General features: G+C 41.0%; 3 protein-coding genes across 7 annotated transcripts in view; 1 reads left to right on the top strand and 2 right to left on the bottom strand.

Annotated features, from left to right (window-relative positions):
* Positions 1-245: 245 nt before the first annotated feature.
* LOC144593623 (chloride intracellular channel protein 5-like) lies at positions 246-93,835 on the bottom strand. Of its 2 annotated transcripts, none has more exons than XM_078399479.1 (6): positions 93,210-93,835; positions 18,955-19,064; positions 16,180-16,305; positions 13,559-13,665; positions 5,475-5,656; positions 246-4,576 (listed from the first exon to the last, which is right to left on the bottom strand). In XM_078399479.1, the coding sequence occupies exons 1-6, from the start codon at positions 93,708-93,710 to the stop codon at positions 4,409-4,411; spliced, it is 1,194 nt and encodes a 397-aa protein (XP_078255605.1). In that variant the 5' UTR covers positions 93,711-93,835; the 3' UTR covers positions 246-4,408. The 2 variants fall into 2 exon arrangements, with proteins under 2 accessions (XP_078255605.1, XP_078255606.1); XM_078399480.1 differs by lacking the exon at positions 93,210-93,835 and adding an exon at positions 47,890-48,260.
* Positions 93,836-110,369: 16,534 nt separating this feature from the next.
* enpp4 (ectonucleotide pyrophosphatase/phosphodiesterase 4) lies at positions 110,370-136,356 on the top strand. Its single transcript, XM_078399482.1, has 4 exons — positions 110,370-110,732; positions 122,570-123,452; positions 129,053-129,223; positions 133,256-136,356. Exons 2-4 carry the CDS (start codon positions 122,624-122,626, stop codon positions 133,621-133,623), a joined length of 1,368 nt encoding a protein of 455 aa, XP_078255608.1. The 5' UTR covers positions 110,370-110,732; positions 122,570-122,623; the 3' UTR covers positions 133,624-136,356.
* A 2,166-nt stretch (positions 136,357-138,522) lies between these two features.
* The window catches only part of enpp5 (ectonucleotide pyrophosphatase/phosphodiesterase 5), a 14,131-nt gene continuing 8,474 nt past the window's right edge, over positions 138,523-144,179 (bottom strand). For 3 of the 4 annotated variants that reach the window (XM_078399486.1, XM_078399485.1, XM_078399484.1), the window contains exon 4: positions 138,526-142,487. In XM_078399486.1, the coding sequence (XP_078255612.1) occupies positions 142,087-142,487 (401 nt within the window). In that variant the 3' untranslated portion in view covers positions 138,526-142,086. Of the gene's footprint in view, positions 142,488-144,179 lie in introns of all 4 variants that reach the window. The other variant, XM_078399483.1, reaches the window with a different exon arrangement.

A 144,179-nucleotide genomic window follows, 5' to 3' on the forward strand; every position in this document is an offset into this window, starting at 1 on the left:
TCATGTTTACTAATCACAGGTGACAGAAGATGCAGAGGTACTAAGCACAGTGCTCCAGTTATGGACATGTATTGAGAATGGGCAGGATTGTACACATCCAGCAGTGTTGCACTATTAGAGTAGAGGATTTAATAGCAGTCAGTGAAAAGACATCTCTGCATTTAGAGTTCTAATGTGTGGTAATTTGTTATTTACAAAAACAACAATTTCAATTAAATGTGAAAATATACAATTTTATTTCTTTAGCAGCTGCCAGTCAAGACTGCGGCACAATTAACTAACCAGTGCAAATAATCAGAGCAAAAAATTAAATCACTTCAGCATCTAGCTTTATCCAGTGGTTTCGTCATTGTACATTCGGTGTTAAAATTCTCAAACAGCCTATAAAGCCATACACTTGTACATCAAACACTTGTACACATCTCAAACTAACAATGGGCAACTTTTGATAGTCTGTGTTCTGCTGTAAATTGACAAGTCATAATTTATAATCACTTAAAATTTCCAGATATGAAAAATATTAATTATGTAATCAACAAGAAATGAAAAAAGGCTTTCATCATGTCTATGATTATATCACTTAATTCTAAGTAAATTAAGATGAGTTTACACACTTAGCCCCCAACGCGAAGTTTCATTTCATCAATGAACTAACTAAATTTAAGTGGCCATTTCTGATTTTTATTCTAAAACTAAACTGATTTTAGTATCAATACACTGTAAAGACAAACCTATAGTTTGTGCTTCACATGAGAGTTGCCCAGGACACAAAGTAGTGACAAGGACAGGTAAACCTTTTACAGCTGACAAATTGATGAACCATATACATTACAATAACAGATGACAACCAATGGATCCCTTATAGTCTTTCCTTGAATAACCCCAAAACTAATCCTGTTCCCCACTCGCACCCCATTAATCCTACTTTAAACTTTTATCTACTTCTCCATTTTGGACATTACAATATTTACAATTGCTTTCTGTGGCAAACATTCACATCCTAAACAATTCCCATTGTTAAGACATTTCTCCTAATCTTTCCCCTCACTTTCTTGGTTGCAATTTTTAACCTAATGATCTTGGCCAACTCCCCAACCAGTGGAAACTCCTTTTCCTTAACCAAGACCGTTCACGATTTTAAAACTTCCAATTCTTTCTTTGCTGTACAAAGAGAAATAGACTCACAATAAGTTCCCAGTCTTGGCAATCAACCTGCTGAAACTACATTAATTATCAAAGAAAGATGGCAGTCAAACAAATGGCATTTCCCATCACCAGGGTTGGCTGCTTTTCAGTTTCCAGTTGGTGTTATGACAAAAACAGTAGACTGTTAAGTTTTCAATGTTTACAGCACCTGCCTACAAGTAGATGGTGCTGTATGTACATAAGGCACATGAAAGCGAAAGATAGATTTGTGTTTCATGTTATACTTTTCTTCATTGTTGGGTTACTGAACAATTAAATAATATTAAATAGATTTGTATTTATTCCTAAGATTTGTAATGATATTGCCAGTTCTGATTATACATGAGCAGCATTCCCTCTCGTTTCAGTAGCTGTTAACATAGAGGTTGAGGCCACCCAAAGTAATATAATGAAGTGCTTACTTCAAACACTTTTAATGGTGTTGCTAACTTGCTATATCCCTAGGGAGGAAGCATCCTGCAGGTTTACAGGGGAGATGGCCTCAAGTCATTCGGCTGATTTTGCAGGCAGAAATCTTTGTGGGGGGAGGGTGATTCAGAAGGAATTTGATTTATGAAATTCCAGCCTTGTATTTTGGTGTCTCTCACCAGTCTTTCTTACAGTTACTCTTCTGTATATTCCCAAACAACACAAGAATCCCAGCTAATGCAAACAAGAAAACATCCCAATAGTTCCCTCCAACTTGTATTTGGTGACAGCTCAATATTACCTGAAAAATACATTTTTCTCTAGAAGTGTCCAGCAAAAATACAACACTGAGTGATTAACGAAATGAAAATAGTTCTCAGAGGAATTCACCCATTAATTCATAGGAAATTAAACAAATTTATTAGAAAAATTAATGTGCATGTTTCAAAAACTAAAGAAATGTTTAACTTGAGCTGATTAATCATGTCTCACGCCTATCTTAGTTCTCTCAGGAAGCAATTAAAATACTGCAAAAATAAAATGGCAGATACAATATTTGACAACTTACAGCATCTTTGACAACTTACAGTATAATAGAGTTTAATTCCTTCCCTACATTATACCAAGTTCTGTACTCTGCGCTAATATCAGGAAGAATTTGCAAGGGGCAAAGTATACTTGTGCTAATAGAACTGTTATCTCCATTATCCCCATCTGCTGAACTAACCAAAAATGGGCCACTGGATGACTCCTCTCTGTTTGCTGACTCTTGGTACCCATTGTGACAGCGAATTCACTAACTTACACAACGTGAAAAAACGGTGTTGACTGGCCAGCTTACCAGGAATTAGATACACTCTCCTTTTCTATGCAGCTCACAATTTCAATACTTCATCCTGGTAAGGTTAAAAAAATGTAAACAATCAAAGAGAGGTTAAACTAACAAGCACCATTTGATTCAATATTCAAGGGATAGCAGGAACGGAGTACTGATTTTGGATGGTCAACCATGATCATATTGAATGGCGGTGCTGGCTCGAAGGGCCGAATGGCCTACTCCTGCACCTATTTTCTATGTTTCTCTGTTACACAAAACATTTTGCCAATTTTTAGAAGCAACAGCAGAGGGCGCAATTTAACCATTTGTGTTTTACCTTTCTCATGAACAAGATGCATCTTCATTTCATTCAACAGACTTGCAGTATCCCCCCGGAAAACTAGCTATATTGCAAATTTCTATAACACAGACCCTTAACAAAAATTGTTGTTCTTTAGTTTTTTTTTTCCTCATATAAATTTTGCTAGTGTGAATTTATATTCCACTTCTCAATTTTTTTGGTAGTGATTTGTGAGTTCCTTTGGGGGCATATTTCCATTACCTAAACTACTGTAGAGCGGTGATACATTATAGCATCTATATTGTGTTAACTTTTCATTTGCTTGTTATAACCTCTCATATTTTAAAATCAATTCTAACCAGCTGCTTGAATTCCTCATGTGATAAGATAACCTGCCACACTTTTGAAATTTAATATTTGCACATTTCAATCCAACTCTTTCAATGTCATAAGGGGTCGTGATGCAACTGACAGTCAATGATAAGAACAATTGAGATGATGCCCACTGTGGATTACAGCAGTTTTTCTACTCCTCCAGTAAAATTGTGGACAAAAAATTCATACGGTAAATCACATTAAATATTAATACTATATACAATGAGAATTCATAAATTTAGATCATGTTTGATCTCCAGTCCTGCATAATTTTATATGCAAAAGATTTCTCATTCAAATTATTTTTACATGATCTCAAATTCTTAAAATAAATTATGCAAAGTATTATTTTTCCTTTGCAAAACACTTTCCTTGGACATTGTCTGAAAATCAACTTTTGTTAATAAAGGCGCTCTGTGAGTCCATGAGTTTACTTTTTATTTGAAGTAAAGTCAGTCCCCATTTTATTTTAACTACATGGTTAAGAGTCAAAAGATCAAAAATATCAAAACAAAGAACAAAAATAAAAGTAAATGAGACACCTTTATATGAGAAACCATCACCCAATAACATTACTGACAATGTAGATCAAGTATACCACCCCTTATGAAACAGTAACTGTGTACAAAAGTATAACTGAGTAGTTTGGTGTTCAAGAATCTCGTGTGTTCAAGAACTTTTCATATCTGATTTGAGATTGATTGGCTCTCAGATACAATTTATGATATTCTGATTGACGTCTAGTGTATCACAAAAGAAAGTTACAATCAGTTGGGCACAAAGTAGTTGAACTTTAACACTGCCAGCTTGAAGTTGAACCGTTTGATTTTAGTATGGACTTAACTGAGGAAAGACAGTCCTCTGTGAATCCTAATTCAGTTCCTCAACCAGCCTTCACAAATGACCAACAAGTTGAGTTTTATGGTTCAAACTCAATAATCCTTGTGTTGGAGGGAAATAAAATGGAATCAATATTGCTGGGAATATTGATACAACTTGCAGCACTTGTGAAATCCCAAAAGAAAGACGATTCTAGTTTTGGAACAAATCCACTCATTTGAAGTTCTTATTAGGCCACATACAATTCTAAAGAAAAGCAATATGCTCCAAACAAAAAAACAAAAATTGGGCTTTGATTAATACAGGGAGAAAAAATATCCATAGTAATTAGAGGTGTTTCTTATTTACAAGCATTAAACCAACAAAAATGAACACAGCTGAGATGTTATTGGTTTAAAAAGCAAGGCAAATAAAAAGAGTCTTGGGTCATTAATGCCGATTTGCAATGACTCCTCACTGATTTAGGATCTTGAAAGCCGTCTTGCCACATCTGCATAAGCAGCTTCAATTTCGCTGTCTGCAGCGCAAGTGTTGGTGAACTCATCCCGAGCATAGGCATTGTTCAGGTATCGCCAGACTCCAGTCATTTCCGTCGGGATCGCAAAGTTTCGATATTTCTTTGCCACAACCTGAAAAGCAATAGAAGCCAAGCATTTCATTTAAAATCCATGTTAGTAGAAAGATCCCCGTACACCCCGCTTTGAAAAAAAAGTCTAACAACCTTCCTTGATTGTGTTCTCTTCCCATCTTCTAACCAGCCAAAGTTAAATTCCCTCCATCCACCTATAGATACTATAAAAATTGTGCTTGATATTTAGGTTAAATATACTTCCACATTACAAAATTTATACTTATAGTTTATGATCTCATCAAAATGCGAAGGTCCATAAAATTCCTGGTGAAAGAAATTGCTGGCCCCTGAGCCCGTTGTCGTCATGGCTGTCTCTAAAGGCTGGAAAGCTGTGGCTTAGAAAATATCCACGGTCAAGTAGAAAATGGGACTTTCTGATCACTGACATACAGTAAGTGCAACTTTAGACAGACACAAAAAGCTGGAGTAACTGGCAGCATCTCTGGAGAGAAGGAATGGGTGATGTTTCAGGTCGAGACCCTTCTTCAGACTTTATGCAAGATAATGCTGTTTGGAGCCATGCTTTCATCGTATACCAAGTAACTGGCTAGGTATATTCCCTCCAACTGATGAATGCATAAATCAAAGAGATTTGAATGTTAAAGAGAAGGCCGACTGGTCCATCCAATCAGCACCATAACTGCCTTTGGCCTCAAAATCCCCTCCTGGGGAGAAGGCAGGAACGGGGTACTGATTGAGAATGATCAGCCATGATCACATTGAATGGCGGTGCTGGCTCAAAGGGCCGAATGGGCTCCTCCTGCACCTATTGTCTATTGTCTACTTGGAATCCTTGGGTTAAAAACAAGGCAATTATGAGCAGAATGAATGAAAACCTCTTATCTTCTTTGGCACTCTAATATATATACAATAAGTGATGGGTGGATGTTAGTTACCTTCATGATATGCAGCTTGGGTAGAACATTACAATCAGCCAATGTCAGCTCATCACCATCAAGGAATTTGCGATGAGACACAGTCACTTCATCAACACTGTCAGCATCAATCTCTTCAGGCAACGGAGAATTCAAGTATTCATCCAACATCTTCAAGGCTTTGATCAGATTTCGTGCAAGACCTGAAAGTTACCAAATATATATTCAGCATTTATTCTCAGATTATGTTCAGATAAAGGGTCTTCGAGCTAAAACATCAACTCTGCCTCTCGTCACAGATGCTGTCTGACGTACTGAGTCTGAAGAAGGGTCTTGACCTGAAACGTCACCCATTCCTTCTCTCCAGAGATGCTGCCTGTCCCGCTGAGTTACTCCAGCATTTTGTGTCTACCATCTGACTTACTGAGGTTACTCAACATTTTCTGTTCTTACAAAATGTTGATGTTGCTCGACTTCCCTTCATCTCCAATAACAACAGTGAATGAAAACAATGCCGTTGGGCATAACAGTTGGAGTTGGCTAATTATCTGTGCTCTGCCCCTTGTCAAGAGGAGAAAACTCTCAATCGCTAGCAAGGCTTAATCTCTGAATTATAATTTTTTGGCACATTTACACTTGTCAAAAAGATTTCAATTAAATACTTGGATGAGAGAGTCTAGTTTTTTAGTTTAGTTTAGAGATATAGCGCGGAAACAGGCCCTTCGGCCCACCGAGTCCACACCGACCAGCAATCACACTGTACACTAACATTATCCTATATGCACGAGCGACAATTTACAGTATTACCAAAACCAATTAACCTACAAATCTGTACGTCTTTGGAGTGTGGGAGGAAACTGGGGCACCCGGAGAAAACACACGCGGGTCGTGGGGAGAACATACAAACAGCACCCAAGGTCAGGATCAAACACAGGTCTCTGGCGCTGTAATGCAGCAACTCTACTGCTGTGCCACCCTGAGGTTGCAGAACTTTTAATACATTTCAAATATAACCCTTTTCAATGATCAAATTTCCCATTCAATAACTGGGCATTAAACCTATTTTCCTCAAACCGCTACTGAGCACGAACATATAACAATGTGATTGCCCTATAACTAAACCACAATGCTTGTGTTTAAATATAAATGAACTCCATAGAAGAAAAAAACATGCACCATTCATTTTTATAATTCCAGCCTTTGAAGATTTCCTGAAGGCTTTATAGCTTTTAATATGAATAAAATAGCTAATATTTCACTATCGTTAAATGAAATTGGCAGGGTAATGTTAATTGAAAGCGGATATTATATCCCCCTGATTTGATAGAAATGAGCATAACGACTCAAAGCAACTCCAAAGAATCACAAAGCAATGTTAAATATGGTACTGTGTTGGAGGACATCAGCAGATCAAGCAGCATCTGTGGAAGTAAAGGACAGACTTGGTGGAACCCTTCTTCAGAATGGGTAGAATGGGGGTGGGATGGTGGAAAAAAAAGAGGTGGATACAAGGGGGGGGGGGAGGGTGTTATTGGCAAATACATGAACTAAGTGACAAAGTTTAGAGATGAAAGGAGACAAAAATATGTCAGACAAGAAGCGGAGCGGAATGTAACAGAGGGATGGATAATAGTAGAAGGAGACAGCATGGAGGAAAGAGTGGGGATAAATGGGAAATGGGACTGGGGGATGTGAAATGAGCTTACAGAGGGGAAGGGGCAGGGTGGTGGGGAGTTTGGCAGTAACTTTGTTTTTTGTTCAAAGTTCCAGCAGCTACAGTTTTTTGCGACTCCAGTTAAATACTGCGTAATTTTCTGGTGTAAATATAAGCAGGTGAAAAACTGTAAACAGATTAAAATGAGAATGGACAAAGGCAATTACAAAGAATCAGTCTAAAATAATCACTCCCTGTAGAGTAAATGATACAAAGCGAGGATGTATTTAATCTATTTAACCATCTTCAGTCAGTTTAAGAAAACTTAATCACTAAAGTTCAGTTACAAACCTTGTTGCAAATACTTGAAAATTTAAGTCTTTTTCCATAACAGTTAAGCTTTGACTTTACCATCAAGACACACAATTTGTGCCAGTTGACAGCTGCATACACCATACCTGTTCTCATTAAACAGTAATATTTATATACAGGGAAAGAGTATAAGTTACTCAAAGAGCATGAAAGGTCACCTTAGGATATTCAAAATTATATTTCGTTTCCGAAGATTAAATGGAGAAGAAATGTCATTGTTAGTTTTGAATGGGTGAGTGATAAAACAAATTAAAAGAGTGGTTATGAGAATATCACCTTTTAAACAATTGCCAGTGTAGTAACAGCAGCAACATCCACCGTGTAGGATGAATCTGCACTATATAAAGAAATTATATCTTAAATTATTTCTCTGACTTACTCTACGACTAAAACCGATCAAAGCTCAATGCATTGAAAACAATATAGTCTTACCCTTTATATTAGCAACCCTTTATATTAGGGTTAGACTAGTTAACAACTGCCCTGCTAAGTGGGAATCTTTTCTCAAAGTCACTATTAAGCCTGCCCAATCAATTAAGAATTTGAAGGAGGTGATAATGGAGAATTTAAAGCTACATGTAATACATTCCAACTTTTCCCAAAGTCACATTCAAAGAGAATTGTGACAGAGAAGAATCCAGGAATTGAGACCAATTTGTAAATTGTTGTATTGCAACAAATCATATTGTTAACCAGTTTGGACTCATTGGCTGGAGTTTTTGCAGATATCTTCAACCTCTCATTACTGAGGTCTGTGGTTTTCAACTGCATAAAAATGACATCAATAATACCGGTGCCCAAGGTGAGTATGGCGGCGTGCCTCAATGACTGCTGACCAGTCGCACTAACATCCACTTTGGGAGGTTGGATATGGCACATATTAACTCCTACCTCAACAAGAACCTTGAAGCACTACAATTTGCCTACCACCACACCACGTCAACGGAGGGTGCGTTCTCACTGGCTCTCCACTGGAGCACTTGGGACAATAAAAACACATGGGTCGGGCTGTTGTTCATAGACCAAAGCTCAACGTTCAACCCCATCATCCCCTTCAAACAGGTTACTTAACTCACGGAACATGACATCCCTCTGCAACTAGATCCTGACCTCGTCAACAGACCACAATCTGTACGGATTGGCAGCAACACTTCTCCTTAATAAGCATCAGTACAGGAGCACCTCCAGGCTGTGTGCTCAGCCCCCTGCTCTACTCATTCTACGCTCATGTCCATGAAGCCGGACAGAGTCCCAACTCCATCTTAAAATTCAATGATGACACCACCGTTGCTGGATGAATTATAGATAGAGTATAGGCAATCGATCGATTGACCAAATGGTGCCAGGACAACCACCTTGTTCTCAACGTCAGTAAAACCAAGGAACTGATTATTGATTTTACAACAGGAATGCCGAAGATCCACAAATTGCCTTCATCGATGGGACAGTGAAGGAGAGTGTCAACAACTTCAAATTCCTAAACATGCATACCTCTCAAGATCTGTCCTGGACCCAGAACATTGATGCAATCAAAAAGAAAGCTTATCAATGCCTCTACTTCCTTAGAAGTTTGAGGAGATTCAGTATGCCACTGAATACGTGCAGGCATACAGTAGAGAGCATACTGACTGACCGCATCCTGGCCTGGTTCGGCACCTCGAACGCTCGAGAACAAAGAAGATCCAAAGATGTACAGGTATGTAGGTTAATTGGCTGGGTAAATGTAAAAATTGTCCCTAGTGGGTGTACGATAGTGTTAATGTACGGGGATCACTGGGCGGCACGGACTTGGAGGGCCGAAAAGGCCTGTTTCCGGCTGTAGATATATGATATGATATGATCGCAAAATGTGGTGACTGTCTAGTCCATCATGGATACTGACCTCCCCCCACCATCGACAGGATCTGCAGGAGTCGCTTCCTCAAAAAGTTAGCCAGCATCAGTGACCCACGCCACCCTGGCCACATGCTCATTTCACTCCTGCTACTGTGAAGGTGGTATAGCAGTCTGAAAACTATCGTCCAGGGGCACAGCTTCCCTCCAGCCATCAGGCTATTGAACAATACAACCTTTAAATAAGTTACAAACTAGATAGAGTTAAGGCATTTTGCCTATGTATACACCGAGTTTTGTTGTTGTTTATTATGGTGTTATAAAGTACATTTACAGATCTATTGTGCAGCTGGAAGTAAGAATTCCATTGTTCCGTTTGGGGAAATATGACAATAAACAACTTAAGTACTTTCAAAATTATCTATTCTAAATTAGCTGTGATCAATAAACTTGTTGACATGCACACAATAATCAATGCAAACTTGTTAAATTGAGGCTGTTCCACACTTACGATCCAAGCCGACTTGAAAGTGCTTGATACTGACACTTAATGAATGTTACATTCCATAAAACTGACATCCTTTCTCCTGTCCTTGATAAGCACACATATAAGCAATTGCAATCTTTAATAATGTGTTGCAAAAAATCTTCCTACCATGCAAAGATGTTCTCAATATGCCCCGGTAGAAACATGTCTGGATATTCATAACATGACACTAAACAAAAATGGTGAATTCTACTTCATCCTAAAGACATAAAAGGGAGGTCTTTCTTGTCTTACTGGGAGACATTGTTATGAAAGTTAATGGCAAACATGTGGCTCACATTTATTTCACAACTAGAATTTCCCCTCAGCTTCGTCCAACTAACCACAAAATTTGACCAAGGGAACTGGTGGAAGTTGATTAGACAAAAAAAATCCAATCCAAATAAAGGATTGGTTCTCAGTAGGACAAGGAGGAACAGTACTATTCCTTCCTCCAGGGCTAACATTCTAAGTTCCTGTTAGCTTGCAAATTCTTTAATCTCAAATCACATCTCCTCCTTCTCCCTCCAGTACAACAGGAACCTGACACCCCTTCCATTTCTCAGAGCCAACAATATGCCTCATTTGATGTCCACAGTTTCATTCCGTAAAGCAAATGAAGCTCTATGCCATAAAATACCTTACACCTGACTGCAGTGGGTAATCTCTGCTTATCCACAAGCCAGTGAAATCAACCCTCTGGTTTCAGAGAGCTATACTATCCTTTGATCCATCATATCATTATGATCCAACAATATCATTCATTAATGACCATCTAGGTTTTCTGGTGCCGAATTAAAGGAAAAATAAATCTCAATAATTATAGACTCTGCAAATCAAGTATGCTAAGAAAATATCCACATTGTTTTATAATTAACTATTTCAACAATGTAAAATGTCAAACATCCTCCAGGTGTGGTTACTAATAAACTCTAAGCCAAAACTGAAGTTGTTTATGGGCATTTGAGAAATCTAAATACTTACTGTATCACTTATTCTCATATTATACTTTGAGAATTTATAGCAAGTATTAACAATGGATGTATTGAAATGCTATTCCTTACATTCTTTCCCAATTATTGACTGTGACTGCCGTAGTAAATCTATCTTTCAACACGTGTATCACTAAAGCAGTTTTCTGCTCATTTGAACTGTGACAGACCTGGCAATCCAATACATTCATAGTTCGTATTGTTAATTATTGAGAATAAGGTCTTCATTTCTGTTTCACCTTAATGATATACAATGAGGTCATTATGGCCTCTCAAATCCATGGAGCCATCCCATTCTCCCCTATGTTTCCTGACAATCTATTATCCCTACATTCCACCCCTCCTCCCCCAAGATAGTACCATTCACCCATACACTGGCCAATTTACAGTGGTCAATTAAATCCACCAACCAGCATGTTTTTTGGGATGTGGGAAGAGTCTAAAGTACCCAAGGAAACAGACAGGGTGGTTGCCCTCGAAGGCTGGGATTAAACACAGTGTTAAATCAAAAACCCCTTCATAAAGATCAATTCTAAATGAATAAAGAAATGGAAAATGTATTAGGCATTTGTATGGCATGTGGCTTTGAGTCTCTAAATTATTGATCTTGCTGCACATTCTTGGATGCTTGTCAAGCAGCTCTTAAAAATTATGTGATATTAGATAAGCAGAATGTGCCCCATGGATAAAAAGACAGGAGCTTGGAGACTCAAACCTGATGTTTTCTCCACATCAACCACAAAGCTAACAATAAAAAACTGAATTTAGAATTTTAGTATCATACTAATTTTAAACAGCCTACATATTTCTCCAAGAACACTCTTGAGGCTTGAAAGCTTTTGCCCGTTGCTTAGGAACAGACGTGCAAATCCTGTGCCAATGGAGTTCCACTGACTTCCTTTCCAATTACTTCCCTTCCAGAGGAACTGTTGGTGCAGGTCAATGACAATTAAATTTTAATTGGTTCAAGTGTGGTACACCGAGTTCAAGGCTGTTGCTACATCCGAGACTATAATTATGAACTGACAGCCTGTCATCTCCACACCAAAAAGCTGCAAATTATTATGTAAGGGAAACACAAATACATGAGGATACACAAATTTAGAATTACGAGTCCATTCATTTCTCACATCAAACGAAACAAAAGGGGTATTGTATGCAAAGGTGCCCCAGCGATTGTACAGAAAACATTTATTTATGGCTTTAGCTATGGTAAAATATCCCGAGAGAACTTTCCCTCTATGGCTTGAAGCGTCCCAGTTCTGTACAGCTTGGTCTACCTCTTGCCTCACTCGATCTCCATCTCAAAGAGTAATGTGTTTGTGTCAAACATCCATTACAAGCCTTTAGATTCCCATAGCTATTTCACCTATTCTTCATCCCATCCTGCCCCCTGCTGGAACTGCATTCCATTCTCACGGGTCACTTTTTTCCATTGCACTTGCTCCCATGATGAAACTTTCCATGCAGGTGGTCTGAAAAGCCATGTTCAGCTATATCAAGTTGCTGCACTGAACAGCTCTACAAATAATTCCCTATTCAACAATGTTAGGAAGCACAATCACCAGAGGGATCAGCACCAAGGCTCATCACTGCCATTGAGGATAAGCCAATAAATGCTGGTTTCCAAAATATGCCCAGAAATTGTTGATTTGTTTACCAGCAATCCACATATAGCTTGAATTAATAGTAATTGATACATTTCTGCTGCTCCCTGAAGACCTCACCACAACTTTATCCAGTCTCTAAGCAATGCAATTCAAAGGGCATTAAATGTTGCAAAATAATGAGGGCCGCACACTGCGCAGCGGTTGAGTTGCTGCCTTACAGCACCAGAGACCCAGGCTCGATCCTGACTACGGGTACCGCCTGTACAGAGTTCCTATGTTCTTGCTGTGACCACATGGGCTTTCTCGAGTGCGCCGGTTTCCTCCCACACTCCAAAGACAGGTAATTTGTAAATTATCCCCAGTGAATAGGATAGTGCTAGCGCACAGAGTGATCGGTAGTCGGTATGGACTCGGTGGGCTGTAGGGCCTGTTTCCACACACTCTCTCTCTCAAGTCTAAAAGTAAAGTCTAATAGCCAGAATTGCGAGGGATATGCCTGTTTAGTAGCCAGCCCACTTGTTATTCAGTGCAGCCACACACGAAGGGGTGGTTGATGAAGATATTAAAGAACCCTCAAAAAAAAAAAAGTGGAAATTGGGAAAACCTTTCACCATCAGTTTTGGGCAATTATCTCAGCCCTAGGATTTGGGGGCAGAAGGGCTTCAGGAGATCCTTCCAGATCAAAATGTTTTGCTTCATTTACTTCACCAATGGGTTCTCAAAGATCTTCGATTTAGTTTAACAGTTAACATTTAAGAGATAGCTGTCCCCATCAAATTCTTTAAAAAATAATTGAAAAGTTCCACATGTGCCTTTGTGGTTTCTTCTCTCCTTTCTTCTTTCCCTTCACTCCTTTCTCCACTCTCCTCCCCAAACTAACACATTAGCAATTTGAATTGTATCACACGGATGCTACAGATTATAACAATTTAGTCAACAAACAAAACGTAACCTTTATTTCTATTGTATATAAAATTTGCTCCTAATAGAGGTCAAGATCTTTAACCTTGGGTAAGCCCAATCAATATCCAAAATTTGTGTAGGACTTTATTCATGCTAAAACTTCATGACATGGCATCAATACTCTCCACTCTATGGGTGTGAACTGTAGCTCTCACCGTCATTAGCATTAAGCCTTGTGTTTTTAATGAATGCTGAAAACTTCGCAAAGATGTCAATTCCAGCAGTATTAGAGTCATGTTGCTTAGCTGCAAGCTTGAGATACCTGAAAGAAATACAAAATATCTTTGGTCATTATGTTCCACTGTCATTAGACTTAAGTAATGCAATAAAATCAGACGCAATACTAATGTACGACTGTAACATTCACGGAAACTCAAACTTTTTCCTCCTTTGAATTTGATTATCGGTCTAATGCCAGTGGTGGCACAAATTTCATGCCACTGTAAATACAGAATAACCTTCCTATTCCCTTGCAATTTATTCAGTTAATATTCAAAATATTTTTAGAATTAATTCTGCATTTTAGTATTACTTTAACTTCTGAATTTATGCACTTGACAAGGTGATCAATATCTGTTTAGGAAACCATTGCGTATTGATGTTAACTACACTGCATATTCCCAGCAATCTGGTGCTTTGAGTACTGCCAGGTGCAGAGTATATTTTATTGTAGTAGGATACTTTAATTACAAACTTTTAAGAAACCATACGAGTTGAGTTTAGTTTATTGTGACTTGTTCCAAAGCACAGCGAAAAACTTTTGTTGCGTGCTAACCAGTCAGCAGAAAGATAAAACACAATTACAATCGAGCCGTCCACAGTGTACCAATGCACGAGAAAGGGAATAACATGAATAACGTTAAGTGCAAGATAAAGCCAGTAAAGTCTGATCAAAGATAGTCCGAGGGTCCATGCAGTATCAATGATTTATATTTAATTTTGTGTACTAGTCACCTTTTGCTGGTCTGGTTTGTCAGTTTGGCATCTCGTATTAGTGCTGCACCACTATTTCTTATCTACTCTATATTAGGCAAAGATTAACAAATTAGATGTACAAGGCCAGAATCATAAAGAACTTCGGGAGCCAATTCTTCCATGCTACTCGTTCCACAGATTTAAAATAAAAAGTCACCAAAAGTGCTGGGTAATGTTAGCGTTCCAAAGATGTGATAAAATTTCTCCCGAGTATTTAGATGACTTTCCAAAAATATCACTTAGAAATTCTCAATTATAATAATTAGACGTTCATGGTTTAACATGTTTATTCGAGTTGTACTTTAATACCTTTGAATCAGGAATTGCGTTTTAATTCCATTCAAATACACTTAGGCTGGAGAAACAAAAGAGAATTGTCTCTTTATATTTATATATTCTCAATTTCTCCACTAACACACAAGAACATTATGTAGAATGCAGCATCTGCTTCAGGTGGTATATTCCCCCCTTTCAAGCCTTGTTCCCTTTCTCATCATAGATTCAGTAGTGACAACACAGCAATCTGTTGAAGTCCCAGTGATAAAATCTCCAGTCACATTATTCACAGATGCATAAACTCGCATTAATTAATGGTGGCTGTCTTTCAAATTAGGACAAGTGCAAAGAGCAGGGGAATAAGAAATAACTTTGATATGTTAAATTGTAGGGTAGATGTTAAATTAAGGGTAGATTTCACCAGTTCTCACCAATAGCCCAGCATGTAACCAATACTTATGTCAGCAAATGACACATCAACTGATGACATTTCTCACCGCAGGCAAATGCTCAGAAAAAAATCCACCTGCTCATTTACTTTGGGTTTTTTTCCCCTCTCCTGCATATTAGATCTAATTTTGTAAAAATATAACCCTTCCAAACTGTCAATTAAACATTTTGTATAAATATATCCTTTCCAAATAAATTATATGATAATAAATGCTGTTGCATGTAATAGGAAACATTTTAAAAAACAGGTTTGAAAATGAAATTCACCCTTTGACCTGGTGTGCTTATTGCGATTACAACAGCACAACAGACTTTTACTGTTGCTGCTCTTCGGGAGTTCCTCACAACTGAGGAGGCCTCCATTCTAATTCCATGGTTTGGAGGTTGCTGATTAAGTCTATATACATTCAGCAGACTACAATAAATGGTGCAGTAAGTACCTAAAATGAGCAGATGGGTCATTAGGGATATTCAGCATTCAATTGGCCATTTTGTTTGGTTTCCTCACATTTCTGAAAAGATTCTGGATGCTTGGTGTCACTTTGGACGTGCCTCCTCTTGAGCAGTTGAGTCAGCGATTCCCACAGTGAACAGTCGATCTGCTCTGCAGTGCCATGGGGTAATAGTCAGAAAAGCAGATGGCTACCTGAGCATAGGAGTTGGAAGCTGAAAAGTTGTTTAACGTCATGATCAAGATTTGTTGTACAGGCTCAGGTGGGTCTTGCCCTAGCATCATTGGAGATTTGCACTGAACTAGAATACTGCTGTTGTCAAACTTAGCTATGGAGCTGAAAAGTTATCTCGCCCGTCAGTGACCAGCAACAAAATTGTAATTAAATTTCTCCTTTCTTTCTCTACAACTTTGCCACTACCTCCCCATCTATCTCCCAACTCCCCACCACCATCACCATCTATTTTGTTAACAACAGCCAGAAGTTACTAATATTGAATTAAAATTATCTACTCGGGACATTTAGTTGCATTAGCCACAGCTGTTCATTATTTCAGGGAATAATACTGGACCATAATTAAGCACCCGCATAAAGCCAATGAGGACTTTGACAATGCAACTTACTTTGGTGGACACAAAGTTTCCTCCAAGAATTCTTCCATTTTATTGACATCGGTCTTAACCTCTCCATTAAAGGTCAGGAATGGAGGGTGAGTACCAGGGGCTAGGTTATGTAGATCAGCCGGTTTTCTAGAAATAGATAATCAAGGATGCAATTTTAAGACAAAGAATATCAGCTAAATCACTAATAAAGCAAGAATCACAGCTCTCAATTTCTCAGATGTTCTATTAATGGATTCCACATTTGCTGAAATGATCTAGGCTTTAAGCCCGCATTAACATACTTGGAAGTTAGTCAAAATCTTACAGCAGTTTATCAATGCTGCAGCAAAATACGGGGGATGCTTAAACTTGACACAAATATTAATTTAAGCTTTTAATATAAATTTCAAACATCTAAAGAACTTTCAACAGCGGAATAATAGCCCCATGATGTTCTATATTTTCTTTTTCATTTATGTCATGGATTTTCAACTCAGTAGAATAGCTTACTGAAGGGTTCTCCATATGGCTGATTAATGCCAACCCATGACTATCCAATAAAAAAGATGTTTGTTTTGCATCAGAGTTCATTTATCATTCAGGTGGAATCCCTCACTTCCCTGCACCACTCCTGACAGCCACAGACTGGAGGACTGATGTTATCTATTAAAATGACATGAGACCTGCTGTGTGGTGTCAACCCAGACATGGCATTAGGGTCGGCTATTATTTTCTTTTGTATGAGGATTTCAAAAGGTGGAACTGGTTTTAACCGCAATGCTAAATTTCAGACAATCAAATCCAATAAAACCTAAAGGTAAATTCACAAATGTTTTCACAAGATAAATTATTTTGTCTTTTGATTAATGATTTGACAAAAATCTCCAACCAACGGACAAAACATGGATTCAGTTAACCCAATTGTCATTGAAAAGTGATGTTTATACTGGGTACAATCTTGTGGTGATAATGAATATCAACAAAGATGTTGCCATTTGTCTTTTCAAGTCATGTTGTAAAGCTCTTATGTAGGTGATGTACACATGAATGGATTTACTGGAGGATTTATATTTGGATCCAAGAAATGGTGTGCATGGTGCCAGAGAAAAGTATTCCAAGATAATTCAAACCATTACAAAATTGAAGAATCAGTCGAATTGCTCTCATTCTGCACCCTGCTCTGGACAATTAATTCAGGTAAGATATCAAACAATTAGTAACCGATGACAAATAAACAATTAAAATAAACAAAACAACAATAACATGACATGCTGTTTTAGCTTCCAAACAGTGGAGGTTAGTATTTTTTAATTTTTCCAATATTTGATGACTCATGAATCAGAAAATAATTAAGCAGGATTACTGGTTCTTGCAGAAGACAAAGCATATGCAAGCAAAGCTGTGCAAAGAAATCAGCATTAGAACAGATGTGTGTGTTAACATCAAACGGAAAAAGAAAAATTAAGACCCATAATCGAGTGTTTGGCTTAAAAGCTGCAGTTAATAGGACAAATTTGAACAAAAACGTTAAGAATTCCAAGTCTCAAGAAGGTATCAGCAATAGAAATGATGAAAATAGGAATACAAATATAATGACAATAACATAGAGATTAAAAGAGAACTTCAGTTATAACTAATAGCTCGCGATCCCTGAATTAGCTCAACGTGACATTCCAGTGTGGCAAGAGTTTCTGATGAGAGGTCATTGACCCAAAATTGTAAACTCTTTCTGCACAGATGCTGCTTGAACTAGGTACTGCATTTTCTGTTTTATAACATTTCCATTTATTATATTTATTTTTGAAACTACATATTTTACATTATGGAAACACAAGAAATTGCAGACGCTGCAATCTTGAGCAAAAAAAGTGTTGGAGGAACTCAGCAGGTTAAGCAGCACCTATGAGTGGAAATGGGCAGACTATGTTTTGAATCAGAACAAAGGTAGGTACAAAATGCTGGAGTAGCTCTTTTTTTATTATTATTATTATTATTATTTTTTAATCAAAAATATTTATTCAAATATTAAAATAATATATACAATACAATAAAACCAAAACAGAACCCACCACCAGAATATTATACAAACAAATATACCAATTGAAACTATTATACAATTATATTACAATCCCCATCCAGGATACATCCAATCCCCCGCGGTGCCCAGCGGTCCCGGAAATCCTCCAGGGTGCCCGTGGACAGCACGTAGTCCCTCTCCAACACCACCCGGGCGCGGACGTAACCCCGGAAAAGGGGTAGGCAGCTGACTCGGGCAGAGCCCTCTTCCGCCTGGCGCAGTGAGTCGCGGATGGCTAGCTTGGCCAGGCCCAGGAGCAACCCAACCAGGACATCCTCAGCCCTACCCTCTCCCCTACTCACAGGGTGCTGGAGTAGCTCAGTGGTTCAAGCAGCATCTCGGGAGAGAAGGAATGGGTGACGTTTCAGGTTGAGACCCTTCTTCAGACGGATGTCAGGGGAGGGGGCGGGACAAAGATAGGATGTGGTCGGAAACAGAAAGATTAGTGGGAGAACTGGGAAGGGGGAGGGGATAGAGAGGGGAAGCAGGGACTACCTGAAGTTAGAGAAGTCAATGTTCATACCACTGGGGTGTAAACTGCCCAAGTGAAATATGAGGTGCTGTTCCTCCAATTTGCGCTGGGCCTCACTCTGACAATGGAGGAGGCCCAGAATGGAAAGGTCAGATTGGGAATGGGAGGAGGAGTTTTTGAATCAGAACCTTTTTTCAGACATAGTGTTTTACATGATGGTTAACATTTGCTTACTCTAGTCCTTTACCTCTTCACGTCCACTGTTGTGACATTGAACACAACACCTTTCAGCCAGAGAATCATAAAGAGGCGCTGGGAAAAGGGGCAATTACCAATACTCTCTCCATCAATGCCAGCCTGGAGGAGAAAAGAGAAGTATTTGTTTATACTACTTGCAACAAAGATCATTTTCCAACATTTATTCTCAACTTTATTGTTACCAAAATTTAAGCATGCCTAAACTCTATTCCATGAAAATTAAACTTTCATTTTCTTGACCATGAAAATTCAGACAGAATCCAAAATTATTGAGGGGACTTATTTCAAAGCTATTTTCCCCTCATTGTCTTGGTACTGTATTGCCTGTAGTTACTTGTGTTTTTGAGTCTTTATAAGAGTACTTTGAAGAGGCAATATTAATTGATCAGTATAAATGCACTTTTTTAATGTAGATAACTTCATAATACCACTCAAAGTGAACAGGTGAAACCTTTCTGCTCTCCTAGTTAACATTAATCCCAAACCAATTTAACTGAAACATTATAAAAAATGTTGGAATAACATAGCGGTTCAGGCAGGATTTCTGGAGGACATGGATAGTGACTTGACAAGTTGGGTTGAGGCCATCCTCATATTAACATATTATCAGATCATTTTCACGCGGATTGATAATACCGCCTGAACGAAAATAGTCTGCTACATTTTCAACATCACAACAATGACTGCACATCAAATGTGTTTAATTGACCATATCAGGTGGAAAATCCAACTGACTAAAGCCAAAACCTCCATTACATAATCTGATACCATAGAAGGCTTGAGAGACTTTCACTACTGAAGACTGGAATCATTCATATCTATGCAGCTGATGGGCTCCACACTAAACACATCTGTAAACAATGCCACAACTATTGATCCAAGTTCTATTCAATTGGCATTGCAGCAAATAAGTAATCAAATAGTGGGATAATCAGACACTTCAGCTACCCTGCAAAGCAAGGGTGTAGAATCATTGACAGTAGGAATTAGCTGGAGTCCAAAACCAGCAAAGACCCTTTTGCACATACTGACAGTAGGATCCGTTCTGTGGATTGGGACAGAAAGAAAAGACCAAAACTTTTTTTTTCATTTCTCAGTACACAAGAAAGCAGGAGTTGGACTCCCCACACATCATCTCCTTTCTGGCTGGGCAAAGGTTTCTAATCAGCCAAAGCATAATTTGCACTTTTCAGAAATCAATATCCAAATAAAATGCCCCACCCTTTAATTGTCCCCATTCATTTTTAACTAACTAGCCTAAAATTCCTCCTGCCATTGGATACCACAGTAATATCAAAAGGTAATGATTCCCAAAGCTATTGAAATAAAATAAAAAAATATGGGACATATCATGCTGCACATGGTAGGTGTAACAGAATTCACTTATCAGGCCAACGACCTTTTCTCAGAAATTTAACATTTCCAGATCTGATTAAAAAGCCATTGACCTTAAATGCTTAAAGCGATCCTTCCCACTGCTGGTCTCTAACCTGCTGTAAATTAACCTGCTGAATATCTCCAGCATTTTCTGGCACTACATCTGGGTATTTGCTCACTCTGGCTTAATTTGCCCCTGGAGCTGTAAACTGCACAGACACGAGGCTGTAGATGCTGAAATCTTGAGCAAAAAACACTGCTGGAAGAACTTAGCAGATTAGGGCAGTATCTGTGGGAGAGAAATTGACGGACAATGTTTCTGGTAGGGATTTATAGGTTTATATGACTTCGTAACTCTTTAGTTTGCTTACTCCTCCCCACCCAAACCTCTTCCTCCCCAGGCATCTTCCTTTGCAACTAGAGGATGCATCATCTGTGTCGACAACACCTCTGCCACCTTCATTCAGGGACTCTAACAACCATTCCAGGTGAAATAAAAGTTTTCTTGTACCAGCTCCAACCTCTTCTACAGCATTTGGTGCCCTCGATGTTGCCTTCTCTAGATCAGCAAGACCAAGTGTTGACTATTTCGCCGAACACTTGCACTGCCTGCCAGGCCCTAATGGTCCCCCGGCTACTAAACCACTTTAACTCCCATTAGTATATCGACCCCTCTGTCTTGGGCCTCCTCAACTGCCACAGTGAGGCCACATGCAAACTGGAGAAACAGTGTCTCATTCTCTTTGGGTAGCTTACAACCAAAGAATATAGAGCAGAGCAGCTTTCAGTTCCATGAGTTTGAACACTGGTACATAAATAATGCCTACATTAGGAACAGCAGATGCTGGAATCTTGCATATAACACAGTGCTTTTCCAGCTTTTCTCCCCCCCCCCCAATACGATCAGTCTAAAGAAGGGTCCCCAACCCGAAACGTCACCTACCTAGGTCCTCCAGAGATGATGCCTGAGTTAATCCAGCACTGCATTCTACATAACCAATGTCTATTGGCTCAGCAGAACTTCTGATGTAAACCTACACTTTCAAATGAGGAGATCAATTTGAAGAGTTTAACAAATCAAATACTGCTAGTCTTTGTAATTTAATTGAACCCAGGGCAAAGAATTCTTCAGAAATCACATTATTTCAATCAATCCCAAGTATTCCACTTCCTTTTAGTTAAGCTGTTAAAATGGTATAATAATCCTAGGGGAAGAACACAAACAAATCCAACAGAAATATGGCTCCAAGTCACTTGCAGTAATAAAATAACCACTGGGCCTTTGTGTGATTTTACAGGTTCTACATTGACAGGGAAATCTGCAAAATAGAAAACAGCTGTGCCTTTGATAGAACACCATTTACTGCTTGTCTGAAAACAGCTGGCACCTTTGTCCCTGCGGATATAACAGCACTCAAAGATGCAAATAACAGAAAGCCCGAGTCACATTATAGAAAATAACAGTGATTTTATAGTAATTCTTTCACAATCGAATGAAACGCAACCAGAAAGCTAGAAGCAATATAAATTTATCATTTTCCAGTAATTTGAGTTATTAGATGCACAAAGGTTGAATTTGTGTTGTTTTAATTCCTCCATGCTGCCATATAGAAGTACAGATTCATTATTTTAACTCAGACTAAATAAGCATCAACCTTCTGATTTTTATCAGACCTTACAATTTGCATGATCATAGTGACACAATTAAAATATGCACTTCCAATCCTATATTTAAAATCCTCTTACACACACAAGCCTGTCATGTCTGGCATACCCAAAAATGGCATGCATCATACCTTAAGAGTTTTATACCAGATAGCCTGGCCTAAAGATAGCACACTTCTAATTCACACATGTTGATGATCAAGAACTATTTATGGTTCTCAGAACCAATTAGATTCCTTAATCAAATATAGCAAACATTGCATTGTGGACTGTGAACTGGAGGTCCACATTTCTTGTTTCTTGATATTTTTTTCCCAATTCCGATTCTGTTCCTGTGGTTTCCAATATTCCTCCATTCCATTTTCCCAATTCCTCCATTTTCCCAATTCCAGGCTATTGTGCTCCAGTCTGGGTGAGTAAGCTGCCACGGAGGGTCAAGTGGAGAGTATACACCATGCTGGCAGTGCTGAGCAATCAGTCAGTTTGAACTGCCAGTTGCATGACCAATACAGAAAAAACACCATGCAAGAGATCTTTGCATCATCTTTAGCCACAGGTGATGTTTCAGAAGACTGGAGGATGGCTAACATTGTATCGTTATTTAATGAAGGACAGTAGAGGACTACAGGCCAGTGAGCCTGACGCCAGTGGTGGGAAAGGTTTTGGAGGGAAGATCTGAGAGTGTTTATTTTGAAGAGGTCAAAGATGATTGATGAGGACAAGAAAATGAACATTGTCTATGTGGATGTTAGGCAGTATAGAGGGTGTCGAGCACAAAAGCAGGAACATCGTGTTACTGTTGTACAAATTGTTGGTAAGACCTCACTTGGAATAGTGTGTGCAGTTCCGGTCGCTGATCTACAGCAAGGTTGTCATTAAGTTGGAATGGGCGCCGAAGAGATTCACCAGGAAGTTACCGTAACGCATTTTCCATAACGCTAATTGGAAATGATACCACCTCATAAAGAATTAATAAAAGCAGGGAATTAACATAGGCCAAATTGGTTATAACGTGATTTTAACCAGGAACTAGAGAACCACTTAAAAGTTATTTGAAAATTGACAAGTAGGAAACCAAACTGTATTGGTTAAAAAAAATGCTTCCATAGACCATTGTTTCTCACGAACACAGCTTCTCAGCAGGTGGCCATTGAAGTTGACAAGAAATCACTTTGATGCTGGTGTACAACATAACATGCACCCTTTGTTCAGTATTTTTTAGCTTGAACAATAAACTCTCATTATTACAGACTATACAGGGGGGGAAAACAATCACCTGTGGCTAAAGATGATTACCGATTGTCCATATTGTCCGATTGTAATTGAATAAGGTTATCATTGTATGTAGTTGAAACAAAGAACTAAAGATAACGATTAATACACGTAAGGACACAAAGTTCTGGAGTAGCTCAGTGGGTCGGGCAGCATCGCTGGAGAACATGGATAGCAGATGTCGGGATCTTTCTTCAGACTGCTTCAGTCTGCTGTTACTCCAGCTCTTGTGTTGTTTCAGCATAAAACCAATGCCATTAGTCTGCACCAGCGAGCCCTTCTTCACCAGTTCACATGGCTGTTGTTGAGGCTCACATTCTAACTCTTAGCGACAGATCTTTCTTCAGGCCGCTGCCAACGACAAAATGCATTCAGCCACTTCCAAGGTGGAGTATGTCGGTGACTACAGGAGGTGGAGGCAGTGGCGGAAGGAGGAAGGAAAGAGACCGAGTGGACAGTTACGCGAGGAGGTGGCGATGGTAGAGCGTACAAAGCGAAGGAAGAAGCGGCAGCTGCTGAGAGGATAGGGAGCCCCCCCGGTGACTGAGCATGTCCTGTCAGTGGCAGCGGCCTGAAGAAAGCGTTGTCTCCAGGGGCTACAGCATGGGCCGCAACAACAGCCGCATCAACTGGGCCATGCGATGAGGAAGGGCTCGCTGGTGCACCTTGCGGGTGGGGTAGGGCGCCTCGGACGTCTGCCCTCATCAAGTGGCCGGGGTGGTGGCACGAGCCGGGGGTCTGTCCGCTATAACCAAGATCCATTATAAAAGGGTCTGTTAAAAACAAGTGTTTAAGATAGCAACAAAAATAAACTTGTAGCTATTAAAAAGACCTTTAGTTTTGAAAGTCCTGTGGGAAAATTAACTTTGCTGTTGCAACTCTGAAACTCTCTCGCCCCAAACTCTTTTTTCCCATTGTTTTTCTATAATGCATGGTTTCTTTGTACAGGTATTTTTTGTACTACGTGTAATATGTTTGCAAAATGAGGAATATCTACAAAAGGGAGTCAATGTCCATGTTACAGGACTTGCTCAGAACAATGCCAAGTGTCAATCCAAATTGTGCCTCAACTCTTCTGGAGTGAGCTTTAGGTGTAATCATATGCCTCAGAAGGAGGGATTGCTAAAGAGACACAATAAATTAATGTAGTTAACAGCCACAAAGTTTCCATTGCACTGGAATGTGCTGGACTCGTACTTAAGTTAGACTCTAATTAGAAGGAATCTCATTACCCACTGTACAACCCCAATTCCATTCCACTATTTCAATGGTTCAGTGGATATTTTATTGTCAATTAAATTCATTTTGCATATAATGCCAGCGCCGCCATGTTTGGCGCCATTTCATCAAGTTCACAATCCCGGCCTGGCCAAGCAGAGCTGTTGCTGTCCTTCACTGTTGCAGGCCACGTCCGGTCCACGTGCTTATAGTGGACAAATGAAGGAGTCATATTATTATTCTGTCAGAAAGGCAATAATGTGCATGAAATTGTGGCAGAGGTTTAGCTAGGTTGCCATAATCCTTGCAAGTTAGTGTACTTAACTTCTAAAGTTTCTGAATGTAAAGTGAATCTCTGCCAAATTTTCACTTCCCCTTCCCCACCCCCTAGCAATACACATTCTTCGGAACCTATAATGCGAGACACATGATGAAAGTAAAGACTGAAATTTAAGCCACTTACTACAGCTAAAATATTTATGGCAATTCCACTGGCTGCCTCATTAGACTTAACTGCCATCGAATCATCAGTAAAATGAAAGAGTCTCAATTTAAGCACCTCAAGTAAACAATAGATAATAATCTGGTACTGCTCTTCAAGACATGTAACATTTATGATATCATATATCCATGCATCTATGAACCCTCAAAACAAGGTGCAGATGCTCCATCATAATCAAAAAATATTGGGGAAAAAGGCCTCTGATGGAATTTAATGTTGAGAAATATGCAGTAATGGTATTTAATTTGTTTGGAAAATGAGAACAGAAGAACATTTAAAAAATAATCTCAAACAGGATTATCCTTTATTGTACAATTCTCTGCACCTGTATCTTCAGATCTCGCATACGAAAGGTTTGCAGGATTCCACTCAGTCATTCAACCCTGCCTCCTGTCAAATATTTTTAAAATATGGCAACTTTGTCTTGCACGTCAAAGGATCCTGACTATAACCATCTGACTCAAACGGTACATTTGCATTTTAGCATTAGCCAAGGTGGCGATACATGGCCATAGGCAGATATGCAGTGGCAAATCTTCTCAAGAGTGGAAGATTTCTGCAATAAAATGTTTAAAAAAATTATAGCAGAATGTTGATAGAAGATTTTTGCAATAATATTGTGCAACACTTTTCCACGTATCAAATTAACTGTGAAACTTCCTTATCATAAAGCTATCTCTAGTCTGCCGTCAAGGGACAAGAAAATTGTCTGCCTTTCACAATGGTGACCAGGCTGATACGTATCAGTTCAGAAGGTTTTCTAATGATGCCAAGGTTTGACTACAGGTGTTAGTTGAGATTGAATGTCAGGATGGATGGGATTTGGGATGCACCAGCCTGGATAGTGGGCATAATGTAAAGTCCATCTCTCATCAGCACCATCAAACAATTGGGGAAATTGGGAAATTTAAAACACTCTCATGAAGAAAGTGATCGCTTCCATGATTAGTCCGATGAACATTGGGAAATGCAAGAAAAAAAATCTGATTTAAATGGTCTCTGCACATGTAATTAAAAGTACATCTGGTACACGATGTATATGGTGATCTTAGTATTAAACTAACCTCAATTACTGTAAAGTTAAATCAAGAAAATCACAAAATATGATCTGAAAATTCACAAAAACGAGTGTTGCTATTGGTAAATCTCAACTGCCACCTGCTATAAATGTAGTCAAATCTTGGCATCAATTAGATAAAGGAGAGTACCTTCTGAAATGGTCATCTATTAGCCTGGTCGCCATTGTGAAATAAAGGTGATTTTCCTGTTCCTTGACAGCAGACTAGAGATAGCTTTATGATAAGAATATTTCACAGCTAATTTGAAATGTGGGAAAGTGTTGTACAGTTTTATAGCAAAAAGCTTCGATATCAACATTCTGCCATAATTTTTAAAAACATCAGTGCAGGAAACATCCAGTCTTGTTCACAACATTGCAGTTGGCATAATAGTTAAATTGGCAATTATAATATTTTATTCACAAGACAATGGGGAATGTAGAGCTCACTATATGAAACTTTCCACTGTACCTGTTCCCAGATGGAGTCACGGAACCGATTTTTTAAACCAATGTTCAATCAAAATAAAACAGACAACTGATCATATACAAAATAAAATAGCAGAATTAGTATTAGTCTGATGCAATGTGGAAAGTGATCACTGACATTCAATCCTTGTTACTGTGTTGGCTTTGACATGAGGTTTTCAACAAATGAATGGAGTAGAAAAAATGCACCACAGTAATTCAATACAATACAACTACAATGGAACAAATGGAATAACGATCTAGAAAATAACTGACAATAGCTAGTAAACTTCAATGACTGCACATATTTGTTAATACAGATTCTACTCCTGATGGAAAAAAAGTTGCTAGCTTGCTGGTAAATTCATGTCAGATGTGAATAAATTGGCTTGCAAAATGTATTCCAAATTGCATTCTCTTCAAATCAAAACATAACTGTGGTGTTCACAATTAGCTATTGAAATAAGTTGGAATGGTGACCAATTCATCTCCAGTTATTCAATCAGACCCTGCTGGGCATAAGCCTTTGCACACAATTGAAACTGGGCTTACGTGATTTCCCGGTTGCCCAACACTTTAACTCCCTTTGCCATTCCCAAACTGACCTTTCTGTACTGGGCCTCCTCCATTGTCAGAGCAATGCCAAACACAAATTGGAGGAACAGCACCTCATATTACATCTCTAGAGCTTACAACCCAACTGTATGAATATTCATTTCTCCAACTTCATGTAATCGTTGTATCCCCTCACTCTCCATTCCTCCCCCACCCTAGTTGTTGTACTAGTTTCACTGACATCCTAGTGAGTTTTATTATCTGTATCACACGTTTTCACCTAGCCCACAACCAACAATGGACCATTTCCTATATCATCATTACTTTTTTGCATATCTTTCATTCATTTGTTCTATTTCTCTCCATCAAAATCTATATCTCTCAATTCCCTTTATCTGGACTATCAGTCTGAAGTCGGGTCGCGACCCAAAACATCACCTATTCCTTTTCTCCAGAGATGCTGTCTGACCCGCTAAGTTACTCCAGCTTTTTGTGTCTATCTTTGAACCTATTCTGAAGTTAGAATCCTACAGTATTATACGCTAGAATAGTTGCAAGAGAATACAATTAAATCATAAATTTAGTGAAGCAGAAGACATTTTGCAATCAATTGGGAAATTGTATCAGTGCCTTTTGCTCTGCAATGATAATCTTAGTATTAATTTCCCCCCCCTCTAATATTTGTAACATGGATGCATAGATGAATTCATCCCTCATGTTCCTCTCGTGCAAGTTAGACATTTTGGAAAACTAATTGAAAAATGAAACTGTTATTTTAGATTCTTTTGTTTTTGCCGCTCCTGCCTCATTTGGCAAGTGTCATGGCTTCTGATAAAAATGTAGACCAAACAAGTATCAGGGTCAGAAACAGAGCTTCTGGCCAGGGAACTGGAGGTGTAAATCCCAGTTTGACCCGTTTAATTCGTCCACAAACAGTGCAAATGTTTTTGACCAAATTATTGATGGCCCACTGCATGCAAGTAAATAAAAGAGAAACTAATGCCACTATAGACAATAGACAATAGGTGCAGGAGGCCATTCGGCCCTTCGAGCCAGCACCGCCATTCAATGTGATCATGGCTGATCATTCTCAATCAGTACCCCGTTCCTGCCTTCTCCCCATACCCCCTCACTCCGCTATCCTTAAGAGCTCTATCTAGCTCTCTCTTGAATGCATTCAGAGAATTGGCCTCCACTGCCTTCTGAGGCAGAGAATTCCACAGATTCACAACTCTCTGACTGAAAAAGTTTTTCCTCATCTCAGTTCTAAACGGCCTACCCCTTATTCTTAAACTGTGGCCCCTTGTTCTGGACTCCCCCAACATTGGGAACATGTTTCCTGCCTCTAACATGTCCAACCCCTTAATAATCTTATACGTTTCGATAAGATCTCCTCTCATCCTTCTAAATTCCAGTGTATACAAGCCTACTCGCTCCAGTCTTTCAACATATGATAGTCCCGCCATTCCGGGAATTAACCTAGTAAACCTACGCTGCACGTCCTCAATAGCAAGAATATCCTTCCTCAAATTTGGAGACCAAAACTGCACACAGTACTCCAGGTGCGGTCTCACTAGGGCCCTGTACAACTGCAGAAGGACCTCTTTGCTCCTAGGACCTCTGATGCAAAATGGCATTATTCAGTCCATGCATTACTCAGTCCCTGCTGATACAAGTTGATATAAGAAACATAACAGTAGAGATCAGCAGTGAAAGGATAAATAAGCACAAACTTCAATGTGTATATTATCAGTACATTTACACAAAGCACTGAATTCCCTCAACAATCTCTCTTTTGACATATTTCAGTCTCCAAGTTAAATCGCATGGGGCCCAGCTATGCCTGCCTTTTTAGACACAAAAGGCTGGAATAACTCAGCGGGCCAGGCAGCATCTCTGAAGAGAAGGAATGGGTGACGTTTCGGGTTGAGACCCTTCTTCAGACCGAAACATCACCCATTCCTTCTTTCTAGTGATGCTGCCTGCCGTTGAGTTACTCCAGCAATTTGTGTCTATCTTCGCTTTAAACCAGCATCTGCAGTTCTTTCTTATACATGCCTGCCTTTTTGTTGGTTATATTGAACCATCCTTGTTCCACTGGCATCATCCCCAAAGCTCTTTCTCTGTTACATCGACGACTGCATTGGGGATGGCTCCAGCATCTGCACAGAACTTGTTGATTTCATCAACTTTCCCACTAACCTCCACCCTTCCCTCAATCATAAAAGTCGGAAGGATCCCAACCTGAAACATCACCTACCCATGTCCTCCAGAGATGATGTCTGACCCACTTAGTTACTCCAGCACTTTTTGTTTATACGGCATTTTATCATGCCCATAACAAACATTTTCTGCTGCAAAAGAAGCAACCTGTCAGTTCCAGAGTTAGCAACAGGCAAAATGCTTTCTTTGCTGTTCATTGAAAGGGCCCACATTTTTCATGTTACAGCTTTGGAGACTACTAAATTAAAATAGTCATGAAATCTATACCCCAGAGTGCAATTCAATGTGATTAACACCCCTGACTCACCAGGCAATAAACTAATCACAGGCAGGCAGACAAACTAAAACCACAGGCTTGTCACTAACCTCAAGATTTAAGAAAACAACATTTGTTACCCAACACCAATAAATTAAACTGAAAAGAAAGATGAGAAACCAAATGCTTAATTTCTTGTTGTCTTTAATGGCCCGGACTCAGATGCCAAACACTATTGCAGAGGAGGCTTCTGTTGATAATGTAAACCAAACAAGCACATTTGTATACATGAAAAATTACCAATACAAACACAGTAGCAAAATGCTCCTGGTGCACAAGGGTCATGGATCCCAAAGTCTTCAAAAATTAATGTTTAGATTTCAGATTAATCCAATTTTTTTTTTAAATAAAAGGGAAAATCAAGTAAACTGAAATCTAAGCCTTCACATCCCAATTCTTTATCGACTGTTTTTTCATAATTGTTAACTGCAGCTTATTTTATAATAATGCTTCACATATTACGAGTGAAAAATTAGTTCTAACATTTGCAAAGGCCTGTATACTTCTGTTCAATTAAGGAATGAATAAATCTGCAATACCAAAAAACAAGAAACTGGTTCCTAACTCTTGCTTGCAGTTTGGGTAACTCATTTACATTGACCCTTTGTGCAGTTACCAAAACTGCAAGTAAGAGTTAGGAACATCACAACCAAGAGATTCGATGAATGTTTTGCCATCGTCCCCATCTAGATGTGAATGGTGATGGACAATTAAATAGCTCACAGGAGGAGGCAGCTGCAAGAACATCCCTATCCTCAACAATGGTAGATTGTAACACAAGGACAGAAAACAATGTGAAGTAGGTATAACAATGCCTAGTGCAGTATAGAAGATCTACTTTGGTTGGCTCCCAAGATCACCACCATCACAGAAGGCAGGCTTCAGACACTTTGATTCACTTTATGGTGATATCAAGAAATATAAATAGGCACTTGATAAAGCAAGTCCAGCCAACATAATTTCATAGTATAGAAGCAAGGAATTGCAGATGCTGGTTTGTACTAAAGATGGACACAAACTGCTGGAGTAACTCAGCAGCGTCGCTGGAGAAAAAGGATGGGTGGTGGTTGAAGTTGGGACCCTTCTACAAACCTGAAGACCCTTTTGACCTTGACTCGGAATTGAAAACTTTTTGGCATCAAGGCCCTTGCAATTATCAAAACTAATTTTCCACTCATAATGGCCAGAGTCTGAAGAAAGGTCCCAACCCGAGACTTCACCCATCCCTTTTCTCCGGAGACGCTGCCTGACCAGCTGAGTTACTTCAGCGTTTTGTGTCCACCTTTAACATCATTTCATGGTTGTACTCCAAAACTAGTAGTGCCTCCAGTCAATTACCCAACATTATGAAAATTCTCCAGATACAAACTATTCCCAACATACAGTGCGACTCCTATTAGCCAAGTACCACTCAGTCTATGCTCAATGATCAGCAAAGTGATGGATGATACCAACTGACATTGAGCACCACTTGCTCAAGAATGCTGATGGGGTGTCATTACACCCTTGACCTAAACAGCTAAATTCTAAGAGGGGAGGTTAGATTGAATACCCATGACATATGTGGTATTAATGTGTCTTGTAGAACTAAAGCCAATTCACATCAAGGGAAAACACACCAGTGGTGTAAATCATATCTCACGCAAAGGAAAGGTGGCAATGGTTGCGAGAACTCGTACGGAGTCCTGCCCACCACGTCCAGCCACTTTGTTAGTGGCTTTCTTTCCATCAGCAGATCAGAAGTAGTGCACAATCAATTTGCTACTCATCAGTAGATCACGTGCATGTAGCAAGTCAAAGACAACTTTTACATGTCAGCTGATGAGAGGCAAACAAAGTTTGTGCCAAAATGCCAAGCAATAATAATCTCCAACCATGTACCCGTGACATTCAATGGTATTATTACAAGGTCCCTTTATCAGCATACTGTGGTCGGGAGAGTTGCTATACACAGATACGCAAATGCCTACACAAATACTGCAGTTAAAAAGCACATCAGAGGTAGGTAACCTAAAGCAAGCAACTCACCACCTGACTATCCAAAGCCATTCCACCATCTAGAAAGCACAAATAGAATTGTATGGAATACTTTCCATTTGCTTGATTGAATGCAGCTCCAGCAATGCTCAACAACTCAACAGCAACATAAAGCAGTCTGATTGAGTGGGACCTCATAAACCAATCAATATGTTCAATTCCTCTACTGCCGGGCCAGCAGCAGCAATGCGTTCCATCTATAACTTGTGCCAAAGCTATTCATACCAACCACCAACAGCAAACATGCTATCACAACCACAGTGAAGGACAAAGGCTTCAGATACATGGAAATACCACCACTTGCACAGTCACAAAGCATTCTTATGGAAGTATTTCAGCATCACCGGTTCCAAAGTCTAAAACTCCCTACAGGACTGCACTATCTGAGCACCTTACCAATAAAGAGTGCAGTTCAAGATGGCGGCTCAACACCACCAATTTAACAATTAGGACAATAAATGCTGGTCTTGTCAGTACCATCCTGATTCCATATAAACAGATACACAGAACTGTCCACTTTTCAATATGCATTCAGCAATTAATGTTTCAAAATGATACAGAATTCGTATCTCAGCATTAGTACTAGATTTATGTATGAAAATTTGCAAGCATTGAAAGCAAGGGACTCAACAAGGCTGCCATGTTTTAGTACAACTCCAAGAATCAGGAAGTGCTTTAAAAGTGAGAAATGGAAGAGGTTGAAATCTTAAATCTTTGCAACAAATGACCATGTCTCTGGTATGAAACATCACAGTCACCCAATAAGTAGTGACCAATGTTAATAACACATTAGCATTCATTATTCATCTGCCCAGCTGTTATAAGGCATCAGTCCTCTCCTCCCATCTACCTCATTGGAGACCTCACAAAGTATCTTTAATTGGACTTTATCTTGTACTAAATGTTATAACCTTTAACCTGTACCTGTACATTATGGAAGGCTTGATTGTCATCATGTATAATCTTTTCGCTGACTGGATAGCACACAAAAGCATTTCACTGTTTCTCGGTACACGTGACAATAATAAACTAAACACATCCTACAACAATCAAACATCTGTATCTTGCTGAATGCTTGCACTCAGTCTGAAAAGGCCTACTGGATCTTCCGTTTGCAAACCATTTTAATTTTTCTTCCCATTCCCATGATGATCTTTCTGTCCCAGGCCTCCTCCATTGCCAGAATGAGACCCCATACAAACTGGAGGAAAAATACCTCATTCCGTTTGGGTGGCTTACAATATTAAATTCTCCATTTTAAGCAGTTAAAAAACTCTTCACCTCTCCCTTCTGTTACAGCCCCCTCAAAGAATTAACAAATATTAGTGGAGGTTCAGTCTATGCAAATTCAGATTCTATTTATGCAAGGAGTTTTGCTACAGTGCAGAAATAACTTCAATGGGTTTGTACATTGCAATTATCGGCAACTGCAGCAGCTACCAGAGTATAATCGCAGTGGTTGCAGTTATAGCCAGCAAGACCATGGTTCTGCAGGCAGGACTATCCGCATTATCTCACTAATCATAGATGTAATACTGAGAGTGAACCAGGTGTACAAGGAGTATTGCTAATAGTTTGAAACATTACACAGCACAACAGTAACTCAATGCTGTTGAAAGGCAGTCTCTTGAAAGACATGTCATCGATTCTTTCCTGTCCATCTCAGAAATAAGAAAGTGATTCTAAATTCACGCAGGATATCAATGTTCAGCAGGTGGACACAAAATGCTGGAGTAACTCAGCGGGACAGGCAGCATCTCTGGAGAGAAGGAATGGGTAATGTTTCAGGTCGAGACCCTTCTTCAGACTGATATCAGAGGAGTGGGTGGGACAGAGATAGAATGTAGTCGGAGGCAGTAAGACTAGTGGGAGAACTTGGAAGGGGGGTGGGATGGAGAGAGAGGGAAAGAAAAGACTATTTGAAGTTTGAGAAGTCAATGTTCACACCGCTGGGGTGTAAGCTACCCAAGCGAAATATGAGGTGCTGTTCGCCCAATTTGCACTGGGCCACACTCTGACAAAGGAGGAGGGCCAGGACAGAAAGGTCACATTGGGAAGGGGGGGGGGGTTTAAAGCATGTATTTTTAGTATCGTCCTCTGGCATTTACATATCTAGTCATTAGGGATATGAAAGTAATAGCAATAGAGAACTTTGGCACATAGTAGGCATAATTTTTACATTAATTGATTTTAATTTTGAGAGATTTAAGGATATCAGCTATAAGGAGAGGTTGGACAGATGGATTGTTTTCTGCTGAACACTGGCGGTTGAGGTAGAACTGTATAAAATTCTGGTTGCTTAAGGGAGATGTGTAGGGCAAACGTTTTTGTTTTATACAGAGGGTGCTATGTGCCGGAAACATCAAGAGTGGAGGCAGATACGATAATGGTGTTCAAGGATATTTAGATAGGCACAAGGAGATTGAGGAATTTGTGGAAGGACATCCTTGTAATTGAGGCAGTGCAGCATAGGTTCGCGAGATTGATCCCTGGGATGGCGGGACTGACATGAGGAAAGATTGAAAAGACTAGGCTTGTATTCACTGGAGTTTAGAAGGATGAGAGGGGATCTTATAGAAACATATAAAATTATAAAAGGACTGGACAAGCTAGATGCAGGAAAAATGTTCCCAATGTTGGGGGAGTCCAGAACCAGGGGCCACAGTCTTAGAATAAAGGGGAGGCCATTGAAAACTGAGGTGAGAAAAAAACTTTCACCCAGAGAGTTGTGAATTTGTGGAATTCTCTGCCACAGAGGTCAGTGGAAGCCAAATCGCTGGATGGATTTAAGAGAGAGTTAGATAGAGCTCTAGGGGCTAGTGGAATCAAGGGATATGGGGAGAAGGCAGGCACGGGTTATTGATTGGGGATGATCAGCCATGATCACAATGAATGGCGGTGCTGGCTCGAAGGGCCAAATGGCCTCCTCTTGCACCTATTTTCTATGTTTTCTATGTCTATGTTTTCTATGAGATGTAGGTAATGGAGGGATATGGATCATGTGCAGGCAGATGCGATTAGTTTATCTTGGCAAATGTTTGGCAGAGATATTGTGGGCCAAAAGGTCTGTTCATATGCTGTACGTTTCTTTGTTCTAAATACATAGAAATGTAAGGAATGAGTAGGTTAACCTATGATGAGCTTTTGTCGGCAATCTGTGTCTTGTTTTGTAAACCAGCATCTGCAGTTACTTGTTTCTACATTTACATCTTGCCCTTTGCTAAGTCATAGTTAGCCAAATGATCAGGAACAAAACTTTGACAACCTGAAATACCAGCAGTTTATTTCTTCACAGATTCCAACCAATCTGCTGAGCAGACTGTGTATGGATCTCAGTATCTACTTGGGAGGGCTTAAACTCGTCTGGCAAGAGGAAGGGATCCAAAATAACAGTGTATCAAGTGACTAAGTTGATGAAATATAGAGGCTAAAACAAGATCAGTGGGCAGGGTGGAAGATCCAACAGTCCAAACCGCATTTAGTTAAATACAACATGCCTCAGAGCATGTGTCAACACATGGATTGTAATAATTTAGCTATTATGGAAGTATAGTTGAAGGATGGACAGGACTGGCAGCTCAATATTCTAGATACCCATTGTTTCTGGCATGGCAGACATGGAGGGGAAGATGCACTATTGATTAGGTGAGAACATCATGGCTGTACTGGGAGGAATAGCCCAGGGGAAGGTCCAGCAAGCACAGAAAGTAAGAAATGAAAAAGGGTGATCACTTTGATGATATTATATTATAGCATCTCCCCCCCCCCCCCCCCCCCCCCCCCACAATAGTCCATAGCATTTGGTAATAATATTAGTCTATTATTATTATCCAGTGTATTGAAAACCATTGTTTTGTGCTATTGAAGCAAATCAAACCATACATAAATCAATTGTTCTAAAGACTATGTTGTCAATTGCAAAAGGTGGGTGAAGATGGAAAGGTAAGACAGAGGAGAAAAACAATTTTATTTATGTACATTCTGCCAAATATTAGGACAGGCAGGGATTTTAGTCACTCAATTTAAAATGCAAATTTTAAGCATGTCTAAATTAAAGCTATAAAGCTATAAAGTTCATAGTAAATTTCAAATACCAGAAGTGTCAGATCAGCATCCGCATTAGTTAAAATGTTGCAACCTTAATTAGATTACTTATTGCAAAGCAGGGAATTGTTTGTGTTTCCATAACCAAACCTTTGATGAGCTTTCCAACAACTAGACATGTCTGGGCATGCTGACTGCATTCAGCATTGTACCTCTTGGCAGAAGACCTTCCTGTTACCAAAGTTCAGAATATGTCGTTATTATAATCACAGTGAATAGTGGCAGCAAGGTAATGCATTCGAGGGGAAAACAAGATGTATGAGGGAGAAAGAAATGGTAAATAAGCGTTAAGAATAAGTTGGTTCGAAGTTTAGTAGAGCAAAATAATGGCAAAAGTAGAGAACAGCATGATAGTTTAACCAACATACATATATATTTCACAGATGATAAACAGGCTCCGAAACCTCTAATATGGAGGGCAGGAGATGAACATTATGAGCCAGAACAGCACTGGTTGTTTATTCTGGAATGAAATTGGGAAGCAGCACTCATGAAAGAGGGATTAAATTAATTGTATCCATCATCGTATTCATCCATCATCCATTGGGCACTGAAGTTTTGAGAAATGTGCATTTGTGTCTTTTAAATAAATGTTAAATGCCAATCCCAATGCTCCAAGTCTATGCCATTTGTTCATATTTTGCCATTTACCATCATTGCTACAAAACCTCTTGTGGCAATTAGACCCAGCTGCTCTTCCTTCCTGATCAAATAGAGTATTATCATTGGCACATTGGCCTGATATTTGATTCCTTTTTGTCATAGAGTTACCTGAAAGCGCCAATTCCATGTCAACTTTATTGAATCAAATGATTTAAAAAAAAGATGGGTTCATTATCTCAAGGGGTAAAATCCAATTGGTAAATCTGACTGCCTGACCAGAGACTCTTTTCAAATATTTAACTTAACCCTATTTATGACTGAACCACATGACATAATGAAAAGGCTGCATAAAGTGACCATACTTTTGCTTATCAGAGTGGAAATGTTTGGGTAATTTGTCTGCCAACTTAGTTTATTTGGGGGCTGGAGGGTTTCATTCCTGGATAACTGCCCAAGTCAAAATCAAAGTCATACATTTGGGAAATAGACCTTTAGGCCCAACGTGTCCAAGATGCCCCATCTACGCAAGTTCCACCTGCCCGCATTTGGGCCATATATCCCTCTAAACCTTTCCTACATCTCTACCTGTCCAAATGTCTTTTAAAAGTTGTTATAGTACCTGCCTCAACTTTCTCAGAGCTCATTCCATATAGAGGGCACGGTGGCACAGCGGTAGAGTTGCTGCCTTATCGTGCCAGAGACCCAGGTTTGATACTGACTATGATTGCTGTCTGTACAGAGATCGGACATTCTCCCTGTGACCGTGTGGGTTTTCTGCCGGTGCTCCAGTTCCTCCCACATCCCAAAGATGTGCAGGGTTTTTGGTCGATTAGCTTCTGTAAAATGTCCCCCATGCGTAGGATAGAACTAGAGTACAGGTGACCATTGGTCAGCATGGACATGATGGGCCAAAGGGCCTGTTTCGATTTTTTTTAGAGATACAGCGCGGAAACAGGCCCTTCGGCCCACCGAGTCCACGCCGCCCAGCGATCCCCGCACATTAACACTATCCTACACACACTAGGGACAATTATGACATTTACCCAGTCAATTAACCTACATACCTGTACGTCTTTGGAGTGTGGGAGGAAACCGAAGATCTTGGAGAAAACCCACGCGGTCACGGGGAGAACGTACAAACTCCGTACAGACGGCGCCCATAGTCAGGATCGAACCGGAGTCTCCGGCGCTGCATTCGCTGTAAGGCAGCAACTCTACCGCTGTGCCTCTGTGCCGCCGGACAGTTTCCATGCTGAATCTCTTTACACTGCTAACCTCGATCATTTTTCAAATATATTTTCTTCATTATATAAATGCCAAGCGTTATCTTGTGTGTTTCTCTACATTCATTGTGCCATCAGGTTAATACATCGTCTTATAAAGATTCAACATCACTCTTTATTCAAGATTCAACAATGTCTCTTTATACAACAGTCCCATTATTGCAGAAATCAGTCTGGAGGGCCTTCACTGCACATCCTCCATAGGTATGGTGTTTATTAAGATAACGAAAACAAAAATGTACTATACTCCTGAGCCCATTTCATCAAGGCCCTGTACAACTGTGGCAAGATACCCTTGCTCCTATATCCAAACCAACCCTCCCCCTCCAAAGAGTGAAAAGATCCTGAACAAAAAATTACATTAAAAGGAAAATGCAGCAGGGTAATAGCACAGTTAAAAGACCGGGAATCCAATGATCTCCAGCTGGAATCTGGCCCTCAAACCACTTCCTTTTGCCTCTTGATAGGGATTTCAAGATTGAAGATGCCAATTCCATTTTAGGGGTGAATATACCATATCCTCTTCAAAATTCACATACCCCCACAGACAATTTAGCTGGTCTTTGTAATCAAACCACACATTTTCTTGGAGCTTATGCACCTCGTGCTGAAACCCGAGCACAGAAAATAGACATGGACATTAGTATAGCCACTCCCACCGGGCCACTGTTCTCTGAGATACCGAAGGTGGAGTTCTTTCCATTACTTCGGCTCCTAGGTAATTGATTGTTTCCCAGCGTCATTGTAGAGAAAATTGGCCTTGCATCGCTTGCATAGACTATTTTAATACTACCATTTTCAATGAGATAAGTTGGGTTCATAGATCAGATTTAGTGTTATTGGTTGGAAAATATTTTTACTCTCAGTGATAAAATCGCCCTCTAAGTGATAATACTAATCGCAGGAACATGTCGAAGTGAGAGGTTAAATGTGTGGGCTTTCAGCAAAGAGGGATGTTAATTTATCAATGTAGATTGTGTGCTCTCGTTTAAACTTCATGTTGAAGAGAAGGTTAATTATATCTTGCATCGTTATTTTCAGCGGTTGCCAATTACTTATGGCAAGTTCACACCAAGGCTGATCTGACAGTGTGTTCATATCGTACATATTGATTTTGGTGGACAACAGACCAAGTGGTCAGAGTTGATTTATTAAGAGGCAAAGAGGCCAGATACATTGGTCAGATAAATATTTTTGATTATACTGCAAATATTGATAATTATAAAAATGGATTTATACACACATCAAGGTATTCCTCATATTTTCCATCGTGTTGCCATTAATGAGAAACATTAAACTTCACTAAATGTTGCGAGTATTAGCTCCATGGCATTCTATTAAGGAAACATTATAACCACAAATGGTGCAAGTTACCTTTCATGCTGGAATCAGAATACAATCTGTTGTGCAAAAGCTTCCTTCAAACCCAGAGAAATGCACTCTCCTTTTTCTGATATCTGCTTGGAATATGACAATTTTTAAAAAGTGCGTTCTGAAGCACCAGTTCTTTGAAACTGTTATTGCCCATTTACTTTAGAGTTAGAAACATTCCAATGATACATCAAAATGCATAAACTCACCAACCAATTTTCTCCATGGAATGTTGAACACCAAGCAAATTTTACTAATCAGATAAAAACAACACATTTACCATTTCCAATAGGGCATGCGATACAAAAATAACATGTCAATGCAGCGATATCCAAATGCAAACCTGAAAATTTGCTGTGGCTTGTGGGAAAAATTAGGATACTTGAAAGGTAGTAACAGCAAACATCAAACTACTGCACTGGCCCAGGTACGTGATTAAATTTAGAAACAGCTCATGTATCAATTAAAATACTGGAATAACAAATAAAATAACATATCAAATGACTGTCCACCTTGACTTAATTCATACTTCAAAAACAAATAAAGTCTTCACAAGCAGCATTTACTGTCAAGTATACACTATCTAACTTTTACCTTCCATCCAAGATCACTTTAATTTTTGGTTTTAGCACTTTGGACTGTTAAACGTGAATACCTTTGACCCAGCTCACTCTGGTGCACAGACCAGTGGCAAGCAAGAAACAAGAAATTACTATCATACCACCTCTTCAGAGCTTAGCAATACTTGGATAAATCGTTATCCAAGTATTCAGAAATGTCAGTGGCTCAGCATTTGGCTCACCAGTTGTCAATTCCTGTGCCCTCCTCAACACACCAGGACCCCAATTCCTGTACTTCCTCGAATCTCACCCAGTTCCGTTTCACACACTCCTTTAAAATTTACCAGGTCCCTGCTTCCAGTGCTCTTATTGGTTTCACTGAAAAATGTATTATGCTACTGCACACCATCTAAAAAGGTCAATCAAAAGCACGTTGGATGTTATTCTATTAATATGCCAATAATCTGGAAAAACTACCTGTCTGGCACCACCAAACTCCCAATGAGCTTTACTGAATTGTCACTTAATGCAGCACAGGCCTAATCGTTGCAAATTGTATAACCATGATATGGTCCTTACTCAGAATTAGATGATAACTGTTTTTTCAGTTATTCATTTCCTAATACGAAGTCAAGTTTGTTGCTGAAAAACTAGGGTACTAACGCCATAATTTTCACATTATACTCAATGCACCAGTGAGCTTTGCTGCTGGTATTACAGGACAAAGGATAACCACACTGTTCTGGACAGTTCCCTACTATCAAGTGTCAGGTAAATTAATTAGTACCTCTAATCATCAGCCCCTCACCAAGAACTCTACCAAGTCAAAAACATGCAAGGAAAAAATAAAATCACAACAAACTAAGTTGTTTCAGTAAATCTTAGGATACAAAAAAAAAACCTTTAAAATCATATGCATTTCAATTTGCTTATGAAAATTCAGAATTTCAACCTGCCTTTTCTCTCTCCGCTGCAGTTATTTGATCCAGTCACCATGTTTCAGGTTACTGATCTAAAGTACTTTGCACTCTGCATGTCAAGTGTCATGTAGCTGTGTTGGAATGATGAACTAATATTTAGCTATTAAAGAACAACCCCGCACAACAAAGCTGATTTCAAGAGGTGCCGAGCCAACAGACCAACAAGAGGAGCACACCCTCATATTTTAATACTGCCTGCTCAATAACAATGTAATTATATTTTAGCAGAGATATTTACTCTGAAGTTAATTTTAGAAACACATGGACAATAAGTACGTATATAGCCTGAGGTTGCAGGCCTTTAACCCAAAAAGAGAACTGTTGCTAAAAATTCACTAATGCTTATTATGTCAATGGGAATTTTACAAAATCAGCAGATTGTTTAAATAAGCACATGGTGACATGCATAGGATTACGAAAGCACCGGAACTCTCAGCTCCATTGATTTTTACTGTACGTTTGCATTCTGTGCGAGTGCAAATGGAGCACAAGTACTTCCAAGAGTTTATGGGGAACTTCTAACATCTACTTTGATCTGTCATTTTCACACCTTACCCTTCCATATCTCTAGACTCCCTCTCCCCTGACTCTCGGCCTGAAGATGGGTCGCGACTCAAAACGTTACCCATTCCTTCTCTCCAGAGATGCTGCCTGTGCCGCTGAGTTACTCCAGCATTTTGTGTCTATGTTTCTTTACTCAGATAATTCCAAAGACTGCGTTTTCTATTCACAGCTGTCTTAAGCTGCCCATGACTCAAACAAGGCAGGGAAAAGTCATGAGCCAATGACCTTAATAATTTATTTGATAGGGGTTATTTATAAGGTTCAGAAACTATATTTAGAAGCAGCTGCCACAGGACAAGATCAAAATACAGAACACCTTTGCCAAATTCGATATGAATAAAGTAGTAGATGGATTTCATTTTTTGTTACAAAATGTTAGGTAAAAAAATAATTTTGGGTACTAATTGCTGGGTGCAATGTACCAATTGATCTCCTAGAAACAGTTCTCCCAGCCCTGGGATAGAAGTGCCAGCAGAGGGTGTAACCCATGCCCAATACCAGTCCTTCCAAGTTGCAATTCTTAACACTTACAGATAGCCAGTAAGGGGCAAATACACATTAAGCAGTTTTATTTGCTTCCCACACTTTGCTCTGGAAGTCCTTCAACAATGTAGCAAGTCTCAAGAGTTATACAGCACAGAACGTAGCATTCCAGCCCAACTCACCCATGTCAACCATACCGAAGCCAGGAACTGCTGAGAAATAGTTGACTACTTAGACAAGCAAGGTAACAATGCAGTGCTCTCGGTAAGAGGGCACGATACATGATTGGAGATTGCCACCTCAGACGGTCTGAAACCCCGTTTCCTCTAGCATCCTTCTCAACTAATTTCTTGCTCTATAATTTGGCATCAGATAACAATAATATATCCACCCTCTAGCCATCTGTAAGTATGGAAGTGCAATCCAGATGCTTCGTTTTTGACCAATATTTACCCACTCATTTGTTCAGAAAATGGAAGTCAGACGACTTGCCAGTTTTCATCGGTGAGCGATGAGAGTCAGCAGCTTCAAATCCCGTGGAAGATAACATCTCAGATGACCTGTCCCAGGCCAAGCTTAAAGGTATAATCACGAAGGAAGCGCAATAGTGCATCTACTTTCTTGGAAGTTTGAAGAGATTTGGCATGTCACCAAGTACCCCAAACAAACTTCCACAGATGTACTTTAGAAAATACCCTGACTGGTTGCAACAAGACCTGGTGTAACAATTCCAATACACAGGAATGCATGAGGCGGTACAGAGTTGTACACTCAGCCCAGTCCATCTCAGGCACAGCATTCCCCACCATTTAAAGCATCTACACAAGGCACTAACTACTCAACCAGCAGGATTTCTGAATCAGGATTATTGGGCTATACTGTACAGTATACTGACTGGTCTGGATCTTCTGATCAAAAGTGTGGCCGAGTGCAATTTCCCAAGGACAGAGGGTTATACTTTGGCCAAATGTCCAGCTTGGCTTTGGCTGACAGGTCCTCCTGAGGAGTTCAGAGTTGAATCTCAGTAGGGATGGAACTTGTTTGAAAACAGGAGACCAATAACTAAGATAAATAGCTTCTGAAATTTATTTTAATCTATCGCTGGGCAAATAGCTTTTCAAAAGTGAATTAATGGACACCAGATTGGAGCATAATAAAGAACCCACGGCAGGAAATATATATTTCAGCATTATATTATTAATATTTCAGCAAAGAAGAAGGATGACAAACACTTGTTTTCTATATGGGAAAAAGAACAATTTATTTTTCCCAGATCCAGTTATTTTAACCTCATCCCAAAAATGATTGTTGGGGAATATGGCTCTTTAGCACCTGTTCTCATTCAAAGTTGAAGATTGACACAAAATGCTGGAGTAATTCAGCGGCACAGGCAGCATCTCTGGAGAAAAGTAATGGGCGATGTTTCGGGTTAAGACTCTTTTTCAAACCCGACCCAAAACATCACCCATTCCTTCTCTTCAGAGTTGTTGCCTGTCCTGCTGAGTTACTCCAGCATTTTGTGTCTATCTTTGGTTTAAACCAATATCTGCAGTTCTTTCCTACACCATTCAAAGTTGCTTCCTATATGAACATGCAGAGGCTATCCATGCAAAGAAAGCTGGATAAAGAAATTGGTCTATATCAATAGATACATTGATAGGCCCACCTTACTCACCGTCAATTGATGTCAATTGATGGTCACGGGTTTCTTGTTAAATTTTCCCCTCTACAGCTCAACAAGATGGGCAAATCACCTGCAAGGTCTAAGATTGTAAAACAGGGAGGATGAGGACCAACCACACCACCCTAAAGACCTCTTCCCTCATTTAATTGCAGCATGTTTAAAATCGATTTTCTATATTTTACCCAATTTTCTTAAAGCAGATGTGTATTATTTATTTACAGTAAATCTTTTCAAAATTATCCCTGAATATACATTTAATTAATACTAGACCAAGTGCACACGTTGGGCCCAAACCTCTCCTGTATTGGTGCAGCACCCTCTCCTCCCCCCCTCCCTCTCCCCCTTCCCTCTACTACCCTCCCCCTCCCACCTCCCTCATCCCTCCTCCACACCCCCTCCCACCCTTTCCCCTCAACCCCCCTTATCCTCCCTCCTCCCTCCCCCCTCCCTCCCTGAGATAGATTTAAACTTTAAAATGTGAATAACTTTAAAAATATAACCGGTTTCAATGAAAGTTCTTCCATTAGCACCAAAGGGACGACGGTGAGTAAGGTGGGCCTAAAATTGTCGCGCTATCATGTACCGTTTTGGTTGCAGTTCAGAAACAAACAAACGAGAGTTTTAGTATATAGATTATTCATCATCAGCTCTACCCACCGCTGACCTAGTTTGAAACAGTGATCTACCTTTACCCTTCTTCATTTTTTTGCAGGCTCCACTGCTGCTTATAGTTCAACTTTCTACATTTTGTGTTTCAAATCTCCCATTCTCTAACATTAGCAACCAGTTAGGTTTATTCTCTGAATGACCAAATAGCTTAAATGCCTATCATTTGTCTTGGTGATCAGAAATTGCCTCAAAAAATACTGATTTGATGGGCCTTGCTTCCGTTGCAATGAAGTGCTTTTAGAAGTTGGTTATGACACATTTTAACTCCTGCCTTAGTAAGGCCCTGGACCCACTCCAATTCATGTGCAATCACAAAAACTAGACAGCAGAGGTGGCCAATTTGGCTTTCAACCCTGCACTGGATCAACAAGAACACAAACATCAGGCGGTAGGTCAAACTCTGCTCATTTCTGTGCAATTGATCTTCGACTTCATCAGCAGATCTCAATCAGTATGAAATGGCAACACTTCCTCCTTACTGCCCATGAACACACAGGGTACTCAAGACTGTGTGCTCGGTCCCCTGCTCTACTATCTCTATAGCAATCACTGGGTGTAAACTGACATAGTCACAGCAGCAGCATCTATAAATTTGTTGACAACACCGCTGTTGTTGGACAAATGATGGATGATGATGGGTCAGAATACAGGAGGGAGATTGATAATCTGATTGAATGATGCCTGAACAACAATCTTGCTCTTATTGAGCAGGAAGGAACTGCAGATGCTGGTTTACACCAAAGATTGACACAAAATGCTGAAGTAACTCCGTGGGTCAAGCAGCATCTCTGGTGAAAAGGAATAGGTGACTTTTTGACTCAAGACCTTTCTTCAGACAGTGTCAAGGGAGAGGCAAACTGAAGGTATGAGGCACAAAGAACAAGAGAATGAAACGTATGAAAAGAACAAGTTAAGGCCAGCAAGGATGATCAAGGAAAGGTGGAGCAAGGCAGATCAAGTTAATGGTCTGTGGAAGATGTGATAATGAGGGGGCTACGAACAGTGAAACTAAGCAGGCCGACAGTAAAACTAGTAGGATGACTAGGGTGGCAGAGGGATGGAGAGGGCTTACAAGGGTTACTTAAAATTAGAAAAATCAATATTCATACCGCTGGGTTGCAAGCTGCCCAAAGGAAATATGAGGTGTTTTTCCTCCAATTTGCGTATGACCTCACTCAGGCAGTGGAGGAGGCACAGGACAGAAAGGTCAGCATGGGAGTGGGAGGGGGAATTAAAGTGTTGAGCAACCGGGAGATCATGTTGGTCTAGGCGAAATGAGCATAGATATCCTGCAAAACAATCGCCTAGATAGTGCTTGGTCTCTCCAATACACCTGGAACAGCGAATACAGTAGACGAGGTTGGAGGAGGTGCAAGTGAACCTCTGCCTCACCTGAAAGGACAGTTATCGTCCCTGGGCGGTCGAGAGAGGAGGTATAGGGACAGGTGTTGCATTTCCTGCAGTTGCAGGGGAACAATAGACAATAAGTGCAGGAGGAGGCCATTCGGCCCCTCGAGCCAGCACCGCCATTCAATGTGATCATGGCTGATCATTCTCAATCAGTACCCCGTTCCTGCCTTCTCCCCATACCCCCTGACTCCGCTATCCTTAAGAGCTCTATCCAGCTCTCTCTTGAATGAGGGGGTGGTTTGAGTGGGAAGGGATGAGTTAACCAGGGAGTTGTGGAGGGAATGGTTTCTGTGGAAGGCGGAAAGGTGTACGATACAAAAATGTCAGAGGATTACGTGCCATACGCAATGGCTGATGGGGTGAAAGGAGAGGACTAGGGGAACTCTGTCTCTGTTGCGACTATGGGGAGGAGGAGCAAGGACAGATCTGAGGGATACCGAGGAGACTCGAGCGCGGCCCTCTTCTATGATAGAAGGGAACCCCCATTCCCTAAAGAATGAGGACATCTCTGATGTCCTGGTATGAATCACCTCATCTTGGGCACAGATGTGATATAGACGGAGGAATTTGGAGTAGGGGATAATTTTTGCAGGAGGCAGGGTGGGAAGAAGTGTAGTCTAGATAGCTGTGGGAGTCAGAAGGTTTGTAATACACATCTGTCGATAGTCTATATCCCATGATGGAGACGGTGAGATTAAGAAAGGAGAGGGAGGTGTCAGAGATGGTCCATGTGAATTTGAGTGCAGGATGGAAAGTCGGACCAAGAAGCAGACTTCAGGAAGGGAAAGCGTAGGATCTATAAACTGGTCTTCTTTGGCAGGACGACAGTGGAGAGAGTCAACAGCTTCAAGTTCTTGGCCTTGCACCTCCCTGAAGATCTATCCTGTGCCTGGCACATTGATGCAATCACAAGAAATCTTATTAATGCCTCTTACTTTAAGAAATAGGAGGAGACCTAGCACTACTATGGGGGTACAGTAGAGGGCATACTGACTGGTTGTATCATAGTCTGGTACCGTAGGTATAATGTACAAGAATGGAGGCTGCAGAAAGTGGTTAATATTGACCAGCTCATTACAGGTATTGATCTCCCCACCAGATCTACTCGAAGCACTGCATCAATGCGGCATCTAATATGAAAGACCCACATCACCCTGGCCTTGCTCTCTTCTTGCTGCTTCCATTAGGAAGGAGGTAGGGAAGCCAGAGAACAGTTCCCTCCAGGTTCAACCCTTACCTCTGGCTTCCTCCCAGCAACCATCAGGTTCTTGAAGCACACTGCACAAAGCTAACCACAGCCCTACCACATCGGTGAACTACAATTGACTTTTAATAGATTGCACTGTGTACTTCAGCTTACACTATTATGGTTTGGTCACCTATTCTAATGAATAATTTATTGTTTATTATATGTTTTTGTGTTGTTGCGCTAGTGTACCTGTAAAGCTGCTGCAAGAATTTGATTGTTCCATTTCCAGTGCATATGACAAATGAACACTCTTGACTCTTGAAATTCAATTGCAAACAGTTATGACTTCAGTTTACCCCGAAGGGTTTAAAATTTGTTCACACCCAGGACACTTTTGGATTTATTCAAGTACAATTTAGGTTTTTGCCGAATGACAGAATGTGCAAGATTAATCACTATTGACAGGTTCTCATGACAACACCAAGAAACAGTTAACCAAGGTAGTTTAAAAATGAGTGGAACAATGGAATAAAAGAATACAACTGTTTACATCCATTGTTTTGAAGAAGCCCAAATATTCTTTGATGTCCTTGGTCATTACATTTGGCACACCATAATTTGTTATCAATGATGAAAGTGCCAAAAGATCCCATTTGAAAGAGAGAGGAGAAAAACACACATGATTGGGTGAGACAAAAAAGGTTTAAGGTACTAATCACAACATGACATGCATGTTTATTCTGCTGCATACTGCTTAAGGCAATTGGGATTTGAGACAACTATATTAACTGAACATTGCAAATATATTCTAGTGATAAAACTGAAATGTTATAAATGTGCTCCAGTCACACAAGGCTGTGCTACTTTCACTTGATTCAATGTAGCATTAAATCTCTATTCTGAAAATATGACTTTTATTTTAAGGAATCACGATTACATTAATTTTCCAGCAAAACAAACAACCCAAGGTTTTTCACCACCCATTTTGAGTGATGACATTAAGTACTGGCCAGTTTATCTTATTTCAAATAAGACGGAATCATCTTTTCTGACACATTTGGTGTCTTTTGAATTTATGATACTACAAAAAGAAAATCACAATATTTTTCCAGCATTCATTCGAAAGCAATTTAAACTAATGTTTTACTGAACACACCTGCTGTGCAAACATGACAAAACATTTACTGCCTCTCTGCAGACCAACAATTATAGAATGCTTCTAAAAACTCCAGTGCATTTAAACTAGATATACATCATTCTTCGTACAACTCTAACTACAGACAAGATCCCCTTCCCCTTGATTGCACAAAGCTACAATTTAAACAGTACCTTACCTTGACAAACAGTTCTATTTCAGGATCCATGTCCAGGCCATTGACAGGTGTCAAGCCTGCCATGTCAAAGTGGGTCCTGCTCTTCAGATTGCTGTTGTTCCTCACCTCCGAGCTTCAAAAATCCACTTGGAGCCCTTCATACATTCCCCCTCCAGGACAGTTCCAGCAAGTTCCAAACACCATCTAGTCACACTCTATACCACCAACACGATCCTTACATCCAAAGTAAACACCGGCCAAAATTTAAAACAGAGTCTTTTCACAGGATTGCTCGTCCTTCGGGAAAGCTACAAGTAACGACAATATCTTTCTCTTTCATGCAAAGCTCCTCTCCGACAACTTCTATCAATTGTACGTTTTGTAAGTGAGACAGCAAAGCAGCCGAAAATAGCATCAAGTGGAAAGAGGCTGGGTTACACACAGAGGGTGGAGCTTGCTGCTGTCAGCAACCACTCATCTCCTTTTATTTATTTTCTACCAACCTCACATAGAAAGCCGCTTTTATCTAAATGATTAATGCTGCCACAATGTCAAACACCAAGTTTATTTATGTAAACATACATTTAGCCACCCTGACCCATTCATTGATGGGAACTAGCAGGCAGTCTGTGAGCAGGGTGGTTTTGTCAGCCATACACCTATATATGTATACTAATCACTGCAGAGGAGAGAACAACCTGTGAAATCACAAAGAAACAATGATCAGACTTCGCTGTCAATAAATTAGTGGGTAGAAACCTGTAATGCATAGTGTCTATTTTACATCTGAAAGACATGAATAAAACATACAAATTCAGCAGTATTCAGATTGTGCTGATGATGAATCCACTTTTAAATTTATAGGAACTATTCTTTTTAAGGTCATCCAATCGCCAGATATGGTGCCTCACTCCTAAAAATAATCTTTACCCCAATAGCATAAAGCAGACATGCACTAATGATGCAAAGTTAAGTTTAAATTTGTAAGTGGCCCAAAACTTGTCACTATCACCGAAAAATATACTTGCTCTGCTGATTTGTACCACCAGTCATAATTACATACCCTATATGAAATTCTCTTTATGGATGGTTGACATCATGTTTGGTAGGTCCAGATATTGTAGGCAGAAGGGCCTGTTCTTGAGCTGTACTATTCTATGTTCTGTTCTTATTTACCAGATTAGATTTTATCAGGTTAGCATCTAATGATTCTGGCAAAATAGTTAGGTATGCGAAAGAGTTTGATCACAGAACTGAGTTATACAGTGCCGAAAAAGGACCGTTGGCCCACTGTGTGCATGCCGACTAAATTGGCATTCCCATAATCCTATTTGCCTGCAATTGGCCCCCATATCCCTCCAAACCCTTGATATCCATACATATGTCCAAATGTCTTTTAGAAATCATAATTGCATCCAGTTCTATAGCTTTCTCTGGCAACTATTTCCAGATACGGACTACAGCCCAAGTGAAGAAATAGCTTGTGATGTCCCTCTTAAATCTTTCATGTCTCACCTCAAGTCTATACCCTCGAGGTTTAGAATTATCTACCCTTGGGGGAAAAAACTGAGCATTCACTTTATCCATACCCTCATGATCTTATACAGCTCAATAAGGTCGCCCCTTAATCCCCTACACACAGAGGAGCAAAAAAGTCCCAGCCTATTCAACCTCCCCTTTTAACTCAAGCCTGCAAACCCGCGTTAACATCCTGATGAATCTCTTTTGCAACCTTATCAACTTAATGACACCCATCCTTCAGCTGGATAAGCACAATTACACATAGTGGTCTTACCAACGACTTGTACAGCTACATCATGATGCCATAACATTTCTGTACAATACCCTTCCCAATGAAGGCAAGCATGTCAAACACTGCCTATTTCAGGGATGGTGGGTCTGTCTGTCACACAAAATCATTGGACCTCATTATTGAAAAGCAACCTTAATATATGTTGCAATTTCCAACTTGTAAATACTACAAGATCAAAAAAAAATCTGATAATTTAAAATTAGTTCGAATGGCGGTGAAATCTATCCAATATCCTCATGAAATATCTAACTAACATTGATTACAGTATTTACTTAATGTGCTAATCCTATATTCTGAGCATCACCAACAAGTAGGTTGAAAGTCAATACTGCACATAAATGGAGCCCATGAAAATTAGTGTGCTTATCCCATGGAATATTATTGGCAATGCCACTGTGTATTTAAGCAGACAGCATTCAATATATGGTATGCAAAGATCAATGAGCAAAAGTATTCCTTTCAAAAGTTTTCTAAATTTTAGAAGAGAATCTGAAGAGTTTTTTTCCTGCTTAATTTGGAGAATTCAAGATTCAAGATTCAAGATATCTTTATTTGTCATCCAAAAAACAAGTTTTTTGGACGAAATTTCGTCACCCACAGTCCAACAATAAGAGCAATAAAATAAGCAAATTACACAACACCAACCAACACAAAACCCCCCAAAAAGAAACATCCATCACAGTGAGTCTCCTCCAGTCCCCTCCTCACTGTGATGGAAGGCCAGAATGTCTTTTTCTCTTCCCCTGCCGTCTTCTCCTGCGGTCAGGCTGTTGTCGTTGCCATGTTCCAGGCTGCGCCGGACGGTGAAATGTCCGCAACGGGCCGACCCAAGCCCCGCTGCAAGTCGGGGCGGTCGGGGCTCCCGACATTGAAGCCCCCGCCGAGCAGAGAAAATTCCGTGGCCTATTTCAGGCCGCGCCGGACGGTGAAATGTCCGCGGCGGGCCGACCCAAGCCCCGCAATCCGGGGCGGGCGAACACGCTGCCGCTGTCGGAGCTCCCGATGTCGGCATCCACGCGGCCCGAGCCTAAGGCGAGTCGCAGCCGCTCCCGCAGCCTCCGAGAACGGCCGGCTCCGGTGATGGTGAGTCTGGTCCGCGGGCTCTGCGAACCAGAGCCCTGGAGGCCGCCAGCTCCAGGAGTTTGGCCGATGGTAGGCCGCAGCAGGAACGGAGACACGGCCCAGAAAACAAAGGTCGGGTCTCCATTCGGAAGTGATACATATTTACAATGTTACAGTTCCCCCCCTCCCCCCCCACACCCACACATAGTACACAACACAAAAACACCACATCACAACTACAATTAAGACAACAAAAACAACAAAAACACAAAGACAAATGGACTGCAGGTAAGCCGCAGCTGCTAGGGCAGCGCCGCCATCTTCAATGTTGCAAATGTTGCAAATTCCAACTGAAATTTCAGTTTGCCACACTCCATTTCCTGCTTTACTACCCTTTAAAAAAATATATCAAGTCATTTTAAGCTAGTTCTTGAGATGGCTGTTTGTCAACATACTGCACCTTCAAGTTTCAAACCAAAGCACTGTCATTAAAAGTAAAGCACGGGTTTTAGATTTGATTTCAATCAGAACTTCATATAACTGGTAAAATAACTAACGTAACCTTGAGTTTTGTTTGAAGTTCAAAAGCTATGAGAATGCTAAGATTAGGGAAAATAAGTAAACAACAGTTACTGACACTGCAAAACTGGCCCAGAGGTCAATTTTACCATCACATGCAATAGTCTGAATGCAACAAATGTGTTAAGTTTGAGAAAAATCACAAATATATTACCAAGAAATTGTTCAATGATTGTTGAAAAAGGGACAGAGAATAAATCAAAGTTCAGATCAAACTGATATGTGCATGTCAGTGCCCTCGTTAATTTGCACATGTATACCAATTACCGCCCATGGCACTTTGGTCCCATTTAGGAGACAATGTGTGCTTCGCTGTATAGCTATTTGGAATATCACAAGGTACGCAGGAAATGGAAACCTTATTTATTTTTTAATTGTAATAACCTTCTACAAATAGTCAGCAAGGAAACTACTAGCGTCTCAAATGTTGAGGGGGAACCACCAGGGAAGGTAAAGAGAGGAGCCAGAAAATGCAGGAATCTCCAATCGCCATTCCCTTTGAAAACAAGTGAACCCATATGGATACTGATGGGGGATAATAAAACTGATAAACAAATTTAGCCCGAGCTTATCTACTGCAAACAGAGACGGCAGTCTCTAAATAGGATTCACAAAATGGACATCAAAATGTTAATTACAATGGATGTCAACTACAATCCATTCTTCTTTGGTTCAATGTGGCAAAATTCCAGCTGGTGCCAAGAGCAATTGCCTGCAGTCCCTCAGCAGCCATCCCTACTGTCCTCTAAACGTATATATGGGTTATACACAAGTTTGGGATGTATATAAACTGTGGACCTCCAATAGCACATTCCACATAGCTTAATCTGTACAGTGGGTACGTGCAAAAACTTTAATGAGCCTTGGATGGGAAATAGAGATGATCCAGGAAATTATAAATCAGCAAGCCTCTCACCAGTAGTAGAAAAACTATTAGAGAATACTCCTCGGGATAGGATTTACTCGCATTTGGAAGAGAATGTGCTAATTGAGGACAGTCAGCATGACTTTGATTATATCCAGTCATGCCTTATGGCCTTGATTGAGTTGTCATTACATCAATCAAATTTCCTTATTCTTGCCCTTCTGTTGCAAAGAAACCTCTCCAAATGAATGGATATGTTATTCTTGTAGTAGGTTTAATCTTGAACAGGTTCCCCAGAGCAATTACTGGGAGATGTTTGAGCTCTGACAAGTACTTCAGTTGAATCCAACAGAATATATCTGGGAAATTATTGATAAATTTCAGCCAGTATCGGCAGTCTGTTTACTGCATAATTACTCAGTTCCTTTATGGCAACCACTCAGGCTCCCAGATTTATTATCAATTCCCCAAATACATTCAGGATTATTTTGGAATCTCCACCACCACAAGGAAAGTAGTCTTCAGTTACGAATACAATCAAAAATGTACTAAGTACCCAAAATCACACTTGCTGCATTTAAAAAAAGAGCAGCTACTGAACTTACCCGATTGCTGAGGTACAAATCAGTGATATTTATTCTAAATGCTACTGCGAAGGATTGTTTTGCAGGGCAGTCGATCTGCATTTTAATCATTAACATTTGCAAAAATAAACTCGAGTGAAAAATATTTAAACACATTCCACAGATTTGATGGATTTTCATTATGATCTTTGGACTGAATATTGGTTTTAGAGAAAAGTTTATTCTAAGCTATTGTATCCAGTATCTTATTGCATCATTACTACACAAAATATTGGTATTCCAGGGCAAGATGGTGTTTTGAGGATTCATTTTAGTATAAGGAGTTCTCTATGTATGATTGTTATTACATTTATGTAGAAAAAATGCTGTTAAAATAACTCAGCAACTTGTCACATTTTCTCTCCACATCTAATAAAGTCATTGTAATGTGCACAATGCTTTGTGGTGTACAAAATGCGACACAGCTAATTAACTGTTTCCTCAGCACAGTTAATTCCAGCAACCCCTGTACAAATGATACGGAACCTTTGAGAATATATAAAATACAGTAACTAATGTACTAGATAAAGACATCCTAATTTATGTAGCACAGAAGATTTGTTTAGATTCTATTTTAGGTACCATGGAATAAACCATCACTCTATCAATGTTTACTTTCCCCAATTTGTGGTGAGTATGAATCCAATTTGGGCACGTTCCTGCTTTATGTAGGGATTTTAAATTTGGTTGATCTCTCCCTTTTTGAAAAGTGGCTTGGTGTTGGTATTGGTTTAATATTGTCATGTGTACGGCGATACCGTGAAAAGCTTTTATTTGAGTGCCATCCAGTCAAATCAAACTCTGCAATGAGTGCATAGTTTCAGTTACACATTCAGTTACTATTTCAAGCTCGTGATCTCTTCATTGATCAAACTCATCAACAGCAGAATTCATGAAACACTGATCAATTATAAGCAAAGACAGTTTCAGCTACACCACTTTAAGGTTTATTGGATGGAAGCATTCCTTTACAAACTGCAGGAATGTCACTTGGATTTTCCATTTCTTGCTTTCAAATTTAGTGTTGATCCAAATCATAAATTCAAGCTAACAGGGCCAAAATATGGTGAATATATGGTGTAACCTTGTGAGTACCACGTGGAGAAATCTAATAGAGTCACAGCATCATGCAGCAGGCCATTCAGCCAAGCTCAGTGGGCACCCTTCCATGTTAATCCCATTACCCGGTACTAGATCCAAAGCTCTCTACACCGGCCTGCTTCAACTACCATCTTAGATAGTACATTACATGCATCTCCCACTCTCAGGGTAAAGAATGTCCCTTGCATATCCTCTCAAAATCTCTTCCCCTCCCCCACACTGGTGTGGGAAGAGAGACAGATTTCAATATCATAAAAGAGAAACTGGCATAAGTGGATAGCTTGCAACTTTGATGGTAAATGAGAGCGATTCAAAAGTGAAATATTGGAGTGTTCAGGGTCAACATTTTCCGACACGGATGAAAGACAGGTAAAGCAAGTACAAGGATGTCAAAAGATAGATGATTGGAAAATGGCCAACACATGACCAAGTAGGAGGGTATTTCCTATTCTATTTTTCTAGAGAAAAAAGGAACAGCAGTTGCTGATTTACAAAAGAAGACACAAAGTGCTGGAGTAACTCTGCAGTCAGGCAGCATTTCTAGAGAACATGGAAGGGTTATTTTTCAGGTCTCGGGCCCTTCTTCAATCTGCCTTGCCCGCTGAGTTACTCCAACACAGTGGGTTTTTTCAGCTTATTTTTCTGCTTGCCAATTTCCAAAATGAACTTTTATGTGGTTCTCTAGTCCCAGATCAAAACCGTGTTATAACTAATTTGGTCCAAGTAATGCAATAGCATTCCCCAATTCATCCCTTGCCCTTATATCCAGTTAGCGTTATGGAAACGTGCATTATAGTAGAACTATCTGTATTCGCCAAGATCACAAACACTTTTCCCATCCTCAGATTTAGAAGTTGTGTTATTACTAACATTTTCAAAACATTCCACATGGTCTTTTCAACTTCCACGTATACCAAATCTGTGACTTTAATAACCAAGCCATTAAAACCTGTACATGCCTTGCTTTATCTCCGGAACATCACTACATATTATATCATTTAAATTGGAGGAAATAACTGATTGAATTTATCGCTGAATAATTGTTAATAAAGACTCACCAGACCACCTACATCTTGTGCTTTGCAGGTGTACACACTGTACATGAAGCTAAACTTTACATATGCAAATCAGGAAGAAAGTGATTTTGAAGATGGACTCAACTGATTGGGAGTAAAAGTTTTACCACAAATGACCTCAGTCATCAGGGGACCTGATTTTGTGGTTGTGCAACGATTACATCAGGGGCACAAATTATTCTTAATGACCCCAAAATGGCAGTGGGAGTAAAATTACACAATGAGTTAGTTTAGAGATATAGCATGGAAACAGGCTATTCAGTTCACGTCGACCATTGATCACTTGTTCACCGTAGTACTAAGTTATCCGACTTTCCTTTCACATTAGTGGCAATTTACGGGGGCTAATTAACCAGATTTACGGTGGCACAGCGGTAGAGTTGCGAATGCAGCGCCGGAGACTCGGGTTCGATCCTGACTAGGGGCGCCATCTGTACGGAGTTTGTACGTTCTCCCCGTGACCTGCGTGGGTTTTCTCCGAGATCTTCGGTTTCCTCCCACACTCCAAAGACGTACAGGTATGTAGGTTAATTGGCTGGGCAAATGTAAAAAAAATTGTCCCTAGTGGGTGTAGGATAGTGTTAATGTGTGCGGGGATCGCTGGGCGGCGCGGACCCGGTGGGCCGAAGGGCCTGTTTCTGCGCTGTATCTCTAAATCTTTTTTTAAAAACCCTACAAACACAAATGTTTTTGGGATGCGAGAGAAAGCCGGAGCACGGGAGGAAACTCACGCAGTCATAGGGAGAACCTGCAAATACCACACAGGCAGCACCCAAGGTCAGGATTGAACCCAGGTCTCTGGCACTGCGAGGCAACAGCTCGACCAACTGTGCCCCCCCGCTGAGTTACTCCAGCTTTTTGTGCCACATCTTCTATTATTTAATAAATCTCTGCAGGGTTGTACTGTTACTCCATGAGAACCAAATTAAATCTACTCGTTATACTAAATAGCTTCTCGCTCTCCCCAGTTCTATTCTTGGCCCCTCTTCATTATCAGTGCACTGACCCTGCATTCCATTGTCATCCATCTCAATTGCTTTACTTCTTTGGGTATGTCAGGCTGTTTTTAAAAAAAAGTGCAGATGTGATTGGTTACTTACTGATAAAAGATACAATCAATGCCAGTCGACAATCTTATTGCCTGTAATCAAAGCTTATTGAAGAGAAGCTGTTGGAGAAGGCAATATTCATCTGACGTGATAATTTTTAGTTGCAAATAGATGCCCATTAAAATACTACCCATGTTCTCTTCTGTTCATTAAGACAGCAAGGAAGATTGGTAGGTGGCATACCCACTTTACACCAAACCAGCTAAAGATAAAATGATCTGGATAAATTTTAATTCACAAAATAAAAATGAATAGTGACTTACACAGCTTTCACTTGACCTGAAAAGCATCTTTTAAAAAGTGCATTTGGAATAGTTTGCAAAATTGTTGATACAAATTGTGCAGAAATTGAACCACATGAACACCTGTGTCCAAACCTGGGATTTATTTTCTGCTTTAACAGAGCTACAATGCCATATGAAATAAAGTTGAAATCTTAATTTCAACTTTGTGTTAAGGATTTGCACTCCAAAATAGCAATTTCTGTGACTCAGTATATAAAGCAAAGTACAATTTGCTTTATATTATTCAAAAATTCTGATATTTTAAATGTGTTAAGATGATTTGCTGTATAATTGTTCTTCCAGTCTTGAACATTCTCTGCAATAAATGGCAATGAGTTCATGCTGTCATTTTTGGAGCTTCAATGCTGGAAACGTAATTGAAACTGCAATCTGACTGTTCACTAATTAGCATCATGCACAGTTCTGAGAACAGCAATGGATTGGGTTTTGCTGTTGTACACCATGTACTGGTGCCCTCTAGAGGGGCAGTGCAGATATTGAGGTGCCAAAACTCTGCAGATTTAAACCCAAATGCTTTGTAGGAGGATTTAAAATAAATGTATCAAGAGCAAGTCAACCAGTGACTCAGTAACAGCATCAGCAACAGACTAGGGGCACCTGCTGATTTCTCCGCTCTTTTTATACACCAACTATTTTTAGCTGCAGCCAAAGCTCAAATTGGACCAATCACAGTCCAAGGAATGAACGGCCAACTCGCACTCTACACGCCCCAGTTCAAATTCCATTTATGAAGTCATCAAGACAAATGATAGCCTTTTATCTTTTTACAGCCAACACCTTCCTAAATTGCAATTTTTCAAGATTCATTGCTGTTGGTTTCATGCATCAACTAGTGTACTCAATCAAGCCATTCATGGTAACTGATAGGTAATGAGAAGACAAAAGCCACTGGCTTTAGTCTTCATCACAAATATTAATTCTGTTGTCACAATCTCAATCACAACCTCCCTCTCTCTGGGATGTGACTGAAACAGAAGCAGATTGTTCACAGCATTGTAATATTTGAAATGTTTGACCCATCTCCATGAATACCAACGGAAACAGAAAATATTGCAAACATCAAACAGGGCAACTGTGTTTCGAGCAGTCAGTTTTTATTTCAGATATCCAGCATCTGCGGTGTTTAATTTTTCAACTGCAATCGCTAATTTCCACCTCCAGCTGGAGGGCCTGTTTCCATGTTGTAAGACTCTGTGACTCAATGACTCCATTACAAGTCGCAGTTGCACTCCTCACACCTGGCGTCCTTTAACAACATCATTCCATTCTCCCAGTTTCTCCAACTGAGCTACGGGGAGAGGTTGAGCAGGCTGGAACACAGGAGGATGAGGGGTAATCTTATACAGGTGTATAAAATCACAAGAGAACACATAGATGCACAGAGTCACTTGCCCAGAGTTGGGGAAATTGAGAACCGGAGGACGTAGGTCTAAGATGAAGGGGGAAAGATTTATAGGAATCTGAGGGCTAACGTTTTCCACATAAAGTGTGGTGGGCATATGGAACGAGCTGCCTGAGGAGGTAATGTCTATTGCAACATTTAAGAAACCATTAGACAGGTACATGAATAGGACAGGTTTAGAGGGATGTGGGCCAAACGCAGGGAGGTGTGACTAGTGTAGATGGAACATGTTGGTCGATGTGGGCAAGTTGGGCCAAAGGGCCTGTTTCCATGACTCTAATTACTTTGCACCTGCTCCAATGATGCTGAGACCTTTTACAGCAATACTTCTGAACATGAGACATCAAATATGGCAAAATCTCTTGCCCCATCCCCCTCACCTCTTTGCACTAATTATCTCCCCTCCACTCATTCAGTTCAGACTCAAAACCTCACTATCCATTTTCCACAGATGTCGCTTGATCTGCTGAGTTTCTCCACCATTTAGCTTTTGCCCCCCCACCGTGTTTCTGTAATGACCTCCTTTGTCCCTCATCACGCCTTCCCCCCCATCAAAGTTGACAACGTTCTCAATCTCCTCTCTTCCATTTATTGGTGTTCTTTACTCATGCCCTCTGCACCCATGACAAGGCCATGGTTCCTAAACTTTTATTCCACCAGTCTCCACATACACGACAAATTATCCTCTGTCATAACAAGTCTTCCCCTTCCCACTCAGCTTTCCAAAGGGACCATTCCCTCCAATTCCCTGGTTCTCTACTCCCACCAATGGCCACTCCTCTTCTCAGAACCTTCCCATGCAATTAAAAGGAGATGCAACAGCTGACATTTTACTTACTACTTTTCCACCTTCCAATCCAGAGATCATAACAGATCTTCCAGGCAAAGTTGTGATTCTTCTAATCCAGTAACCACTGTGCTTTCTTCTTTCCAATAAAAGATTGGATATCCACTTTGAGAACAGCTCTGTTCAGTCCACAGGGGTGACCGAATCTACTCTAAACTCTTTGGCTACTTCCGCGGTTCCAGAATGGCCGAACATCAGCTCAATGAACAACATCGTGTTTTACCTCCTTTCTCTCCCCACGGATGCTGCTTAACATAATCAATAGCCAGCATAGATGTGGTGAATTGAAGGGCGTGTCTCTGTATTGTATAACTCTGATTGAATACTTTCTGTATTTCTTTTATTGTATGAAAATCGTACACATGCTCAGGTCAGACATCAGTGGACAGAGAAATATTGTGAGCATCTCATGTCTCATCAGATCTCAGAAAACAAGCATGTTTTCTAGCATCTGCATATTTCTGCTCTTCAGTAGATTTCTACATCAAATGACAGCTCACTGCTACCCCCTGGGTGTAAATGTCTGAACAGCAAGCCAGTCCCAAAAATGCTTATTTTTGTACTCTTGATTCATAATGTTTTACAGGACAGCAGAACATACTTCCCTCAAATCTCAAGTTCACACGTGCAAACAAAATGCCAAGAGTTGGCATATCCGAGACAGAAACAATAAGAGGAAATGTGGGGGGAAGGAGATGAGGAAAAAGCGGGAAGTTGAAACTAGATGATGATCCATTACACACTGCAAGAAGCAACATGCTAGCCAGCCACCTGGAGTGGAGCATGCAAGAATAATGGAAAACACAGCTCAACACGAAGTGAAGCACAAAGACACTAGGAAAGCATCCGGCCATGATGTTGTACCTGGTTGCTTCCTTAAAATCAGTCGTTGCAGACCATCTGACAGTTTTTGCAGACATCAATCTCTTATTACTCAGGTCCGAGACCCAAACCTGCTTTAGAAGGATATTCAGTAATACCAATGCCCAAGAGCAGCAAAGTGGCATGCCTCAATAACGACCCTCTAGTGGCACTAATGTGCTTTCAGAGGTTAGTTATGATACACATCAACTCCTACCTTAGGAAGGACTTGGACCCATTACAATTTGCCTGCCATCACGACAGAACAACGGGGAATGTGATATTGCTGTCCCTCCACTCTGCACTGCATCACTTGGACAAAAAAGAACACGCATGTCAGGCTGTCGATGATCGACTGCATCTCGGAATCAAAACCATCATCCCCTCCAAACCCATCATCAAACTCAGGGAACTGGATCACTATTGCTCCAGAGTCCGGAGGACTTCAATCAAAAAATTGGCAACAACACTTCCTCTTCAATAACAATCAACACAAGAGCACCTCAATGCTGTGTGGCCAATCCCCTGCTCTACTCTCTCTCCCACTCTCTACATATATATTAATGACACAGCTTCAGCACCATCTGCAAGTTAACCAGTGATACCACCATTGTTGGATGAATAATGTGTAACGATCAGTTGGAGTACAGGAGGGAGATGATAATTCAATTGAATTATGCCAAAACAACAATCCTGCTCTCAACATTAACAAGACCAAGGAGATAATTGTTGACTTCAGGAAGGTATAGCCAGAGATCCATGAAGGTGTCTTCATCAATGGGACAGTTGTGGAGAGAGTAAACAGCTTCATTTCTAGGCATCTGTCCTGGGGTCAGCTCATTGATGCATTCACAAAGAAAGCTCATCAACACCTCTATTTCCTGAGGAGATTCAGCATGTCGCCACATATTCTATTAAACTTCCATAGGTGTATAGTGGAGGGCACACTGACTGGTTCAGCAACTCCAATGACCAGGAACAAAGGTGATTACAGAGAGTGGTAGACATTTCCCAGTCCATCGCAGGTATTGACCTCCCCAACATTGGCGAAATCTATCGGAGGAACTACCTTAAAAAGACAGCTAATATCAAAAACCAACATCATCCTGGCCACCTCTCATTTCACTACGACCAAATTGTGAAGAAGCAAAAGGTGCCTGAAAATCATGACCACCAGATTAAAGACAGCTTTTCCCCCGAAACAACTATCAGGTTCCTGAACACTGCACAACACTAACCACTACTTCAGCAACTGCAGTGTTCTTTGGACTTTGATTGCACTACAGACCTTTGGTTTTGCACTATCAGGATTACTTACCATTACTATCAATCTATTTTATAGATTATAATACATTCAATTTGTGTGCATTGCATTAGTGGCACTGTTAAGCTGCAACAAGCAAAAATGTAATTGTTCTGTGCTGGTACATATGATAATTAAACAATCTCGACTTGACAGGCACAAAAACAGGTCAAGGTAAAGAGGAATAACTATTTAACAGAATAGCGAAAGCCACAGTTGTTCCATGCAGAATAACTGTGCATTACTTTAATGTTCTGAAACAAAGAAAAAGGGACAGGCTTGTACTGACATGCAATGCTATTGTTCTTCAAATAACAAACATGTTAGTTAAGCTCTGTTCCTTTATATCGACCAGCAGACTGGAATGGTTAAAAATGTTTCTGTAACACGGCAAATTGCCAAATGAGAGTCAATCTACAAGCCAAGGAAACATTTCAGTTACTAAGGAGCACAGCACTAGTGAGGTTACAACAGTCAGTAGAGTCAAGACTGCAGACACTATTAAATTAAACAATCACTCTGCAATCAAGTCAAACTGTTCAAACCATGATTCTCTGTTCAGGTATTCTATGCCATCCTCCCAATCCATGATTGAAGATTTGACACCACAGATGTTAAATTTATATTTGCAGTCCTAAATAATTGGCAATTTAGCAGCTAAGATATGTAGGAAAACTACTGGGGTTAGTTTAGCACAATGCACATTTCTAGAATACTAATAGCTCTGGGTGAGGAATAATAGCTGCTTTCATTTCTTTACCAATAATTTCCAGAAGTCACCAGTGAGTATTCATGAAAATCAACCCCGGCTGACTGCAATGAAACTCCCTGCCTCTGCCTCTCAGTAAATCAACTGAAGTAAATGCACTGTAAAAATCTGTAGACATCTTACCCACACAATATTTAATTTTGCCTCAACACTACTCTAGAAGTTGTCGGAATTCAGTCCGCCTAATGTAAGCAAATAATTTAATCAGAGACGACATCTCCAGTATAATGAAATGTGTAATTTTCCATCTACTCAATTTTAAGTACTTAATTAATGTATGCATCATTTGAGTGTCTGACAAAATTCATAAGAAAGCTGCCTGGAACTTGGCATCTAACATTGGGAGTGGATGGAGGAAAAGAAAAAAAAGAGGGGATAAGATAAACAATGGAACAATTTTACTATGATTATGATATTCCATTAGAGGTTATGGTTCCGTGCAAAGAATGCTGATGTCTGCTATTGTAGCCTAGCAGTTCCAATTCCTGCGGATTGCATGGTTTAAGGGATTAGCAAAAGCTGCAAAGTCAAAAATCAGATTAGGCCGAGATCACAGTAACTAGCACTCTCCAATATCGGCATGCTCAGTAACAGTCAATGCTGATTTGCAGCTTGCAGTTCAGTAATGCAAGCCCTGAAAACTCCATCAAAAGAAAATCAAAGCATTGAGGATACGATGACCTAATAAATAATCTACAAACAAAGAAATGCCAATTGAGTGATGAATTACCAAACTACATCAATGGAAATTGTCTTCATGAAGTGTTCGATAAACTTTTTTTGAAAGTTAAATAACCAAATACATTACTCGATTGCAACGTGACATTTTCTCAGACTGCTCCTTTATCACTTTACTTTCCTGAGCAGATGTTTGCTAGTCAGTTTTTCAGGAGGTATCAGTAATTTTTCAGCAACCAATCAAGAATCTAACAAAAACAATCTGTTGATTAAGACAGGAGGATGCATTATATTAAATTAAAAGTTGAGTATATCCTTTGAATTTACATCATATCTATGAGATGTGGATCACAAATGCGACTTTGAAAAAAAGCAACTTAACTCCTCATTTGTTATTAAAATATTGAAAATAACAGCAACAAGATCCAACTGCATGGAAGGAAAGAAAATGTGATTTGGTAAATATGGTATTGCAGATATGCATCACAGGAGGACAGTGGGAGCAGAGAAACTGCTGAATGGAAAAGTAATTTAGTAGCAGTGGAGAAAGCAAGAAGGGGGAATGGACCTATTAAACAACTTAAGATGGGGCAGGGGGAGGAAATAAGACAAAACAAACACAGACACAGAGGTACACTATTTAGTACCAAAAGGTTTGGATGGCACAGGTGCTCATGAAGCCAGAAAAGGATCTTGGATACAGTCGTGGTTTCAAGTACAGACCTAATCAAGTTGTGGCCTGATTGCAGTGGCATTCACAACTAAGTTCAGATGTGGTCAATGTAGCAAGTGACTGAGCAGGAAGAGGAAGAAAATTGTACAAAATCTTAACTTCACAACGTTTTTACTCAGAACTGCAATCAGTTGAAAGCTATCAAATCATTCACCTTGAGTGACTAGCTTGAATGTTTAATAATTAATGCATTAAAGGTTTCTATAGTGATAACAACAAAAGTTCTTTTACTTCTCGATGGAGTTGCTCCACAGGTGCCCATTACTCCAAGTAAACACGATTTGAAAATGGAGGGGAGTGGTCTAAAAATTACTTTCAACAACCTGAATGAATATCACAGTTTCACTCTTGACAATTAGGATCAAAACATCTTTTCATTAAAGTTCTAATTTATCTGTTTATGTGCACTGCCTAAATGATTAAGTGAAAGTGAAGATTGAAGTATTTAATGAATTCAATAAAACTTTGGCTATGGAAATCTGCTTAATATGCACAGTCAATGATGGTTCCAATATTAATGAACACACCGGGTGGCCCCCATACAATGGCAGCCTCGCCAACAATCTGTCTCGCCCTTTTCTTTCTTTGTTGTTCTTAGTATGTTGTTAAATATATGTTTTAGTGTATCTTCAGCTTTGTATTACGTGGGGGTGGGGGGTAAACTTTTTTAAATCTCTTTCCTCGATGGAGATGCGATTTTTTTCTGTATTGTATCTCCGTCCGCACTGCGGTCTAACATCGTGGAGCTGGCGGCCTCTTGCTGGGGATCGACTTTGGGAGCTCCAACCGTGGGAGCCTGCAGACTTAACTGGTGATCCCTTTGTCAGGGATCGTCCTCGGGAGCTCCAACCGCGGGAGCCTGCGAACAACATCGTGGAGTTCGTTGTCCCTTAGCCAGGGACCGACTTCAGTAGCTCCATCTGCAGGAGCTTTGACCGCCCCAATCGCAGGAGCTTCGATCGCCGGCTGTGGGAGCTTCGATCGCCCCGACTGTGGATGGTTCGACTGCCCCGTCCACGGGAGAATGAGGAAAGAAGATAAGACTTTATTGCCTTCCATCATAGTGAGGAATGTGGGGGAGCCACCGTGGTGGATGTTTATGTTAACTTTTATGTAGTGGTGTGTCTTGTTGCTTTTGTCTGGTATGACTGTATGGTAAATCAAATTTCACAGTACCTTAAATGGTACACGTGACAATAAAGGACCATTGACTATTGAACCATGACTCAAGGCATTGGAATATGTCATGGAAGGCATTGTTCAGATTTATGAACTAACAAACTATGAAAATTATTCCAATTAAAATGTACTTTCAAACTTCATGTTTGTTTTCCAGTCTAAAATCAGCTGGTATTTATTTTAGCACCAACCAGCTGTGAACTGATGGAAGTCTTGGTAGAGTAAACCAAACTTGAGAATTAGAAAACCAACAAAAAAAAAAAGCGTCTTGTAGGAATTTCAATGTCAGGCAAACATTACCATCACCGATTTTATTCTGGCAGCGTAATCACAAGAGCTGCCTACACAAATCTCCTGCTAATTATCTACAAAGAAATGTTTTTGGAAATTAAAAAAAATCCAGTATATAACATTAAGATGGCTGAAGATCAAACCAGTAACGAAGGTAAAGCGGGAGTACAGTGATGCAAAAGAGACTGGATTTGGAGAGTTTGAATGCATCAAGTACAATGTCTGGATGACGGGGATTGCAGAAATTGAGTGAAAGGAGAACACATGCATTTTGAAATGCACCATTAGCATGGAGTCAGCAATATTTTGTGCAAAGGTGGAAATGAGGCAAGAGAAAAAAGATAACAAGACCAAATTAGTAAACCACCACAATGTGGAACCTACATTAGAGGCATTAGAACAGACTATCAACAGGTTGAGCTGGGAACAGGGAAATAGCTAGCAGAAGCACCAAAGCAAGACCTCCATGCACAAAAACCAAAAATATATTAAACCAATTACTACAATTCAATGGACAATGCTTGGAGCACCAAGGTCACAGCCACAAACCATATTACGGATAATTGCAAATGCTTATTGTTGCCGCTGGAGCAAGTGGTTTTCAATAGCATTCACATACAAAAACTTACTCATGGAGAGGTATGTAGAGAAAATTGAGTCTCATGAATTTGTGTCCCTTTAGCAGAATTTGTGCCCCATTACAATACCCGCCAACACAAATCTCCTGCTAATCAGCTAGAAATAAAAAAAAATCTCAAAAACTCACAATTCTCATTTACATTTAATGGAAACTATACATAGTTGTGCTTGCAGGACATAGACCGAGCAAGGCTCATTCATGTAGTGAAGGCGTTGCTCGTACAAGCAAGGTTGGAAACCACATGTCAGGAAGGTGCAGGCCATCTGGGAGGTTTATGGCATTAAAAACTCAGTAAACCCTGTAACTTAACGTCAGAAAGGTTCAGTTACCTCAGTACTGGCTGAAAACCTTGACAAATGATTTTATCTGGAAGACAAAGGAGACTGCAGATTTTAGAACAAAAAAGTAAACAGAAAGGTGGAAAATGTTAGTGGATCAAGTGGCATCTAGGGAACAAAGGGTGTAAGTCAATGTTTCAGGTCCATATGAGAGCAGAGAGGGAATGGGTTTGCCAGTATATAATACAGGTATGTGGGAGAGGAATGTGGAAGCTGATAGATGAAACAAAATAAAGCGAGCGAGCGGGCGGGCGGGGAGGGGGGGGTGGTAGTAATGGGTAAATGGAGCCAAGTGGAAAGAGGGTGATGGGAGAGGTGAACAGAGGGGAAAAGAAAAGCAGATGGGTGGGTGAATGTGCATGGGAACATTGGGACAAGGGTTATCCAAAGTAGAAAATGCAATATAGTAATAGGAGTACTTTATTGTCACATGTGACTAGGCACATTAAGATTCTTTGCTTGCACATACAATGTATACAAATATTCATAGAATACCCATTGTTACCCCAGCATGATACAAGGAGAAACTTTTGCCTTCCCAGTTACAAGAAATTACCAGGTTCAAAAATGTATTACATAGTTGATTTAGACAATTCAGTAATGGCCCACATGACTGGCCTGATGCTCCACCAATGTTTTTCTGCACAATGAATCAGGCATGTAATTTTATCCCCATGCTAAAAATAGTAAAAAAGGAGAGCAAATATACAGAGCATTGTAATTTCCAAACTATTGTTCCACACCTTTTGAAACTGGGTAGAAAATGGCAGAGCATCAAATTCCAATATAGTCTGCATTAGTCTCAAATATTTCATCCCTTGTATTTGGGGTTGATGGTCTCGATGTCTGCCCCTTTTCTGGAACATCCACTTTCAAAGGAAATTATTACAGAAAATGCACACTTTTGATTTACTAATCCTCCATGTTATGAAATTGATTCTTAATTTAGCCAGCAAGCAAGTGTTAATGCAGATTAAACTTTACTGTAAACATTGCCCAACCACAGCTTTTATTTAAAAAAAGGCCTACTTCTTCTCAATCAGCAATTCTTTAAAGATTGGTAGATTACTGTTCATTATGAAGGATAAATTTAAGAGTTTTTAAGAAAAGTTAAAATATTCAATTTACTAATGGAAATATTATACCCTAAAATCTTGTCCCAAGAAATCATTTCCTTTGGTTATAGGATTTCTTAGTAAGCAATTCAATCCACATCCATTGTTTATTCACAGGCATCCTATGAATAGACTTGGTTTAAAAATGTGAAAACTTATCAATGAAAATAAGGGGAGGCAATTCAATAAATGACAATTATAAACAAAGTGCATGCAGACATCACTTATCTTTGGTATGAGCAGAATGAGTTGAGAATATTCTTTAAATAAAAGGGCAGGTAGTATTCGTGGCATAAAGTACAAATCAAACAAGTTACACTAAGCTTTAAAAATGGCAAGATTCCAGTTAGAATAATGTAGCCAGTTCTAGACAAATCATTTTAGTAAAGATAATTGAGGCCATGGAGATTTATTAGAATGTTATCAAGGCTACTGGATTTCAGATTGTGGTCATCAAAAAAGCTGGGTGTTCGCTCCTGTTAAAAGTAAAAATCCAAAATGGAAAGCAATTTCTTCAATATACTCATTAAATGTAACCGTGATTTTGTTCCCACAGTTCTGCCAATGTGTGTTCTGTAGGCTGATTTACTAAAACAGACTGATCTCACCACCGCAGCTTTGCAGAGTTGAGATTGATTCAAGCAATGCACTAATATATTAAATATTACAGAGCTGTTTGCAATGTCATGGGAACAATACACAAAAAAGCTGTAATTTAATTCGCATTTCAGATTACTCAATAAACCACAAGGTCATAGATCATCTAAATTCTGATTAAGAATTGCTAGTTAAACATCCCATGAACCCAAACTGATAGGGAGAGTTAAGAATGCTGACTGAAAACCTTTACAAAACCAATTTATCCTGAATACAAAAGACGGAATTTGTCCAGGCTCGTCTAGAAGGTTAAATCACAAGGGATCCAGGGAAAGTTAGTCAATTGGATGTGAAATTGGCTTAGTAGGAGCCGGGGTGGCCGTGAAGGGTTATATTCAGATTGGAAGCCTGTGGAGGCAAAACATGCACAATGTTTCAGCTCGAGACATTACATCAGGATTGAGAGGGATGATGAATGATTGCTTGTATTTAACACGGGGTTGTATATAGGCCAGAAGATCACGGGTGCAACAAGTTGGGTAATTTTAGGCCTAAAGTTAGTAAAGCATACCATCTAATGGAACAGTTTCATTTTCCACACTTTGCAAGGAAAACTTTTGGGGAAGTTAATGGAATCTATCAAGAAGAGGAGTAACTGAGCACTTAGGCAGGGAAGCAAGAGAGTAGGTCACAAATAAAAAAATCTCAAAATGGTCAGCGAAAACCTTGGAGAAGAAGAGAGAGCCCAAGGAAATTACTTGTATTGATTTGTTTAGAGGTATTTCATAAGACTCAGTAGAAGAGCTTATATGTACAAATCAAGCTGCTGGCCTGCTCATTGACCAGCGATGGCTTACTGTTGAAGAACTTCAGAAGGAAATAGGAGAAAATGCAGTGATTTCTCACGAAATGTAATCAATACTCAGAGTAAATTCTTTACTCAGACTTCACAGAAGCATACACTGTGACGATGAATTTTAAGTATGTTATCACTTTAATGCATGGCTGCACTATGTTGATATTGTCAGGTTGTAGTTTACATTTATAGTAAAACTGTTACTATTCTTATAATATTCCACCACCAATCCAAGCACAGGTGAAAATTGTTACATTACAATCTCCTTGGTAGAGTTCATATGGATAATTTACAGTACAAAATTTAAAAAATCTACATTGCCCAATTATTAGATAAAAAAACAGCAATAGTAACTTTCACATCATCCATCTTCTTTTTTTCCCTTTATCTCTCAGTCTCCACCTCAAGGGATAAGTTAGCAAGAAACATTAATTGAAAACCAAGGGACTTGCACAGTTCCACCAAGATGCAGTACAGAACGCCACAGGAGATCTTTTTTCCCCCAACTCTTCCCCCTTCTGTCGTGGGTTAGACCAACTCCCCTTTCACCCCCATTCTCAATCCTTTCCACTTAATTTCCAAATTAAACTTTCACTTTCATTTCATGTTTTATGTATCTTGTGTTTTATGACTGGCAGACCAATTTCCTTCCTAAGATAAATAAAGTTCTATCGTATCGCACATTCTCCACCTTTCGCAGAGACCGTTTCCTCCGAAAAACTCATCCCATCCCACCCCCTCTCTCCAGGTACCTTCCCGTGCAACCACAGGAGATGCAACACCTGTCCCTATACCTCCTCTCTCGACTCGATCCAGGGACCCAGACAGTCCTTTCAGGTTAGGCAGAGGTTCACTTGTACCTCCTCCAACCTCATCTACTGTATCCGTTGTTCAAGATGTGGACTCTTATACATTGGCGAGACCAAACATAGACTGAGCGATCGTTTCACTGAACGCCTTCGTTCAGTCTGCCTGGACCTGCCAGATCTCTCGGTTGCTAAACACCATCTCTCCTTCCCATTCCCACATTGACCTTTCTGCCCAAGGTCTCCTCCAATATCAGAGTGAGGCGAATCGTAAATTGGAGGAACAGCAGCTCATAATTGGCTTGGGCAGCTTACAACCCAGTGGCATTAATATTGATTTCTCCAACGTCAAGTAACCCTGGCATATGAACATTATCACCAGGGGGCACCACACAATTGTTGCCTCGCTAACGGTCTGTCTTCATCTTTTTCATTCTTTATGTTTTTAATTTGTTGTAAAATGTGTGTTTTAGTTTATCTTTAGTTTTTGTATTTGTCGGGGGTGGTGGGGTGGGTGGGGGAAACCTTTTTATCTCTTTCCTCGATGGAGATGTGACTTTTTCCCGTGTCGTATCTCCGTCCGTACTGCGGCCTATCATCATGGAATTGGCAGCCTCATGTTTGGGACTTCTAGAACTCCAAAACTACAGAGCCTGCAGACTTTAACATCTTGGAGCAGGCGATCCCTTTGCCAGGGGTCGGCCTTTGGCGTTCCAACCTGCGGGAGCTACGGACTTTAACGTCGTGAAGCTCATGGTGCCTGTTTAGGGACCGATTTCGGGCACTCCAAGCCGCATGAGTTTCGACCGTCCCGACGTGGTAGCTCGATCGCCGGCTATGAATTGTTCGACTCCCCCAATGGGAGGAAAGGAGGAAAGAAGATAAGATTTTATTGCCTTCCATCAGTCGGGAATGTGGAGGAGCCGCTGTGGTGGATGTTTATGTCAATTTTTTATGTAATTGTGTGTCTTGTTGCTTTTTTGGTATGACTGTATGGCAAACCAAATTCCTTGTATGTTGCAAAACATACATGGCTAATAAATTACAATTATCATATCATATCATATCATATATATACAGCCGGAAACAGGCCTTTTCGGCCCTCCAAGTCCGTGCCGCCCAGCGATCCCCGCACATTAACACTATCCTACACCCACTAGGGACAATTTTTACATTTACCCAGCCAATTAACCTACATACCTGTACGTCTTTGGAGTGTGGGAGGAAACCGAAGACTCGGAGAAAACCCACGCAGGTCACGGGGAGAACGTACAAACTCCTTACAGTGCAGCACCCGTAGTCAGGATCGAACCTGAGTCTCGGGCGCTGCATTCGCTGTAAAGCAGCAACTCTACCGCTGCGCTACCGTGCCGCCGTTGATTATGAATATTATGATTATGAATATTAATTCATAATCATAATATTCATAATCAACGGCGGCACGGTAGCGCAGCGGTAGAGTAATATTAATTACTAACTTCAAGTAACCCCTGCATTGCCTCTCTCTCCATCCCTCCCCCACCCAAGTCACACCAGTTTCTCATTTTCACCAAACAGCTGGCAATGGCCTATTTCCTTTTCCATTGTTACTTTTTTGCATTTTTTTCATTCATTGTTCTATATCTCTCTACATCATCATCTATATCTCTTGTTTCTTTTTCCAATGACTTTCAGTCTGAAGAAAAGTCCCTACCCAAAATGCCACCCATTGCTTCTCTCCAGTGATGCTGCCTGTCCCGTTGAGTTACTCCAGTTTTTGTGTCTATCTTCTGATAAAGGGAATAACGTTTAGTTCAAGATAAAGCCAGTAAAGTCCGACCAAAGTCTCAAATGAGGTAGATAGTCGTACCTCAGGACTGCTCTCTAGTTGTGGTAGGATGGTTCAGTTGTCAGTTGCCAATTAACTACTAATTCTTTTGCTATGGTTGAAAACTGTGCACACTGTGGAAGCCCATGCCGGAACAAAATGCAAACTCCACATAGAACACCCAAGATCAGCATCAAACCTGGATTACTGAATCCAGGATTATGCAGCAGCAGGAATAATGTTGCATCACATGCCCCACCCTATCCAAAGGATCATCCTTTACAATTTCCACCAGGTTCAGAGACTCCTCTATCTTCCCTCCCATTTCAGCTTTCCAACGGGATCCTTCATTTCACAATTCCATGGTCCACTTTTCCATCTCCATCAATCACTTCCCTTCTTGCAGTACTTTCCTATGCAACCACAGGGAGATGCAACCACAGGGAGATGCAACACTCATGCTTTTACCTCATCCCTCCCCATCATTCGGCAACACAAACATTCCCTTCATGTGAAGGACAATTCCCTTGTACTTCTGGCAATCTAGTGCTCCCAAGGTGGTCTCCTGCACGCCGGAGAAACCAAATGCAGTTCAAGTGGCTACTTTGCAGAGCACCTTCATTGCCATCACCTTTTTTAATTCTCCATCCTACTCCCAGCTTGATTTATTCTTGTCACTTCCTAGATGAATGAATGAATAGGTTTATTGGCCAAGTATGCAGATACAAGGAATGTGCCTTGGTGCTCCGCTCACAAATGACAACACAAACATAGTTAACAATTAAGAATAAAGCATAAACACATCAAAACAATAAGGATACAACATTACGGTCTAAACATGTGGGTGAAAATAAATCAGAGCAAAAAAGAGACTACAGACTTTGGTTATTGAGTAGAACTATCACTCGTGGAAAAAAGCTGTTTTTATGTCTGGCTGTGGCTGCTTTGACAGTCCGGAGTCGCCATCCAGAGGGAAGTGCTTCGAAGAGTTTGTGGCCAGGGCGAGAGGAGTCAGTGATGATCTTGCCCGCTCGCTTCCTGGCCCTTGCAGTGTACAGTTCGTCAATGGGGGGGAAGGTTGCAGCCAACAACCTTCTCAGCTGTGCGAACGATCCGTTGCAGCCTCCGGATGTCGTGCTTGGTGGCTGAGCCAAACCAGACCATGATGGAGAAGGTGAGGACAGACTCAATGATGGCAGTATAGAATTGGACCATCATTGCCTGTGGCAGATTGTGTTTCTTCGGTTGCCGCAGGAAGTACATCCTCTGTTGGGTCTTTTTGACTGTGGAGTCAATGGTAGCCCCCCATTTAAGGCCCCTGGAGATGATGGTTCCAAGGAACTTAAATGACTCCACAGATGTGACTGTGATGTTGTTGATGATGAGTGGGGGGAGGGGAGAGGGATTTCTTTGAAAGTCTACAATTAGTTCCACTGTCTTGAGAGCATTGAGCTCTAGGTTGTTGCGATGGCACCAGGACGCCAGCTGTGTCACTTCCCATCTGTAGGCAGAATCCTCCCCATCCTGGATCAGTCCAATCAGGGTAGTGTCATCCGCAAACTTGAGAAATATTCCATAGATGTCGAATCTACACTTGAAGAATAGCACTTCATGTTCCATTTCAGTATATAACAGCCTTCCAGACTCAATACTAAATTTAACATTTTCAGATAGCTTGCTTTTATCATGCGAATTAATAAAACAACCATTTAGGTTGTGGTACCCAACTGCCACATAACTCAATTTTTTCCTCGCCATTGACACTGCCTGGTCCACTGGCATTTCTTACAGCTCTGTACAGCAACTCTCAGTTTTTGCACATCCCTTTGTTTGTTTTCTTTCTAACACCCTTCATAAATCTATCAACCACTTGACTTCATGAACAAATTATCACGATGGTACTCATGATCCCACCTCAGAGTTATTCCCTTTCTCTATACATCTTCTGCATCTTCAGTACAATTTAATACAAACCAGTGTTTACTTTCTCAAGCTCTAATGAAGGGTCTTAGAGCTGAAAATTGTAAATGAATTATCTTCCACAAATGTTGCCCGACTTGCTAAGAGAGTCCGACATTTTGTGTTTTTAATTACAGAGAGAGCATCTGCAATTGACTTTATTTTCAGTCTTATACTTCATTTCATCACTAATACCAACTAGGATTTTCTGCATAAATTGCACAATTTTACCTTTTTGCCTGCAAATTCCTTCCCATATTTGTACCTTTCAGGACTCATGTCCTTTCACACAGAAGTAATAGGAAGAAAAAAGCTGGAAGAACATTAAGCATCAATGGTGCTACAGGTGGTAAGGTTAATAAGAATTTAATAAGGACAATATCAAAGTGTTTATTCCTGTTATACTACTGACAATCTCAACGCATCACTTTTAATGTTCATTTTTTGTAATATCTCATGCACTAAACGATTTTCCTAATGTTTTCCCCTAATTATGCTTTTAAGTTATATTATGGTGTAATACAACTCTAGCAAATGATTTAAAACAAGCAATGAACTTTAAAAGATACTCTCATTTTCTTATTTTAATTTATGCAAGCTCTTTTGATAATGATATTTCACATGGCTGCTGTTAAATAAGGATATTTCAGCATCATCTAAATGGAGACATATCCAATGTTGAATAGGGGGCTGGTCGTTCATATAACCTGCACTGTTCGGACAATGAGAGTCTCGGCTGTTTCCTGTTGCTTTACCTGGTGTCCCTCCAGTAGAGACAAGAGTTTCCCAATTGTGCACATATGACCATTATCCTCGTACCGTTTTCTCATTTCATTCTACTTGTATCATGGTCTTAGTGCTGTTTACTTTGATGTTGAATGAATTAGAACTGAATCTATTCCAACACAAAATGTATTTGCACCTCATTTTATTTTGTTATTATTTTGCTCTTTGGCAGGAAGCTAAAAGTTGACTTATTTCTTACGAACATTGACTGAAGACAAAAAAAATTTTTTTTTAAGGACATGTTCTAGGAAACACTGAATATTCACAGTATGGTTTGTTTTATGACAAATCTGTAGACTATTTTAATATACTCAAAGCAAGTTTCATTCAACTATGATTTTGCTGCATTGAAGACTGAGCATGCATCAGATATGCTGCAACTTTGCATGTGTAGTTTAGTATTAAGACTCCCTGACAGACTAGAAATGCTTTCATGATTGCCAATTGCACGGTGTACAAAAAATGAAAATGAATGATATTTTATTTTAGCTTTGAAACACAAGAATCAATTCAGTATTTAAATCTTTTGAGATACTGTATTGTTATTTACACTTTGAATAAAATACAAGCATTTTCATTGACTTCGCTCACAGCAAGTCAGAGAGTACTTTTCACAAAGGTATACCTTCAATGCAAGGTGAAGGAAAATATTACCTGAACTCAATGCAACATTTGGTGAAGACCACATTTTCTTGCTCTGTATTGCTGGATAGAGAATTCCTCTCACCAGTATACTTTTTTCTTGCTTTCTAATTTTTGTCTCTTTTTAAACTTCCTTTATCTCTTGACTTTTCCTCCTTTTGTTTGAGGCCAGGTGCCTTTTTTTCCCCAATTTTCTTATTTTCCATAATGGCTCATGCATGCCATACAAAGACAAGAACAGAAAAGCACACCTGCCAGTTGCCTTGTGGATAGTGCTTTTGGTTAAACTTTGCTTCTGTATTGATTTAAGGATTGAAACAAAATAAAAGTCAGCATTAACTGGTCATGAAATATATTAATAATATTTTTTTAAATGCTTGAATGTCAGAGTCTAAAAAGGTACTGCAATCTAATGCATTTATTATAAAAAGCATGAGGACATCAACTTATCATACCCAATACCAACTTGCCCCATCAGGCTTGGCAAGAAGGCATAACCTCACTTTCTCTAGTCTCTTAGCCATCACCTCTCTTGTACCTCTTCACTCTTATCACTAGTCTGCTCCTATCACTACTCTCAACTACCTTCCTGCTCACAGGCAACGTGCTACCTCACCATCCCACTTTGTAGTCCAGCTAAGTTAGAATACTGCCTAAATGATTGACAAGTTGGTGGATAAATAATGTTTTAAAAAATTATATTGGGCCAATTAGTGCCACAAATAGGGAAAATCCTGCCCAAAGGAGCTACAGTTTGAGGAGAGGAGATTTAAAAGGAATTTGGTGGGAGGGGGTTGAATTTATTAAACATATTCATGCATACTACCGAATACCTAGTATAGGGGCTTGCCTTACAGAAGGTTGGACAGACTAGGTTTTTAATCCACTGGAGTTGAGAGACCAACTTGACTGAAACAAAATCCTGATGCATGGTTTCCCCTAGGGACTTCTATTTAAAAGTACCCATTTAAGACATAAATGAAGCAAGATTTTTCTTCTCCCTCTTAAAGGGCAAAATTCCTGAATTTTCTTTACCAAAAGCCAATGGAACCAGTGTTTAAGGCTATGATTGATAAATATTTGATAAACAAGATGATGAAAGATTACTACAGATAGATAAAATGGAGTGAAATTAGATCAGACAAGATCTTTTAAATAACAGTGTAGAATCAAGAACCCAAGTGGATCATTTTCACTCATAATTCATTGACGGCCTAGTAGGCCAAGACACATAATAAGCACCCAAGGACAAGAATGATGATTGGACTGTACACTCAACAGGATGGACCGTACACTACTTTTAGATGATTTGGCTGGTTCAGTTTGCTGCAAACCTATGAACAATCATGGAGTTAGGTCATCAAAAATTCCATTCAGTGTAAAGTAGAATGGAAGCGAATAGGCAAGCACAGTCTTGTTAAAACCAATGGTAATTTGGGAAGGGGATAGCATCTTTCATAAGGATTAAAATTTGTGGCCATGTCAAAGCCCACATCCCTTGAATAAACATGTATTTTCAAATTCTAAAAAAATTCCATGCCACATTGACTGATTCTGGCCTCATTTGCGTGCCTTTGAAGGAGAAGGTATTCTCAGTGAAATGAGAGCCTTTGAGTGTAGCGGCCAGCTTTATGCTTCCTTATAAAGCCCCAAAGGTTACCTTTTGATGAAGGAATGGGAGCAGTGGTTCTTGATTCAATTAACAGAGAGATCTTCACGACGTTTCAGTTAGTTAGTCGTTTATTTGAAGTTGCAATAAAAACATATTAGTTTATCGCTTGTCATTAACTTGTTTGTTTGTAGTAAGAACTTAGTTTCTCACCGACACTACTTCATATCCTGTAATACTTGCTAAAACCTTATTACCTTAGCAGGCTTGACTTGTATAGCCACTAAGACCTTATTATCTTAGCAGCTCCTGGTGTCACACACTGAAGCATTACGTCAGTGACGGGCAAGTTATACTCATAATCAGACTCCTCCCATGGATTTTCCCAGTCCACATATGTAAGCATAGTATTAAGCTCTTGGTGACCAAAAATAATACTGCAGGATACAAAGTAATACAATAATAATACTAAAATAACTAATAAACGCAAAATGGCTCCTACACTGAGATTGGAGTCTCTTCAAGAGATGTTTTTGGAGAAAGGCACTCTAAAAGGATGGGGGAAAGCTGGGCGCAGACTTCTAAAGAAAAGAAAATAGGTCTTTGGTGTAATAGATAGGTGCAGAAAATTATCACAGAAGCTAAACTCTTAAAAAGATAAATGCTTAACTTTTATCTGGAGGTCAAGGAATAAAGATCATACTACTCTGATTAGTAACACTTTGAGCACCGTCACTAATTCTCACAATCCACCTGTACAAAGTGTCCAGAATAGATTCAGTGATATTTAGACTCCAAAGGTTAAATTACAAGAAGTTACGCAGACCATGGCTTTGTTAACTGGATCGTAGGTTAAGGAAGTCGTTTGATCAAAGTTCAAGGTTGTAGTGCTGGCTTCTGTGAATACCTGGGCTTCAGTGAAGAGGACTTGCAAAAAGAAAAGGATAAGGGAAGGTGTTGAATGTTCACTTCTCCTTGGGTCTGCTAGATGCATTTTTAAATGCGTATTAAAAGGGAAAGTTATGGCAGTGGAATGGTCTGCTCCTCCTGCTTTTGTGTGGGAAATCGGGGAGCAGTCAAGTATTCCTGATGACTGTCCACAGGAAGTGTGTCAAGCTGCAGGGATTAGTTGGAGTGGCAGTTCAACAAAGTGAGTAGCAAATAGGAGACACAGGTTTCAGAGAGATGGCCACACCAAAGGTTTAGCCACATAGATGTGTGACCACGAAGGGAGGCAGGACACTACTGTGGGACCCTTCAGATTAATTGCAGTGGGAGGGGGGGGGGGAGAGGAGGGGGACACAAAGTTGTAAAAAAGCATTGGGGCAGGATAAAGACCACCCCATTTTTTCACACCCCTTCCATCTATATTCCTCCCTCTGGCTTTACATCTCACTCATCAGACACCCTTTTGCATCCTTTTCATCTAACCCGTTTGTCAACCATAAAACTCCTCCCCACTGTCTGACCTGTATCCACCTTCACATGCCCAACATTGTCTCATCCAACTTTCACTCCAATCAGTGTGAAGACCTGACGTCACCTGTCTATTAACTCCATAGCTGCTGCCTGATCCGAGTTATTCCAGCACCCTGTGTTTTATTCAAGATTTCTTTTGTCCCCCATTAGTTATCTCCCCTTCAAGCAAATATACCATTTTGAATGCTATTCGGAGGAGAGGCCTCTTAGGGGGTAGCAACAGCAGCAGCAGCCAGAACAGTGGAACCATGCCTGGCAATGTTGAATAGCAGGTTAAGGCTATGATTCGGTAAGCAAGTGATAGGAAGCTCGGAGGACCACGTACAGATGTTTCCATAGCTGCAAGTAGGATGGATGGTGTGTTGCCAGATTCAAGGATGACGAGTCAGCATATAAAAGAGACATAAACATCTGGTTGTGGTGCTACAACATCAATTTCTCACTCATTTTCAACAAAACAAAGGGAAAAAATGTTAACTCAGAAGGGGCAAGTCAGGAGATCAGGTGCCAGTTTTTACTGGTGGGGAGAGCGTTTGTGGGTTCAAATTCTGAGGCATTAACATCTCAAATGACCTGTCCTGGGCCCAGCACATATATGCAATAACAAAGAAGATGCTAGCACCACTAGTTTCTTGGAGGTTTAGAGAGATTTGGCACATCACTGAATAAACCTCAGCAAAAGCACTGTAAAAGGTATACTGACCGGTGCTGCAAGCATCATGGAGAAGCCAGAATTCCCACACCACTGGATTCAGAAACAGCTACTTTCCAACAACTATCAGGTTCTTGAACTGACTTGCACAATCCTAATCCTACCTCAGAAATGAAACGCTTTCAACCCAAAACTTCACAATCCTTTTCCCCAGAGATGCTGCCTGACCTGCTGAGTTACTCCAGCATTTTGTGCTTATCTTCAGTGTAAACCAGCACCTGCAGATCCTTCCTACACACATGGTTCTCCTTCTGTATTTTTCCACTAAAATCTTTCCTTTTTACAGTCTTGTAGAATGTGTGATTTATGTACAATTTATTTTCTCTGTTGCCCAGGTTTACATGCCTGTGATGCTGTTGCAAGCAGGATTGGCATTATACCAGTACCTCGCAGTAGTTGTGTATATGACAATAAACAACATAATCACTTGAAGAGATCAAGCAGGGAATTTGGAGGGCCAAAAGTGGCCATGGAATGTCCTTGGCAAGTAGGAATAAAGGGAAGCCCAAAGCACTCAAGGGTAAAAGTAAGCAATTTATGCTTTGGGTCAGAGGTAGTAAGCAAGAAGAATGAGTCTTCTGCACTGGTGTTCATCAAACAGAAGGACATGGAGGATCACAAGATCAGGGTGGAGTATATTAATATACTGGGGTATTTTGAGCAGAAGTGGTGTTGGGTCTTTTGAAGAGCATTAGGGTGGACAGGTTATCTGGGCCTGATGGTATCGATCCCAGTTAACAAGACAGGCAAGCTCACTGGGGCCTTGATGGAAATCTTTGTATCCCCTCTCGACAGGCAAATTCCCAGAAGACTGGATTGTAGCTAAATGGTATCCATTTGTTTAAGAAAGGAAATAGGGATAATTCAGGCAACTATGGGGCAGTGAGCCTCACATCAGTGATAGGAAAGCTACTAGAAAGGATTCTTATGGAATGGGACTGCCTTGCATTTGGAAGAGGATGGGCTAATTAAGGGGAGTCAACATGGCTTTGTGTTGGGCAGGTCATTCTTTTCAAATTTTGCAGGGGACTTTGAGGAGTGATGAAGGTGATTGACAAAGGTAGAACAATAGATGTCCTCTACATGGACTTCAAGGCATTTGACAACATCCCTCAACATAGGTTGGCTGATCCAGGAGATTAAGGCGAGGCTTGGTAGTCTGGTTTATACAGAGAAGACTGAGGGGTGTGTTGGAAGGATGTTATTCTGGCTGGAGGTCTGAGACTCGTGGTATTCCACAAGAGTCACTTCTGGGACCTGCATTGTTTGTGATATACGACTTGAATGAAAAGATGGGTTGGCAGGTTAATAAGTTTGCAGATGACATACAACTGGAGGACTTGCGGATAGTGTCAAAGCACACAGCAGGACGTAGATCATTTAAGATATAGGTGGAGAAATGGCAGGTGGAGTTTAAACTATTGCACTTTGGCAGGTTAAATGTAAGGGAAAGAATGCTGTTAATGGCAAGACCCTTAAAGGTATAGATGTGCAGAGGGATCTTAGGCTCTAAGTCCATAGCTCCCTGAAAGTGGCAACACAAGTAGTAAAGAAGGCATATGGTCTGCTTGCCTTCTTAGGTCAGGCATCGAGTACAAGAGTCAGGAACGCATGTTGCAGCTTTATGAAACTTTGGTAAGGTCACATTTGGAGTATTGTTTGCACTTCAGGTCACTATTACAGGAAAGGTGACCAGGGTATGAAGAGCATTCAGAAGAGGTTTACCAGGTTGCTGCCTGGTTTGAAGGATATTAGCTATAAGGAGAGGTTACACAAACTTTGCTTAAATTGTTTTCTCCGGGGCATCAGACACGGAGGCAAGCCGGGTAGAAGTTTGCAAAAATATGAGGGATGGATAGGGTAGACAGACAGAATCTTTATCCCCCCCAGGGTGGAAATATCAAACCCTGGAGAGCATAGCTTGAAGGTCAGAGGGGAAAAGATTCAAGGAGATGTGCAGGACTCGATTTATTTAATAATGCCAGGTACAATTCAAGATTCAAGAGATTCAAGATAGCTTTATTTGTCATCCAATATTGGACGAAATTCAGTCACCCACAGTCCAACAATAAAAGCATTAAATAGGCATTAAAATTACACAACCCCAAAAACACACTAAAAAAGAAACATCCATCAAAGAAACATCTATCACAGTGAGTCTCCTCCTCCAGTCCTCTCTCTCCTCACTGTGATGGAAGGCCACAATGTCTTTCCCTTCTCCTGCTGTCCTCTCCCGCGGTCAGGATGTTGTGGTTGTGGTTGTTATAATATATATATTATACAATACAATATATCTTTATTGTCATTGTACAGGGGTACAACGAGATTGGGAATGCGCCTCCCATACGATGCAATAATTTAGTTAGTTTAAACAACAGCAACCCAACGAAACAAATTGTAACAGTTTTAAGACAGAATAAAGTGCAAGTAGATCTGTGCGTGATGGAACAAGATAGAGTGGCATTTAAAGAGGCGCCAGAATATGCAGAGAATAGAGAAATGGATCATATGCAAGCAGAACGGTTTACTTTAATGTGAATCATGTTCGGCACAGACATCAGGGCCAAAAGACCTGTTCCTGTGCTGCATTGGTCTGTGTTCCTTGTTCTGTGTTCTTTGCAAAGAGCAAAATGATTGGAGTAGATAGAAACTTTTTTTTTCTCTGGTGGCAAAGCTTAGGAGAGTAGAATGAAAAGAAAAAGACCTTGCACAAGTGAAAGTAGAAAACCCCTCTCCATGTGAAGGATGATAGATGCATGAACTACTGTTTTGTAAACAACAATCGATTCTAGATCAATGTTAGTTAACAATACGCAAGAGAAGATACAGTGTGCAGAAAGCAATGAAACACGTTTAAGGGAAGGCATGGCTTATTTTCAATCCTAAAAGAGAGCAACACTGACAACATTGTAAAGCATTCGGGACATCAAAAGGTCCTGAAGTATAACGTTTTTATTAAACTCCGTGCACAAGCAGAATGAGATTGGAATAAAAGGTTATTTGTGCTTAAACAACGATAAGATACTTTCCATCACTTGCTTTCCCCATTTTGTTTAAAGAAATGAGACATGGCTTTCAATGTAGCAACTTCAGCAGGCTTTTGTTAACAACTACTGCATTTCAGAAATATTTGGGTAGGCTAACACAAGCTATATTTAGCTAACACAAGCTTTATCGTGAATGAATGACATGGTTTTTAATCAGCTCTATTTTAGATCTAATACAAGTGAAGTATTCCTGTTGGATTTGGGTGCCACATCCAAGCATCCCTCCAACAACAATCTACAACGAAAACAAAAAGATTTGCCGAACCCCTTCGTGTCCAAAATGTTTAAGGTTAAATACATTGGTGTCGGGTCCAGGAAATGAAAAAAACTGGCAGGTGTAACAGAACATCTGAATTCTCATCCTTTCAGTTAACTGGAAATAAACCAACATCTTCCTCAAGGTTGATCAGTACTCCTCTCTTGTACTTAAAAGCCAAGAAACCTTGTCGATCTTGATTCAAGGGCTATCAGGCAAGGTGTAATAGATCAGCCTGAGCTGAATATTAGGAAACTAGACCAAGTGGACCCGTTGGGCCCAAACCCCTCCTGCATTGGTGCAGCACCCTCTCCTCTCCCTTCCCCCTCCCCTCCCTCCCCCCTCCAGCCCCTCAATCCCCCCCCCCCCTTATCCTCCCTTTGAGATAGATTTAAACTTCAAAATGTGAAGAACTTAAAAAATATAACACACATTTCAATGAAACTTCTTCCATTAGCACCAAAGGGACGACGGTAAGTAAGGTGGGCCTAAAAATGTCGCGCTATCGTGTACCGTTTTGGCTGTAGTTCAGGAACAAACAAGAGTTTTAGTATATAGATTATATTAACTGCATGGTGAAAGTAATTTATTTCTAGGTCATTAAAGATTTTTCCAAATGTAATTTCCAAACACATTTGGATATGGATCATGCACAGCCAGGTGAGATCAGTGTGTAGGAAGGAACTGCAGATGCTTTTTTAAACCAAAGATAGGCACAACATTTTGGAGGAACTCAGCGAGACAGGCAGCATATCTGGAGAGAAGGGGGGACCTTTCGGATCAAGACGTTCTGGCCATGGTGGTGCAGCGGTAGAGTTGCTGCCTTACACCACTTGCAGCGCCAGAGACCCAGATCGAAGGGTCTGTTTCCGCACTGTTTCTCTAAAACTAAAAAAAAACTAAAGACCCTTCTTCTCCCAGAAGGGTCTTGACCCGAAACGTCACCCTTTCCTTCACTCCAGAGAAGCTGCCTGTCTCGCTGAGTTACTCCAGCATTTTATGTCTATCTTTTGCAGATGAGATCAGTTTGACAAGACATCGTGTTCGGCAAAAAGATTGTGGGTCAAAGGGCCCATGCTGTACTGTGTTCCATTTCCAATATTAAATATTGTTCGACCAAAACTGTTTGTTGAAATTTAAACGTTTTAGTGCATTTTGAAGTAAGAAGATTTGACATTTATGTCTTCTGCTGAACAAGTTTGAAGGTAAAAATCCTAATTTTCCCATTTCAAAATGCTAATCTTGTATGCAAGAATCTAAAGGCTTTCCTGTTAGTTTTTAATGCAACGCATTTTTCTTACACTCCAAATGATCAGGAGAGTCCTGATGGGGACCTATCATTTCCAGACTTAATAACTCCAGTAACTTCCTGACTGATCTCTCATCTTTCAACTTTTCCAAATCTCTTGAACCCCATTCTTTTATTGTACAAATTTCCACTCAATATTGCACCTGTCTCAAAGACTCTGTCCTCAAAATTTTAACATTTAACATAATTATCCTTGTCAAATCTCTTTGTAGTTTCATTCTTTACCATATCTAACATGCTTCATTTTTAATCCATTCCAAATACTCAGCTAACTGTATCCATTCATTTATCGCATATTTTCTTTCACCTTAATATCACATTCCTTAAACCTCTCTGCCTCTTCTCCAAAAGCCCTTCTTTTAAATCATGACTTTCTTGACCAAGCCTTGTCATCCTCTCTTATATCAGCACATTTGACTTCCTCATGCCAATATGAAATGCCTTGGGGTTGTGCTTTTGTTAAGATATTATATAAATAACATGATGCTGGTGTTAAATAACAAGTGGTCAGGCACCATCATACAAAGCCAGTAATGAGCTAGGATCAGTTTCAGTCAGAATTGCAGCAAGCAGTACACTGGTTTAAACTAACAAAACAGTTTGGTTTCTTTCTTTCTAAGTTGACAATAAAGAGGTCAAACGGTATAATTTTTTTCTTCGTGGAAGCATTGAGAAAATGCACACAAATAAAAAAAGTGGTATATTCCCAAGAGAAATTGTGAATGAAGCAGCTGTCCTTGGTTAACAATCATCTGACATTGTACTCTGCTATGCTTTATATTGATTTCAAAATACTGCATTACTTTTCAAGGCCTACCTACCTCAAAACCTGCAAAGAAAATTCATGAGACATTGGCTCTTTCATTACCCACCAGCATCGGTTGTCATAGTAGCGTCCGAACAGTTGGATGCTTTGGCATGTTTTATTCCTTCAAAGATACAGTTGAAACCTACAACTTGCTCCATTTTGCAGCTGTGCACACAGGAGCAGGGAGAATTGTTCTTCACAATGCACCATTATCTGAGCATTGAACAATAGAGTTTTCATATCTTTTCTGTTAATGTTTTATACAATATTTTAAACTACTTGAAGCCAACTTTGATTGTTTATAACGATTGCACCTCAGCTTACAAAAAACATTGCCCAATAAAAGGAGGCAGTAGTGATCTATTTAACAAGTCTCCACTCAGATGTTGTACCATCCATAAGGAACATCTTGTACCTCATCTGCTGACCAGACCACATCCTTCTGAAAAAGCAGCATGCTGTGCTGCCACAGTGCTGCTTTGGTAGAGGAGCTTTTTAGATAGGCACATGGATATGCGCTACATCCACCACATCATTCTCCCACATTCCACCACCTCCAACATGATCCCACCACCAGTCACTTCTTCACCCATTTCTGCTATCCATAGAAACGATTTCCTCTGCAAATCTTTGGTTCACATCTCCTCACACCCAAACCCCCCCTTCCCAGATACGTTTCCCCGCAACAGCTGTAGATGCAACACCTTTCCCTGTTTCCCATACCACTTCCCTCACATCCATCCAGTAGTACTTCCAGGCAAGATAGAGGGTCATGTGCACCTCTAACCTCATCTGCTGCATCCAGTGCTCCTGATGTGGCCCCCTTTACATTGGCAGGACAAAGTGTAGACTTGCCAACAATTTTACCAAACACTTCTATTAAAGCCACAGTGTTAAAACTTTTAATGTTGTAACATTTCAAAAGCAACAACTTGGAAAATAAAACATTACAGAGGACTTTGACCAAGATTAAACAGTTAAGAATGCAATCCAATGAGTAGTGGTGTATCTCAGAGGAAGGAAAGTTGAAAAGGCTACTGGGGGGTTAAGAAGGCACTGTCATACTGTACACAATAAGTGAATTTCAGACAAAATGTTTAAATACTGTGCCTGGAATAGGGATCTTTTCCAAAGAGTTCAAACTTCTGAGAAAGGTGGTCCTGAATTTTGAAGCTGATGCAGCTGTCAAAGATTCAAAAGTGGTAATGGAGATGGGCTAATAATTTAGAGATGTTTTATGTTGAGGGCACTGCCAATTTGAAGGGAGTTGGGACTAAAGTAGGAGATAAGTTTCACAAATCAACAATTCTACATGTCTGAAATTAGAAGCATATCAAGAATCACTTCCAACCTTTGCTGAATTGTAGATAGACTCAAGAGTCATACAGCATGGAAACAGGCCCTTCGGCCCAACTTGCTCACATCGATCAACACGTCCCACCTGCACTAGTCCAACCTACCTGCATTTGTCCTATCCATGTACCTGTCTAAATGTTTCTTAAACATTGCGATAGTACCTGCCTTAACTACCTCTTCCAGCAGCTCGTTCCATACACCCAGCATTTGTGAGAAAAAGGTTACCCCATGGTGATGGTGAGCTGCTTAAAGATGTTGTCTGTCTTTTCCATCCACAGATGCTGCCTGACCTGCCGAGTTCTTCCAGCACTTTGTGTGGAGGAACTCGCTAGGAACCTGGGAGCATATTTACTGTTGAGGGAGATATACCATGTGACACATTAATAAGGCCAGTTATGCATCATGAGGCTTTTGCAAATTGTGCCAGAAGGATTGTGATAATATTTAAATAATTCCACCCATCTTAGAAGCCCAAGACCTTCAGCAGTTCCTGAAAGAGCAATGGGACGGGTGTTTCCTCGTGTTTTGCTCACAATAAATGTGCTACTTCAGCTGCGCAATGGTGACACTGCTGGGTAAACAGTCGGTCGATTGGCAATAAAACCAAGGAGAACTTTGAACTGAAACCAAGCAGGTGCTCATCAGCACGACAGATACAGAATTAAAATTCATGTTTATCCGACTGATTGGAGTGGGGAGGAAGATGGAAAAGAAATAAAGAGGGGCAGGACAAAGCCTGGCAAGTGATTGGAGAATTTAATGTTCATACTGTTGAGGTCATACCATTGTATTTGGGAATAGCATCTCTTATTCTACTTGGGTAGTTTACAATCCACCATTCTTCAATTTCAAGTAATACTCTCTCACTTTCTCATTCTCCCCCCACCAGTGTCCACCATCTCCTACCTCCTCAAAGAACCTTTTCCTTTTCTCTCCCATCCCCACCTCCCATTTCCCTTTTATTTTCCCTCACCCCTGCCCCCTCCCAACCATATCCCCCAAACCAGCTTTGCATTCCACCCATTCTCTTCTCTCCTTATACTTTTGTCTTTTATAACCTCCAACTTTTGGCAGATGGATGTAATAAGTAACAAACAACCCCCTCCCCAATTTTATCCACCTATCACATGCCATGCTTTGTCAAACTCCCATCTCTCTTTTTCAGCTTTCTCCCCCCCCCTACTCCAATCAGTCTGAAGTGTCTCGACCTGAAACTTCGTCTGTCCATTTCCTCCATAGATGCTACCTGGCCCACTGAGTTCTTCCAGCACTTTGTTTCATACATAAGTGTGTTTTGCACGCAGCTTCACTTAAAAGTCCAAAGTGCAAAATAATCAGCACAGCCTGAGCGCAACTAATGCAGCAGAACAAGAAAATGCAAAGTTCACGTAGATCTGTTTCTGAACCAATGGACAACATGCCACACATACCATCTTTATTGTGTTGGTCTTAAATTCCCCATTTTGAACCTTCATGGTTTCTTGTGCTTTCAGTGGCAAATTGTGTGAGGGAGCAACTCTTTGGTGGTTGCAAATTAAAAAGGGAGAGATGAAATAACTGAATAAGTTATGGATTCAACTGCTCCACTGAGCAGATCAAAGATACTTTTTTTTCTGCTTTAACATTTCTGATAAATGTCTTTCACAAAATGCCAATCTTACACACTCTTTCGTTTCGTGCATAAAACTTCAAAGTTTTTGGGGTGATATATTTGATATATTTACTAGTTTATTTAAGACAAAAATGGAACCTAGCATGGAAATGATTATCTTTGGAGATGTAAATAAATTAAATATATCCCAAAGCTCATTTTTTAATTATGGTTTAATAATAGCGAAAAAACTCATACTTAAATTGTGGAAAAAGTCTATTCCACCAACACTTAAAATGTGGATTGGTAATATGTTGGAAACAGCACATTTGGAAGAAATGAGACTCCTCCTAATAGAAAAAAAAGACCAATTCTTATCGAGTTGGTCTCCATTTATTGACCTTGTGGAATCATGCGGTGTAATATCAGCATAAAATTAAAATTCGTGGTTTGACTGAAAATTGATTAAGAATATTAAAAAAATAAAAAAAAAACATCGATTGGTTGCGTGGGAGAATCTCCTCTTTGCTTTACTTTTGCACATTTCCTTTTTTTTTTTTTTTTTTTTTTTTTTTTTTCCACTCGATACTCACTAATTTATTCTTTACTCTTCACTACTTCTTTCTTTCTCATTTCTTTTTAAAAAGGAAGTTGTACAAATAATGTTTTAATAATTCTTGGCACCTGTAAAAAGGAACCATTAAAATGTAATGTGCTTACTTCCAAAAAAAAAATTTTTTTTAAAAAACAAAAAAAAACAAACATTTCTGGTCTTGCACTGTGAACTTTTCATCCTGATCACGGAGAGTAGGCATTGAGTTTTATCTACAAGAGCATTGAACACAATAACAAAACACTGCGGCTTTTTTAAAAAATGGATCAGGTGTTTCAAATCTGCTTCCCGAATACCTTGGAATGGTACTTTGCTTGTCCATAATAGAATACACATTTTCCCCTCCTAATCTCAAATAACAAATTTTAGGTAGATTCTTCAATGATCACACAATCTATTCTCCCCGGAAAAATGTTGAAAATTGATCTCCTCTGCTTTTTTCTCCTGCCTCAAACATAGTCCAGAAGTCCCTCCACTTATATTTTACCCGTGCAATTTTGATGGTGGGATTGGCTAGCAATTTTGCTAATAAAAGCCAGTTCTACCTTGTGGCCAATCGGCTTCTACATTATTTTATCTTACACGAGTCATAAATGTTATCATAACTAAATATTGGGAAAATTGAATTTAAGATCTTGCCTCCCATCTCACCAGCCATTCCCATTAAAAAACACCTTCCCTAATCTAATGCAGCCAGTTCACTACCTTCAAATTTTCAATGTGTTTCCAAAAGCAATTATCTCCTACTCTCCCCCCTCATGTGGTAATTAAACTTTCCTTTTCTCTCATCATTGGTATCATCATCATGTACAATCATGCTTATGCCCATCCTTAAACTTCAATTCACCAAAACAGCTACACAAATGTATCTTGTTGCAAGTCCTATTCACCCATCACTCCTGTTCATGCTGACCTACAATACCTCTTTCCCACATAAAGAACATAAAAATTACATCTTAAAAATCATTACAACTTTATTCTGGTTGAAACCAGCTCAAACATCCAAACCTTTCAATGCTTAGCCATTTACTCCTCTTTATATCATCATTTAACTGGGTTTCCAGTATCAAAACACCATTCTCTACACTATCAATTTGCTCTTGAAATTTTACCTCAAGCTTTTGAACACTTCTAATCCCTCTTTTGCCAATGCCCATTTCCTTTGTACTTCCACACTTTAGGATTATTTATCTGGAAAATGTATCTATTTATTGTTAACTTTTTCCACTGATAATATTTTTGGAAATGCCTTTCATTAAAAAGTGCAGGAAAGTTCTAACTTGCAAGTAATAGCACATGTAAAAAAATCATTAATGATAAAACATTATGCCATTCCACTAAAATTAAAATATTTTTCTAGGTTACAATAGAGTATGCAGGACACCTTGTGTGGCCTCCACTTGATCCCGACATTCAATACAGGGGAAAAGTGAAGGAAAGAAGTCTCAAGTCTCAGCCTCAGGGCAATATTTTGTGTTGCTTTATTCTTGCGCTGGAAGAGTAATGTTTTTACAGTTTCTGGAAATGGTCTATAAAATGGCTTCTGTACACAAGGCACACCATGGAAATACAAGATGATATTGCATGGATTTAATCTAAATGTGGTAATGATACTACTTTTTATTAAGTGAAGCATGGAAAGAGAGCCAAGGGTATACACAAAAAATAGCTGTATGCCAAGAGGAGTGGAAGCACAATTAAACATGATTCTCTACAAACAGCAGGTTAGGTAGCTAAACAAAGTTAAAGTATTATTAAAGATTTGCCTTAAATGGCCTAGACCAAATGCAAGAATAAGTTGGTAACGTTAGAAAGGTAGACAATATCTGACAAGTTAGACTGCAACTGGAGTGTTAAACATTGTTCTAATCCCACTGCAATAAGGATAGTAAAGCACTGGAGAAAGTGCAAAGAATATTTACAACAATGTTGCCAAGGTTGGAGAATATTAGTACCGATAAGAAATTAGCTGAGCTGGTGTTCTTTACTTCAAAGAAGAGTAGACTGAGGAGAGATTTAATGAAGATCAATAACATGAATTGAATACTCCAAATGAATGGATCAATTCCCGCAATTTACAGAGTTCACATTATTAGGTTCACTGTTTAACAGTGAAATAAGGGAAGATCAAAGTGCTGCAAAAGAATAAATTGGCTCGGACTACAAGCCCCTTAAGGCATATTCTGTAATCCTATAAAACATATGTTTGGCAGTTAATACATTGGCATTAAATTGAAATAAACATGCGCATTAAATTTACAGTCCATATATCAATAAGCCAAAGGAACAAGCATTATTTTCTGGACATCACAAGCTAAAGTAGGTAGACTCACAGACTACATCAGAAAATGGAATATCAAGTAGGCTGCAAATGGATGTCAACGGAGGCTTACGGAAAACACAATTATGGAGTCTTGGAAAAGAATGTAATTCTGCTTTATCAAACATAGGAATGGCTGTAAGAGTAGAAGATTCCTTTTTTGGGGGAAAACTTATTTTTTGATTATTTAATTATTAAACACAATCAAATGGCTGGTTAATGAATAACATTTTTTTTTTTTAAATCTTAGTCACAGGACTGGAACATTTTAACCAAACGGGTTAAGAGTAAAATTAAAGGACAGAAACCGCACATCAAAAACAAACAACAGAATACATTAGAATCATTCTCACCTGAAAGGACTGCTGGACTCCATCTCACCTAGAAGCACCTTTACCTCTATCCAGGGTGTAACACCTGCCCCGATATCTCCTCCCTCAACTCAACCCAACCCAATCCGGGGACCCCAGCAACAGTCCTTTCAGGTGAAACCGGTTCATGTGCATCTCTTCTAACCTTATCGACTATATCCGGTGTTCCCGATGTGGCCTCCTGTATATTGGCGAGAACAAGCACAGACCTTGGTCTCCCAAGGGCTACAGAATCTCCCGGTCGCTATCCATTCCAACTCCTCTTCCCAGTCTCATACTGACCTTTCTGCCGTGGGCCTCCCCCATTGCTAGACTGAGGCCACACACACACTGGCAGAACGACATCTCATGGTCCACTCGCAACTTAACAGTATGAATATTGACTTTTCCCATTTTCTTAGGTAACTACATAACCTTTCCCCTCTCCTTTCTTTCCCCAACAAACACCCCCACCCCCACACCACTTCTTCTTCCCCCTCTTCACAGTTCACCACCTGGACTCTCACTATTACTCATTTCACTATATTTCATCAACTAACTTCACAATTTATTAACTCTTCAATGCATTTGTCTCATATCTTCTGTCTTTTCATCTCTGGCCTTTGCCCAACCGCCTGCCTATCACCGGAAACCACTCTCATCTTTGTCAGCCTGTTACCCGTCCACACTCCCAGCTTGCTTCCCCCACCCCCCAGCTTCAGTTTAAAAAGGGTCCCAACCCAAAATGCGCCTGTCCATATTCACCACAGATGCTGCCTGATCCGATGAACTAATCCAATACCCTCTATGTCAATTTAAATTGATGTGTATTAAACACAAAAACCTCAGTAAACAAATCTGAGTGCTGAAATTATCTCTTGAAAACTTATCCAACTTCCAAGTTTACTTGTATCGTCTCCTCAACCACATTATTTAAAAGTCTGTATTGCAAAGTTGCACCAGTTGTTTGGCTTTCTTTTAGTACTTTAAAATTGCCACAGATAATTTTATTGGACCCATCTTATTGGCTCCATAAAGCAAACTCCAAAAAGTCTAAAAGGACTTTGCACTCATCTGTCATAATCAAGCTGCATATTTCTGGAACATGATCTAGGACATGGTAATACTTTTGATTTGACCCTGAAGATCAAATCTTCATCAACTAACTTCACAATTTATTAACTCTTCAATGCATTTGTCTCATATCTTCTGTCTTTTCATCTCTGGCCTTTGTCCAACCGCCTGCATATCACCGGAAACCACTCTCATCTTTGTCAGCCTGTTACCCGTCCACACTCCCAGCTTGCTTCCCCCACCCCCCAGCATTGCCACTTTCATTTCACTGCACATCGAGTATGTGTATGTGACAAATAAATTTGACTTGACTTGACTTGACAAAGGAAGGATAATAAATTGTGTACAAGATGATCAAAAATGCACTTTAAGGTATCCTAAATATTTGTTCTTGGTATCTTAAGAGCAATAAAATCCAGATTTTTTTGTTCTGACAGGCTCGACCCAATGAAATGGAAAAATAATATCCTGTCTTTAAATTTTTTTTAAACCACAGAAGTGGCAATTCGCTACTCCCCACGGCACCCAGTGCAATGCTGATCACATCGAGCAGGCTAAATTATTAAAGCCACAATTCGAGCATTGCAGTTATAGTGGTATTTATCCCGAATAAAGGCAATAATATAAAGTTGTAATCACGTCATTGAACTCTTGTGCTTTACAAGTGCTGATCTTTGAACGATTACAGAAGATTGCGGACAAGAGATCTCGCAATCTGTTTGGCGGGACTGAATGGCCTACTCCTGCACCTATTGTCTATTGGGACACCTTTGCTCAGCCCGCGTGAACCAACCTGATCTCCCGGTTGCAGGAAAGAACACTGCAGATGCTGGTTTAAATCGAAGGTAGACACAAAATACTGGAGTAACTCAGCGGGTCAGGCAGCATCTCAGGAGAGAAGGAATGGGTGACGTTTCGGGTCGTGACCTGAAGAAGGGTCTCGACCCGAAACGTCACCCATTCCTTCTCTCCTGAGATGCTGCCTGACCCGCTGAGTTACTCCAGCATTTTGCGTCTACCTCCCGATTGCAGGACCCTTCAATTCTCCTTCCCATTCCTACACATACCTTTTTGTCCTCGGTCTCCTCAATTGTCACCGTGAGGCTAAACGCAAATTGGAAGAACAGCATCTCATATTTCGCTTGGGCAGCTTACAGCCCAGTGGTAAGAATCTTGATTCCTCTCACTCCAGGTAGCCCCGGCATTCCCTCTCTCTCTATCCCTCCCCCACCCAAAGTCGCACTAGCTTCTCATTTTCACTCTACAAACAGCTAACAATGGGCTGTTTCGTTTGTCAACGTTACTTTTTTTGCATATATTTCATTCATTGTTCTTTATCTCTTCACATTCACCGTCTTTATCGCTCGTTTCCCTTATCCCTAACCAGTCTGAAGAAGGGTCTCGACCCGAAACGTCACCCATTTCTTCTCTTCAGAGATGCTGCCTGTGCCGCTGAGTTACTCCATCTTCGCAATCAACAACTCTTTGAAAGACGCTGCTAGCTTCAAGTGACAATCTGTCTTCAACGGGCCACATTCATTCACAAGCGGCGACTTGCGTTCAATTCCGATCAAATCTACATGCATAAAAGCGAAGACGCAAAATGCTGGAATAACGTATGAATATATAGAAGCTGTGCCTCACGACGTGGCGGCATGTTTTAATGTACGGTACACGCAGTGAAGAACTGCGCAATTCTTAAGATAATTCAATTTATCTGCTGGGAAATGATTATTAATGCAAAATTGCTCAGGTGCATAACTTTTGACGCGGTTTATACGGTTCTATTCCCAGCTATTTAGAATAATAGTCACAATTGTAGTTGACAAAAAGTTATTAAACTCCGAGTAGCAATCAAATACAAATAGTCATTTATCAATTTAACTGTGTACAACGTATCAATTTAACTGTGTGCATAAAGTACCACTAAGCGTGTTTTGTAATTTGACTGACCATACCAACCTACTACGCAGAAGCCGTGTACGACGATACGAATGAAACACGACTCAATGTTTTTTACAAATGAGTTTATCATTTTTTTCACTCTATGACAGTGTTCTAAAACATCACCAAGGTGAGTGCGGATGGCAATTCGGTAAAGGTCACAATAGAAACGACCCTTGGTTTATTCTAAACACATCGCAGAGCTTCACGTCCATATTGTGGCTTCACAATGTGCATGAAAACGTCGGAATGGTCACACCGAAAGGGACACAACCCCAGACGTGACTGTAGTGTGTATGAATGCCCCATGTATCCGGGGAAACCGCGGCTCCCAGCGGCCGGGTGGTGCTCAAAGCGGCGCCGCCCGGCTGTGGCTGCGGCTCTGGCGGGTCGCACCTCACCTGTCTTCGCTTTTATGCATGCAGATTTGATCGGAATTGAATGCAAATCGCCGCTTGTGAATGAATGTGGCCCGTTCAAGACAGATTGTCAATTGAAGCTGGCAGCGTCTTTGAAAGATTTGCTGATTGTGAAGATAGACACTAAAAGCTGGAGTAACTCAACAGTCAAACACCACAGGTGGGGAAGCCGCCACTGTGCCCCAGTGGGGGGGCTTTGTGTTTACCTGCAAAGTACTCGGCAGCACGAAAAAGCATTTTGCAAACACATGCAGGAGTGGCGAGGGGAAGTTGTGGGGATGGTGGGGTAAGGCGGGAAATAAAAACCCTTACCTTGACATAGAGGGAGATGTCGAAGTTCTGCTGCAGTTGCTGGTCGCAGTCGGCCGGGCTGAGGCTGCCGTTGAGGTGCAGGGTGTGGATGTCGGGGCTGGGGCTGTGGGTGCTGGGGCTGTGGGTGCTGGGGCTGTGGGTGTCGGGGCTGTGGGTGTCGGGGCTGTGGGTGTCGGGGCTGGGACTGGGGCTGCGGCTCACCCGCTCCTCTCTGACTCTGCTGCCCAACACCTCCTGTTGCTCAGCCTCCAGCTCCGAGCCGCTGTGGTGATCCTCCAGCTCCCCACTCACAGAGTTGGAAGCCGCCGAGGAGGAGGAAGAGGAGGGGGAGGGAGAGGGGGACGAGGGGCTCGGCGAAGGGGAGCGGGCCACCTCGTCGTATTCGGCGGCGGCGGCGACCTCCTGCTCCTCTCCCACGACCACCCGCATCGAGATTTCGTAGTGGACGTCCGCGCCCGCATGGGGGGTTTCGTAGATGTTCTCACACAAGCCGTTCTCCATGGTCGGTGGACGTGTGCGAGCCGGTGGGTGGGTGGGTGAGTGAAGGAGTGAGTGAGTGAAGGAGTGAGGGAGTGAGTGAAGGAGGGAGTGAGTGAAGGAGGGAGGGAGTGAGTGAGCGGCTGTTCTTCCCCCTGAAGAAGTGGCGTCTCTCAGGTGAACGGGCAATAAGTGTCGCCGCGGGCGGGCTCTGCCAGCTGTATGTCCTCAGGCGAGCGGTCAGGGACTGGGCGCCGAGGAGGTAACTCGCTCACCGGCTCCACTGCTTTTGTGCAACGCTCGCAGCTGGAGTGCGGCCAGAATTAACTCGAGTGTTAACTGTGCAGATTTATAAGGTGCAAACTTGTTCCAGAGTTTTCGGTCAATCATTAACTGTTTGGGTGAAATATAAACCCACTATCGGGATTACCTGCTGACTTGCCAGTAAAAAAAAGTTGCTTTATTATGTGACCGTGCACCGCGTTTAAAAGGGTGCTGGCCACGTCACACCAGAAGTGTTTGAGAAACCATTCAGAAGCTCCATGGGACGCCGGACACTTGCTTTTAAGGAAGAAAAAAAAGTGCAAAAGCATTAGGAAATGCAAAGGAACTGCAGGATGTGAAAAGAATATTAAAAACCTGGACTGGACAGCGGTGAATTTTAATTCTAGGAATGTAGCTGAGAATGATGCAATTTGCATCCAAGCTCACTTGGATGAATTGAATTGTGAATTTCTGGCTCGTGATTACTCTAAATGGAGATTAAAATTTTGGGATACATTGAGAATCTTAAGTTTGTCCTTTAGGAGCAGGCATAGGTTCAGTGTAAACAATGGATGAAGCACACCTCCACTGATTACCCATCGGCCATCCATTAAAAACCTGCTTATGCATGCAAAGTCCGCAGGCCTTACCTTGGCCTTATCAGTCACTTCAATGCCCACATTGAACCAAACTAGAAGCAAGACATCCTTCTTCCTGAGGGAATGCCTAAATAGAGAAGATAGTAACTTTCACATTAACATAAACGAGTGGTGCTTCATAATAGACTGAATGAGATTGCATTGAGTCTGAAGAAGGGTCTCGACCCGAAACGTCACCCATTCCTTCTCTCATGAGATGCTGCCTGACCTGCTGAGTTACTCCAGCATTTTGTGAATAAATACCTTCGATTTGTACCAGCATCTGCAGTTATTGTCTTATACTACTTGCATTGAGGCTTGATGGTAGGAATTAAGAATGGTAACACAAAGTAGATTTTCAGAGACACTTATATTTAGAAGATGGGGGGAAATCAAATAGATGTATCAAGTAAATTCCACAGAGTAAGACTAGGGCCCACAGTCAACCATGGGACAAAGAGAGAAGCTGCTACATAGAGCATGATTTGTATAAAATATTGGTCATGTTTCATAGCTTTGTGACTGCATACTCTTGATAACAAGTACATGGGTTAATTTTTCAAGTACAATAAATATTTATCATCTTCAATATGTTAAATCTCAACCAATCATCAATTTTATTTTTCCAGTTGGCTAGAAATTACTTTTGAAACTGAAAACATACAAAGCCATTTATCACATCATACGCAATGTAGGATGAGATTATAAATTTAAACTTTACAAATTATCACAAGAACTGTAAGTGACAGGCGAATAGCAGCAAATTAACATGTAACTACTACGCCTTTCTCTTGTCATGTCCACTATTTATGAATTTAGCACCTTAGATGCATATCAATTAGGAAATTATTCTGTTCATCATTACAAAAATAGATTGGTCAATCAGCTAAAGAGATGTGCAAAGGAGAACCAGAATGTTTCATTAAAGCATTCTAATCAGCCTATTAATGCCTTAAAATGAAGCTTAAATGGGTAACAACAGGGTTATAGTTATCTCCAACATTCAGGAATGGATCCCACAACCGGTAAGACATAAATTAGAGACACAAAATGCTGGAGTAACTCAGTGGAACAGGCAGCATCTCCAGAGAGAAGGAATGGGTGATTTTTCTGGTCGAGATCCTTCTTCAGTCTCGACCCAAAATCTCACCCATTTCTTCTCTCCAGAAACACTGCTTGTGTCTGTCTTTGGTGTAAACCAGCATCTGTAGTTCCTTCCTACACAAGACACACTTTCCCACATTCTCCTGTATTTTGGCCACTTATCTTAAATATTTTTTCTATTTAAGGACAATTTTAACAGTTGTCCATTTTCTCCCTATTCTGTCAATAACTTCAAAGCTTTGAACAGCTACTTCTCAGAGAAATATAAAATCTACTTATCCATTCTTCACAGACAGTCCTAGATAAGAGATAAATCACAGGTAAGTATCAGGGTGAGAACTCGCTCACCCCAGTACATCCCAGAAAATCTCCACTAAATTCTACAAGTCGCTGATATTCCTCATGATTTAGAAAAAGCACTAAAACTGAGGCCTGACTATTAATTTATAAAACTTTTGAATAATTTGCCATTTTTTAAATGTTTCTATTTGCAAGGTTAACATCTACACACTGAGTGGCCATTTCTGACCTTTTACCTTGTTTTTGCAGAATTTCAGATTTGAGGGAGAACAAAGTGCAGGCAAAAACAGATTTATTGGCAGTTTATGATGTGATCTGTGAACTAGGAGATCAGCGTGAGTCTTATCAAAATCTGTACTAATCACCTTGTCGGTAATCGCTGAAAGGGTGGGGTGGATGGATTGGAGATAAGGAGATCACAGGTCAGTGGCAATCCTCAGCATTCACACTCCCGTTGGTCCTTGTGCATTTTTTTTAACCATTCAATGTCAGGAATTGTGAACCTATCCTCTCCTCCCATAGCATAGCATCTTCAGAAAATATTCAAACCCAAGTTGTAGACCGTCAATGTATTTATAAACTATTTTATGTAAATGAAGTTTAGTTCATTTAGAGATACAGCGTGGAAACAGGCTCTACAACCAACCGAGCCTGCACTGACCAGTACATTAATTCTATGTTAGAATTCGCATCATACACGCTTGGGGCAATGTTGTACAGAAGCTAATTAACCTACAAACCTGCACATCCTTAGAATGTGGGAGAAAGCTGAAGCACCCAGAGAAAAGCTACACTGGGAGAACATACCAGACAGCACCCATAGTCAGGATCGAACCCGGGACTCGTTTGCTGAACCATTGTGCTGCTGTAAGCGAAAGAAGGTATCTAGAGCGAGATTATGTCCCCTCAGAAACCAAACTGGTCATCTATGTAACGAGCAATAGGAGACGAACAAGGTCATCAATGATTGTTTCACTGATTTTACCTTGGACATAGTCATGATGACTGGGGCAGTTAATGGAGATATCTTGAGGACAGAAGATGGACAAAAAAAGCTGGTATAACTCAGCGGGAGAGGCAGCATCTCTGGAGAGAAGGAATGGGTGACATTTCAGGTCGAGACCCTTCTTCAGTCCGAATGTCATGGGAAAGGGAAACGAGAGATATAGACGATGATGTAGAGAGATATAGGACAATGAATGAAAGATATGCAAAAAGATAACAATGATAAAGGAAACAGGCCATTGTTCGCTGTTTGTTGGGTGAAAACGAGAAGCTGGTGTGACGGATGGAGGAGGGATGAAGAGAGCGAACACCAGGAGTTAGAGCGAATACCTGGAACGAATACCTTGAAGTTAGAGAAATTAATATTCATACCATTGGGTTGTAAGCTGCCCAAGCGAAATATGAGATGCTGTTCCTTCAATTTGCGTTTGAGCTCAACCTGACAATGGAGGAGGCCTAGGACAGAAAGGTCAGTGCGGGAATGGAAAGGAGAATTAAAGTGTTTAGCAAGCGGAAGATCAGGTAGGTCCAGGTGGACTGAGCGAAGGTGTTCAGCGAAATGATCGCCCAGTCTACATTTGGTCCCGCTGATGTATAAGAGTCCACAACTTGAACAATGGATGCAGTAGATGAGGTTGGAGGAGGTGCAAGTGAACCTTTGTCTAACCTGAAAGGACTGTCGGGTTCCCTGGACAGAGTCAAGGGAGGAGGTATAGGGACAGGTGTTGCATCTCCTGTGGTTGCAGGGGAACGTACCTGGGGAGGCAGTGGTTGGGGTGTGAAGTGATGAGTTAACCAGGGAGATGCAGAGGAAACAGTCTCTGTGGAAGGTAGAAAGGGGTGGAGATAGGAAGATGTGATGAGTGGTGGGATCCCATTAGAGGTGGCGGAAATGTTAGTGATTATGTGTTGTGTGCGACGGCCGATGGGGTGAAAGGTAAGGACTAGAGAGACTGTCTCTGTTGTGACTAGGGGGAGGGGGAGCAAGGGCGGAGCTGCGGGGTACCAAGGAGACATATGTGAGAGCCTCATCTATGATGGGAGAGGGGAACCCCCATTCCCTAAACAATGAGGACATCTTGGATGTCCTGGTATGGAACACCTCAATTTGGACACAGATGCGGCGTAGACGGAGGAATTGGGAGTAGGGGATAGAGTCTTTGCAGGAAGCAGGGTGGGAAGATAGTTGTGGGAATCAGTGGGTTTATAATGGCCTGTAAGATGCCTCTTTGCCTCGGGTGGCTTAACCTGAGGCCTCACCCCAGATCATTCTGACCACCATTTGACAACTCACTAATGTCAAAGGCCTTCTTAATTGTAAAGAAGGCAAAACAATGGGCCAACGTGCCTCTCGTAATCTTTGTTTTTAAGATAGAATCACTACAGTCATTTTAAAACCCATAAACACAAAACCCACGGTAAACACAAGAAACTGCAAATGGAACCTTGAAGCCAAAAACATAAAGTTGTTGGAGTATTTCAGCAGGTCAGGCAGCAACCCTTGAGAACATGGATAGGTGTAATTTCTGGTAGGGAGTCTTTATTCTAACTGATTGTAGTGATATGGGGGGGGGGGGTGAGAAAGCTGGGAGATCCTTTTGCAGCATTTCACTTGCCTGTGATGTAATTTTGAGATTGTTCCTCTACAAAATAAACATGGATTCATGAAACATTGATACAGAAGGAACAAAAAAATAACAAACTACTGAAGGAACTCAGCAGGTCAGGCAGCATCTGCGGAGGCAAAGGCAGTTTGCAGCCAAGAGGTGAAACGGAATAGTGCAGCAATGGGAATGTTTAAAAGATTGTCGTTTGATTGGCTCACTGAGAGGCACATCAGTTAATCAGAGGAAGTGAAGGTATAGCAGAGCAAGCAGCTGTTTTGGAGAAGTTGTGTGTTGAGATGGTGTGCTGTGTGTGAGGATAAATGTAGAGGCTTTGACTCGAAAGGCTGTGGTGCGGAGGCTGAGCAGAGGGTGACAGCAAGATAAGGTAAGGATTTTTATTTTGGAACGTTCTTCTTCAGTCTCAGTGTAGTCGGGGTGGTAGTTAGGGCAGTGGTATGCTCCTGTAGGTTGTGGGAAGTCAGGAATACTTCCAGTGTCCTTGAGGACTACACCTGTAGGAACATCTGCAGTTCCCGATTGACCACATGAGGGAACTGGTTGGAGCTGCAGCTGGATGACCTCAGGATCATCTGGGAGAATGAGAACAGCATAGATAGGAGTTATAGGGATCCTGAGGTTTAGGCAGCAATTAGATGGGTGACTACGAGGAAGAGAGGGCAGTAAACTCCTGTGGCTATTTCTTCAAAAACTGTTATACCCTTTTGGATACTGTATCCAGGGGGGGTGTCCAGGGACTGATCGTGCAGAAAAAAGTTGCAGCAGCCAGGTCTGTGGTACCAGGTCTGGCCCTGAGACGCAGCGTGAAGTCATACACGGCTATAGTAATAGGAGTCTCTGTAGTTATGGGGACTGATAGGAGAATCTGTGGCTGCAAACAGGAGTCTAGGACGGTGTGTTGCTTCCCCTGGAGCCAGGGTCCAGAATTTCTCTGAGCAGCTGCAGAACATCCTCAAGGGAGCGATTGGGATGTCAGATTGTCGTGCACATTGGTACCAATGGCATAGGTGTGAAAAGAGATGAGGTTCCTACGGAGTGAATATAGGGAGTTTGGAAAGATGTTAAAAAGTAGAACCTCCAAGGTGGTCATCACCAGTTTACTCCCAGTGTCTGTGCTGGTGATGGGAGGAATAGGACAGGCCAAATAAATACGGAGTCAGGGGGTATGGGGAGAAAGCAGGAACGGGGTACTGATTGAGAATGATCAGCCATGATCACATTGAATGGCGGTGCTGGCTCGAAGGGCCGAATGGCCTACTCCTGCACCTATTGTCTATTGTGACTGAGGAGCTGATGTAGGGGGTTAGGGTTCAGGTTTTTGAATCATTAGGATCACTTCTGGGGCAGAGATTACCTGTGCAAGAGGGAAGGGTTACACCTGAACTTGAGGGGGTGGTCAATATACTTGTAAGGAGATTTGCCAGTGCTACTCAGGAGGGTATAATCTTAACTAACAGAGGGGAGGATTCCATAGCAGAAAAGAGCCTGATGAGACGTTGGGCCCAAATAAGGTACATAAGGATAAGTTGGGGTAAGATATTAAATTGGGTAAGGCAGATTACATTATTATTAGGCTGGAGCTAAGGAGAATAAATTGGGAGCAGTTGTCATTGGGTAAATCCATATCTAACATGTGGCATCAATTGAAGGCCAGCTGATCATTCACCATATGTCTGTACATGTGGTAATAACAAATAACAAACTATTGACCATTGTGTGTAGGAAAGAACTGCAGATGCTGGTTTATACCGATGAGAGACTCAAAATGTTGGAGTTATTCCAACATTTTGTGTCTAGCGACCATTGACCATTGGTGTCTATGACTTGCCGTGATAAGACAGCTCATGTCCTTTAATGATCCCCAGCATTGTGCTGGGAAAACTTCACTTCTTGCTGGTTCAACCATGCCACTTTGATCAGAGGTGGAGAATCCTGTCAAAGCAGATTTTTTTGTCATCCAAGTTGGGGGTTACGCAGAGAATTAACCAATTTGGCCTGTAAAAAAATGGTAATGGAAGAAATGGCAGGGAAATGAAATACTGTGTGTGATGATCTTCAGGAATCAAGCCCCTGTATGATGACCATTGGTGAAAGCTGGGAGGAAGCCACAGATATGAACTGATGAGTACATCCTAAAGGAAAACAAATTGACCCCCCTAGAGGAACCATCAATACCAAGGTAGGAAGTATGATTGATAAGAAGGGAAGATTAATCACAACAGGGTTCTTCTCTTGGAGCCTAGCCTTGTCATAAGGAACAGCATATTTCTTCAGAGGGGCAAGCAATATAGTTATCATGGCAACATCTTGGTCCCAGCATGGAATCCATTAAAGCACATAGCAAAGGCTCAAACACTCATCTGAAAGTTGTCTACCAACTGATCTCCTTAGATACCAATGAACTCTATGTGGGGTAATTTGGAACACATTTAGTTTTGTTCACCAACTAATATCTGAGATATTACAAATGTCAGTACCCCAGGTCAATGTCAAAAGCACAGAGCTAATGAGTTAAATTGAATTTGAGAGGTAGATAGGTCATTGGGAGTTTGGAACCTTCTCACTTTGCTCCAAGCAACCTTGCAAGTAAACTATTTTATTGAGGAGGTAATGGTGGCTAAACACAGAGCAGGAAACTCAGTGCAAGATTAATGGTTCGAAGAACTCATTGCTACATTGCCACCTAGAGGACTTAATATGAAACAACTCTTCTGCATTACAAAAGTCTTTGCACCAAATACAATCTGTGTTGTTTTTTTTACTTCAGTTTTCTTGTATTGTGTCCTCCTGAGTATAAGTTAAACAGTTGCTACAGTTTTAACATTAAATATAGTATAGTTACCTTGGAATTTGCTGTGTCAGTGTTCATGTGCTAGAAAGTTTATTTAGAGGCCTTTTCTGTCATATTATCTAAAATGAATAGATAATATAACAAAAAATGTAGATAATATACGACATTGACGCTATGGCCAAGAAAGCACAATGCCTCTAATCCCCCGAAGACGAACAAAAATTGGCACATCTCCAATGACTCTTATTACTCTCTACAGATGCACTGTAGAAAGCGGACTATCTGGATGGATCACTGTTTGGTATGCCCTGCCACTGCCCTGCCCAAGGCAGCAAGAAATTGCAGAGTTGTCAGTTCACAGAAACCAGTCCTCCCCACCCCCACCAAACCCCTTCTGCAACCCCACTACCCCAACACATCCACACTTTGCAACACCTGCCAATGTTGAATTATGTTGAAAGCTGCCAACATAATCAAGGACCACTTACACCCCAGTCATTCTCTCTTCTCCCCTCTCCCATCAGGCAGAAAATACAAAAGCTTGAAAGCACATACCACCAGATTCAAGAACATAGAAAGGTCCAGCACAGGAACAGGACTTTTGACCCACAACAGCTTCTTCTGCATTGTTATCAGATTTCTGAATGGACCTATCACAAAATAAAGGCGTGGTTCTGAATTCCCAATCTATCACATTGTGGACATTGAATGATTTTTTAATCAGCACTTCATCTTTATCTGTAACACTACTCTGCACTCCCTTTGCACTACACTATCTGTTGTATTCATTTTGAATGCAAAACAAAGTTTTTCACTATATCTCAGTACACGTAACAATAATGCACCAATAACAATACTAAATTAATAAACACACAGTCCTAAATTTCTCTGCACAGTTCTGTTCAGCCAACAATTTGAACCAAATTGTGACATAAATAAATAAGAAATCCTGGAAACATTGAGCAGGCCTGGGTGCAAAAATGGAAAGTTGACATTTTAAATCAGTGAGCTTTTATATAAATGGGAAAGTTAGATTTAGCAAATTTTATGCAGACACAGAGGGATGGGGGGAAAAGAGAACCAAATATCTGAGCTAAATTGTAAGCCAGGAGAGATTAAATTGCAGAATTGACAATGGAAGAAGGCAAAAGTGAATGACTTAACTCACATCCTTACTTTTAGAAACACATTACACAGTCAAAATAAACTTAATCTGATTTTGACTGTTCCTTAACTGCTACACCAGATTATTCTGAACTCACCTAATCTTCCCTTTATTCTACCCATCTCTTCCTACCTTCTCTGCCATCTAAACAAACTTGTTATCTTTCTTTAGCAAAAAAATGAAATGCTGGAGAAACTCAACAGTTCAGGAGGGAAAGGACAAATGGTGTTTCAGGTTGGGACTCTTCATCAGTCTGAAGACTGATCCACTGAGTTCCTCCAGCACTTTGTCTTTGCTCAAGGTTTCAACATCTGCGGTTTCTTGTGTCTCTTGTTTTCTCTCGTTCCCAGTTTTGATGAAGGGTCCTGGACCAGTAATGTCAACTGCTTCTCTTTCCACAGAGGCAGCCTGGCTTTTCCAACAGTTCTGCTCGCATTTATGTGGTGCATTTCATGCAATAAAAGTTGCTTCACAGGTACATGTACAAACTTAACTCCAAGCTATATTATTTAACAATTAAAGGACAAAATACACAGCAGGCAATACAAATTGACACATAAATGCTAATGAAGTTTGTGCCCGATTTCAGGTTAGTTTTGGGCTTCCTGGTTGGGTGACAAAGCCAGGGCTTTGCCTGAGGAAAGGCACAGATGATTTGTCACCTATTGACACGGAAAACAACTGGGTAAAGAAATCCCAAGGGAAAATCATTTGCTTTTATCTATGTAAACAACTTAATTATATTGTTTAGCTGAAGAAAGGCGAGAGTTGAATTAGTTCACTTATTGTTGGATAGTTTAAATCAGAATTTAATGTAAATTGTTAACAAACTATTTGTTGACAAAATGCTGCATGGATTATACACATTCCATCTATTAACTCACCTGGTTGCAGGTATTCAAAAGTACCAAGATTCCACTGTTCCAATTACGGATCCACCCCAGGTTATTACAGGTGTCTGTTCCTGAGAACCATTTGTAATTTGAATAGTTCCCAAGTCACAAATTCAAATAAAATCATAGGCCATTTAACTCAGCCATCCATATATTGCAATGAACCAAGTTCCCAGAGGGCAGAAGGCGCCAGCAACCACCACAGTACCTGACAAATCCAGCCCATCGTTCTCCCGAACGCACATCTGCATGTATAGGATGTACATCGGTTGGGTGTTCGTAACCAGGGGAGGACCTGTATATTGGGAAACAGAGGACGGTGGTGGAAGGGTGTTTTTCTGGCTGATGAAAATCAAACTGTTCTGCTGCCACTCACTCACTTGCACTCGGTCCACCAAGGCCTACCTGGATGCTCACCATTTTAACTCCACTGCTAAAAATTTGAAACAAAAACAGGAAACACTGAAAAACCCATCAATCAGGCAAACAAACTGCCAAAGGTTTTTCAGTGTTTCCTGTTTTTGTTTCAAATTTCTAGCATCTACTGATCATTGATTTCCATGACTTCCACATTGTTGGCCATCAACACTCCTAGCCTGCATGTGTGCGACAATCCCATTGCCCAGGACCTGCTCATTCAGGTGGCATCTGCCTCGCAGGTACACTTGGAAGCCACAGATAATTTTGCTGCTTTGCCTGTCTAGAGCCATTGGAAGCTCTGATATAACATCGCTGTGCCAGTAGGGAGCATATGGTCATTCTCCACAAGCAGAGAGATGTTACACCAAAGCACAAAAGATTAACTGCTTCTCTTTCCACATATGCTGTCTTATTTGTGTTGTGTTTCCTGCATTTTTAATTTTTGTTTCAATAGATATCAAAGCCTCCTTGCCTTGCACAACTTCCTGCACAGTTGTACGTGATCATTATCATGTATGTAATTTACAAGGCAGATCAGCATCTCTTCAGCATTGTATTGAAAGCATCCCATATTTGCCCTCTGGGGCTGTGTGGACATGCAAACTTTCCTAGCTTTCTCCAACTGTACTCTGATGTTGGATTCATTCTGGATTTCAGCAACAGAATGTATGGTGAAAATCCCACATCTCCCAAGCTTGCGAATCTACCACAAAAATCTGCACCATTTGCCTCAATTTGAATAGCTGCAAGGTAATTTTGTTTTTTAAAAATTCTCATTTGGTTTCGAAAAATGCTTTAAATTGATTTTGTGCTCTAAAAAAAATTAGGCTGTTTAGTTCTTGGTTGTATTTTTTAAAGTTATCAAACTATTTTTAAGATTTTTTTTAAAAAAATTTAAGTTTTTGGATGACAATCATTCAGAAACATTCAGAGTATTTGATGGCTAAACAAGCTGGGAGCAACACTTTGAAGTTTTTCATTGATTTCCTGGGGAGAAAATGTTCTCCCCATCCTCACCCTAATTACTATTACACAACACCCTATGACTGTGCCGAGTTTTGACTGGGGATTGGGCCAGCACTTGCTGCAAATTGAAACTGGTAGGCATGGGATTAATACAAAGCATTTCCACTGTTACGCATGACAATAATAATCCAATACCAGTGGTGAGGGTGTGAAGCTCGCTGCATGCCAGAAATTCTGGAGCATTGTTATTCTTGGAAATAAAACATTGCTAGGTTTTGTTTGGGATTGTTTGAATTTATCTTTGATGTCACGTGGGGAAGTTGTATTAAAGATTACTAAATACTCATTTTGTAGATTAAGCTGTTCCCTGAGTTTAGCATAACTATCCGAAGATACAGTGGACTGAAGCAATAATATAATGGTAAATGTTGAGGAGAAATGATTGAGGAAAATAAAATGTACATTCATAACTTGGATCATTGGAACACTTAACCATCTTTTCATAGCTACTGATAATATTACATTGAACAGAAATTTTTGGATGTGATGAATAGTAATGAAATGAAACGTGTAAAATTGTTTGAAAAGATATAATTGAAAATGCAAAGTTATATAAAATTATACCTTCAAATTGTATCCAAGGTTGGTGTCGTAGCTGATTATGATTACATTTCTGGAACTGATCAGTTTCAGTTTCAGTTTATTGTCAAGTATTCCGAGGCACAATGAAAAGCTTCTGTTGCGTGCTAACGAGTCAGTGGAAAGACAAGACATGATTACATTCAAGCCATTCACAGTGTACAGATACATTTTTAAGTGCAAGATAAAGCCAGTAAACTCCGATCAAAGATAGTCTGAAGGTCATTGATGAGGTACATAGTTGTTCAGGACTGGTCATTAGTTGCAGTGGGATGGTTCAGTTGTCTGATAACAGCTGGGAAGAGATTGTCCCTGAATCTGGAGGTGTGCATTGTCACACTTCTGTATCTTTTGCCCAATGGGAGAGGGGAGAAGAGGGAGTGGCCAGTTTGCGACCTGTCCTTGATTATGCTGCTGGCCTTGCCGAGACAGCGTGAGGTATAAATGGAATCAATAGAGGGGAGGTTAGTTTGTGTGATGGTCTGGGCTGCGTCCACAATTTGCTGCGATTTTTTGAGTTCTTGTTCTAAATCTTGTTATAGTACCTGCCTCAACTACCTCCTCTGAACCTCAGTTGTTGGAGCGGTGATGTAACTGTGCTGCATGCAACAACATTGTGCTGCATGCATTTGGATGAAGGGGCTAAACCTTTTGGAGGAAATGGCTCCAGCCCAGTTTATTATCAGGTCATGACAGTTGAGCATTCATGACTATCGAATATTTATGAAGCTTCCTCTTACACCAAATGCTGCTATCCAACTATATTCTACCAATAAACTATTCTAAGTAATCCTATGTCATTCCTGCTGGTAACACAGATTCAAAAAAATCATATCAGTTGCTGTAATGAACAGAAAATCCATTGCAGCTATTATTGAAGACCGTGAATTAATTGCATAACCTGCATGTGTCTTCCTGTTTAACGTCTGTCACTGTGGTGAAACATCTGCTCAAATTAAGAAACTTGGCATTTAAAACAAAATATATGTTCTCATTTAGTAATGAATATTGAATATAGAAAGAATGAATCTGATACAAGAAAAAATAAGCTTAGTCATCCTTTTCCTGACCATTACTATTTGCAAGTTGTGTAGGGAAATAACTGCAGATGCTGGTACAAATCGAAGGTATCACAAAATGCTGGAGTAACTCAGTGAGTCTGAAGAAGGGTCTCGATCCGAAACATCACCCATTCCTTCTCTCCATAGATGCTGCCTGTCCGCTGAGTTACTCCAGAATTTTGTGATTACTATTTGCAATATACTTACAATTTGCCTCAAACTCCAATTTTTGTCTCATGGTTTATTTTATTGACATTTGTAACAGTTTACATGATCATTAGGATATTATAACCATTACAGAAACATTGCTAAGGGAGCGTCAGGACTGGCAGCTTAACTTTTCAGGGTACAGGTACGATCGAGGTAGATGAAAGAGAGGAAGAGGAAGCGGAAGTTCATTTTTGATTAAGGAGAACATAATGGCAATGGTAGAGGTGAAATTACTAAGGGATAATCCAGTGAAGCTTTTTGGGGGCAGCTGAGCAATAAGAAAGGGCTGATCATCTTGTTGGAATTGTACTATAGGCCCCAAAGTAGTCAACAGGAAATAGAGGAACTAATATGCAAGGACATTGTAAAGCATTACAAGAATAATAGGGTAGCCATAGCAGAGGATTTTAACTTTCCCAATGTAGACAAAGACTTCCAATGTGTTAAAGGCGTAGATGGGATGCAATTTGTTGAGTGTGTTTAGGAAAGTTTCCTCAGGCAATATATGGAGGAACGTACTGGGGAGAAGGCAAAGCTTGACCTACTTGTGGGAAATAAGGCACGCAAGTGACTGAGCCGGGGAGGAATACTTTCGGACCAGTGATCATAGTTCTACGGAAAAAAAACAGAACTGATCCTCAAGTTGAGGTTCTAAATTGGAACGAGGTGTATTTTGATGGTTTTAGACAGGAACTTTGCAAAAGTTTATTAGAGTTGGTTACTTGCAGGCAAAGGTTCGTTCAGCAAATGGGAGGCTTTTAAAAATGAGATTTGCATGTTCAGCATGTTGCTGTCAGAGTGAAAGTCAAGACTGGCAGGAATAGGGACCCGTGGATGATGCATAAAATTGAGGCTCTGATCAGAAAAAAAAGGAGGCATGGGTCAGGAACAAGCATGGGCCTGGAGGAGTATAGGGGATCCAGGAGTATTCTTAAGAAGGAAATCAGGAGAGCTAAATGGGGGCATGAGTTTGGCTTGACAGAAAAGATTAAGTAGAATCCAAAAAGATTTTGTGTATATTAAGGCAAAAAGAGTAACTAGGGAGAGAAACGGGGCCCGCAAAGATGCCACCTTCAATGGCATTCATGTACGGAGCCGCAAGAGATGAGCGAGGTCCTTGATGATTGTAGCTCCTGTTATAATCGTGGACAAAGACTTGAAGATGAAGGAACTCGTAAAAGTTATGGGGATATCTTGGGGATAGTCTCCTTTACAGTAGATTAGGTACTGAATGTCTTATAATGTATGAAAGTAAATAAATCTTTGCTGTCTCAACTTTTGCACAGTAAGTCCTGTTTTATTCAAGGATCTCTGATCAAAAGACTGATCCATTTTAACACATCATTGTACAACCATGTCAAAATCAAACTATGATCCTTAAAGGCAAACATTCTCTTAACACTTATCTGATTTGATAATGCTATGAAAAAATAATTTACTGCATCACAGCGGAGCTAAAAGTGAGAGAAATAAAGGTCCCTATTGTAATATTATTGTCCCATGAAATAATTTATGTTCCCTTTATTTAGATTTGTTTTTTGGGAATAGCTGTAAATTCTGCAAGAAAAATTATGGACATTTACTGACTATCACAGTAATTAACTACACAATGATAACTATTTATGTGAACATTTATGCATATAGCATGAGAAATCATTAACAATAATTACACATATGTTTGATATACTTGGGTATCCTGTTACCTCAGGTTTTGCTGCATCACAGGTTTGAACCCTGAGCCAATTGCTATCCAATTCTTTCCCAGTTCTCAAGTTCAAGTTCCCAGGTATCCACGTCACCAGCAACTTAACCTGGTCCCTTCATACTGATGCAGCGATCAGTAAAGTGCATCAGCATATCTCCTTTCTTAAACATCTGAGAAGATTCATCATGCCCACAAGGATTCTCTTGAACTTCCACACGTGCTACAGGAGGTATTTTGATGGCACGCATCTCAGCCTGTATGGCAGCAGCTCTGCTCTTGACCACCTGAATCTGCAGAGAGTGGTGAACACAGTCAAGTTCATCACAGGCTTGTCACTCCCTTCGATCAAAACCATCTTTACAGTGCGTTGAATCAGGAAGGCTGGAAGCATCATCAAAGATGCCAGCCGCCCCATTCCCTTTTCTTTCTTATCCCTTCTGGGAACAGATACAGGAGCTTGAAAGCCAGGAGATTCAGACTTAGGAACAGGGATGGCGCAGCTGGCAGAGTTGCTGCCTCACGCCAGAACCTTTGTTTCAATCCTGACCTCGAGTGCTGTCTGTGTGGAGTTTGCACATTCTACCTATGTCCATATAGGTTTCCTCCACATCCCAAAGACATGCAGATTTGTAGGATAATTGACCTGTGCAAATTGCGTCTCGTGTGTAAGGAGTGGGTGCGTAAGTGGGTTAACATAGAACTAGTGCGAATGGGTGATTGGTGGTCAGGGTGAACTTGGTGGGCCGAAGGACCTGTTTCCAGGCTGTATCTTTCAATCAATCAAAGAGCTTCTTGCCCACTGCTATCAGACTTCGAAACTAATCATCTCTTTCACATTCCCATCCTGGAGGTGAAGTTACGTACTCTTACTCTTAACCCCACCTCTTTGGTTATTCCGACCCCTTATGACCCATCTTTCTATGGCTTTTTGCATTGCCATAACAATGTCCAATGCTTGAGAAGCAGCACCTCTATTTTTTGATGGAACACATAACAATCTTCCAAATGCAGGCTTTCACAAAACCTACTTTCTCTCAGGACTGAACAGCTCTGCTGCAGGTTAACAAACTGTAACATTCACTCCAGCTTTTTTTCTTTGCACCGACACTGCCTGATCTGCTGACCATTTCCTTGCAGTTCTGCATCTCATATCATTTACATTGCCTTTCATTTGTGTTCTCGTTCTCCAAGGGCCCTCATCAAACTTATCAACAAAATGCCTTATCACAGTGGCAACCCTGGCCACACCCCTACAGACATCTCTATGTTCTATTCGCCCTCCCTCATTCTAGTAGCATATTAAAAGTAATTTGTTTTCCTTCTTTACCAGTTCTGACAAGGAATCCCGTGCCTGAAACGCTAATTCGGGCAGCACAGAGGCATATCTGGTAGAGCTGCTGCCTCACACCATCAGAGATCTGGATTCAATCTTGACCTTGGGTACTGTCTGTGTGGTTTGCACGTTCTCCCTGTGACCACGTGGGTTTCCTCCGGGTGCTCCGGTTTTCTCCCTCATCCCAAAGATGTGCAGGGAGTGGCTGTAACAGTGGGGTAACATGGATTTAATGTGAACTGGTGATCAATGGTCAGCATGGACTCTGTTTCCTTGCTGTACCTCTAAACAGTGTCTCTTTCCGCAGATGCTGTTAGTGCTGCTGAGTGTTTCCAGCATTTTTTGGGGGGGGTTCCACTTAAACATCTGCGCATTTTTGAGTTCAGAACAAAGAAATTATCACTCTAATGTTAATCGAATAAATGCATTTTGTCATAATAATGAATGTGTAACAGTAACTCTGATTGTATGAGTAAAAACCACGAGCACGAGTTAGTAAACGAGGAGCTAAATGCAGGGCACACAGGACTGTAATTGGTCTCGAGTGCGGAGCGCCCCGCGTTTGGAACATTAGCCGGATTCGCCCGTCAATCAAACGCTCGCAACACTCAGGACGCGGAAGTCACGAAAGGGTGCAGTTACTTCACTTAAAAAAAGAAAGAAAATGGTCCTGGATGGTCGCGGTCTTCGTTAGGGCGTTTGCTTGTATAGTTTATGTCCCGTCTGGAAGCACTCGACCAAGTGGACAGCACGACCGCGTGTCCGCGCAGGAAAGTGTTGAGCGAGTGGGCTCCGGTGACAGCGAGCGCTCCGTGTTAAGGTCACAGCGACCGCATCCCGACTCTGCTCTCATTCCACCCTCGCCGGCTTCCGGCACAACATCTTACTTCCTAGGCCGGAGAACACTGCGAATCACCCACCCCCCAGGTAATGCAGCCCACCCTGTTTAATGCAGCAGGGTTCATTTCGTCTGATTCGCGTTGTTTATCTCACGAATTTATTGAGTCTCTGACAACTGCTTACAAAATGGTTTGAGTCTGAGGAAGGGTCTCGTCACCCATTCCTCTTCTCCAGAGATGCTGCCTGTCCAGCTGAGTTACTCCAGCTTTTTGTGTTTATCTTCGGTTTAAACCAGCATCTGCAGTTCCTCCCTACACGTTTCTTTTTTTAAAAATATAGATGTACATCAGTGGCGTGTTCTTAAAATACAGTGGAAAGTTCTGGAAACACGCAAGGGACGTTCGAGGCTAATGTTTTCGCGCAATGACGATTAGCTGATAAACTATCATTTTCGATTCTCCCTGTTTCTGATTTGCGTTGGGAAATGATCGGCAGTGACTGTGTCACATGATAACTCGCAGGCGTCGCAATCAACGCATCGTTGAGCTTTCCTCGTGTGGGTAAACGTGAGATGCAGTGATATCATATCCCATTCTCGTATCACTGCTTCTCACGTCGCCAGGAACCTGTGCTGCGTCTCCTCCTACTTATTCACTCCTACTTATTGTCCGTTTACTCCCCTCCACAGCAATCTGCAAAAATGTGTCCAATCACAACTGTATGTAAATAACACTCAATTCTATCTCATTACTCTGTCTCAAGTAGTTTTTACTCGTTGAACACCCAGTGATCGATTAGCAGGAAATCACCCGATTAAATATTAGGAAGTTTAAAACTATTATCTTCAGTCCCCCCACCATGCAGTTCATGGTGCCAATTCCAACAAACTACCAATTCCAACAAGCTTATTGGTAACTTTAGCATCCTGAGTTCAGTTTCAATCCTCCTATCCACCTATCGAGGATTGCGTACACCCATCTCTTTCTTAGCCCATCTGTTGTTGAAATGTTTTTACTGCCGCTAAACTCTCTTGGCCAGCCTGCCTGTTTGCTGCCTGCAAACATGAGCATATGCAATCATACTTCACACCCAAATATTTGGAGAGTTAATCACGGATTTGCCCTCTAGCTATCGCTATTTTTATGTCGGCAAGAATGGGGTGTTGTAGTCATTTATTTTTGCTTTATTCAACTCGTCACATGTCATAGCAGAGCAATGTAAATGTAGATGCGGGGAACTGCAGATACTGGAATCTGGAGCAAAACATACTGGATTAACTCAGTGGGTCAGGCAGCATCTGTGGAGGGAATGGATAGGTGACTTTTGAGGTCCAGACCTTTCATGGTGTAAGTGATTTGTGTATTTCTTATTCATTGAATGATTTTTGTGTGAGCTAGTTAATGTGGACCATTCTCAACTTTTGAACACAAAGTGCTGGAGTAACTCAGTGGGTCAGGCAGCATCTCTGGAAGACATGGATAGGTGACCCATGTTGAGTCGGAAGAAGGATCCAGACCTGAACCTGTCATCTATCCACATCTTAGAGAGATGCTGCCAGACCTACTGAATTACTCTAGCACTTTGTGTTCTACGCAAAATTCCAGCACCTGCCATTCCTTGCATTATTTAGACAATCCCTGGACATTGAGGATGATTTTAGAGTTGTTGCAGGTTGGGAGGAAAGAATATTGATCAAGCAATGCTCTGATTGAAGGACAGAGTTAGAAGGTGGATAGTGAGAGTAGTGTTCAAATCATAGCTATGTTCAGATCCATTCATGAGTTGGAGGAATATGGCCAATAAAGCAGACATGGCAGGGGCAGCGGTATTTATAGATTTGTTGGTTGTCTTTCTTGTGCCAAGAAGACATGATCCTCTTGGCCTTTGGAATGCTGTAAAGGCATATATGTCATGAATTTGATCTACACGCTGCCTTTCATTTAGGTTTATTGTCACATGAACTGAAGTACAATGAAAAGCCCTGATTTCTGTGGTCATATAAATCTAGTTGAATGAGAATGCAAAGGAAAACACGATCAAAATGAAGACCTCATTAAAATAATACCGAAATAATATACCTGTTTCTGAAGAGCATATTGGATCCTCATCCTGCCTCTGTTAAAAGGGGAAGTTAGCAGTTTTGGTTCCTGTTTTAGATTTTCAAACATCCCAACTAAACAGGCAGGGCGTGATGATTGGTGGTGGAGGGGTGGGGAATTGAAGTCCTTTCGACGTCCCTTTTCTGACGACTGTCATTCCGAACCCCTGTACTGAGCAAAGGAAACCTTTGCAAGGCAAGAGGGAAAGGACAGAGGAGTGAGGCTGTCCATCTGCTATTACACCTAACAAACAGTGCAGGCAATCTCTTCACATTAAAAAAAACATGAACTAGAAAACTGGAAATTTGTTTGTTTTCTGTGCTTACAATTCGTACTATATTGGTAACTGGTGGATCATGAATGTGAAAGTCGGATGATCTCTATTTATTTAATGTAAGAAAATTTATTTAATGGACCTGTTCTAATTTGGTTTTGTAAGAGTGGCCCTTTCAGAGAATTTTCCAGCAATTCCACCTCATGATGTGAAATACCCAGTTAAATGATCAAATCATATGATTTGAATTCTACCAATTCTAATCAAGACAATGAACAATATGTTCACTTTGTGTAACCAAAGAAAGAAACCATTTCAGGGCACGAGGAATAAACAACCTAAAAGCTTCCCACAGTAAAGGTGTTGCACAGTAGCTCTGCACTTACTTACCTCTGCACTTACCACCCATTACCACTCATTTCAGCATGGAATGGTCTGTCAGCCCATCGCCTATTCTAAAGACACCCACAGGTTTCTAGGATAACAGTTCACTGTAAATCTCCCTAGCCTAGGTGGGGTGGTGAATTTACAGCAGGAGAGGAAATTTGATGACGGGAATGTGCGGGGGAGAATAGGATACAAGTAAAATTTGTGTAGTAATGGAATTGCTCTGAGTTGTGTGAACTCATGGCTGAAAAGTTTGCCTTCTATATCGTAAGTATGGAAATACCAGCAAATTGAGAGCCGTCCAATTCCCCCACATCTCCCTGCAAGCCATTCTTTACCAAATGCCCATCTGCCCACACCATCCTTCACCCCCTGTCCCTTTCCACTCAGGTTAACCTGCTGGCCAAAAATACTGGAAAAAATTACAGTAGCCAGTTTACCTCCTTAATATCTTTGGGACGTGAGAGCAATCCAGATCACTCTGAGGAATTGCAGTCACATGGAGAACATACAAATTCCACGTAGGCAGCACCCAAAGTCAGAATCAAACCTGGATCCCTGGATCTGTATAAACCGCACTGCCGATGACACAACACCACTTTCCTGCAGTTGGAGCTGTGTTGGCAACTAAATCTCTTCCACAATTGTCTATTTCTGGCAGGTCTTTCAGAGGTGTTCCCTGATTTCTCAGCTCAACTTTCACAGCTTTTCACCGTCTTGCATTGGGGCTTGCTTCTGCAATGACCTGAGCTGGTGATCCCGTTTCAAATATTATCCATATATTCTGAAAAGCAATTTGTTTATCATCTCGGCGTGAGTACCAGCCTTTGTATCTGTGATCTTCCTTCCGATTTCACCGGTGGTAGTCAATTGAGTCATTGATTCCTGAAGGATGTCGCAGAGCAGTCAATTGTGTCAGCGTAAGTTGATAGATAAATATAGGCCTGGACTCTCACAAAATTCTCCCCAACTTAATAATATATTCCTTTATTTGTCCCACACCAGGGAAATTTGCAGTGTTACAGCAGCAAAGTGGATAGCAAGAGACATTCATTATAAATAAAAATAAAGATAAGGATAATTGTCATCATTTACTGTGTTTTTTTTACTGTTACTGTTGACTGGTCTGCTGGGAGTAGCACTGGTTGTGCAGCGGGAACAAAGGACCTCCGATATCTCTCCTTCACACATTTGGGGTGAAGGAGTCTGTCACTGAAGGAGCTACTCAGTGCAGTGACAGTTTCCTGCATGGGGTGGGAGTCATTGTCCAGCAGCGATGTTATCTTTGCCATCATCCTTCTCTCTCCCACCACCTGTACAGAGTCGAGGGGGCAACCCAGGGCAGAGCTGACCTTCCTGATCAGCTTGACAAGTCTCTTCCCCTCCGCTGCTGAGATACTGCTGCTCCAGCAGACCACTCCATAGAAAATGGCTGATGCCACCACAGTGTTGTAGGTCCTTAGGAGTGCCCCCTGCATTCCACCTGAGGTGATGCAATGATCATCATTTCATTCAATTAACAACATTCCCAACAGTCCAGCTCTCCCCAAGTTCATCATTGAAAGTCAGCCCAGAGTGTAAATAAACTTGAATACAATACCTTTTGGGCCATTAGCGAATTTGTGTTACACAGGTAGTCTTAATTGTCGACCACTAGGTACAAGGCCAAAATCACACAGGCTAGCTGGGGTAGGCAAGATATTTTCTAAGTCGGATACTTACTTTTAAATTTTAATCTTCCAGACCACAAGTACGCGTTTGACTATGTTGATTGCTTTGAAGTTTAAACCTCTGGGGTTCTCATTCAGTGCACCATAACCTTAATTATTATAGATAATCAGTCCATCTTAATGAATGAGGACAAATCCATTTTTTTTTTCAAAGCATATTTCACGATTAAAAAGCAAATGTCTGTGAACACTGGAAAAATGAAATGAAAATCTGGATGGGCAACAGACGGCACAGTGACGCTGTGGTAGAGTTACTGCCTTACAGCGGCAGAAACCTGGGTTCGATCCTGACTGCGGGTGTTTCTGTATAGAGTTTGTATGTTCTCCCCGTAACCTGCATGGGTTTTCTCCGGAATCTCTGGTTTCCTCCCACATTCCAAAGATGTAAAGGTTTGTAGGTTAATTAGCTTAGCATAAATTATACTGATCTGCTCAGACTCGGTGGGCCGAAGGGCTTGTTTCCGCCCTGTGTCCCTGAACTAAACTAAACTAAACTAAACTAAACTAAACTGTGGATGAGAAAGTAAGTTATCTTTCAGTGTTCATTGCCTGACAATATAATGTTCCCATTACTATTTCTGTTGGCCATCTTGTAACCTTAGGAGTATGATTGAAACCAGAAGCAGCTGTGGGTGTGGTTTAAATAATATTTTGCACAATTCAGCACCACATGACTACCAGTTTATCTGGTTATTTGATCATCTCACTGCAGCACGAAACCTTGTGAATGGAGATCAACTGTCTTCAAACTCCTTTCATGTATTAAATGTATTTTTTTCATTTGGTGGGTGAGGCAGCTGATTTTGTTTTTCTACAAACATCAATTTGCAGCAATTTTGGCAATGGCTGTATCCAAGTTCAAGGGGACCAATAATTGATGTTTATTAGTAAAACTATCTAAAAGATGTTTCTTCCAACTCAAAAAAACATATTAGTCCTTATGACAAGAATAATCAGGAAATCTGGCTGCATTTTTTTGTTTGCTTTGTGAAAGAAAACACTCGAAAAAAATCTGAATATGTTTACACCATGTCGGGTACAGTTACAAAAGAATGGAGAGCGATGATCCTAAAATTATAATGTACGGTGTAGCGACCATAGGGATTGGTCCTGAGAGTCGAACCCTCGGATTGGCCAGCAAGGTCAGGTGGTGGTTTTGGCGCCCAAAACCAGTCAGTGGGAAGAGAACTTCGATGTGAACAGTTTGAGTTAATGGTTGTCTGTAATCTCGTTTGTTATCCTTTATAATTGAATATTGTTACCGCAATAAACTTCTTTAACAAAGTACAAGCCTCCAGACTCGCCATATTGGTGACCCCGACGTGATCTAGCCGATCACCTACCATGGAGGGACAATCTTGTCCCTTCTTCGGTTCTAACGCCCGGCGTACCGCAGCTAAACGCGGTCAGCGTTCATCTTCCTCCGTTTTGGGCGCATCAGCCACACCTTTGGTTTGCCCATGCTGAAGCGCAGTTCCACCTGAGAAACATCTCGGTGGACGAGACAAAGTACTATTACCTGGTCATCGCCCTACCGCCGGAGACGTCCGCGCGGGTGATGCAGTTCATCACTTCCCCTCCGGCAGAGAGCAAGTACGAGGCGCTGAAGGTACTCATGCTTCGAACCTTCGGATTCAGCAGGCATGATCGAGCTGAGAGGCTTATGCACCTACCGGATCTCGGAGATCGGCTGCCGTCCGCCCTCATGGCCGAAATGTTGGCGCTGGCAGGTGAGCACAAGGATTGCCTCATGTTCGAGCAGGCATTCCGAGAGCAACTTCCAGAAGATGTTAGGTTTATGCTCACGGATTGTTGTTTTAAGGACCCCGTGGCATACGCGGAGAAAGCCGATACGCTGATGGCGTCGAAATCGAAAAAACACAGTTCGATCAACAGGGTCTCGGCACCATCGGGCAGCCCGCAGCGGCACTAAGATGGCGTCGCAACTCCCGCCATTTCTCCAAAGCCCCGCCAAAAAGATCCGCACAAGCGCGGCTGGTGTTATTATCATCTGTGATGGGGTGGAGAAGCCCGCAACTGCCTCTCACCTTGCACCTTCTCGGGAAATGCCTCGGCCGATCGTACATAGAGGCAGTTGCGATTGGCTAGAACCGACGCCTCTACGTCAGAGATCGATTCACAGACACAGAGTTCTTGGTCGACACGGGAGCCATAGTCAGCATCGTACCGTCGACCGACCTCGAAACCCGATCTGGTAAGAGGGCCTACCCTCATCGCGGTCAACGGTAGCACCATCCGCACGTATGGTACACGGGCAATGTCTCTGTCTTTAGGCACCCGCACGTACAAATGGTCGTTTATCGTCGCGGAAGTCGGTCAGGCGATCCTGGGCGCAGATTTCCTCTGGGTCTTTTCGCTAGTTCCCGATGTCCGAGGTAAAGGCCTTCGACCCTCCGCCAGCAGCGATGAGCCCACTGCTCCACCGCCTGCCACCCCGCCCAGCCCGACTGTCCAGGCCGTTGTCGCGGCCTCCGACCCGTATGCTGCGGTCCTGGCTGAGTTTCCGGAGCTGCTCGTTCAGCGTTTCGACTCCCCTTCTGCAAAGCACGGCGTTGTCCATTACATTCCCACCGAGGGGCCCCCCGTTTTCACTAGGGCCCGGAGGTTGCCGCCGGACAAACTGATTGTAGCGCGTGAGGAATTTCAGAAAATGGAACAAATGAGCATTGTCCGTCGGTCCGACAGCCTGTGGGCCTCTCCGTTGCATATGGTCTCCAAAGCATCTGGGGGGTGGAGACCATGTGGAGATTACCGGCGCCTTAACGCAGTCACCACGGCAGACCGCTACCCCATACCACACATCCAGGACTTCTCGTCTAGGCTGGAAGGTGCCATGGTATTCTCCAAAATTGATTTGGTGCGGGGCTACCACCAGATTCCTGTACATCCGGAAGACGTGCCGAAGACGGCCACGATCACTCTGTTCGGGTTGTTCGAATGGTTGCGTATGCCTTTCGGTTTGAAAAACGCGGCACAGGCTTTCCAGCGGCTGATGGACCATGTTGGTCATGAATTGTCTTTTGTTTTTATTTATTTGGATGATGTCCTGGTCGCCAGTCGCTCGGAGCAGGAACACCTGGTCCATTTGCGTACCGTGTTCCGGCGGCTTCAAGACCACGGGCTCATCATCCACCCCTCAAAGTGTCAATTTGGCCTCCCCTCTATTGATTTCTTAGGACACTGGATCACCTCAGCCGGAGCCACCCCTTTGCCCGACAAAGTGGAGGCTGTTCGTCCCTTCACGCGGCCCACCACGGTAAAGGGATTGCAGGAGTTCGTGGGCATGGTGAATTTCTATCGCAGATTCATGCCGGCAGTGGCACGGATCATGCGTCCGCTCTTCCAGTGTCTCGCAGGCAAACCTGTCGAGTTGGAGTGGTCCGCGGCCGCTGAGACGGCCTTTGAGGCAGCTAAAGTGGCTCTGGCAGACGCCACCATGCTCGTCCACCCAAGCGCCTCCGCCCCCACGGCCCTGACGGTCGATGCGTCGGACGTGGCGGTGGGAGGGGTTTTGGAACAGCATGTAGAATGCAGTTGGCAGCCCTTGGCGTTTTTCAGCCGACAGCTTAATCCGGCTGAGCTGAAGTATAGCGCCTTTGACCGAGAGCTTCTGGCTCTCTATTTAGCTGTCCGCCACTTTAGGTATTTTCTAGAAGGCCGCCCATTTGTGGCCTTTACTGACCACAAACCATTGACTTTTGCTTTTTCGAAAGTGGCCGACCCATGGTCGGCCCGCCAGCAGCGGCACCTGACTGCCATAGAAACATAGAAACATAGAAAATAGGTGCAGGAGTAGGCCATTCGGCCCTTCGAGCCTGCACCGCCATTCAATATGATCATGGCTGATCATCCAGCTCAGTAGCCTCTACCTGCCTTCTCTCCATACCCCCTGATCCCTTTAGCAAAAAGGGCCACATCTAACTCCCTCTTAAATATAGCCAATGAACTGGCCTCAACTACCTTCTGTGGCAGAGAATTCCACAGACTCGCCACTCTCTGTGTGAAGAAATGTTTTCTCATCTCGGTCCTAAAAGACTTCCCCCTTATCCTTAAGCTGTGACCCCTGGTTCTGGACTCCCCCAACATCGGGAACAATCTTCCCGCATCTAGCCTCTCCAACCCCTTAAGAATTTTATATGTTTCTATAAGATCCCCCCTCAGTCTTCTAAATTCCAGCGAGTACAAGCCCAGTCTATCCAATCTTTCCTCATATGCAAGTCCTGCCATCCCAGGGATTAATCTGGTGAACCTTCTCTGTACTCCCTCTAAGGCAAGAACGTCTTTCCTCAGATTAGGAGACCAAAACTGCACACAATACTCCAGGTGCGGTCTCACCAAGGCCCTGTACAACTGCAGCAGAACCTACCTGCTCCTAAACTCAAATCTTCTTGCTATGAATGCCAACATACCATTCGCTTTCTTCACTGCCTGCTGCACCTGCATGCTTGCTTTCAATGACTGGTGCACCATGACACCCAGGTCACGTTGCATCTCCCCTTCTCCCATTCAGGTAATACTCTGCTTTCCTGTTCTTGCCGCCAAAGTGGATAACCTCACATTTATCCACATTATATTGCATCTGCCATGCATTTGCCCACTCGCCTAATCTATCCAAGTCCAAGTCTATGCCATCTCAGAGTTTACCAACGATGTCCGTCACGTCGCGGGTAAGCTTAATGCCATTGCTGATGCCCTGTCCAGGCCAGCCATTTCCCCAATTTCAGCAGTGGAATGCGAGGTGGATTTCCAGGAGCTTGCAGAGGCACAGCGCCTGGCAGACACTGCCTCAGCATACCAGTCCACCACTTCGGGGTTGAAGCTGGCCCAAGTGGCTTGCGGGCCTGCGGGTACAAAAGTCTGGTGTGATGTTTTCCTTCCCCGCCCTAGGCCGGTGGTGCCGGCCGCCCTTCAGCGCCGGGTGTTTGATGCCATTCATGTGCTGGCGCACCCGTCCATTCGCTCCACCTCTGCCTTAGTAGCCGCTAGGTTTGTGTGGCATGGCCTGCGGAAGCAAGTAGCCGCTTGGGCCCGGTCCTGTGTTCCCTGCCAGACCACTAAAGATCACCGGCACGTCCAAGCTCCGGTGCAGGAGTTTGCGGTCCCTGTGGTCCGTTTTTTCCATATCCATGTTGATTTAGTTGGGCCTTTACCTTCCTCCAGGGGCTACGCTCACGGTGGTTGACCGATTTACCCGTTGGCCAGAGGCCTTCCTGTTGTCCGACACCTCCGCCGCCTCTTGTGCCCTGGCCCTCCATTGGGTGGCCCGTTTCGGTGTTCCGTCCGTCATTACCACCGACCGGGGGTCCCAGTTCACCTCTGCCCTTTGGGCTACGCTTGCGGAGCTGTACGGTTCCCGGTTGCAGCAGACCACGGCGTACCACCAACAGGCTAATGGGCTCGTGGAGAGGTTTCACAGGCAACTTAAGGCGGCCCTCATTGCGAGGCTGGATGGCCCTGACTGGGTAGACCAGCTCCCCTGGGTCCTTTTGGGCATCCGTACTGCTCCTAAGCAGGATCTCGGAACTTCGTCCGCGGAACTGGTATATGGCTCGCCACTCAGAGTGCCCGGGGATTTCCTTCCGGAGTCCTCTGGTCAGCAGACCTCGGTTCCGTCGGTTTTAGCATCCCTCCGGGCGCGAGTGGGTTCCCTGGCTCCGGTTCCTACTTCACGTCACGGGTGTTCCATGGTGCATGAACCGCCTGCCTTGAAGGACTGTGAATTTGTGTTTCTGCGTAGAGATGCCCATCGTTCCCCGTTGCAGAGGGTCTATGAAGGTCCGTTCCGCGTGTTGCCTAAAGGGACGGTCACCTTGGATGTTGGGGGCAGGAGTGAGCTCGTCTCTGTGTCCAGGCTCAAACCTGCACACTTGGATCAGGACCGCCCTGTCCTGGTCGGTCAACCGCCTCGGCGGGGCCGTCCTCCTGCAATTCCACCTGATCCGGGACCCCCTGCTCCTGTGGTTCCTGCAGCCCCTCTCCTTACTCGTTCTGGTCGCGAAATCCGGCTCCCTGCTAGGTTCCGTACCTCGGGTTCTGGGGGGGGGGGGGGGGGTCATGTAGCGACCATAGGGATTGGTCCTGAGAGTCGAACCCTCGGATTGGCCAGCAAGGTCAGGTGGTGGTTTTGGCGCCCAAAACCAGTCAGTGGGAAGAGAACTTCGATGTGAACAGTTTGAGTTAATGGTTGTCTGTAATCTCGTTTGTTATCCTTTGTAATTGAATATTGCTACCGCAATAAACTTCTTTAACAAAGTACAAGCCTCCAGACTTGCCATAACGGATTGTAGCACGTAACTACATATTCTGCACATTAAATGCTAGTGTACTGTGAAAAATAGGCATACAAATTATTTCCATAATTTTTCTACTCCATTAAGTTTGATGGGTTGATTTTTAACGTTATTTGTGTGGCTTAATCTACTGCAAAGCCAATACTGGAGAATTCACAAGTTGAAGGAAGCAGTCTTTAGACATGATGTTGATATGCCAGATTTGTGGCACCATAGGGAAACTGTTGACCAAAGTTCCTCATGAGCATTTTTCATAATTAACCATTTTCTTACCACCTTTCATTCATTATATTTGCAGTCTGTGTCAAGATATGGTTTTCAATGAGATTGCCCAGGTTTTTTTTGCTTCAATTAGTCTGTTAGGTCACGACTCAAATTACCTGCAGTAGTTTTCAAGAACCGTCAATCAAATATAAAAGAGCGAAGGTATTTATTCAGTCTGAAGAAGGGTCTCGACCCGAAACGTCACCCATTCCTTCTCTCCCGAGATGCTGCCTGACCTGCTGAGTTACTGCAAGTGAATAAATACCTTCGATTTGTACCAGCATCTGCAGTTATTTTCTTATACTAAATATAAAAGAGCATTAAGGCATGAGCAGTAAGCGTTTTTGCTTTTCCTTTAGAATTCTCCTTGGTGTTAGTTGTCCAAATTATTTTTTTAATAGATTCTATTAAATTTCTCTAGTTCTCTTTTATTTTAGTTCTTTCAATTTTTCTTATCCTTATTTTTCATAGTTTTCTCTTGTTCTGAAACTCCTTTATTATGGGTGGGGAGGGGAGAGGAGGGGGCTGCATTCCTAGAAAATGGTCCATATCCTGTACTGAAACCCTTGCATCAAAATTCTTACTCTTTACTGAAGAGTGCATGGACTGCAACAGTTCAAGAAGGTGCTTCAACACCACCATCACATACAGTTTGATGCTGACAGATATCTTGGCCTTGCTGTTCTTTTACTGGTAAATGATGATCTTCCAAATGCTAACAGGAACATAAATGTCAAGCTTTTATGACCCTGGAACCATTTTTCTCATCTTTCTTTCATGATATATGATATAGTTTTGCCAATCATTTTTATCGTAAACAAATCTGCCATTTAATGACTTTCTTATATCTTCATTATAGGAACGTCCTCACAGAAGATCAAGGCAGTGGAAGCTTTGAGAAAATAATCCTGCAATGTCAAACGTCTGGGTTTATTTCGTGCTTTTTGTATCTGGATTCCTTGAGTGTCTCTGTAATAATGCAACAAACAACTCCGATGTTAGATTACTGCTTGTATCTTTTGATGGGTTCAGAGCCAGTTACCTTGAACGTTACGCATTTCCTAATCTTCAGGAGATGATCTCTGATGGAGCCCTTGTCAAACATGTGAAAAACGTATTTGTTACCAAAACCTTCCCAAATCACTATTCCATTGTCACAGGACGTTATGCAGAAAGCCATGGTATTGTAGCCAATTACATGTATGATGCAGCCACCAACAAGAATTTTTCAACCTTTTCAGATAAAGATCAATTTTGGTGGAATGGGGCCACTCCAATATGGGTAACTAATCAGAGACAAGGTCACAAAAGTGGTACAGCAATGTGGCCTGGTACTGATGTGCCTATACAAAATACACTCCCTTCCTATTACTTGAACTATAACTACAGTGTTCAATTCAGAACGAGAGTTGATCACATTATAGAATGGTTTTCCAATTCAACAGACCCCATAAATTTTGGTACATTATACTGGGAGGAGCCTGATGCCACTGGACATCGTCATGGACCCGACAGTGAAGAAATAAACAAAATGTTGAAGGAAGTGGATGATAATATTGGCTATTTAATTAATCAACTTAAAAAATCTGGACTGTGGAACATAGTCAATTTAATTATCACCAGTGATCATGGCATGGCACAATGTTCTGAGAAGAAACTTATACAACTGGATAATTGCATTGGACGTGATAACTACACTCGGATAACTTATTCTCCAGTGACAGCAATATTGCCCATTGCACGTGAGTAGTAACAATTGTACAATAACAATGACTGGTCAGCTACAATAACAAAATTGTTATTTCATGTTAGAATGTGAATTTAGTTACAAGTTTTTGAACTCAATATTCTTAACAACTCTTCCTTTTTAGAAAGTTTTAGGTCAACATGAGACTAACCAAAATAATGTTACCATAGTAGAAAATAAAATTTGAGAACACTTTAATCAAAAATTATAAATGTTAACAACATGAAAATAGGAAGAAATCAAATTTATAGACATATTGTTATTACAGTTATTTGAAAACTGTCCATATAAGAATGGAAATTATGTAATGATCTTTAACTTAATTTTAGAGCAGCTATTATTTAAATAGTACTGCAAAGAATTTAGATAATATTTCAATTATCCTTCTATGTAAATGCACAAGGAGACTCAAAGAACCAGAATCGCATGCATACAATAATCTGTCCAATGACACTGGCACATGCCATTGGTTATTAGTGTTCCTTTCATCATGGAAACATAATGGCATCTGTTATTGGTGACTGTGACGGTTATTTGTGAGGTGTTTAAACAAATAATATCTGCTGATAATAGTTTTTGCACACAGTGGCCTTCAAGAGTGGTCATTCAATGGAGAGGGGCAAGGAGGAGGCCTTGTAGAATTCTTTTAATTGATCTACAGGATGGGATTGTTTGTGGATAATGCCTCAAGTGAATACTTCTGAAATGATTTCTCAGCTTCCAAATCTCCAGTTCAGCCTTTAAACCACATTGTGTCAGATGCACACCAGATGTAAGGGAGAGAGTTATCTGCACACTGTCCGGCTGGGGTGGGTGGCAGGATCAAAATAATGGCTGATAATATACAGAATAAAGGGAACCCCGTGAGATAGAGAATATGAAGATATATGTGCCTACAACAAATAAATTCTGATAATCCATTATCCAATCATTTGGAAATGCTAATGGTTTGGTATCTGGCTCAGAGGGCACAATTCTTGCTCTCTCCCAAAACCTGGACGATTCACTGGACAATTTACTGTTTTAATTTGTAAGTCTCTTTTTTAAAGTGAATTAAAAGTGTGTTGGAGTATTAATACAATTAACATCCAGCACTCTGGATAATTAGTCATACAGCATGGAAACGGGGCCTTCATCACAGCTTGCCCAATGCCATCCTAGGTGCCCCATCTACACTAGTCCCACTTGCCTGAATTTGTCCCATGTCTCTCTACACCTTTGCTATCCATGTATCTGTCCAAATGTCTTAAATGTTGTCATAGTTTCTGCCTCAACCATCTCCTCTGTCTGTATACCCATCACCCTCTTTGTGAAAAAGTTGTTCCTCAGATTTCTACTATATCTTTCACTCCTCATCTTAAACATGTCCTCTGATACTTTATTCCCCTACTCTGGTGAGAAAAACTGTGTGCATCTATCCTAAAGAGGGAAGATTAGACTTTATTGCCTTCCATCACAGTGAGGAATGTGGGAATCCACTGTGGTGGATGTTTATGTTAACTTTTATGTAGTTGTGTGTCTTGTTGCTCTTTTTAGTATGGCTGATTGGTAATCGAGTGTCACTGTACCTTAATTGGTACACGTGACAATAAAAGACAACCTTTATTTATTCCCCTCATAATCTTGTACACCTCTAAAAGATCACCTCTTATCCTCCTTTACGCCAAGGAATACAGCTCTAGCCTGCCCAACCTCTCGCCATAACTCAAGCCCTCAAGTCCTGGCAACATCCTTGTAAAACCTCTGCACTCTTTCCTGTAGCAGACTGCATAAAATACTCCAACTGTGGCCTCACCAGTGCCTTGTACAGCTGTAACATACCATCCCAACTTCTATGCTCAATACCCTGACTGATGAAGGCCAATATGCTGAAAGCCTTCTTGACCACCCTATCTACCTGTGACACCACTTTTAAGGAACTGTGTACCTGCAATCCTAAATCCTTCTCCTCTACAACACTCCACAGAGCTCTGCCATTAACTGTGTAGGTCCTGCCCTGGTTAGACTTTTCAAAATGCAACACCTCGCAATTTGTTGTATTAAACTCCCATCAACCATTCCTCAGCCCACCTGCCTAACTGATCAAGATCCTGCTGCAATTTTTGAGGACCATATTTGCTAAGAGCCACATCACTAGCCACAGGCCTCCACTCCGAAAAACAACCTTCCACGTCCCATCTCTTTTTTTCTTGACAAGAGCCTCCATTTCTATTATCCTCCAAGCTTCCTTAGGTCCACGTGTTTTCCCTGAACTCCTGTCTTCACTTTCAAAAATCCCACTTTCTGAACTTTCCTTTTCCTGCAAACAACCTGCTTCAGACAATTTGAGCGAGTTCCTGTCTAATACCATCAAAGTTGGCCTTGCCCCAATTTAGAATTTTAATTCACGGGCCCGCCCTGTCTTTATCCATAACTATTTGCTTGTTTAGTTTTTAGTATAATTGAGAGATACAGTGCAGTAACAGGCCCTTCGGCCCACCATCCAGATCAACAAATAATCACCCACTAGTTCTATCCTACACACTGGGAACAATTTACAGAGGCAAATTAACCCACAAATCTGCATGCCTTGGAATATAGGGGGAAACCAGAGCAACTGGAGAAATCCCACAAAGAGAATGTACAAACTCTGTACAGACATCACCCACAGTCAGAATGGAACCTGGGTCTCTGGTGCTGTCAGGCAGCAACTCTGTCACTGTGTCGCCTAACACAAAAGTCCTGAACATACTAGATTAAGATCTTTATGGCACTATTGAGAATAAGGATATTGTTGGGGCTCACCAGAATGCTGACCATGACACCAAGGAGAGGATGTTAACTTGAGAGACGTAGAGGGGAAGAGTAGAGGACAAATAGTATTTGCCATACCAATCATCACAACCTGCAAATTGTATGTGGCCTAGCACATGACAGTGTGAGGTGTATCTTGAAATTGGCTTGAGGGAGTCATTGTGCTCCATATTTGGGAAATAACAGAAAATGCACCAGGCAAGAGGTTCTGTTTGGAGTGTGTCAGTGCAAGGAACTAAGGAATAGGATCTCTGGAATAAAATTGTTATAGGGATAGGATGGTGGTGGAAGTAAACACCACTGTGAAGGAATCAAGAAGGAAAGAAAAGTCTTATTTCATAAGAAACACATTTTTGGGACAAATAAGTAGTGGCATTGGGATTAGATTCATTTGAATTTGCATGGGTCATTTTCATAAGAAACATATTTTTGGGACAAATAAATAGTGGCATTGGGATTAGATTCATTTAAATTTGCATGGTCATGATGCACACAGGGAGAATTAAATTTATATAAATTGTATGTCAGGTTGGAGGCCAGTGTCTAGTGGAGTACCCCAAGGATCTGTGTTGGGTCCACTGTTGTTTGTCATTTACATTAATGATCTGGATGATGGTGTGGCAAATTGGATTAGTAAATATGCAGATGATACTAAGATAGGTGGTGTAGTTAATAATGAAGTAGAGTTTCAAAGTCTACAGAGAGACTTGGGCCTTTTGGAAGGGTGGGCTGAAAGATGGCAGATGGAGTTTAATGCTGATAAGTGTGAGGTGCTGCATTTTGGTAGGACAAATCAAAATAGGACGTACAGGGTAAATGGTAGGGAATTGAGGAATGCAGTGGAACAGAGGGATCTGGGAATAACTGTGCATTGTTCCCTGAAGGTGGAATCTCATGTGGATAGGGTGGTGAAGAAGGCGTTTGGTATGCTTGCCTTTATAAATCAGAGCATCGAATATAGAAGTTGGGATGTAATGTTAAAATTGTACAGGGCATTGGTGAGGCCGAATCTGGAGTATGGTGTGCAGTTCTGGTCGCCAAATTATAGGAAGGATGTCGACAAAATGGAGAGGGTACAGAGGAGATTTACTAGAATGTTGCCTGGGTTTCAGCACTTAAGCTACAGAGAGAGGTTGAACAGGTTGGGTCTTTATTCTTTGGAGCGTAGAAGGTTGAGGGGGGACTTGATAGAGGTTTTTAAACTTTTAAGAGGGACGGACAGAGTTGACGTGGGCAGGCTTTTCCCTTTGAGAGTGGGGAAGATTCCAACAAGGGGACATAGCTTCAGAATTGAGGGACAAAAGTTTAGGGGTAACATGAGGGGTAACTTCTTTACTCAGAGGGTGGTGGCTGTATGGAATGGGCTTCCGGTGGAAGTGGTGGAGGCAGGCTCGATTTTATTATTTAAGAGTAAATTGGATAGGTATATGGATAAGAGGGGATTAGAGGGTTATGGTCTGAGAGCAGGTAGCTGAGACTAGGTCAGAGAGAGTGGTCGGCATGGACTGGTAGGGCCGTACGGGCCTGTTTCCGTGCTGTAGTTGTTATATGGTTATAAAGGCATGGAAAAGATAGCATACCTATGGAGCTGTGCTTCATGGTCATTATTTGGGACGTCTAGGCCTGTTTGGAGGCAAATTTCAGAAGTAAACCACCGAATCAGCTGTACAATCCTCCATTTGTGTGGGCCATGTTTGTGTATGGGAAACAAAGAAAAAGCAGAGAAGTTGTCAGGTGAAAAGGGCTGAAAATTGGGTATGAGAAGGAGGCAATCAGCCAGAGGGTTGGGGTGGGGTTTGGCCAGAGGACCAGGATTATTGGAGCAGAGGGGCAGTGAAGAAAAGCATTCTCACTCAGAAAATCAGGTGTATGGGGCTGTAACCAGTCATTAAGTTCAATAGGAAGGAGTAGTGTCTGATGACTTTGTTACTGTTTGGAGGCGGGGAAGAGGCACACAAGGTTATTCTTGGGCAATGTTGACTAATTTCCACAGATATTGGCCCAAAATAAGTGTTGCATGGAGAGTAACATCAATTGTCAAATTTCCAGAGTAATGCAAAATAATTCTGAAATGTTCTGTTAGAGATATTTGTCTGTTTGATCTGCACCCAGAACCCCTTTAACAACTTAAAATTAGTTCACTACCTTAATTTTGTGATTAATTTTATTTTAGGTTTAGTTAATAAAATGGTCCCATTATCATATGTAAATTATTTTTTGAATACAATAGTTAAAGTTGTTAAAACACTGCTTGGTTGTGGAAATTCGGAATACCATTTGGGCCAGACCCATTTATGGCAGCCAATGTGGAAATGCTACTCTGAGTAATAACTTGTATCCATTTAAAGCAACCTTAATTTGTCTGAGATCTCCATTACTGGGTCAGAATCTTGAGCCATAATTATTTCAAAGTATAACAGATCAATTAAAAGTTTGGAAATGATGGATTGCATTTTAACAGCATTCTGGAATGAAGATGGATACAAAAAGCTGGAGTAACTCAGCGGGTCAGGCAGCAACTCTGGAGAAAAGGAATAGGTGATGTTTCGGGTCGAGACCACTCTTAATACCTGATTCATGTCTTGACCCGAAATGTCACCTATTCCTTTTCTCCAGAGATGCTGCCTGACCCGCTAAGTTACTCCAGCTTTTTGTGTCTTATCTTTGGTGTAAACCCACATCTCCAGTTCCTTCCTACACCATTCTGGAATGGGCAGGCTTGCTCAGCATTTGTTGTTTTTCTCCATTTTAATATTTTGCTCAAGATTTACCATAAGCTGTATCACTTTTTGTTTACAACAGAAGTACATTATGTATACACGTTGCTGTCAAAATGTGATAAACACATGAAGGTTTATTTGAAAGAAGATATCCCAGACCGTTTTCATTACAAGCACAATACGAGAATTCAACCCATTCTTCTTGTTGCCGATGAAGGATGGACAATTGTTCAGAACGGATCACTACCAAAATGTAAGTTTGGAATATAAGCTTTTTGACATTTGTTCGCTGTAACTAGATTAAATTGAGATTGTCTTTTGGCTTCCGTTGTTTCCATTTATTTGATTTGTGTATATATAAAGAGGTCCAATCTTTTTTAAGAAAATTGTTTAAGAAGGGAAGTACAGATAATTATGGGAATTGTGGGCTGACGAATCTCACATCAGTAGTAGGGAATCTATTGGAGAGGATTCTGAGAAATGGAATTTACTATTTGAAAGGGAGTGGCAAATTAGGAACTGTCGGCATGGCTTTATATGCGGCAGATTATGTCATGTGATTGATCAAGTCAATAGACAATAGGTGCAGGAGTAGGCCATTCGGCCCTTCGAGCCAACACCACCATTCAATGTGATCATGGCTGATCATTCTCAATCAGTACCCCGTTCCTGCCTTCTCCCCATACCCCCTGACTCCGCTATCCTTAAGAGCTTTTGAGGAAGTGATGAAGGTAATTGATGAGGGTAGCACTGTGGATGTTGTCCACGTGGATTTAAGTAAGCATTTGTTGAAGTCCCCAATGGTAGACTAATCTGGACGATTAAGATACACAGGATTCACAGTAACTCAAGTCATATGGATTCAGAAATGGCTTACTGATAGACAACAGGGTTGTGGTTGTGACCAATGGAGTTCTGCATGGATCTGTGCTGTGACCTCTTGTTTGTGATGTACATAAATGACTTCTATGTAAATGTAAATCTAGATGAGTTAGTTGGTAAGTTTGCCAGTGACACCCAGATTGCTGGAGTTGCAGACAATGGGAAAGGCTGTCAAAGTATAAAGCGGGATATAAATCAGCTACAGAAATGGGCGGTGAAATAGCAGATGGCGTTTAATCCGAGTAAAGGTGAGATGTTGCACTTTGGGAGGTTGAATATAAGGGGGAGGTTTCCTGTTGATGGCAAGACCTTTAACTGCATTGATATGCTGAGAGATGTTGGGGGTACAGGTTAATATCTCCCTGAAAGTGGCAACATGAGTAGCTCGAGTGGTAAAGAAAGTGAATGGTATGTTTGCCTTCATTGGTCAGAGCATTGTGTAAAAGTTAGGAAGTCATGATGCAGCTTTATAGGATTTTAGTTATGCTGTATTTGGTCACCCCATTACAGGAAGTGCGTGGATGCATTGGAGAGAGTGCAGGAGGTTTACCAGAATGCTACCTGCATTGGAGGGTATTGACTACAAGGAGAGGTTGGACAAACTTGGATTGTTTTTTCTAGAATGTTGGAGGTTGAGAAAAGACCCGAAAGAACTATATACAATTATGAGAGGCATAGATAGGATAGACAATCAGAAACCCTTTTTCCCCAGGGTAGAAATATCAAAGACTGGAGGACATAGCTTTTAGGTGCGAGGGGCAATGGTTAGAGGTGTGAGGAAACTGTTCTTTACACAGAGGGTGGTTGGTCCTTGAATGTGCTGCCAGGATTAGTGGTGGAGACAGATATAGTAGTGGCATTAAAAAGGCTTTTAGATAGGCACGTGGATATGATGGGAGTGAAGGGAAGGGATATGGATCATTAGGCACATATGGTTTGTCTACCTTGACCTTATGTTCGGCACAGATAATTGTGGGCCAAATGGCATGTTCCTATGTTGTACTTTTCTGTTTTATGTTCTATCTGCAATAATTAAATCATTGTCATGTAGGACATTTGCCTTAATGAACAAAATAAAAAGTCAAGGTCACAAACTGGAAGTAGATTATCGTAGGGCATTTAACATACCAAAGTAAAATTATTTTGTAATTAATGTATATAGATAAGTATTCAAACATGCAGGATTATTATCAAAATAAAAGCTTTTGTTTTCAAGAGGAAAATAGATAAATTAAAGCGTATGATTGACTGTGTTGATTATCAATTTTGTTCAAGAGTTGGACTGGGATCTCATTGAAAAGCAAATAGAACAAAAAAGTTAGATTATCCACAAATATCAACCATGTTATGCTACTTGCCAGGTACTGCCTGCTGGGTTGAACCTTTCTCCTATTGCAAGTCTCCAGCAATGAAGAAGATATTGGTCTACCTGTTCTAATGCTTTTAACATAATATTATGAATCAGGTGCACACCACAGACATCGTTATGTTTCAAATGTGGCTTTTAACATTTTTTATGGCTGGGGAAATCATTTTTTTAAATATATTGATAATCAGTGTTTATTTTTCTTTAACTGAGTTTTAAAATATCAATAATACAATTTTCAACACGCTTGTAAATAACAAAACCTTCATGATTTGCAGATACCATTGTAAAGAAATTTGACTCAGCCTTTCGCCTTTGAGGGGTGGTCCTGCTTTTTAAACATTACAGACTTACTTCAGTGGGACCTGATGCCACCTTCAGTACCTTTTATTATAGATGGGGGAAGCAAAATATTTTGGTGCTGCGCCACTGATTGTACATGCAGGCTGGCTGATTGCTGTGTAAGAAAACAAGTGGCATGAAACCACAGTCAGGGACCATTGGAATTGCTGCCCTGCCTTCATTTGGGTTAGGAAATGAGATTGTGGTTTTGGAAAGGAGAGGCCATCATAGGAGGGGGCAAGTGAGAGTCTGGGTGGGTGGAGGGGGAGTGGGATCTCGGGAAGTTTGCAATTGCATCTGAGCGAAGGACTGGGGGTCCTTGAGGTGGGAACAGCAGCTGTGCTAAAGAAGGTGGAACTTGCTTTGCTAAAAACACAAGGTGATCTAATGGAGGAAGTACAAAATTAAAGCATAGAGGTGATTCCTTCCACTGATGGGAGGGAGAGGGGATTATAAACTAGAAGTGATGAAATAAGAAATCCTTTTTTAAAAATTATTTACTGACCATGGAAAACATTTACACTGAGTTCCACAAACTCATCACCAGAATGTGGATTAACAGGTGAATTGCAGGATGCTGTATTAAGCGGAAGCTGGCTATGTACACAATGATAAAACGGGAATATTAATAGAATTCGATGAAGCAGATGGGAGGGGTGAAAGGAACATAAACACAAGTTAGACACTGGGCTGAAAGCACCAGATTCTGTGGAATCTGTATCTATATATTCTATATACTAAAACTCTCGTTTGTTCCTGAACTACAGCCAAAATAGTACACGATAGCGCAACAATTTTAGGCCCACCTTACTCGCCGTCGTCCCTTTGGTGCTAATAGAAGAAGTTTAATTGAAATCGATGTTATATTTTTTAAGTTATTCACATTTTAAAGTTTAAATCTCTCTTAGGGAGGGGGGTGGAGGGAGGATAAGGGGTTTGAGGGGGATGGAGTGGGGGGAGAGGAAGGGGGGAAAGGAGATGTGGGGAGAGGGTGCAGCACCAATGCAGGAGAGGTTTGGGCTGAGAGTGACGGGAGTGGCGGGGGGGCTGCTGAGCCGTCGAGCTCAAACTTTAATAAATGCGCTTCCCACCAATCGGGAGGACCGGCGCCCATCCCAGTGTGCCACGCGCCTGACCTTCCTCCCGTGGTTCCATTCGCCACCGACCGTTACAGGAGAGGTTTCGGGTCCATGGCTCACTCTGGCCGCACGGGGCCGAGGTGAGTGGCTCCCTCTCCCCTTCCGTGTCCCCCCTCGCAAGCCCACGGCCCCGAGGGACATTGCCCGGTTGGCAACGGGCCCAAGGATCATCAGTTAGCGGAGGTTTGCCGCCCAATGGGGGTTGCCGTGTTGCTGGGCCCGCAGGAAAGATTTAAAAAACACTTTTTAAACTTTAATAGTTACGTAAGATGGCCGGCGATAATTTTTTCAACTTTAATACTTAAGTAAGATGGCCACTGCAGCCGCAGAGGGTTGTTGCTTGGAGAGGGGCAGGACCCGCACGAGTGACGGGAGTGGCTGCTAATGAGGGGGGTGGGGGTGTGGAGAGCTCTCCTGCTGCTGGCCGCAAGAGAGGTTTGCCCACAACGGGGGTTGCCGTGCCCCCAGGACCGCCTGCAGGAAAGAGTTGGACCCAATGGGTCTACGTCCATCTAGTAGAAAATAAATATCATTTATATATTGCTTTTTTTTTCAGTGGGTGACCATGGCTATGACAATGCTTTACCGAGCATGCATCCCCTTCTGGTAGCTTATGGACCAGTATTTCGAAAGGCTTATAAAACCGACTCGATCAACAGCATTGATGTCTACCCATTGATGTGCCACATCCTAGGACTGAAGGAAGAGCCCAATAATGGAACTTTTAGAAATGTGCGATGCATGTTGGCCAGTGAGTCGTGTGTGGGCCTGCCTGACGTGATTGGAATTGTGATTGGCTCCTTAATGATATTGATTACACTGTCCTGCCTTATAATACTACTGAAGAAACGAGCATCACCTCATCGTGCATTTGCACGTCTTCAGTTACAGGATGATGATGATGATGATCCTTTGATAGATTAATTTCAAGACTGTGAAGAGCCTCTTTGATGGTCAGTGAAATATTTTTAATTGCCAAAAGCCAATGTGATTTAATACTCCGCCTCTCAAGTTTAAAAACCAACTGCTGTCATACCAAAATAAATTTATCCCAAAAATGAGGCAACTTTGCAGGGAATAATAAGTACAGATCTTATTAAATTTAGTAAGATGAAGTAATTTCACCAGCCACTGTGCTTGATTACTTCATGGCAAAATGCTTGGTAATGGCAATTATCAGTCGAAGTTGTATTAATTTTTCAGAGCTGCAGGTGTATTCAGACAGGTCATTTGATTTCAAAATGATACTGAGGGAATATTGAAAGGAAAAAAATGAAATGTTACATTTATGTTAGTTGCTTTAGCTAGAATGTTTTCAGAAGTTATGGTTTGCTCCTGTGTACTAAATCATTTAGTTTTAGACTTATAATCCACCTGTATTTAAGTCTTGAATTTTGCCACAATAGCTGAATCTGCAGAACTATAGAAGGTGCTTGACTAAAGATAAGCAAACACATTAGTTATTTAAAGCAGATTTGAGGCTAGTTTTTGTATGGGAAAGTTAGGTTATAGTTTTATATTATTATAAAAATGCAGGAAATGTAATTAAGATTTTTATTCAAATTGGCTACTATGAAAACCAAGCAATTGAACAGCCAGCTGCAAACTAATTTCTCCGATTGTTACTATAATCATCAGTGGTTGTGTATTTAAGGATAATGCAGTTAATATTTGCAATGCAACTTAATACAAATTTATTTAAAGTTCATGGTTGTGTTCCATGAAGCTTAAGGTAGCACTAAAATGCAAGCATATGAATATTTAGGTATTAAGGCAGAATGTTTAAAATTCTGACAACGAAATGAGCTAGATTGCACTAGATCATATCATCATATCATATCATATCATATATATACACAGCCGGAAACAGGCCTTTTCGGCCCTCCAAGTCCGTGCCGCCCAGCGATCCCCGTACATTAACACTATCCTACACCCACTAGGGACAATTTTTACATTTACCCAGCCAATTAACCTACATACCTGTACGTCTTTGGAGTGTGGGAGGAAACCGAAGATCTCGGAGAAAACCCACGCAGGTCACGGGGAGAACGTACAAACTCCTTACAGTGCAGCACCCGTAGTCAGGATCGAACCTGAGTCTCCGGCGCTGCATTCGCTGTAAAGCAGCAACTCTACCGCTGCGCTACCGTGTTTTATCCTTGTGCTTCACTCTCCATTGCCACAACAATTATTTGCAAACTTGTGGATCAAATGGAACTAGAGGCCTTCCTGGAACAGCCATCCCATAAAGTGCTCCACCAGCAATGCATCAAAGCTTTGATCCCGAGAGCACATCCATAAAGCTGATCAGCCCATGACAGTTCACGATAATCAGTAACATTTAAAGACAGTTTAAATAAATCTGAAGTGCAAATGTTATTATTAATTGTTTTCAAAAATAGAATATTTCAGTTAACAAAAAACCCAAATGACTTAACATTCTGATGGACACACCAATTCGAGCTGACATAAAGCCAGCTGGACAGGAAAGGAATGTACCTCAGCTTTGCTAACCTGTCCTCAAAGTCAATGCTGAATCCAGCAGCTGAACAGGAGATTAGATGTGCCAGAAACTGATCTCCAACAGATTATATTTCTACACAGCAGTGCAAAGATAGAAAAATCAGGAATGCACTGACCTGTGCCACCAACTGTTCTTGTTAAAATTGCTGGCTGACAAGCAGCACTCTTTGGATAATTAACAAACCTCTGAAACAAATGGGGATTTCCACAAAGCTACTAGTGCTCAAAGATGTGTTTGATGCTGCTGCACTGCAGTTACAAACACAGACATGACATATCACTTATTCTGCTGAGGTAGGCTACCAATGGAAATCACTGCTTTATCTGAAAGTTGAGATGGAGTGGATTTGGAGATGTACCTCATCGCTGAGGATCATGGTCCAGCTTAAGCCTTAGAAAAATATCCCTTTTTAGATAATACTTCTGTTTTAGAAAGTGTGTTTGCTTAAGATATATTTGAAAAGCTAAATAAAAATAAATTCACAAGTATTTAAAAAATAGATGCAGAGAGAACAGGGGCGAGATAACAATTAATTTGTTTAAAATTAGGTTCAATCTATTCATTTCCCTTGGCATTAAAGGAACACATCTCTCCCCTGCCCTTCAGAACAAAATTCAGCACAAAATGAGCAAACTACATCAGAAGGAAATCAGTATATCCACACATTACTTTCAATACTCATCAAAATTGTAGGTAAAATGAGCAACTTCTTTCCTGTTGTTATAAACAACAACTTCTGTTGTGTAGAATTCTTCAGATTATTTTAAGGCACAGAAAGAAAAAAAGTTTTATATTTTTCATTTCGACAATGGATGTTAAATAATGTAATGGTATAGGAACTGATTTTTGTTTATCAACTTTAACCACTGTCTTTAAGTTTGTTTACCATTTTACCCTTGTTAATAAAGTTGAAGATGCCTGTGTCTAATTGAATTTAAGGTTTCAAGCTTAAATGGATTGCTGCAATTACTAGTGGCAAGTTTAAAACTACTGATAGATGAACTGTATATATTTTTTCCATAGACTATATATCCACTTTGTATCTCAGATGTAAAAACTATTTACGAAACAAAAGGTGAAAGAAATACATTCAGGAATTGTCACTCTCATCCCTCGTGTATTTGGATTCTGAAGAGTGAATAATAAATATTTTACTTAATGTTTCATGGATCCTTAACAGATTTTGATATTGATATTTATTTCTGCATTACATGGAGATCATTGAAGTAACTGCATCATTATGAGGGAAGCACTTATCTGGAAACAAGGCAAATTGGTACTTATCACAAATGGAAACATAGAAAATAGGTGCAGGAGTAGGTCATTCGGCCCTTCGAGCCAGCACTGCCATTCAATATGATCATGGCTGATCATCCAAACTCAGTACCCCATTCCTGCTTTCTCCCCGTATCCCTTGATTTCATTAGCCCTAAGAGCTATATCAAACTCTCTTTTGAAAACATCCAGAGAATAGGCCTCCACTGCCTTCTGCGGCAAAGAATTCCACATTCACAACTCTCTGGATGAAAAAGTTTCTCATCTCAGTCCTAAATGGCCTACCCCTTATTCTTAAACTGTGACCCCTGGTTCTAGACTCGCCCAACATCAGGAACATTTTTCCTGCATCTAGCCTGTCCAATCCCTTAAGTATTTTATATGTTTCTATAAGATCCCCTCTCATCCTTCTAAATTCCAGTGAATCAAGTCGATCCATTCTTTCATCATATGTCAGTCCTGCCATCCCGGGAATTAACCTTGTAAACCTATGCTGCACTCCCTCAATAGCAAGAATGTCCTTTCTCAAATTAGAAGACCAAAACAGCACATAATACTTCAAGTGTGGTCTCACCAGGGCCCTGTACAACTGCAGTAGGACCACCTTGCTCCTTTACTCAAATTCTCTCATTATGAAGGCCAATATGCCATTTGCTTTCTTCACTGCCCACTTTACCTGCATGCTTACTTTCAGTGATTGATGTACAAGGACACCCAAGTCTCGTTGCACCTCCCCTTTTCTTAATCTGACAACATTCAGATAATAATCTGCCTCCTTGTCCTTTCCACAAAGAGGACAACCTTGCATTTATCCACATAATACTGCATCTGCCCACTCACCCAACCTCTCCAAGTCACGCTGCAACCTCATGGCATCCTCCTCACAGCTCATCCACAAACTTGGCGATGTTACATTTAATTCCTTTGTCTAAATCGTTAATATATATTGTAAATAATGGGTCCCAGCACTGAGCCTTGTGGCACCCCACTAGTCACTGACTGCCATTCTGAAAAGGACCCGTAATTCCTACTCGTTGCTTTCTGTCTGCCAAACACCTCTCTATCCATGTCAATACCAAATAAAATTATATTGTCTATTTGACCAAGAGATTCAAATGTTAAAAAAATCTTCCAAGCTGCTAACACGAGTGTTCATTTTTTATTAATAATTGTTAGCCTTACAAATATTACTCTATGATATGCAGCAAAATAATCAGTCAAACATTTTTAAATTTTAGATTCATCAAATTAGAACACATAATATGGTTGCATTTACAACATAAGTAGTAATGGTAAGTAAACTTTGCCGAATGTTGCAATTTATTATTTGAGGGGTACTTTTCCTTTAATATTGGAGTCACATGAGTCACATGCACAGACCTACCAACCCTTCCGAATTTGGCGGAAAGTTTCCGCTTTCTTATTTCATTTCCGCCATTCCGATTTCACCTCACATTTTCCCGCAAAACACATGCCTCGCCGCTCGCCCCTGCCCCGTCGCCGTGATATTCATATTACCATACAGCCATACTAAAAAAAAAAGCAACAAAACATAAAAATACATAAAGGTTAAAATAAACATCCACCACAGCGGATTCCCCCAGTTCAATCTTCTTCCCTCATTCTCTCCCGGGGCAGTCGAACCATCCGTCAGGGTGATCGAAGCTCCTGCATCGGGGCGATCGAAGCTCATGCGTCGGGGCGGTCGAAGCTCCTGCGGCTTGGAGCTCCCGAAGTCGGTCTCTAACCAGGGATCGCGAGCTCTACGATGTTAAGTCCGCAGGCTCCCGCGGTTGGAGCTTCCGAGGTCGATCCCTGGCAAAGGGATCACCAGCTCCACGATGGTAAGTCCGCAGGCTCCCGCGGTTGGAGCTCCCAACGCCGGTCTCCAGGAGAGGCCGGCAACTCCTTGACGTTGGGCCGCAGTGCGGAAGGAGATACAATACAATACAAATTACATCTCCGTGGAGGTAAGAGATTTTTTTTAAAGTTTCCCCCAACAGCCCCCCCCCCCTCTCCCTCCCTCACATAAAACAAGCTAAATAACACTAAAACATACATTTAACACATACTATAAAATAACAGAAAAGGGACAGATTGACTGTTGGCGAGGCAGCCATTGCTGGCGCCACCCGATGGTTATTCATATGCCATTTGAGATATTGATTCAGTGGTTAAATCCCCTTAGAGTTGCAAAAACAAAATTCAAAAACTAAGACATTTTACAGGATGCTCATTTCTCAATTGAAGGGTGAAAATATTACATAAATTGCATAAACAGTGAAATAAACCTGATGTTTCTATTTTTGAGATTGAAAATTATAATTAACTGTAGAAGTCAGCATCAGATGTAAATTATCTATGGATTCTGTAATGTTCACCCTAACCCTATTACCATGTATTTCTACATTATTGCAGAATTGCTTGAATATTAGTGACTCTTGCAATATTCAAAAAGAACATAGTGCAAAGTTCTGCACAGGAACGGACTCTTTGGCCTTCAATGTTTTTAGCCAAACATGATGACCGTTAAACTGATCTCACCTGACTGTAAATGATCCATATCCCTCTATTCCCTGCACTTCCAAGCCTCAAACACCCTAATCTAACTATAATAAATCAAGCTCATACTCATGGCATATTGTACTCAATAATGGTTAGTTTAACCAATTATATAAATTACAACAATTTGCATCTACCTGGCACTATTGACATCAAACTCCTGAGATGTATTGCAGAATCAAAAGGTGGGTATTCTTAACATCATTGACCATTAATAACAAGGAAGAAAGGAAGTGGTAGTTGCATCCAGAAGCATTCACTAGTGAGAAAATATAGGACTACAGAAGGTGAAAAAGATCATAAGAATTACAGCCCAGGACATTTAAAATCAAAGTATTGTGGCTAGGACAACGAAATATGAATAACGGCATTTATAGAATCGTTAGTCTTTAGGCTATTTCCATGCTAACTTTCTATGGAGCAACACTAGTTCCAATGACAAGCTCTTTCTCAGTGATCTTGTACAGTTTTTTCCTCAAGGCCTCAGTGGAAACTGCCTCCACTATATTTGCAGGCAGTGTATTCCATATTCTAAAGGTACTGTGCAAATAATTTTTTCCATGCCACTCAATTCCCTTCCCCTTTATTTTGTGCTTGTGACCTTGAATCCTTGATTCCTCCACTAAATGAAACATCCTCCCATTCTGTTCAGACCCCTCATATTAGTTTTTAATTTTCTAATATCTCATCCCATGAAGCATGCTTGCAAATCCTTTCTAAATTCTTTCCAATATCTCACATCTTTTCCTTAATGAGATGACCACAACAACGAGATGAGTTAAATACAAGACTAAAGATAGAGCAGGTTCAACACAAATTCCCTACTTTCATACACTATGACTGGATAAAGCCCCGAATTGCACATAACCACTTTGTTAAACCGCCCTGCAAGGTTGAATAGGCCAGTCAATTATCTGTGAAGATAAAGGACAGACGACATTTCACGTCAGGACCCTTTAGCCTGACCAATCATAATTCATTTCCCTCCACAGATACTGCCTGACCTGTTGAGTTCCACCAGCACTTTGCTTTTTACTTGAGATTCCAGCATCTCTTATGTTTGCCACTTTTAATGCTTTGTACACACATACCCACAAGTCTCCCTGTTTCTACACTCGTCTTAGAACAGTATCCTAAAAATACATCATCTCACCCAGTGCTTTTTGTGGACAAAAAGGTGCCAACGTGCTTATAACAGCTTACACAATGCTATTGGTTGCTCTACATCAATCCAAGCATTAATCTTTTTAAGTGGTGCCGATGAGCCACCATAACAAAACAAAGCACTGATCTCATCTTTCTCTGTGTTAATGTTCATCTGCCAAGTATCTGCTCATTTCACCATCTGCTGATAATGTGTAGCAATCTATCACTATTGCTTTCATAGTTCACAATGCTGCCAACTTGTGTCATATGTTGCTGACACACTGCAATCATATATGTTGCTGACACACTGCAATCCTGGTCATCAAATGAAATGAAAACAACAATTCTTGCACAAATTCTTGTACAAGGGAAATACCACTAAACAAGGAGTAAGTATTACCACTGGCCAAAAGGATTCAGCAAACCCCGAGATGACATCCTCCATCAATCTAGAAAACAATTCACCCTGTTCCTCTGATGCCTGTTACTTAGCCAACTTTCTAACCATATGGACCATGTTCTAATTACGCCACGTGTTTCAACTTTGTTGATAAACCTGTTGGTATGGAAGTAGACATACCAGCAGAATTTTAAATAAGCTGAAGTTTGCATAGCAATAGTATATGCGGTACACATCACTGCAAAAAGGAGCTGTGAGAAACACCATTCGTCCATCATCACTTACAGAAAATACCAGGAACAAAGCAAAGCAACCCAAATGAGCTTTTTTAGGGCCAGAGCCAGAGAACTAGCAAATAATAGGCAGTAAATAACCATTAAAAAAACAATCCTACGGAACAGTGTTTTTAAATATCTATAAATGAGATAAAGCAGTATGGCAAACATAACGGAATGAGTTGTAGCCTTGAAATACTGATTAATGCTGCAATAGATAAAACTCATTACTGAAGAAGTCTGAAGAAGGGCTTTGATCCAAAACGTCACCCATTCCTTCTCTCCAGAGATGCAGCCTGTCCCGCTGAGTTACTCCAGCATTTTGTGTCTACCGTCGATTTAAACCAGCATCTGCAGTTCTCTCCAACTCAGTACTGACCATATAATGCAATAAAATCTTGTGAGAAATTTTGGTTCTTATCTCATCGGTCCATCTAATTTTATGATAATCATTGGCTTTCAGAAAACACGAGAGAAAAGGTACTATTGTGAAAAATGAAGGACATGTCAGTGCAGTGCACAAAGCATTAAACCCAACAGATAGTACCAAGTTTCTGGTCTGTATGGTTTGTGAACATTCATTAGGTTAGGTGATTTGTTTCGAAACTTGTTCTGCATTGACTGGTAGTTATTAAAAAACTAAGATTTGTAATTTTCTCTCCCTTCTCGGTCATTCTTGCACTACACAATGTGTGGCAATTTAAACAAATACTAAAAGAATGTTTAGGTAGATTATTTAATAAGATTATGTAGTTTGAAACTAGAAAGATATTTTTCTTAGTAACATTGCAAGATCTATAAACATTTTATGTATGACATGTTGTTTTGGGTTGGAATTCCCCACAAGATTATAGTATGGATTTGCGTTCATAACTATATTTAGAACATAATGTTTTTAACAATTATTTCTTGACATATCCGCACCAGAATCCTGTAACATTATTATAGTTATTTATTCTGAAATGTTACACTTGCGTACATCACTTATATGTTAAAAGTACTCATTGCTGCAGTGCAGTGTCTATCCAAAGCTCTTTGGTGAAAACATCTGGAATTCACCAACAGAAATCATCATTGACTTGTAAAGTTACAATCCTGGATTTGTGTTTGATCACTTAACTGGATGAATTGCATTTTGAGCAAGTAAAAGCCAAATAACAGATAGCACATTAAAATATTAAGATCCAGATAACAGAGCCCTGGATTTAACTCAGCAGCAAGGGTTGAGCCATCTCACCTTGGTAAACATTCAATCCAGACATCTGGCTTTTTGTCATTTTCTGGACAAATACAATTAAAAATCCAACAACTAAAAAACTTCCAAGGAGGATACCTGGCCATGCATACACGTTTAATCCATTTTGGGACTTAATGTCCATTATTGAAATTCCAGCTGTGACCACTCTTACAGAAACTAATAATTCCTGAACATTTTTAAAGGTGCCATTATTTGGCAGTGGGTCAATTCCCAAGAGATGACAGAGTAATGGATAGAGGTCAACACTGCTTATGGATTCCATGCTGAAATTCTTCTTGAAAGCAGGGCCATGGGCAATCAATATTGGTTGCATGCTCTGTATCCTGTTATCATATCCATGATCACCCACTAGAGAGAAAAAAACACAGGAAATCAACGGCAAATAATTAACTTCATTTGATACTTTAAGTTATATAAAAGCGGGAGCACCCACTGAATTAGAGTAATTCATATGTTCATAAGTGCATGTCATAGGAGCAGAAGTAGGCCATTCAGCCTATCAAGTCTACTCTGCCATTCAATCAGGGTTTGATCTATCGGTGGTTGGTTAGATTTGAGAGCCCATTATAAAGGATGAGGTTTATGGAGTACTTAGAAGTTCACGATAAAATAGGCCGGTCAGCATGGCTTTGTGAAGGGGTGATCTTGCCTGACAAATTTGCTGGAATTCTTTGAAGAAGTAAATAGCAGGACAGACAAAGGAGAATCAGGTAGACACAAAATGCTGGAGTAACTCAGCGGGTCAGGCAGCATCTCGGGAGAGAAGGAATGGATGACGTTTCGGGTCAAGGCCCTTTTCAACCTGCATCTGCAATTTTTTTCCTACACAAAGGAGAGTCAGTAGATGTATTATATCTAGATTTTCAGAAAGCTGATAAGGTGCCACACATGATGCTGCTAAGGAAGATAAAAGCCCATGGCATCAAAGGGCAAATACTAGCATGGTCTTTTACACAAATACAGGGATGTAATGCTGTGGCTCTTTCAGGCGCTGATAAGGCCACATTTGGAATATTGTGAGCAATTTTGTGCACCATATCTGAGGAAGGATGTCCTGGCTCTGGAGAGGGTCCAGAGGACATTTACAAGAATGATTCCATGAATTAGTAGGTTAACATATGATGAGCGTTTGACAGCACTGGGCCTATATTTGCTGGAGTTTAGAAGAATGAGGGGAAGACCTCATTAAAACATTCAGAATAGTGAAAGGCATGGATAGAGTGGATGTGGAGAGGATGTTTCCACTAGGGGGAAGAGTCTGGGACTAGAGGTCATAGGAAGGAGATGAGGAGGAATCTCTTTAGTCACAGGGTGGTGAATCTGTGGAATTATTTGCCACATGAATTATTTGCCTGGAGGCAAAGTCAGTGGATATATTTATGGCAGAGATCAATAGATTCTTGATTAATATGGGTGTCAGAGGTTATGGGGAGAAGGCAGGAGAATGGGGTTAGGAGGGAGAGATAGATCAGCCATGATTGAATGGCAGAGTAGAATTGATGGGCTGAATGGTCCAATTCTACTCCTATCACTTATGATTGTTCCCTCCCAACATTCTCCTGCCTTCTCCCCATGACCCTTGACACCCTTACCAATCAAGTATCTGTCAATCTCTGCCTGAAAAATACCCAAGACATGGTCTCCACAGCTGTCCGTGGCAATGAATTCCATAGATTTACCACCCTCTGACTAAAGATATTCCTCCTTTCTAAAGGTACGTACTTTTATGCTGAGGCCATGCCCTCTGGTTCTAGACTCTCCCACGAGTGGAAACATCTTCTCCACATCTATTCTATCCAGGCCTTTCATTTGGTAAAATTCAATGAAGTCCCCACTCATCTTTCTAAACTTTTCACAAACACCATTTTAAAAAACATTACACAGATTCACCACTGATTTTCTGGCACCTTTGGTTCCAGAGCCTTGCCGTATTATCCGTTTTGTCAGACCAACAAAGGTCACGTAATAACGATACAATAATACACCTCTGACCCACTAATTATACCCCTCCCTTGTCTCTAAAGCACCATGGACTGCTAG

This window comes from Rhinoraja longicauda, chromosome 5 (genome assembly GCF_053455715.1).
Source record: "Rhinoraja longicauda isolate Sanriku21f chromosome 5, sRhiLon1.1, whole genome shotgun sequence".
NCBI classification, from domain to species: domain Eukaryota; kingdom Metazoa; phylum Chordata; class Chondrichthyes; order Rajiformes; family Arhynchobatidae; genus Rhinoraja; species Rhinoraja longicauda.

Excerpts from the sequence above, each read along its gene's own strand:
- LOC144593623 (XM_078399479.1), bottom strand. The coding sequence starts at position 93,710 with ATGGAGAACGGCTTGTGTGAGAACATCTACGAAACCCCCCATGCGGGC. Across the intron at positions 16,306-18,954 it reads ACAACAGTGGACGTGAAGAG|AAAACCGGCTGATCTACATA; the intron begins GTAAAGGACTAG and ends ATCTATTTCTAG. Across the intron at positions 13,666-16,179 it reads GAAACTTTGTGTCCACCAAA|GTATCTCAAGCTTGCAGCTA; the intron begins GTAAGTTGCATT and ends TATTTCTTTCAG.
- enpp4 (XM_078399482.1), top strand. The coding sequence starts at position 122,624 with ATGTCAAACGTCTGGGTTTATTTCGTGCTTTTTGTATCTGGATTCCTT. Across the intron at positions 123,453-129,052 it reads AGCAATATTGCCCATTGCAC|AAGTACATTATGTATACACG; the intron begins GTGAGTAGTAAC and ends TGTTTACAACAG. Across the intron at positions 129,224-133,255 it reads GAACGGATCACTACCAAAAT|TGGGTGACCATGGCTATGAC; the intron begins GTAAGTTTGGAA and ends TTTTTTTTTCAG.